The sequence below is a fragment of the Patiria miniata genome, unplaced genomic scaffold, assembly GCF_015706575.1.
Source record: "Patiria miniata isolate m_02_andy unplaced genomic scaffold, ASM1570657v1 HiC_scaffold_20, whole genome shotgun sequence".
Lineage (NCBI taxonomy): Eukaryota > Metazoa > Echinodermata > Asteroidea > Valvatida > Asterinidae > Patiria > Patiria miniata.
Window position 1 is genome coordinate 33269740 of NW_024037059.1, and position 115629 is coordinate 33385368.

Sequence of the window (115629 nt, forward strand, 5' to 3'; positions counted from 1 at the left end):
AACAAAATTCGGCAACTGAATATGTATGAGGTATAGTAAAACAAATATAACATGGTTTATTTCGGGTGGACAGTCGATATTAGCTCCCCTCGGTATTGGAAGTTGACAAACTAGTTCCCTCGGCTTCGCCTCGGGAACTAGTTTGTCAACTTCCAATACCTCGGGGAGCGAATATCGACTGTCCACCCTGAAACCATGTTATATTTGTATAATGGACCTCGACGATTAACGGTGTATACAGTTTAATATACAGTTAAAATGCTCCAATTTTGCGACTTTCTTTCGGCGATATTTCCAGACTTTTTTGTGTTCGTGTTCAACTTCATGGGCCATATTTTAGCTAGTATAAGTTATACTAATTTGTTTCGCTACGGCAGCAATTTCTGTTGAGTTTACGTCGTTATACTATAACGACGTAAACTCAACAGAAATTGCTGCCGTAGCGAAACAAATTACAACAATGTTTTCATATCTTTACCTGATGTAGGAAGCTGAAATCTCGTTTACACATTCCTTGTGTCCGGAATTACAAAGATGCTTGGTTTAGGAAAGGTAAACATGTCGGTGGGTGAAGTGTTCAAAGAAAATAAATCGTAGATCTACGCTTTCGTCGTAAACACCCTCAGTATATACTGCACTGCTGTACGATGTCGTTTCAAAACTTCCTTGCGCGCACGCACGCACGCATCCCTAGCAACTGTGTCGCGTACGCGCGCGTCAGTCTCACGCGATGGGGGTTAAGCGCATGTGCAGTGCTCTATTGTTACAAGCTACCGCAGGACTGTTACTATACAAATATAACATGGTTTGAGGGTGGACAGTCGATATTCACTCCCCGAGGTATTGGAAGTTGACAAACTAGTTCGTCAACTTCCGCTACCGAGGGGAGCTAATATCAGCTGTCCACCCGAAATAAACCATGTTATATTTGTTTTACTATACCTCATACATATTCAGCGCCGATTTTTTTTCCCCGCTGCAGTATGTACTTCAAAAAGTTTTTTTGAAAAACGTGTCTAGTTCACCACTAGAATCGTATTGCTCAAATTCACTAGTTCAGTTCGTTTACAATACAGTGCAGCTGTAAATAATTGTGTACAACATTCTTTTGTACAGGATGCATCTCTTTGACCATAAATATGCTCTAGTTCGGCATCATTGAGCTCGGGAAAATAACACGCCGTGCAACCATCCTTTCGTACGTGTGTAGCTCGTTTGGGCGATGTTCGCGCGTGCGTACTACACCCGTGCGACAGTTTCACGATTGCTTTGAAAAGCGCATGCGTAGTAGACTGTCGCACGGGTAACCCGTGCGACAGTCTACTACGCATGCGTATTTACCCTGTGCGTGAATCCTCGCGCGCGCGCTTGGTAAACTGCAAAAATAACATCTGGCACGAGATGGTGAATTGACCAGTGAGAGTTCGGCTCTTGATCATGAATATGTATGAGGTATAGTAATATATTTTGACCAATCATTGGCTTGCATGGGGCTGAACGGGGCTGGATCAATGCTGGTTCAGGGGCCATTATTCGCTTGATCTTTGAAGCCGGTCCATTATCACCGTTAATGCCCGGCCACGTGATCGAGTCTCGACCAATCAGAAACCATCAACTCTCCAAGGTATTTATTAATAACAAATAATTTTTGTACTTGACGTGACGTGCAATATGGGCGCTCCCGGCGTGCAATCTTTGAAATGCGCGCGCAGTACCCTCTGCATAGCCAGTCAGCATTGTTTACGTGTACATCACGGCCAGGGGTTAGTAAAGGAACGCGCACGCACCCATGGAGTCGAGGCTGGGTTCGCGCGTATATTGTAATGTACTTATTGGTAGATTTACATTAAATTCATTATCATCATGGCTGCCACGATTGAAATTTGCTACCCCTCATCTAAGAAGAGAAAGTCAGGCCCATTCAGCTCAAAGATGGATATGGCTCTAGAAACATCACGTGCTGCAGAAACAAATGTAGTAGAGGGTGTTTTGATATTATTAAAGAAAAACACACAATGCCTGACGATAGTAATGTTGATATTTTGATAATTATGATGGGGTAGGCTAAAGGTTGAACACGTATACAACTGCTGCTGACCAGAAAGACAGCTAATACATTCAATGCGTGGTGCCATTGTTGAAAGCACAGGGGTTATTTCGCTGCTGTGTGAAACACGACAACAAAATGGTCTGCATAACCCTATAGGATCAGGACAACCCTCACTAGCAGACTCGGATGAAAACATGGCCTTTGTTTTATGGCTTCTTGGCGTCTTCAGCTTGACATTCGTCGGTCAGCCTGCACTTGCAAAGGTATAGCTCAAATTTCATATATTAATTCGCGATTGTATTCACTGAATTGACAGGCCAATGTGAATATCTGGACATTTTAGTGTTAATTGGAAAATGATTCCTTTTAAAGGTAGAGTATATCATTTTATCCTTTGTGCAATTTCTTTCGTTTGAAGCAACAATAACTGCTCAACATCTAAAGACTCGTACTTCACAACATAAACCTGATGAAGTTATAGCTCGGTGAATGCTGTACATTCCGAGAAAAAAATAACGTTCTTGGATCTCGATTTCGATTCGAAAGTTGCCGAGTCGTGTTTTGAATTGCGCCCAAAATCGGCGTCTGGGACACGTTCTCATTCAGCCGATTGCAGCTACGCGATGTCACGCACTGAACCGATCAATGGGCCCTATGCACGAGTTGGCCATTTTTGTCGAATTCCCTCAATGTATTTCAATAATTGGTAACTGTATAATGGGATGGCGCCAGACTCTTTGTGCAGGCATAATGCATCCTTATTTTACTGTCATTTTTTATTTATTTTCTTTTTTTTGGGGGGGGGGGGGAGGGCGGGGTGGGGGGGGGGGGGCTTTAAGGGAATATACAACATTGGTAAATGACAGTTTAAAGCATCCTGAAACTCATGGCCCCGTGGTGTGCTGACATTTTTAAGAAAAGTGGTATTTTTGTATCGATTTCCAACGCTTGTCGGCCGACCAGCGTTGGCAAAAACCCTGGCTTTTGTAAATACTGCTCCCGATTTATCATATTTGGTTTGTCCGCATTTAATTTGCAATCGATTACACACCAATGGACGGGTACAAGCCAGCCGGACTGATTCCCTGACCTTACAATTCCCCGACGTCTATCAATTGCTCTGTTTCATCTGAAGTGGGCGGGGAAACAGACTACAAGAACATGATTGTTTTTTCTTGGTTTTTCCAGCATCTACGAATCCAAAAACTTCAAACAAGTCAATGTAACAAAATGTTGATATAATAATAATAATAATAATAATAATAATAATAATAGTTACTCAGAAAGCAATCCATTTCTGAAAATTTTAGCAAAAGCAAATGTTGTATATTCCCTTTATAGGGAATGTTTAATTACAAATTTTATATTGTTCATTAAAGCAGACTGGAATTAATCAGCTATTAACTTGCTTTCATTTCTCTTCGCAAGTTTCAAAAACAAAGATTTACCTCACTTTCAATTCAATATGGCCGACTCGTGCCATTGGCCCATTATAGCAACCGCGCGTCAATGCTGTGCGCACCCATTCACGGCTTCGCCGAATTAAAAACGAACTACTATAGGTTTTCCCGGCTATTCTAAAACATTTTCCCTTCAAATTCACTACCTGTAATATTCAATTTCGTCCCCCCAAAAAATTGCACGCTTTAACAAACCAATTTAGTCATTTACCATTCCAATTCAAAATTTGGTCACCCTCTTTAGTCACAGGGTAGCGAATATTCGTCATTGCAGATCAAATTCGTCTTAGCTGTTGCCGAATGTCAGCATTCAGAGATCAAATTCGTCTAATATAAATCAATTAGATGAATTTGGTATTCTGAATAACAAGGAATGGCGTGGACGAGACGAAATCAAATACTCCGGGACGAAAACGTGTGCTCGTTGTTTGGATTTGCTTGAAGTGAATTTGAAATTATTTGACAAAAGACGAGATTTAACATTGGAAGTGCGCTTAATCGATGTTGATGGACGAATTTGAAAATTAGAAACGGTGAACTCGAATAATAAACATTTTAAATTAGCCGGGAAAACCCATATAACCCGTCTTTAGACGCATCTTTGGAAATGACCTTCTTATTGTTTTCTTCAAAATGACAACATGCCAGAAAGAATAGTTCCATCGGGAGAGTTTAATGCCATAGTTACCTTTCAACCAAGTAAGATTTTCAACAATAATTTTGTCAGTTACTGTTTGGATAGCTGCAAATGATATATACTATATACCTTTATACGACTATATAACAATCATAACGATGTTTTTCCACGTTGATAGCAAATAACTTCCTTACAACAAAAACTGATTTAACGTTGGTTATAAAAGAACCCAGTTTAATTGTGGAGCTATTCCCCATAATAAATAGACTTGCACTGCACTGAATATAACGTCATTGTTACATTTTCTATCGCTGTTTATCAAAGCTGCAGCTTAAAAAAACAAAACATGTTTGTGTGTGTGTGTTTTGTTTTTTGGTATTTGATACTATTCGTTATTACAAATCTCACGGCTAACGGAAACAAACAAACAAAAGGTGTATCATGGAATCATTTGGGTGAAAAGCTGAACCTCGAATAAAACTGTTTTTAAGTCATCTGACATGTCAATCCTTTTCTGACAATATGGCATTTCTTTCGTTCAGTATGTGAGTTTTTTCCATGGACTTTCACTACCATGTTCTTGGTTATAGCTATAACGCCTCTGTATGACTGTAGTGTTACCTCCAGCATCTTCATGTTAATTTCCAGGAGAAGCTCCTCTTTTTGCTTGTGGATGGACTGAGATGGGATCGTCTTGGCTACGACATGCCAGCCTTGGACACGATGGAGCAGCAAGGAGTACGCGCTGAGTGGCTAGACGGCGTGTTTATTACCAAATCGGCACCAAGTATGTTCAGCATTGCCACGGGTACGTGAAAAAGATACATTCGCTTATTGTACAGGGTGAGTAAAAAAAAACCCAAACCCCAAAGTCGGGACTATTGTTTCTAATCAGTGAAGTTCTGCATGGAGCACTTTAAAAATCTAGGATATGAATACCCAATTCATACGATTTTTTTAGTACAAGAATCATTCAAATCACTAAATGTTCTTTTCAAGTTTTAAGCAAAATTTTAAACAAAACAATCCACACACATTCTACGGTGATTTGTTTTCGTTTTGCTGAAAGAACACTTACCTTTTTGTGATCCGTGGAAAGAACTTTAAAACGGTGGTGGTGTTTAAAATTCCGTAACTATAAAAAGTACATGAGTTATTTGAATGATTCTTGCACTAAAAGAAAGCTTATGAATTGGGCTTTCATTTCCTAGATTTTGAAAGTGCTGCATGCAAAATTTCACGAAAACAATGGTCCCGACGTTTGGGTTTCATTTTTTTTACTCACCCTTTATTTAAATAAATGCTTTAAGTTGCTCAGTCAATAAGTTCAGTAATGTAATATCACAATAGATAAAAGCATTAGCCTTATTATAAAGGGATGTAAAGGATGTGAAGTAAAAACGTTCTTTATGGGAACTGGTTGTCTCAATGTGAAAAAGCATTTCCAAATCAGAATTGAAAAGGTATGCTGCCAGTTAGCAAAAGAAATGTTTCAAGTATGGGGGTATTTCTAGTTTTTCCCAAGTAAGAATCAGTCAGGATAGTAGGTGTTGCACACTCAGAAGGGGCGACAAAATTAATGATGTCAGATAATAATAGTTTGTGGGAGGGGTTCGAGTCTAACCCACTTGATAAGACAAAATGGCACCATTCATAACACTCTCTGGTGTATAAGATGTTGGGGATCGGTGGTGTTGGAAGATACGTACAATGAAGAGGCTACAAGAGCGCCACCTAACGTTATTAATGGCCCTTCTACTATTTCCTAAACTATTTGAACACTTCTGCTTACGTTTGTGAACTCCCCTCCAATTAACCCTTTGATTACATTTACAAACACTTAGAAATAAGAAATGGAAATGACTGCAGCGTTGATTTTGTTTGTAATCACTTTGTTCTTTCTTTCAAGCACTCAGGTTGTTCTTAACTGGCATACTATGGAGAAAGTAATTGATGAGAGGGTCTTCCGTTTCTCTTTATAGGGCTTTACATTGAGAATCACGGTGTTGTACATAACTTGGCTTTCAATCCGTCTACCGGAGATATATCAGATGGCTGGTCCGAGACATTAAACACAACGTGGTGGTTCAACTGGGCGGGAGAGCCCCTCTGGATTACGGCCATGTCGCAAGGTCTCAAAGCGGGCTCCTTCATGTACCCAGGGGGACAGACGCCAATCAACGGCACCTACCCGGATCGCTTTATCGGCTACACCAGTGAGACATATGAGAAATACTTATATCTGCCTGATCGCGCGGATATTGTGTTTGATTGGTTGTACATGGACGGACTAGACGTCGTGTTCCTGTACGTCGGTAAGCTAGATGACGAATTACACAACACAGGGATTGGCGAGGAAGCGGGTAATGTAGCAGACGAGGTGAACGAGTTGGTATCCTACATACTGGAAAAGATGCAAGAGATCAGCATAAGGGACAGCTTGAATTTCATCATCGCCAGCGACCATGGCATGGCGGATATCTCTAATGACAAGGCGCTCTCATTGTTCGACTACATCGACGAGTCGCTTGTGGAGTTGGTCATCTCGGATGGTGGGTCCGTGTTTCAAATTCTACCAGTAGATGGCGCCCTTGAAGAGGTAAGGCATGGACTCATCCGAAGTATACCAAGTTAAAACTTCGCTCCGCCGTTTTAATTTAACGCGTCTCCGGGGCGGTCATAGAGTTGAAATCAAGTCGGTATTGGCCGGGTTTTGTTCGCCAACCGCGCCGCGATATGGACATCGCATACCGTATCGTCCCACAGTATACTTGTAGCGTGCGGTATGGCACTTACATGCGGGACGGTTTGTGCGTCCCCCGACCCCAAGATGCGTGTACAACGACTCCAATTACCGATGGCGTTATAGACCGCAAACCAATTACCGACTTGAATAACTTGTTCTCGGCTTTGTACACAACCTATGTAAATTGCCACAAGATTTGGACGGAGCAGTCTGAGAATTTGGACGGAGCAGTCTGAGAATCAATCAATTCATAATACACCTTAAGGTCGGGTTAAGCATGCAGGCCGAACCGACCCAAAACGTAGATAAGATATAAACCGAATCCGAACTGAAACCGATCTGAACTCCCATTATCCGAGCCGACCCTAAACGACTTAAAACCGAACCGACCCGAAAAAAACCCCAATATTTGGCTTGGGCAACGATGCCCGCTTTTTGTGCCTGAACTTATTAACCGCGTCGCTTGAAAATTGTCGTCTCTCAGTAAAGAATCATACCGTTCGATACGATGCAAACTCATTACGGTACTGGTGGGCCTACACGTTATTGACTTGGCGTGATAGACCGCAAGACTGCCTCTGAGGAGGCCAATACAAGCGGTACAAGGACCAGCTAAAGCAAACCTTGAAAGCCCGCAACATCCCTACTGAGACCTGGGAAGAGCTTGCCAAAAACAGGACCACTTGGCGTGCTGTATAAGCTGGAATTGAATGGTTTGAGGCTCACCGCACCCAATCTGCCATAGACAGACGTACTCGACGTCACCAGCGGTTGCAAAACCCAGTGCCAGCAGCTGATGCTCACATCTGTCCTGACTGTGGTCGTTCTTGCCGATCACGTATCGGCCTGCTCAGTCACCGCAGATGTCACCAACTACATCTTCGTGCAAATCCGATATGATGCATGCGCAAGTTATCGTAATTAGTGACGGACTACCAGAGAGAGTATAGTACCATGTAGATGCTGAAATTAGAACTCTTGAATTACTCAGAAGCTTCCTTGTACCATTTCTAAGTCATGCAGTCAAACAATTTGCTAACAGAGCACTGCGTAGGCTAACATGCATGGTGGTGTAAGTGGTAGCGGTATTAGCGGCGCTACGTGAAAGTGGGGAGGCGGGTGGGCACTCTACGGGTAAGCATTAATTTGCTAGTAGAATCGGCCTACTCTTTGGTGGGGGATTCTACTGCGCTCTACTTACCCGTAGGGTATTGCTACATAATATGCAGAAGAGCACTGTTTTTATAGGTGGGTTCGCTACGACACGAGCGTGTACATGTGGAAGGCAGGCCACAAGGAAGCATGAGCCATATAAGCCAACAAAATTAAACCAAATAAAGTAAATCGTATATGAATCGGCTGTTACCATAAGGAGGTAAGCCGTCACTGGTTGGTACTGTGGGGCGCCAGCGGAGGAAGAACCGGATCTCGTTGCGCTTCTGGGGCAGTATAGGCTGCACGACTAGTACTGCCGTCGGCGCAGCACATCCTCGAGATAACAAGTGGTGATTGAAGGTGTTGGAGGATTCCAACATGCCGCATATGATATCTGCAAGGGGCACTCCTTTGAAAAAGCCCCAAGAGGTCGCCACGCTGCGAACTTCGTGTGCGTGTACTTCAGGATAGGCCAGTCAGCCGATGCGAGTTGTATGGCCGTCACGACCCAGCGAGCGTTTGCATCGCGGAATGCTGGACGATGCGGTGAAACCATAGTTATGAACAAAGCAGGCCTATCACTTGAGGGTCCGGACAGGACACCAGAGCTTGTCCTCCGGGACAGAGGAGGACTTTAAGTCACGAACGAAGATGTCAGGTGGGGAGAACGGTCTTCTTGAAGAAAGAGCGATGGGGGATAAGGCGGACCCCGCTGGGCTCCCAATGTAAATATCATTGACTTATGATCAGGGCATGGAGTTCACTCATGCGGCGGACTGTAGCTGCCATTAGGAGGAAGGCCATTTTCAAGGAAACTTTCATAAGAGTAGCCTGGTCGAGAGGTTCAAAAGGAGGCCGGGCGAGAGATTACAAAACCTGCCCAAGATCCCATGACGGTAGGAGTGTTCGTTTGAGTATGTAAACACCGGCAATCGTGGACGTAGGACAAAAGAATTGGGGCGCAAACAAGACGTCCACGATTGACCGAACGTCCACGATCTCAAATCGTGTACAAAACCAATGAGAGCTGTCGCTAAAAAGTTAGAGTACAAACAAAGGAAAGAGGATTAGGGACAATGGAGCGTCCACGATTGCCGGCATTTACACACGTGTGTGTGTTCCTGTCTTGTATTACGCTCGAGGACAGACACACAAAGGGAGAACAAAAGATCCTTTCAGTCCTCGAACGACGGTGCTTTTGTTCGAAACTGTCCTCGATCGTACGTTTACGTGCTTAGTCTTCGTTTGAAGCAACAAAAGTGTTCAAAATCTAATGAAGGATACTGAACAACTAACCTGATGAAGTTTCAGCTCAGCTTCAGCTGTATATTCCGATAAAAACAGCATTCTAGGATTTCAATTTCAAATCAAAACTTGCTGAATCATGTTTTGAATTGTTCTGAATTGCAGCTATACGCGATGTCGCGCACTGATCCGACGAATTATAGCAACCGCGCGCGCCTGCGCGTCGTGACAATGCTTGCGCGCGCTGCGCCGAATAACAAAACGAACTACTAATTTAAATTTTCCTACGGTGCGTCTTAAGACGCACCGTTGGAAAGGCCTTCTTTCGTTGATTACTTCAAAATGACAGCTTGCCAGAAAGAATAATTTCACAGGGAGCTTAGTCCCCTTACTATCTTTCAACCAAGTATGATTTTCAACAATAATACGCCAGTTACTTTTTCGGATGGCTGCAAATGATGGACTATAGCTTTAAAGTAAGGAAGTACCCTTATGCCTATGTAAGCGTGTGGTGTACGTGTGTGTGTGTGGGTGAGTTTGTGTTACATACCCTATGTGGACTTGTGAACAAAAGAGGTCCACATAATGCAGGTTGTGTTAACCTTATGTGGACTAAGCCGTGTCCACATAAGGTTTTGCCCTTTCTGGAAAACAGGTTTAGAGGCATTTTTGGGTTAGGTTTATCTGTAGCAGAATGAAGAGAAACACTATAGGGAATCATAGAAAAAAAATTGGGTCAAAAGAGTTTTTCACAGTTTAAGTAAAGTTATTTTTTTGTACCGAGTTTTCTTAACTACACGAAAACAAAGCAATGTCCACACTAGGTATGTAATGTAAGTCTGGGTGTGTGTGTGTCTGTGTGTGGGGGGGGGGGGATGTTCGAGAAACATACATGCCTCTGAGAAGATGTGTGAGGGCAGTGCAATCAGAAATCGAAGAACCGTCCTGGAAACCTGGCTGAACGGCCGCAATTTCGGAGCAATAGTTTTGAGACAGTGCGAACCGCTAGACTCGACTGGAAGAGGTGGAGAAGAAAATCGCAATCTTCGGTCAGAGTTAAAGCGAAGGGATCCACTGCACGCCGTCTGCACCATAATGGTGCCGTAATCGGTTGACCGGCGCCGACTATGGGCCAAGATGGTGGCAGCCTCTTGAGAAAGTCGAGCATGTCTGAAGGAACGCTGGACAACGGCCAGCTTGTCAAGTGTAGGCTCGTCGGATCGGGGTGAAGCAGATCCGACTGAGGTTGACAATGAATGTCTGGACATTGTGGGAGGAGGAGGCGGGGCATGATAGAGAAGGCGGACAAGTCGTGGAGACCACGGTTGTCGGGGCCAAAATGGGGCAATCAGGAGGACCCTACATAGGTTCTGCTCGATCATCCCGATTACTTTGAGTAAAAGGGAGATCGGAGGGAAGCGTAGGCAGACGATTGGTGCACGCAAATAAGAGGGCGGTTGAGTATTGTTGAGTATCGATGTACGGACGATCCAACTGAGAGAAGATCGTCCGCGTGACCGAATTTGGGAGAGTCCACTCCATGGGGTGAATCGAGCCCCGGGAGAGAGCGACGGCTTTGGTGATGTTTGTGCCCGCTAGATGAACCGCTCTGTTGGCCGCTGAGATGGGATCGACTTGGATTTGGACTTGTTGATGAGGAAACCCAGGCATTCGGCTAGGGAGCAGGTCAGACGGACTGCGCAAGCAGCTGATGCCCGCGATTTGTCGATGATGAGCCAGTCGTCGAGGCACATGAACACCTGTAGAACTTGACGATGGAGGGCACAGTCTAGCGTCTTCACAATTCTGGTGAAGACCCGAGGGGTCGTGGACATTTAAGCCAAAAGAAAGGGCTTGGAAATCGTGAGTGGTGCCTTCGTAAGAAAACAGAAGGAACCTGGTGTGGTGTGGGGACGACACCTCTCTGACTCACCAGTCACCCCCGATCCCACCCCAGTGGTTCCCTTTGATCTGGTCGCCCTCCTCGACGCTCGAGTTTATACCCCTTCCCGTCCGACGAGACGACCCAGTAATACCACGCCTACCGTTGCTGACGACGTACGTGATAACATTGTCGCCGACTCTGGTCACCGGACCTTGACTACATCCCTGTTTCCGGACGATACCCGTAGCAACGAACGGCACTTCAACACTTTGACAGCGCCGCTCGTTTGGATATAACCCACACATCGTTTTCGCTCCTATTGTCCGAATACTTATTTCAGGGGTGTCAAACCATTCCAGCCGACAGGCTGGGCCTTGGCACTGATGATGATGGTGCCCTCCACCAGCTCCTCCTCTGGTATCTCCAGGATCAGCTTGAAGACCTTGATTAAATAGTTGATCCTGCGGAGTAGCTTACCCATCGTCTGCTTTGTGTCATTGCTCATGGTCGTGGGAAGCGGCATGTTGGCAAAGCGGGTGGTTTAATTGCTCCAGAGCCGAGTCAAACACATACAGCTGGACATACCGAGGTGTACGGTCTCCCAGGATCTGCTTGAAGGGGCCTAAAGCACTGGGTGACCCTCCCATGGAAGGTGACCGCGGGGTTCCATCCAGGGAGGCGGTGTCTCTAATCTCCCTTGTCGGTGATGCTGAAGAGGCAGACCTCATTGTTGACAGGCCGAACGTGATTGCGGAACAGTATAGCCTTTGGGCTGTTACTGAGCCAGAGATCGTTTGTCTCTGGTGGCTGGGTGGGGAAGGTCGTGAGGTTGGCCTTGCCGTCTTCACAGCAGATGCTGGGGGGGGGGGGTTCGTTCATGAACAGCAAGGCATTGCAGTGATGACATACCTTGTTCCATGGTTCTAATGGTGTCCTGCGTGTCATTGAGCTCGGGTATCTGACGGTGCCAGCCAGAACTGCCTGACTTTGACACGCAAGATGCGAAGTGACGTGGGTGCGTGTTGAACAGCTCTTAATGTGTCTATTGTTCATATTCTGGGCGTCCCTAACCACAGAATGTTCCCTCCTGGCAGCTGTACGTGGCGGTCCTCCACCTGCTCCTCCTCCCTAATCTCAGAATCTTCCCTCCTGGCAGCCATTCTCTGCTGGTTCTGAAGTCGTTCTTGGTGTCTTTCCCCACTTTTGTGCCTTGCCCTTTGTAACCTCTTCCTTTCTGCAGCTGCTTATGGAGGGGTGGAGCTGATCTAGAGCTGTCGGGGTTGTGAAGTTGTTCGGGTGTGTACTGACCTGTGGCACTGACCACCGGCTCCTCTTGTCAGTTGTCAGAGCTTTCTTCCACTGAGAGGGAGCGGATTCAGGGCTGGTGGGAGCAGGCATCGGAGCGACAGGAACAGTTATTTGTCCGTTGAAGACAAAGAGATAGTTGTCTGGGCTACCTACCCGCTCCAATGGCACCACTTTGGGCAGGGAGCCGTCGTCGCAGGAGAACGAGTTGTCACTTTTTTGAGTAGGGCGTAATAATGACCGCCGTTGTACAAAGTCCCATTGCGGTCGATGATGGCTGTCAGCTCAAACTGAACTCCTTGGAGTGAGAGCACGTCAGAAGTCGTCCCGATGGTCTGGAGCTTCTGAAAGTGGCCTAAAGGCCTGAGCCCAAATCTCTTGAGCTGAATGAGGAGGCAGTCAGGGAGCCTGCTAATCTTCCTCTGAGCATGAAACAGCTTGGGCTCGCACTCCATCTCCCTGCCTTGATCCACAATGCCCCCGTTGTTGCAGCACCGAGTGCATCTCTTCCCCTCTCCTCTGCTGCAATCAGCCGGTGTTTTATGTATATGAATTTTCACATTCTTTGTTAGGAATGGCACAAGGAAACTCTGAATAAATTGTAGAGTTGTAAATTTGACTTCCTCATATAGTCAAAAACATAGGATTCAGAAGCAAAATTATCAAAATCGGTCAAGTGGGTAAAATTCTGTGTGGTAAAATAGGTGTTCAAGTTATGAAGGAAATGGAGGCTATTTGAAAATTCAAGTGGATAATGGAATTGCTCAAAATGGTTCCAGGGGGATGAACATACAGATTTTGGTGCTTGTATCCACATTGGAAAGATGGTTACAGTAATCTGCTGCACTAGTAACCATACATAATGTCGCGTCCTTTCTCTGATACATCATTTGTCCCTGACAGGTGTACAGTAAGTTGATATCCGCCAACCCGTCCATAAATGTGTTTAAGAAGGAAGACTTCCCATCGATGTTTCACTACGCCGACAACCCCCGGAACCTGCCTATCATTGGCTATATGGATATCGGCTGGACTATGTACAAGGTAATCAGGCGGGATAAGCCCTGCTCTTAAAAAATGCAACGGATATCTTCCTCCGTGCGAATTATCGAAAAGTATCACAGGAAGAATTGGAGCACTATCTACACTTTCGTAAATTTTCTACATATTCATGTTTGAAATATCGTTCCCGCGTATAGAATTTCAGAGTATTACAAGAACTGTCACTATTTTTCAGTTTCCACTGATTACTTAAAATATTAAAAAGATAATTCTAATATCACATATTATTTGGCGTAAATGATCATACGTGGTCTATAAGACAGCTTTTTATTAGGATTAAAGAAAGTGTTGATGTCTTTTTAAGTCTTCTTCAATGAACCGATGAGAATACTTGAGCTCTTTGAGGTACAGTGTCATTATGATTCATACAGCGTCGATGTAATGTCAGTAATCGATAATTAATTGATTGGTTTTGATTTTGGTTTATTTATCACAGAGAGTCAATCAATCTGAAGTCATCTATAAAGGAGGGCATGGCTATGACAACCGGGACATGACTATGAAGACATCTTTCTATGCCCAAGGACCAAGCTTTAGGCAGGGCTACCTCGCCAAACACTTCGAATCGGTAAGACTATACGTCAAGTGTGGCTAACTCCGACTTCATGCTTTCTACAACAGTCGATTATAAAGTCCTCAAAGGATGATTGCATACTGTCCGTTATTATTGTCAGGTTTCTTGCAGAAATATATATTTTGTTTTTAACTTGCTATTTTTCTGGCAAAATGACATATTAAAGGAAAAATGTGCCTTTTATTGATGGAATAATCACGTCACAATTTCGCAGTATTTGTTGCCCGACAGTCGTTTGTTCTGACAAGGTATACTGATTCCCGCCCCTGTCAGCATCGATAACGCAATGACCAGGAACCAGTCTACTCGCAGGTCGAATCTGTTTGTGCGCAAAAGCAGCCACAATCAGCCCTTTTTCAGAGGGTTGCAGACTACCGAAATAGACTTAGTAGTTTTTCGGTTAATTCAAAATAAAACATTCAATGTCAACTGTTTTGAAGAGCGCGGATACATCTTGAAAAGTTTCAGTTGCGTATTTTTTTTCAGAGTAGCAGAACCGAAGTGTGCAAGGTGGGGAGCTGATTGCTGTCGTGTTGTTGAAGTGCTATAATGAATGCTCCTACAAATGATGCATTTTTCAATGTATGCATGATCGTACTCAACTTTGGCTACAAATAATATTTTCTTTTGTTATTGGGTCGTACCAATTACCTGAGTAAAACTAAGTTACATGCATGTGGAACCGATTGTATGGAATATGCAACAGCCGACTAAAGTGGGTAGTGGAACAAAAATTGGCTTCAAGCATAACAATTATATTTGCTGTTATTACTTTGTGTATTCTTGGTTCAAATAAATGAGATCATTTATTATAGGTAAACATCTACCCACTGATGTGTGAACTACTTGGCATCGTGCCAGCTCCAAACAACGGCTCCCGTGACAACTACAAAGACATGTTGGTATCCGAGCACCCGCCTACGTCACCGCCCGACTGTGGTGCAAGCGCCCTCTGTAGTCAATGTCGCTTCATCCTTTTGACGTTTGTTGTCGCCGCCTTGATTCAAAATTCCTGAGCAATTTTTACCACTGGGTTAAGCTTAATAACGTTTCATTTAGTATTTTTCAACTGCCACGATTTTCAGGAACTTTGTGGAGATGACATCGTAGCTTAACCCCTTTCACTAATTTCTGTTAACCAAATTTAATTTCATTTAGTTTAATTTTGTATTTTTTGTATTGTGCGCCATGAGCGTCTTGCCTGGCGGATACCGGCGCCTTATAAATGTTCGTTATTATTATCTGCAATGTTTTAAGTGCTGTTTCCAAACAAAAATTTTACATAAACATATTCCGGTATATATTTCCATTCAATTTGCGGGTCAATTTGGACTGTTTAACAAATCACGTATTTTTAAAAATCGCCTTCACGTCCACGCTTTCTTAAAAAAAGTATTTTTAAGGCGGCGTGGACGTTATAATTACAATGATCGTGAAAACACGTACTGCACGTTGGAAATAACAACACCAAGTACACGATGTAAATCCATTACTAGCCAATTGCGGTATCGAATCAGGAAACAGGAAGAAAGTTTCCTATCCAGGGCTTACTATTGGAAACGAGGTTGGAAATAAAGTAAGCACTGGGGACGAGGTTGAGTCAGCGTCGTTTACGTGTTCATCTCGGCCAGGGGTTAGTGAAGGAACGCGGACGCGCCCATGGAGACGATGCTGCGGGCATCTTTATTTTCCCCATTCAAATCAACGTTACCAAAGCGAAGGAAAAATAGTCTGGTTTCCTTTTGCACAAAAAACCCATTATCGTTCGGTACTGTTATTGGATACATGAACATGACTGAAAATGGTGGCAGCATGATAAAGGTCCATAGTACTGATAGCCCACTGTTTTGCCGATGCTCCCATTGGTTTTCAATGGCTTTTTAAAGCCTCCCTTTTCACCAAGAATTCGCTTGCAAATAGTCCCCTATTAAAGGTTTCCTGCTTTACAATTTGGGATGGAGCAATACTGGTCATATTACCAACCAAATGGTATTTTTGATAATTATATAGGGTGCGTTCGAGCGAGTTACTCTTGCTACTCTCCCGAGTGCAATAAAGTGCTGCGTGCGCATCACCCGCGGCGCAAGAGTACTCCCGGTCGGGAATTTCTTTTCCGTAGGCACGGTTGCTCAAAAGTCATAAATAATTCAACAGTTTCGATCGGGCCAGTATGTTCATACAGTTCATTCATGAAACAGAACAATGATATCTAGAGTTTTGTTGTTATTTAGTAAACAAGTTTCCTTTAAAGCATTTAAAAATACGGACGTCGTCGAGCTTACAGTAGCGTGATGAGCTATGGATACAAAGATCCCTGGTTGGAATCCACGTCGTCACTGATGCTCGACTATTAAATTTTTCTTCTCTGATATTTATCGTTGAGATAATTTTATTTTAAGGGGAAAGAAAAGAGAACGAGAACCTCAGTGTCTTGCAACGATTCAAAGAAAAACTGATTTATGCATGACATTTTGAGCCACCCACCAACGAAAACAAATTTGTCTCCTTGTCTGACCGAGAGTTAGACTTGGCCCAAGTCTGGGTTGCGCTCGGTCTGTGCCTATATAGTAAATCCACGCTGTACAGTGTTATGCGTTCCCTCATGCGTCGAATCCGGACATCATGTTAGAAACGTACATGAACGTGTTTTTTTTTTCAAGTGATGCAGCATTTTGATTTTTGTGATATTTTTGTAAAGTTATTTTCTAAGATACCGACTTAAAGCAATTACGACCTGCGTCATTCTACTATAGATACAGACCGAGCGCAACCCCGATTTGGGCCAAGTCTACGATGAAGTAACACACGGAGTATACAGTGTTTATACGTTGGTGAAGGGCAAAATCAAATTTGATTTACATCACCCCAACGCAAAATTCCATCGTATGAATAAATAGCACCATGCTATTTTGTTGTTTCTAGACACCATTTTGGCCTCAGGTTTATGAGAAATAGCTACCCTTCTCTTCTGAATCAATGAATCTTTGTTTCTCTCTCTCTACAAACCTTCTTGTGCAAGTATTATTGGGGATTTCCAATCTGGAATGTGATGTCCTTTTAAACAATTATTTTTGAATATTTTAAAATCTTACAGATTAATTCCCATTTTAGCATGAATACTTTTTACCATTTCAGGTCTCCAAAAAATGTACAAATTTTCAGAAAGTTTGCATTAAAAAGGTAATAATAATAATAATCCCTTGTCCTTTTTCCACGAATTTCGGTATTTTTAATAATTAGACCACGAGCAAAAAATATAACCTAATTGCGACAGCCGGTGTCTCCCTATTATCGAAGAAATTACGATAACGTGTCCCCCTAATGGTATATTTGTAGGAATAAAGGCATTCATAATGGCGTTTTATGTAAAATACCTCAAAGCGCCTCACAATAAAAGTTACTTAAAGTGTTACAGTGACAAGTACTAAACAAGGAAGCAAACAAATCTAAAATGCAAGTTAATATGCCAGAAAAAGAATTGAAACCTAAAAAAAACTTTAAAAGCCAAATCAAAAGTATTCAAAATATCAATTAAACAGTGCAGCTTGGCTACAATAGCAAAACGGCTACAATAGCAAAACGGTACCATGCAACACATAAACACCCGACCAAAAAAGCAAAATGCATACAAATTAACCACTGCATTGTGTAGCAAAAAAATTGTATAATGCAACATGAAACAACAAGCCATACGATACAAGACAAAACACGTGGTAGCAAAAATCAACAAGCCAAAAAGGCAGTTAAATTACCAGGGAAAACTATATAACGAGAGACATAAACACAAAGTGAAAAAATACAACTGTATAGGCCAGGAACCGTTTGCATAGGTAAAAACAAATCATGGAAGGCACTAAAAAACACCACAAATAAACCTTAAGTCGAAAATAAGCGAGTCTTAAGCAGAGATTTGAATGTGTCGAGTGGTTCTGCTTGACGAAGCCTGGTTGGCACATTACTCCACTGGTAAGCTGCAGCGTAGCATGTAACAAGTTCATGCAGTTCACGTGAAGTGTCATATTAAGAGATGAATCCATGCCGACACCAAGGTTGCGAGCATGGTTGGCCGGATGAATAGCTGGGACTCCAATAGTGATGGTTGGCGAGCAAGAGACGGTGCTAAACTTGGAGGTGAAGGGTAACAGCTCAGTCTTACTTTCATTCAAAACTAATTTATTGGGAATACACCATGATTTGATATAATCGATACAGGCCTTCATTATTTTGATGGCTTGGTCGTGATCCTTAGGGTCAAATGTGAGATAAACTTGAACATCATCAGCACAAACAGCACACTGAAGACGATAAGCAGCTATGATGTGCTGGATAGGGGCACTGTGCACAGGGAAAATAGCACTGCGTTACACTGCAGGCGACAGCAACAGACACGCACATCTTTAATGGCCACGGATTGAGTTGGATCAGCCAAATGTAGAACCTTCAGCAAATCACGTCAACTTCATTTTTCTTTGCAGAAATCATTTATATACATGTATATTCTATCACAGTTGTCTTTGCTACTCCATTTTCCAAACCTTGATTTAAAGCTATAGTCCATCATTTGCAGCCATCCGAAAAGTAACTGGCGTAATTATTGTTGAAAAACATACTTGGTTGAAAGATAGTAAGGGGACTAAACTCCCTGTGAAATTATTTTTTCTGGCAAGCTGTCATTTTGAAGTAATCCACGAAAGAAGGCCTTTCCAACGGTGCTTCTTAAGACGCATCGTATAGGAAAATTTAAATTAGTAGTTCGTTTTATTTGAAGAAGCGCGCGCAAGCATTGGCACGTCGCACACGCACTCCCGGTTGCTATAATTCGTCGGATCAGTGCGCGACATCGCGTAGCTGCAATCGGCTCAGCGAGAACGTGTCTCGGACGCTGAATTCAGGCGCAATTCATAACATGATTCAGCTACTTTTGATTTGAAATTGAGATCCTAGAATGCTGGTTTTTCTCGGAATATACAGCTGAAGCTGAGCTGAAACTTCATCAGGTTAGTTGTTCAGCACCCTTCTTTAGAATTTGAGCACTTTTGTTGCTTCAAACGAACAAAATGCACAAATTACAAATGATGGACTATATCTTTAATCTCTGAGTTGAGCTTCAGGCTCCAGTGTAATGATTTTAGGTTCCTGACCGGAGACACGGCCCTGTAAAAGAGAATGTTCTGCTAATGAATAAGAGACCAACAACATGTCGAATTTAGTGTAATCTCCTCTAAAAGTGGGACAGGCGAAAATCAGAGATGAAACTGAGTTGGAAAGTAACCCAAGAATTACAATTTTGATGAATGTTGATTGACGAGTTCCCCCAGAATAGCAATACACTCAATTTCCACCAGGGCTCCCTGAAAGCAAAGAACAGGGCAACTGTGAGTGACATGTTATAAACAATAATAGGGAGACACTCCAAAAGACTTGTATACTTGTATAAGGGAGCGTCTCATATGTCAGAACCCTTGGAACGTTCCATTAGGAACCCACTGACTGTTCTTTGTTTCCCCGGGAACATCGCGTGTTCTACTTGGGAACACTCAGTGTTCCCAAAAGGAACGTTCCGATGGGAACATTTGATGATTTTTGGGAACACGGGCTTACTTGTGAGTTCCCGGCCAACACGAATGTACTCTCCTTTTCCTGTGCATGTACATGACTTCATGCAGTAAAATGTGCACGTTTATTGTACCTCTTTGCTTGTTTGTGTTGTCCACTGACGTGACCCGGCTATGTCCCCGTCGTATGCGACTGGCGCAGCACCAGTTTCACAACAAACGTGTGTTATTCATATTCCGTGCACCTCGCACTATAGTACTGGAAAGGCGCGTTCATGGGATTGCCTTGCCCGGGATGCCCAGGTGCACCGGTACTCTTCGAGTATCGGTAAAGATGGTTGGAGATTGTTTATTTTGTTGTGGTCACAAAAATGTTAGTATTATCAGAGTTCAGGCCCCTGTTCAAGTCCCAGTAACTTGGACCCTAACGGTACGGCCACATCAACCGGGCAAGCGGGTGCACAGGCCCGACAAAAAGATGTGCGTGGACAATATCTCATCACTTGTGCTCTCATCACTGGTGATCACCCGATCAGTCTGTGTTCCAAAAAATGAACATTTGAAATGGAACGGGAACGTTCCGACTTATATGAGACGCTCCCTAAAACTAACCCCAAACCCTCCCATAAGCACATTTTTAACCCCAACCCCCCATTTTCAATTATACTACAGTGTACATGTATTCTCAACCTACTAATTTTTAGGTAACTTTCAACAGTAAAATTCCGTCTACAAATGATAGTTAAGGCATTTCTATATAGTGCCCAGTGTCTCCCTAATGTGAAATAATTTACCACCAAGGATCTCCCAATACAAGTGTCTCCCTATGTAAGTGCCATGCAGACTTGTAGACATTTCTGGGATAACTTGGGCCTCAAGCTTTCTCAGGGGAGCATTCATTTTTGTTTGCTTATATAGTTTGAATAGTTTATATTACTTAAAGGGGTGCAAAGTCTTTGAGCTGGTAGGGTAGAATCCCCCCCCCCATAAAAAGGCCTCAATTTAATATACCTCTGTCCCCAATGTAGATGAGTACAAAGTTTAATTAAATTAAGAAGTGATTTTAGATTAAAGAACTTACAAGTGGAAGTGCACCAGCTTGATATGCAGCTCTGGCTGGACGGTTGGAAGTGAAAACTGAAAACACACATATAAATGATTTTAAAGGGAATGTAAAACATTTGCTTTTGCTGCAATTTTCAAAAATTAATGGATTTGGAGGATTAGTATGTGACTTGTTTCACGTTTTGGGCTTGTAGATGCTGGAAAAACAAAGAAAACCATTCATGTTCTTGCAGTCTGGTTCCCTGACCCCACTTAAAATGAAACAGAGAATTTATAGACTTTGGGGATTGTAAGGTCAGATAATAAGTCTAGCAGTCTTGTATCCCTTCACAGGTGTGTAATCAATTGTAAAAAAAAAAATGCGGAATAACTAACTATGAAAAATTAGGAGCAGTTTTTGAAAAAAGCCAGTTTTCGCCGGCCGTTGATGGGGTACTTGTGCATGGAGCCCATACTTGACACCACTTTCAATTTACCATTGGAAATTAGCAAGCATAGAACGGTATAGACAACAACTCACACTTCTGATATATTTCATTGACGACACCATAGTCTGCAATATTGGCCAGCAGCACTGTTGTCTTCACAACTGAAAAAAATTGAATAAAAAATATTGGGTGAATTTGAGGGAGATACATCAGTATATTGCACGAGCTGTAACAATATTTCACTAATCGATATCCCCCGAATAAAAGCCATCCAATAACATTTATTTATATTTATATCAGGCTGATTTGATTCGCAAAAAAAAATACATTTCAGGACACTGTCTTCATTTCTCCTATTTCAAAAAATGGCTGAATAATTTTTCGAGTCCTGGAATGATGTTACAACAATTTAAATTATACTTATTACTTCCAACGTTCAAGTGAAATTTGACTTGTCTCATTTAAATACCTCTGAACGGAAGTGCTTGCCATATTTTGGACTGAAATAACTTGAGTTTGCCCTGGTATCAACTATCTAGTGTTGAGTGATTCAATAAGATCCTCAAAACAGCCTAGACTGTGGAATTAAGATCCCAGTTTACAGGGAGATATCAGTATTTTTACATAGAAAACAAAAAAGCCTTAGACCACAAAGTACCTAAATCTTACCATTATCATAGGTAATGTTCTGCGATTCCAAAACAGCACCAATGTTCTTCAATGCCTGCAAAACCAATGTAATTCTTTCTTGTTTGATTAAAGATGTATATTTTGTATTTGTACTCTTCAACAAATTCAACATTTAACAATTTTTTTCTGGCAAATTTTCAACTTGTTTTTATTGCTAGAAATATATACAATTTAGAAACATAACTAATTTTTGGGGGTCAACCTTGAAAAAAGCACTGAGAGTACATCTTTCACTAAACAATCCTTTGGTTTTGATTTTCAACGAGCATCAAATGCTATTCGAAAAGGTAAAAGTACAATAATTACAATGCAACAGTGCCCAATTTCACGGGACTGCTTAACAGTCAGCAGGAAAGTTGTGCTAACCTGTAAAATTTGCTAACCTTTAAGCTCTATCACGGCGTGGATGTGCTGACGGTTGCGCGTGCATGGAGATATATATTGTTACGTCACCAAGTTAAGCAAATTTTGTCCTCTGAAGTAAGCGCGCCTTTTGCTGTGCTTACTGCTTACGGTATCCATAAAATAGACGGAGGTTCTGTTAGCATAAAATTGTTTGCTTAGCAGCGCCGTGAAATTGGGCCCAGTAGTTTTTATCATGAGCCTATTTACGTCAGGTAGGAAGGAAACGTAGGAAGGAAACGTAGGAAGAAAACACAGATTTCAACAAACTTTTTTTTTAAATTTAAATTAATATATTTTGTTTTTAATAAAATAATAATTGTAATAATTGTTGAATCACAACTTTATATTTCGAATAACTTGTTAAGTTATTATCTGCACTTGGGTACCCAGTCCACATTTCTTCCTTTCACAAATGTAGAATCAAACTGACGGCAGCGGTGATGGAAGAGGGAGAAAGTCAAAGCATGATCTGCAAACCTGAGTGGTCTGAGCTGATATGCCATCCACTAATTTGGAAGTCGCGGGGTCAATGCCAATCTGACCAGACAGGTAGAGTGTGTTACCAACAGCAATAGCCTGGCTATAGGAGACCAAAAAAGAACAATTATAATCATATAACTAAATTAAATTTGACCTCAACAGGACAAATAAAGCAGAAAATTGAGGGACAGAATGCACACGATGCAGACATGCAACTGATAGTTGGTCATAAATTCAGATTTATGGCAAAACATAAGTCTGATGAATTATTTACAAATTCAACTTTTCAGAGAAAGTACTTCAGAAAATTACTGTTCAGCATAAAATATAAGTTCCGTACGCAAACAACAAAATTGCCCTATTTTTAAAAGTTTGTAAATGGTTTTCCAATTTCCTTTTTGTGATTTGTGGCTCTGGAGTATTTTTTTTAAGGTAAATAAAGTCCGAAATTGTAGAATGGTCTGATTCCAGGGGAATACGAAGTCGCGACGACAATGTTGGCGCAGAACCAGAATAAAATTGTGAAGGTAGAAATTTCTGAAGGCCCTAAAAAAGTCACTGCCCATGTTCAGTGATTAGCCGGCCCAAAAAGAAACCGTTTAGCGGCTAAATACATGTCTTGTCATCAAGGACAGAGATTTCCAAAGTTAGGGTACATGTACCTGCTCATAGAGGAACCACGTCCGAAATATGTTCCTGTATCTAGAAATCTTCATCCATCTGGCCAAGAAACGACGATCAGTCTTCAGCTTCCACAAACATCGTCTCAAAACGGTTTTGGTTTTGTGCGTTGAATATGTATTTCGCGTGCGCCCTTGGGCAAGGTTATGAATATGCATTGCACAGATCATGACCTTGTGTTGTCGGGGGCTGGGTGCGGCCGGCCATTCAAACACGAGATAATGAATTGTAAAATGCAACCTTGCCCAAGGGCGCCTGCGAAAGCATACATAATCAACGCGCAAAATCAGTCCGCCATTTTGAAATGGAGGAACATCATCATCATCTACCAGTGAGTACTGGGTATAGGCCTCTTAGAATCTAAATGCTCCCGAGGATTGCCGTACTGTGGGTGCTAAGGTGCTGGTACGGGAACACGTAATTACAAAAAGGTGCAGAAACTGGTGGTGCTGTAGTTGAAGTGTGAGTAAAAACGGCCGCTACAGCCAGATTTCCAGGGATTGCGCAGATACGACTGCGGCAAGGAGGGGGTTCCATAGGCAGATACATGTAACATTCAGGAAGAAGCTCTGTTGACACACACGTAAGCCTGGATTCTGCGATGCTGATTACGGAACTGGAGGTGGTGACCTCTGGTTGACTCACTCGTTGGAAAAAAAAACATAAGGTGGTCTGGTGGGGATGGGATGGCGACCAGTCCGTTCTTTAAAGCATTCATGGAGGATGACTTTGCTATGTACGCATTGCTCATGAAGAGTTTGCCACTGCAGGTTACTGATGAGCATCCGGGTCACACTGTGCCAGGGGTGGTAATCAGCCTTCACAAATCTCGCTGCACCTCTCTGCACCGTATCCATCCTGAACACAAGATCTTTAGAATGGGGGTCCCAGACTGATGAGGCATATTCAATATATTACATTTGTCCTGTATAGGATTGTTCCTTGATGAAGGGTGGACACTTCCTCGGGTTGCGGGGAAGAAAGCCAAGTGTGTAGCTGTTTCCCTTCTTGCAGATGTTGTTGATGTGCGGTTTCCACTGTCCAGATTTCTTTGGATTGTGACGCCAAGATATTTAGCTTGTCAACTGTGCGGAGAGTTTTGTCATGGGTGGAATACTCGGCTTGATTAATGATCTTTCTCTTGTTGCCGATTCTCAATACCTAGCAAATTGTCTGGCTTGAATGACATTAACCATTTCTTTTCCTATCTTGAAGGTTGGAAAGATCATCTTGGAGGATGGTACTAATTGGCCGGTACAGACGGCAGTCGTCTGCGAATAGGCGTATGTCTGATGTATCATAGTCCGGCAGATCGTTTATAAAGACTAGAACTAAGAGGGGACCAAGAACAGTTCCTTGTGGAACCTCTGACGACACATTAGACTGGTTACTCTGCCTTCCCTCAAGGATGACTTGCTGGGTATGGCTTGACAAGAAGTCCCTGATCCAAGATAAAAGGATACCATGGACACCAACATGATGCAGCTTCAGAAGGAGGCACTCATGGGGAACTCTTTCGAAAGCCTTGGACAAATAAAAAAGGGCATCAATCAGGTTTTTTTTTATCTCGAAGTCCCCGGGCAAAGTCGTCAATAGTAATTAGGAGTAGTTGTAAATCGCATGAGTGCTTCTTTCTAAATCCAAACTGGCGGTCAGTCAACAAGTGATGAGAGTCCAAGTGGTTAATAATCTGGCTATGGATGATGTGTTCCATGATTTTACATTTTGCAGGTTTGTGGTTGTCGCCTTTCTTAAGGGTGTGACATGGGCTGACTTCAATTCCTGAGGCATCTTCCTCTGTTGAAGAGAAGCTTGAGAGAGCAAGGTGAAAACTGGTGAGACTTCTGCTGCACCTTCTTTCAATAAGTAGGCAGGCAAGTTATCTGGACCACAAATAGTGTGCGGCTCAATGTTGGAGAGAGGAGCTTCCGGACACCATAACATCTGATCTCGAAGGATGGCACATTAGGATGCGGGCTTGTACTGAGATCGGGAAGGTTAATAGTCGTGTCCTCACAAGTAAAAACAGAAGCAAATTGGTCGTTCAGCAAGTTCGTCGGTAACATTTCACGGTCGCTCATCACACCAGGAATGGGGGAACACTTACTCACAAGAGATAAGTCCAGTGTGTTGCTCAGTCTTGTTGGAAAATTCACAATCTGGGCAAATCTGAGGTCATGAAAAGTTGTCAAAAAGCAGTTGTTGATGGCTAAATTGTATTGATGACCAGTGATTGAATCAGTAGCCAAATCAATATCGGGAAGATTCAGATCACCGCTGATCCATAGTGTTGCAGAGGAAAACTTGGTTGTAGCTGATGAATGGCTTGGCACAGATTCTGTGTATAGTTAAGATCACTTTTTGGTGGTCTGTCGACAGACACTATGATCAGGGGTTGTTGCTTAGTCAACTCAATTTTGGTGGCAGTTATCTCGCAAAACACTTCTATTTGGTATTTCACTGTCAATAAGATCACCTTTGGTGGCAAATAGAACTCCATCTATCTTTTCTCATAGATCAATGAAGGGTTGTGGCCAGGTGGCATCATTTCACTACTTAATATGTCCGGTTTTAACCAGGTCTCATTAGCAACGATAATATCTGGTTGGCATGAATCCACTGCTTCCCAGAAGGCTTCTTGCTTGGCATTCATACTTTGTAGATTGACAAAGAGTACTTTCTACAGTCTTGAAGTATTTCTCCTTCTAGTTGTTTTCTTGATGGGAGAGGATTGTTGGAGTGGTGGTCCAGCTGGCAGATGTATTAAAGATATAGTCCATCATTTGTAATTTGTGTATTTTGTTCGTTTGAAGCAACAAAAGTGTTCAAAATCTAATGAAGGATATTGAACAACTAACCTGATGAAGTTTCAGCTCAGCTTCAGCTGTATATTCTGAGAAAAACAGCATTCTAGGATCTCAATTTCAAATCAAAAGTTGCTGAATCATGTTTTGAATTGTTCTGAATTGCAGCTATACGCGATGTCGCGCACTGATTAAACTCTAAGAAATCCACTAATTACTATCTAAACTAATTAACATGGAAGTATGAGGAATCTTTACACTAGTTTCTGTGTACATATGAAACATGAACATGAAAAACATAGAGCAAGATCGGACTTAATCAGGATTAACTAGTGATTACTGAACAACAACAGAAATATAGGCAAATTGACAAAATGAACGTACGACTTTGTTGAACTTGTCTTATGGTGCCTCAAATACAGCAAAACGTACTGGTGGTGCTGGACCAGGTGATTGCAATGCTAGTGTAGTTGTAAGATGGGGACGCATCAAACGTATAATTTGCAATTAAATGAGGCAACTTGGCCTTTACTCAAGTTTATCACTGTACTAAACAACATTGAACTTATAAGAAAGATATTTACGACTGGTCATAAGAAATAGGAATATGGCTCAAGGTAAAGAAATGCCAAAAAACAAAAACAATTTTGTGAGCCTGCGTTACATCCCGGCCCCTTAAATGAAGTAAATTAAACTGTACATCTCAACCTCTTGAGGACGGACAGAGCACACTGTCCGAAACGTCGAGTGTAGTTTCTACACTCGACCAACCGGTCCAAAGGACACAACTTGGTGACTGGTCTCACATGGCTTCCAGCAGCCGTCTGAACCTCAGCACTTCTCACTAGACCATCTCCTCCGGGGAAGATCTTTTTATTGATCCTCGCCAATGGCCACTGGTTTCTGGGTGAATTATCTACTTGAACCAACACAATGGCACCAACTTTGACATTTGGTTGAGGCTCAATCCAACGTTGTCAACGTTGCAGAGATGGCAGATACTCTGCAATCCAGCGATTCCAGAACTGCTCAACTGAGTACTGGACATGCTTCCAGCGTTTACCATACTTGTCGGCCTGTTTCATACCACCGAGTGAAAATGGATGACCATGTATAACTCTAACTCCTGATCACTGGTAGTATCCACGTAGACAGCAACTTCAGGCCATAGGGGGCCCAGGAAAAAGTCTAGTCAGGAGCTATGGCTAGACTGTTTCCTGGGCCCCCTAAAGATAAGGACAATGGAAACAGGGAACCAGACTAGCTCATGGCTATCATCAGATAGACCAATCACAGGGCGCTTTGATGGTCACCTGGATTGGTCGCCTCAATAGGCAAATTCTTTTGAGCGGTTTCACGGCAACCAATTTAAGTGCCCTGTGATTGGTCTGTCTGGTGCTAGCCAGGAAACAGTCTAGCCAGGAGCCATGCACAAGTAAAATTTTCCTGAATTCAAAATGGAAGTCCTCAAACACGGTGCATGCGAGGAAGATGTTTCCTGGTATGTGAACCTAACCACCACCATTTGTATTTTGAATTCCTACTGAAGCCTACATGCAGGGGCGCATAAGGCAGTTTGAAGACTGTTTCGGGGGTGAAATCTGAGGATTTTGATTGGGGGAACGAATTAAAATGGTCAAAAAATATTACTGGTAAACACGATACAGCTATGAATCTCGGACTCTACTATCGCCCGACCATGTCCAAATGTTTAAAAAGGCAATGTGTAGAGCCCTAGCTACTCGGACTAGCTATAGCCACGTTTTGATCTACAGTAAAAAATACTCTATTGTAATCCACAGTTACTTAAATGGAGTGACCGTTCTAGCCGAATTTCGGCTAAATACAAAAATGAGTTGCACCGTTAATTCAGCACTGGAATATTTTTTTCAGCAGAAGTATGTACATAAAGATTGGTGTTTTTGAAGAAAAAGAAAAACATTAGAGAAAATAATAGCACATTTGGTTTGAAAAGGCTTAATTTTTTTATCAAAAATTGCCATATTTTTCATCAAATTTCTTGGCAACGCCCATGACACAGATCCAACACTTGTGAAAATTCACGGAAAAAACGAGTAAGTGTTTAGGGCAAATTGTGTGTCACGGATCAAAAAATAAAGTGATACAACGCCATGTTATGGGTCTAGCGCGCGGCTTGCATATCATAATTATGTCTGCGTTGTTTACAACGCTATGTTCATGAGCGCGCGGCTTGCATATCTGCATGTCTAGATGTTATCAGCGTCAGCTTCCTGGTTCGATCTGACATGTCATTGCGCTTGCGCAATCGCAGTGCCGTAACGATAGAAAATGGGAGATGCGTTACGGCAGCCGTAACGATAGCCACTGCGTTATAAATAACAGGAGACTTGGCTCCTCGGCCTCCGTCATGTCCGTGGATATTCACTAGCGCCTATAGGATATCAGAGTTCAGACTAGCAATTTACTTGAAAAGGCCGACCGCCTTTGGAGCTTTAGGGGTATTGATGATCCTCCTCACGAGCCCTGTCCCTGACCCTGCCATTTTCGTGGAAGTTGGTGAATTTTAACTCCGGTGTGATATGGAAAATCGGACTAAATTCATGCTACACGGGTACACACTGTTGGGGAAAGTGCAGTGCAGACGTCGCAATTTCTCGCAACGCGTCATGTGACTTAGGGGTCACCTGACCAAATGTTGTTCGGTCCTGTCATCTGACTAATGGGGGCGCTATTTAAAGCAGAAGACACTGCACTTCGCTCCCCCCCCCCCCCCCATTCCTTATTAATAACTCTTTAGCAACAGCTCTCATTGGTACACGATTTTGAAAGTTCTGTCAATTAAATCGTAGACGTATTGTTTGTGCCCCAATCCTGTTGTCCACGATTGCCGGTGTTGATACTCACATGTGCACCCACCCAGTCGTGTTTTGCTATTAATTGTTGATCAACCTGTTGATGTACTCTAACGTGGCGTGGCCTTAAACTAGTCCGAGTAACTTATAGGACTCTACGGATCGCATTTTTAACATTTGGACATGGTCGGGCGATAGTAGAGTCCGAGATCGATGGCCTTATTGCGGTTACTTATAATTTTGGGGGCCCATTTTTCACTCGTACCCCCCAATCAAAATCGTCAGATTTCAACCCCCCCCCCCCCCCAAAAAAATGGTCTTCAAACTTCCTTATGTGCCCCTGTAGGCTTCACTGAGTGGGAATTGAAAATACAAATGGTGGTGGGTTAGGTTTACATACCTTTGGGAAGAAAAGAGAAATTTCACCTTCAATTCGGGAAACATCCTTGTCACAAACGCCTTGTTTGAGGCTGCCATTTTGAATTCAAGCCTGCTGCATGGCTCTGGCTACACTGTTTACTGGCAAGCATCATACAGACACTTTGATTGGTCACCTGGATTGGTAACCTAATAAAAGTGCCCTGTGATTGGTCAGGTGACCAATCAAGGTGCCCTGTGATTGGTCTGTGTGATGCTTGCCAGGAACTTGAACAGTGTACCCAGAGCCATGCACAAGTGGCATCTGCCCTAACCCATCTGAACTTCTGAAACATCTTTAAGAAATGTTATTCCTGAAATTTAAAAAGTAATTCAAATTTGATGCAGCACCAAAAAGGAAGCAGGTGGGCCGTTGAGTTATTTGTGGTTTCACGGAATGGACAGAGCAACAACAAAATAAGGAATCGGTTCTTAAAACAATATTCAAAATAATAAAATCAGCAAAACGGTTTCAGCTTAAACAAAAATTGCCTGGTAATGCAGCCACTCACAGCTTCCAAATAGGGGAATATACATTAATTTTCTCTTCTTAAAAAGTTTGCAAAAAAAAAGTGGGTCCTTCAATTTGATGAGACTTTTGACATGTTACATTCAACAATTATCTAACCGGCCTGTAATGTGTACATGTGCTCATAATCTCGTTTTGTTTAGTCGAAAATAAACAAGTAATGCTCATTCAGGACAGATTGAACAAACGTATTTACCATTCTTCTTGTGTGGGTAACAACTGTACAGGCTTAAATCCCCCCAACAAAAAGAACAAATAAATGAATGGATTAAATTAGATTATATTCGTTTTCCCGGCTATTTTAAAACGTTCATCATTCGAATTCACCGTTTCTAACGTTCATATTCGCCCATCACCGTTGATTTAGTGCACTTCCAACGTTTAATTTCGTCTCAGTTTGTGTGACAATATAAAATTCAGTTCAAGCACTAACAAGAAGTACACGTTTTCGTACCGGAGTATCGATTTCGTCTAATCTAAGCCAAACATTTTTAGTCAAAAAATTAAATTCATCTAATTGATTTATAAACAACGAATTGGATTTCTGAATGCTGCCATTCGGCAACAGTTTAGACGAATTTGATCTGTAATGATCTTCAAAGGGAACGTGAAAGAAGTATTATCTGGCAAGCGCTCAGCGCCGTGCGAAAATGTTCGCTCGTACCCCCGCCCTGTTTGCAGGGCGGGGGGTACGAGCGCGGCGAAGCGGAAATGTTTCTGACTGCGCCAATATCAATCAATCAATCAATCAATCAATCAATCAATCAATCAAATCTTTAATTTTTCCCAACGCATACGAGTACATAATAATATTACTTAACATTTGAATTATTGTGTATGGATGGATGGATTAGAGGGCGCTGTTTCTTATGTTTTTCTCATGTAAAATTTTCGGCGTTTTTATCCCAGATTTTCTCATTCCCAAACAAACTGTGGATCGGGGAACAATGTTTTTTAGATAGGGTACATCATAATCTTACGAAAGCCCATTAGCGCCACTGCAAGTATATATGTGCCAAGGCAAGTATATATGTTGCGGATTATTTAATTCGTTATTACGGATTATTAATTCGTTATTACGGATTACTAATTCGTTATAACGGATTATTAATTCGTTATTACGGATTATTTAATTCGTTATTACGGATTACTAATTCGTTATAACGGATTATTTAATTCGTTATTACGGATTATTAATTCGTTATTACGGATTATTAATTCGTTATTACGGATTACTTATTCGTAATAACGGATTATTAATTCGTTATTACGGATTATTTAATTCGTTATTACGGATTATTTAATTCGTTATTACGGATTACTAATTTGTTATAACGGATTATTAATTCGTTATTACGGATTATTTAATTCGTTATTACGGATTACTAATTCGTTATAACGGATTATTTAATTCGTTATTACGGATTATTTAATTCGTTATTACGGGTTATTAATTCGTTATTATGAATTACTCATACGTTCTGAGTCATTACTCGGCAAGTATGGCACATGCAGGAGTGCAAACGTTGTATGCAAAGATAGCGCCGCCTAGCGGCGTCATATACATAGGCCCCTGGTCACGTGCTCTCCACGTGTGAGAACATCAGACTTAATTCGTAATAACGAATTAATAACCCGTTATAACGAATTAATAATCCGTAATAACGAATTAAATAATCCGTAATAACGAATTAATAATCCGTAATAACGAATTAGTAATCCGTAATACCGAATTAATAATCCGTAATAACGAATTTATAATCTGTAATAACGAATTAATAATCCGTAATAACGAATTAAATAATCCGTAATAACGAATTAATAATCCGTAATAACGAATTACATAATCTGTAACATATATACTTGCAGTGCCGCTAATGGGCTTTCGTATAATCTACATGTCTGGAAAGTTTTGTAAAATTCGGCGGACCAGATCGCGTATCTCGAAAACTAAAGCGTTTTCGGCCTCTCGTCCCACGGACTATATAGGCTAGGATAACCTATTTTCACGAGTTGCTCCCGGGCCTCCAGTGCGAAAAGATGGCGATGCAAAGCCTCGTTTTTCATATTTTTAATATCACGTTCAAGAATTTGATGACCCCGGACTAGCAATACTTCCACTCAAGACAATTCCTCAGACACAGAACACTTCCGGCTAAGTTGAGAGAGTATACAATTCCAAAGGAGAGGGAGCAGGAGGCACGGGAAGACGATCTCTCCCCAAGCCTCGAGTCAAGTAAAGAAATACACCCATACAGAATTCCACCTGTTGCTAAAATATATATCACTTTTTTTTAGTCAAGTTAGAGGGGTTTTCAGTTCTCGACAGTTGACAAAAGACAAAATGCATGCATCCATTCTGAATAATAGACCACACAGGATATGTACGTATGCGACTCGGAAAAGTAGCCATCCAAATTTGTTCCCATTTCTATCATTGATTTTAATTATGGACAGAACTGGATTTATTTCAGTTAAATCAGCTAAAATCAAATCAAACAAGGACATTAAATTACTGGCCATTTTAAACACTGTGCGATTAATATTATATTTATTGCAAAAAAAAAAGGGTACATGCAGTGGCATGTGTTATTTGAAATAAATCCTTTTCAAAAATATTTTTAATAATTTGAAAGTTCTATATAGCTTTATCAAATGATGCAAATAATTATGTCTGATAACCGCCGACCAATTAGGTCAGCATGACCAATAGCACTGTGCTGTTTTGTTGTTTCTAGACACCTTTTTGGCCTCGCATTTAAAAGAAATAGTGACCCTTTTTTCTGAATCAATGAATATGTGGTTTCTTTTCTCTTTCTTTTGTTTCTGTTACTCCTACGATTTCTTTGTAGGCTTTTCCTTTCACTCTTAATTCAATTGGGGACTTCCATTTAACAAAGCTTCTTGTGTAAATATTATTCGAATTTCTAATCCGAAATGTGATGTTCTTTTAAATAATTCTTTTTGAATATATTCAAATTGTAGAGTTTAATTCCAATTTTAGCATGAATATTCTTTACCATTGCAGGTCTCAAAAATGTACAAACTTGCAGGAAGTTTGCATTCACAAAGTAGCCACATATAGAACATTCAGAAAATCACATCAAGTTCATTTTCTTTGCATAAAACATTGGGGAATTCTCTTCTTTCACCTTGATATTCTATCACAGTTGTCTTTGCTACTCCATTTTCCAAACCTTGGATCAATCTCTGAGTTTAGCTTCAGGCTCCAGTGTGATGATTTAAGGTTCCTGACTTGGGAGGCACTGCCCGGTATAAGGGACTAGTTTCTGCTAATGAATATGAGACCACACACATGTTGATTTTGTGTAACTTCCTCTCAAAGTGAAAGGACACCAGGACAAAGTCAGAGATGAAGCTGAGTTTGGAAAGGAACCCAAGAATTACAATGCTGGTGAATCTTGATTGACGAGGTTCCCCAGAATAGCAATGCTCTCAATTTCAACCAGGGCTCCCTGAAAGCAAAGAAATGGGCAAAGAAATGTGAGTGACAGGTTTATAATACATATACATGTAGTATATATCATAATAATAGGAAGATATTCCTATCGTCTTGCATACGACCTAAAACCAACCAAAAACCCTCCCATAACCCCTTTTAAAAAAACTTTCTCCGCCCCAAAATGTTCAATTATACTACAGTGCACATGTAGTCTCAACCTAATCGTTTTAGGCAACTTCCAACAGTAAAATTCCTAGTACAGATGATATAGTTGTGTCTCCCTAGTGCCCAGTGTCTCCCTAACGTCCAATAATTTACTACAAAGTGTCTCCCTAAGGTACTGTTTGTTGTTACAAACCAGGTCAATAATTCTGACCGGCATCGACTGCACTTTACTAAATAGTTAAATAGTTTTGCCATTATTCTGGATTGTGATACAAGTGCCATGCAGACTTTTATGCATTTCTCAGATAACTTGGACCTCTTAGTTTCTTAGGGGATTATTTGTTTTTGGGGGAAAAAGGTGTATGCAGGACCCAAGGAACACGGGGTGCAGTCTTTGAGCTGGGAGGGTAGGTTGATGAAGGCATTCCCCCTAAAAAGGCCTTCACTTAATTATGCCTCTTTCCCCAAGTGCAGATTGTCAAATCTAGGGGGGGGGGGGGGGTACATAGTTTAATGAAATGAAGAAATGATTTTGGTTTAAAGAACTTACAGCTGGAAGTGCAGCAGCTTGGTATGCAGCTCTGGCCGGATAGTTTGAAGTGAAAACTGAAAATACACACATAAATGATTTTAACACCATGGCAACATTATGTAATCTTTGATTAATAATCATAAGAGATTACTATGCATATTCACAACTGATCCAATATCATAACTCTCTATCTGTAGTGGGCACAATTCAAAGCTGATATACATAGATTTGGATTTAGAATTCAGGCTAACCACATACACATATGTGGGCCTATGAACTTTATCAAAACACCTTATGTGAAACACTCTTTCTGCATCCTATCCGGTTAGTGACGTTGTTTCAACTTACACACTGGAACCAGAGGTAGTGTACAAATTGGTGTGTTTAGCCAATGGGCGCTAGTAATCAGTGGTTTGTGTGCCTGTTGGACGCAGTCACTTACGAACCAGATTTTTCTCAACACAAACTTGCTCTATCTATGGATGAACACTAGGGGGCGCTACGTAACTACCCATGAGGCTGCAGACCAGTAAATAGGCCCGAAATTGCCTACGCCGGCCAAATCATGATTTGCATGCCCTCAAATTCTCCAATATTAGAACATTTTGAGGGCTGCGAACTTTTGAGGGAAACCGGCCGTGCAGATGACTGTGAGCTCGTATTTTTGTGAAATTTGGATGAAATTAGGCCCTAAAATGGCTGTATTTTGCAATGGAGCATAGGCATCCTTTTACAAAATGGCGATAGGCTTCAGAACTACTTTTAGGAGTGATCATATTTGGATGGAATTTTCTCCCAAAAGTCATGGTTAACTCATCCAAAAATTGAACAGAAAATGAAAGATGATGAAATAAGCTTTAATTTGATATGCGTCTCAAACACCTTGGAGAGTTGTGAGTATGTTTAATACGTTTGGGAATTGCGCGTAATTATCACTGACGTCTATGCCAGTCTATGGTCTGCAACCATGAGAACCCCAGTATCTGAAGCACATACATTGTGATGTGCAGACAAAAGTTACATGCCCAAGGTACTGAGGACACACACCTTATTTTCATCTGAGTGTGCGTGAAGTCATATTCATAAATGCACCAAAAACCCAGCAGCACTGATGTTCAAGTGTAATATCTGTAATTGTCACTCTTGAGAGCGTATCTGTGTGCATGTCATTCACATTAAATGTTCTTTTGTAGTTCTGACATTTTTGTGGCCTTTTGGCCTTGTGCTTGGAAATATCAAATAAGGAAGTACAAATAGACAGGTGCCATTGCCAGCTATCAACATGTTTGTGGCAGGCAGCAGAATCACCACTTGAGCATTAAAATTAGACAGTAAGAAATCATTTGGAGATCACAATTCATCACAATACTTGACACAACTTTCATTTGCCATTGGAAATTAGCAAGGATTACAAAAGTCTAAACAAAAGCTCACACTTCTCATATATTCCATTGACGACTCCATAGTCTGAAATATTGGCCAGCAGCACTGTTGTCTTCACAACTGAAAAAAAAAATATAGTAATAAAAATAATAATAATAAAAATGAAGAATGAAAGCAAGGATAAACATAAAAGACAGTATATTACAATTTATCAAATTTTAAAACCAACCACAAGAGAAAATGGACTAGGTAAATTGTTTTATTGACAAGAAATTGATGGGATTTGAGGCTGCACCTTAACCTTCAGTGCTCTCAAGATGTAAATGAGTGCTCTGGCCAAATGTTGGTGGACTCCCATCAGCATTTTCAAATTGGGAAATGTCCAAAAGAATGGCTTAGTAATTAGCAGAGTCCTGGAATGATGTACTAACAATTAAAGTTATACTTATCACTTCTAGGGTTCAAGAGAAATCTGACTTGTCTCATTTAAATACATCTGAACAGAAGTGCTTGCAATATTTTGGACTGAAATAACTTGAGTTTGCCCTGGTATCTATTATCTAGTATTGAGTAAATCCATATGATCCTCAAACAGCCTTGACTGTGGAAATAAGATCACAGTTCATAGGGAGATATTATTTTTTAAAACAGAAAACGAAAGCCTTGGACCACAAAATATCTAAATCTTACCATTATCATACGTTATGTTCTGTGTTTCCAAAACAGCACCAATGTTCTTCAAAGCCTGCAAAACCAAATTAATTCTTTCTTGTTATATTGAAGATATACCAATGGTGCTCTTCAAAAAATTCAACCGTTTTTTCTGACAAGTTTTCAACTTGTTTTGTATTGCTAGAAATATACAATTTAGAAACATAATCATTTTTTTGGGGTGAACCTTGAAAATAGCAGTGAGAGTACATCTTTCACTAAACAATCCTTCAAAAAAGTGTTTGTTTTGATTTTTCAACGAACATCAAATACTGTTCGAAAAGGTAAAAGTACAATGATTTCAATGCAACAGTAGTTGTAATAATCATGAGCCTAAATACACGTCAATTAGGAGGGAAACACAGGATTTCAACACAGTTTATTTGTATATTTTAATCAATTTATTTTATGTTATTTGTAATTTAGGGGTAGGAATTGGGGTAGAATTCTTATAATAATAACCAGCAGCTTGTAAATCACTCAAATTTGAACTTGCTTCCTACTATGTAAGAATAGCTCTGAGGAAATCTGGAGTGGTTTCGAGTGTTTTATCATGAAATTACTTTAGAGGAGCACTTTCAACCACAATATGACCTTTACACTTTTAGAACAAACTCACCATGAAATGAAATAATGATAGTTGGAGAGGTATTGAAAAGTAGAAAATCAGTGTGCCCAAAACGATTTGCATTTTTTGCGCAAAGGATCATTGTGCAACGTAATTTCAGGGTAGAAAGTTCAACCGTTGTGGAAGTAGAGCCGTTCCATTTGAGTGCTTGTCTTGAGTAAAGTCACACATGGTTCGTTTTGAAAATGGCTGAAATCACTGATGGAAATATGTTCATACAGGCAAGGAAAAACAACCCACTGCATCAGACGTAAACAACCAGGTTCTTTTTTACATTTTCCCCGAAAGCCTTGTAAGATATTATGTGAATTTCTTGTAACCTGGAAAAATAATTGTTGAATGACAACTTTATATTTCGAATAACTTGTTAAGTTTTTATCTGCACTTGGGTACCCAGTCCACATTTCCCCCTTTCACAAATGAAGAATCAAACTGACGGCAGCTGTGATGGAAGAGGGAGAAAGTCAAAGCATGATCTGCAAACCTGAGTGGTCTGAGCTGATATGCCATCCACTAATTTGGAAGTCGCGGGGTCAATGCCAATCTGACCAGACAGGTAGAGTGTGTTACCAACAGCAATAGCCTGGCTATAGGAGACAAAAAAAAACAATTATAATCATATAACTAAATTAAATTTGACCTCAACAGGACCAATAAAGCAGAAAATTGAGGGACAGAATGCACACGATGCAGACATACAACTGAAAGTTGGTCATCAATTCAGATTTTATGGCAAAAACAATGAGTCTGGTGAATTATTTACAAATTCAACTCTTCAGGACACTAGGCCTACTTCAGAAAATTAATGTTCAGCCTAGCCTTGGTCAATGCTCTCGTCGTTATTCGTCCCGTACGCGGTCAATCGTCGGCATATATCCTCACGCGCTATGCACATGCATGTAAAAATACAGCGCGAACAGCGACCTCACGCGGCCACTTTTTTTATATGCAAATCAGTTGGGGACGATTGAGAGCCTTGGTTCAATCGTCGGCAAAAGCTTTTGTTTTTCTTTATTTTGCTTATGTTTTTCTTTAGTTCATGACCTCATGTTTGTATGGCCAGCCGCGCCGAGTGTCCGACAAACGTCATAAACTATGATGCATATTCATTATCTTGCCCAAGCGCGCTCGCATACTGCATACATTACAGCGCGGCCGCCATTTTGAAAATCGCATGGGGGAGCATTTTCGGGACGATATTTGTGGAAGATGATGACTGAAAGTCGTCTTTTGGCCAGATGGATGAAAAAATTGAAACCAAAGAACGTTTTTCCGAAAAGTATACTATGAGTTGCTCTACGACTAAGAACCTTAACTTTGGACATTTTTGTCCTGGGTGGAAAGATAATCTCGATCGAAATCTGTAGCAAAATCGCTACATCAGCGGCCAAAAATATTCAGTCTCTGTGGAAGCATTGGGCGTCTGGTCGTACTGTCACGCCCCAACTATCGCATCGGTCCCAACTATAGTTGGGCCTGTCCCAACTATAGTTGGGCCTGTCCCAACTGTAGTTCCACAGTTGGGCTAGCCCAACTATAGTTGGGCCTGTCCCAACTATAGTTGGGACGGTCCCAACTGTAAGTTCCACTGTTGGGCTGGCCCATCTATAGTTGGGCCACTCCGATCTTTTTATTTTGCGGTGTCCCAACTATAGTTTACATTGATGTACAGCTGTAAAACGTTCCCTACAGCTCTGCTACACGTCTGACTTTACTGGGGACCACTGAAATTAGTTATTGATGGGGCGAATCTATAGTTGGGCCACTCCAATCTTTTTATTTTGCGGTCCCAACTATAGTGTACATTGTTGTACGACTATAAAACATTCCCTACAACTCCTAATACACATCTGACTTTACTTGGGACCAATGAAATTATCTATGGGTGGGGACCATCTGTAGTTGGGCCACCGCAATATTTTTATTTGGCGGTCCCAACTATAGTTTACATTGATGTACGACGACTATAAAACATTCCCTACAGCTCTGTTACATACTGTCCGACTTTACTTGGGACCTTTGACATTAGCTATGGGTGGGGCCCATCTATAGTTGGCCGGCCATGGCAATCTTTGAATTTTGCAAAATGTTGCTGGACAATCAACCCAGCAGCTGGACAACTCATCCAACTAGGCAGTACCACGTGACCGGCCAGCCTTGCGGCATGCATGCACGACGAATACACGGTGCCAGCGCCGCGGAACATTTAATCCAACAAGACCTATCAAGCATGAAGCATCCGGCGCAACTCCCGTCCTAACTATAGTTGGGCCGACCCAACTGCCGCACTATAGTTGGGACAGTCCCAACTATAGTTGGGACCGATGCGATAGTTGGGGCGTGACAGTACTACAGAGCTTGTGATAGATAGTACTGTACGGCCAGACGGGCTAAAGTAAAGTTAAGTAAGACTCGAGAGCGCCATTTCGATTAAAGATCATCCCTGCCAATTTACTTGTATGGGCCGATCGCCTTTGGAGCGTTGGGTGTATTGATGATCCTCCTCACGAGCCCTGCCATTTTTTTTGTAGAAGTAGGCTTTGGTCAGTAGGTGGATTTCAACTCCGGCATAAACATGTGATGGTGTAAAGTGTAGGCGTTGCAACGCGTCATGTGACTTGTGGGTCACCTGACCAACGCAAAGGTTGTTCCTGGACGTCATCTGACTAATGGGGGCGCTATTTACAGTGGACGACACTATACACTATGGGACAATAGATGGCGCTATTTGTTTCTGACATCGACAGGACATCTTCGCTGGAAAAAAAATAAAAAATAATAATAACAATTATTGTCTGTTTGCTTGTTCGGTTGTTTGTTTTTGTTGCACTTAAGGCCTAAAAACTGATCATCATTCGGTAACTTGATGAGGGCTAGGGGCCTTCACATGTACACAGTTCACATTCTGAAGCAAACATCACTTATAAAACAACTGGATTCAAGCAAGGGCGGATCCAGAACACAATTTTATTTGGGTTCTTTTTTTGGGGGGGGGGGGGAATTTGGTCCCCCCAAAAGTGCTTGGGAACAAAACATTACGGCGTGGGGTTCGGGGCACGATAACTGGTGGAACCGCAGTGCGGACGTCATTCAGGCCTCTGCAGACATGGGCGACCAGGCCTCTTTCAATAGGTGGGGGGCGAGCTCCTGCTATCTCGCCTCACGCCAGTTGCCACATCAATTCTCCCAGAATCACAATGTGGTTTCAGGGCAGCTCTACGTACCATCGACATGATCTTCACTCTACAACTGCAGGAGAAAGCCATTGGACAGCAACAGCCTCTCCTGATGCTGTTTGTAGACTTTCAAAGCAGTTGAAACTGTTACTATAGTCGAGAGGGCCTCTGGTGCCGCTTCTCTAGATACGGGATACCTCCGAAATTCATCGGCCTCCTTCGTCAGTTTCATGATGGTAATATTTATGTTCGCCCATGTTTGCTCTGGTGCTGATGTCTGCGACACATATTCCTGTGGCACATGGAGTGAAACAGGGCTGCCCTTTGGCACCAACCCCTTTTCAATCTTCCTCCTGGAACTCACTAACCAACGTCTCGCTGAGGGAGTCTACATCCGCACCAGATCAGGGCGAGTTTTAAATCTTGTCTGACTCAAGGCCAAAACTAAAGTTCGACCTTCTCGTTGTTCGCGAGCTGATGTATATATCCCGACGATACAGCCTATGTTGCTCACATCCACGATGATATGCGAAAGATGCTGGATGTTTTTGCCCGAGTTGCCAGTGACCTCGGCCTCTCCATCAAAGCCAAGAATACTCAAGTAGTCTTTACTCCCTCCCATACACCCATACTCACTCGAAACCATCCCACCCGTTCTAATTAACGATACCCCCTTCGTCAGTGCTGACAGTTTTGTCTACCTTGGTAGTAATCATTGCAGATGGCAACACTGACAAGGAGATTGATGTTCGATCAGAGCTGCTTGTGCAGCCTTTTTACGTCTACATAGCTGTCTTTGGTCGCAGAGAGGCATCCGGCGATCAGCTATAAGTGTAAAGTCACAGTTCAGTTGTTCTTGCCAACCTTCTTTATGCTGTTAAAACCACTCTTTACCAGCGCCACATTAGGAAACTCAACCAGGTTCAAATCCGTCATCTTCGCTTCATTCTAGGCATCCGCTGGCGTGACAGAATCCCTAACACTGTGGTTCTTCAGCGTGCAGCTGCAGGCCAGCCTATAGTGTTGCCAAATTACTTGAGATACGGCAGCTCAGATGGCGTCGTTGCGAGAATGGATGATTGCAGACTCCCAAAAGCTCTACTCCGAGCTTCAACTGGGTGTGAGACCCATCGGCCGACCTAAGCTCCGATTCAAGGACACACTTAAGAGAACACTCAAAGCCTGCCGCATGGAGGTAGCTACCTGGGAGGATCAGGTGGCAGTACGATCCCGTTGGCAACTCAGCATCCATAATAATGCACATCAGCCTCTGAGGCATCCCGCATTGCTTTTGTCGGCTGAGGAGAGTCGCCGTCGCCATCATGCTCCCCCTCCACTGGCCCAGCAGGCTCCTGCTGATCCCAAAACTTGTGTGTGACAGGTGTGGGCGTGTCTGTCGTGCCTGCATAGGCCTACTGTCGCATCAGAAATTTGTCTACGACGCTGAGGACGCCATGGTCGATGAACGACCGGCTGCAATGATGTCAAGGAACTTACGACGCGTGCAACACATCACAATTTTCGTGAAATGGATCGTACGCGTACGACGAGGGCGCGTCGCGAGTTGCGATCGACGTATATTACTCGGGTTGCGACTCATCGCAGCGCTTCGTGAAATCGGGTAGCTTGTATGGGCCTTGCTCGGCTGCAAGGCGCCCCCATGACGTTAATTGGGTTCTATCTCCTTCCGACCTTAACTCCTCATTCACAGCCCCCCCCCCCCCACACACACACACTTTTTCCCCCTCAAAATTGCTGTAATCAGCTGCTGGCCTATCGGTACCCTGAAGGGTTGGGTGCATTATTGCGGATTTGCCCTTGGTGGCACCTTTGAAATGCTGGATGAAAAAAACCACACGGTCGCATCATGCGTGGCATGGCAGCGTCCATTTTGAAATTAAGTCCTGTAAATTGGCCGAAATTTTGCTATTTCCCCAGACCACTTTTACGTCAAGAGAAAGGATCCCCGAGTCATATTTTTTTCCTTTAAAAAAAAAATGGGGAGAAAATATCTCTAAGAAGGTCGGCATCAGGCCTGAACAAGGGCAGCCTAAGGTGCACATTACCAAAAAGCTGTACTGCGCGCGAACTCGCGCTCATTAATATTTTGTGATCTCACAGGTAATTTTTAATTATCCTTGTAGTCAGGCAGCTTAGTGAATGGATGTGGACATTCTGGACAAAAGCGCCAAATTTTCCATACATGCTCCTCAATGCCTTAGAACCAACTTATCCAATGACATTATGGCGGCCATCTTGGATTTTAAAGATGGCGGCCATTAAAAACCTATATCTACCAATATCTCAGCTTCTACGCCACGTAGGATTAATGTTTTGGTGTCTAAATATACATTTTCAGGATCAAGGAATGCAACTGTACCATTTGGGATAGTGTCAAATGGTTAGTTTGTCCAAATACAGTATTGTGGCCATCTTGTATTTGAAACATGGCCGCCATTTAAAACCTAAATCTCCGAATACGTGTACTGCATCTTTAAGCCACTAAGGATCTTAATCTTGGTGTCTAAACATATATTTTCAGGGTCATGGAACGCAACTAAAAATTTGGATTAGTACTACATGTATTTAGGATCGTGTCAAATGGTTAGTTTGTCCAGATACTAACTTTTATTAAAATACGGCGGCCATATTCAGGCTTTGTACCTTTTTGCCATTATGGTTTGACTTGAAAGGGCCGGCACCGGTCTCATTCAGGTTGTGTACCGATTTGCCATTATGGTTTCCAATAAAGGGACCAACACTGGCCTGAATCAGGCCTTTTACCGTCTTTTCATCATGGTTTATCGTAAGAGGACCTGCAATGGCCCGGTTCAGGCTGTACGCCGTCTTGCTGTTATTATTTGCCTTATAAAGACCAGCACTGGTCTGATGCAGGCTCTGAACGGTGTTACCATTACCGTTTGCCACTTAATAGGGTGAGCACTGGACCAACTCCGTGGTGTTTTAACCGTCAACACGGAACCGTTTTGGTGCAATCGAGCCAGCATTAGCCCGCCTGGTCTTGTACAGTTTAAACTGTATGGCACTGCCACAACAAACCCATAATTAGCTGGTATCGGCCCAATACCGTCCCGTTTACTGGGTCAATGCCATCTTTGAACCTAGGCAGGTAGAAATCTCTGGCACTACAGGATGTGATACAACTCTGCCTCTCCACAACTACATGCAGCTGAACCACTTTTGTAGCCACATTTTGATTAAGGCGGGTCTGTGATCTGCTAGTCCTGGTTCTCAAGCGGCTGATAGTTTTCCATTGAACCCATGTCAATGTAGCACCTAATGGGAGGTTTTCCGCCGTTGTTATAGTATAAACATGACAATCGGTGGGCGTTTGCTCCCAGTCGTTGCTCCCAGTGTTGGAGTCTTGCCACTTCCCTGGATCTTGTGAAGGAGTGGGCATGGCTGAGGAAGCTTTTCTTGACTTCAGCCTTTTGTGCCGAAGCTTGTTGTCCCTGGAGGAGGCGACACTCGTCATTTATCAATTTGGATATCTTAGGTCAGCTGGCAACTTCCCCTCGGAAATCAGAAGAGGAAATGCCAGCAAGGAGGTGCAAATTACTTGTGTTGGTGGATTTCAAGCATCCAGGGATCAAACTGCATGAATTGTTTTCAGGCTGTGTCAGGTTTCATGGTATGGGCTGATCTCTCCCAGATGGGGCACGCATACTCTGGTGAAGAATGGCACGGAGCCAAAACGGTTCATCTTAGGGTGTGTGGTTTGGCTCCCCTTTCGGAGGTTGTTCAATTTCTTTATGATGTTGTTACGGGGAACTTAATTTGGATGACTTGAATGACAGGATATGATGGAGGATCACGCTAAGGTAGACAGGATGGCTACAAGGGGCCAATGGTGTTCCGGACCATTTGATGTTAAAGGGTCGGTTGGCTTCGCGGTTAACGTTCCTGAGATGGAACGAGTAGACTTGGGTCTTAGCGAGATTGGCACGGAGGTGATTGCACTCAGTATAAAGACGGCTAAGTGCTGAGGTAAGTTTTGCTCCTTTGACTTCGAACGGAATCTTTTGAGATGTAACACAAAGATCGTCTGCGTAGATGAAACGCTCAGTGTCCTGGTCTATTAAATTGTGATTTGTTTTGTGTAGACGTGATACAGCATAGGAACTAGCACAGTGCCTTGAGGTAGGCCGTTTTCTTGCCGTTGACAGCGTTTTTGTTTTGTTCTGAACAACAAAGAAGCATCTGTTTTTGAGAAGGGCTCCGATATGAGCCGTAAATGCGAGGTATTGGGTCAACTCCAAGATCTTTTTCAGGAGGCGGCAGTGGTTTACAGAATTATATGGGACCGAAAGATCCACAAAAATAGCTCCACTTATTTGTCGTTTTGAAACCCATCCTCAGCTTGCTGTGCCATATTGCAATGTCGCAATCCAGGTTGCTGAGGGATAAGGGATGTTTCAGCAACGGGGACAAGCCTGTTGAGGATCAGGCACTCGAACATGAACAAAAACAGTAATGGGTTCCTGTCTGGACCATGTTACCTGTGGCCAAAGCCTGCAGTGAACTTATTCCTCCATGATGTGTGGCTTCAAGAGTCAAAGTGTATGCGGTGCAAGACGTGCATGCAAGCACCTTGCTAAGTGCAATAAACTCTCCGGTTGCAACTGTGAGAATTAGGGCGAGCACTTTTAAATTGTAAACATTTGTGAGTGATGACATCTATTCTCACATAATGTTGTTTAACTCATACTTCATACAGTATTTTCGATGACTGCAGTATATATCAATGGTATTGTGTTAGAGATTTTATCTTCAGTTTGACTATTTTGTGTGTATAACTAAAATCATCTTGGTCTCTTCTGAATAAAAGAGTTGTATATTTCCTGACCCTGAAAATGTATGTTTTGACACCTAGACTGTAATTTGATATGGGGTAGTAGCTGAGATATCAGTAAATGCAATTATTATCTGGCGGGTGATCTTTAAAATCAAAGATGGTCACAATAGTGTACAAACTGACCATTTGACACTGTCATAAATGGTAAAGTTGCATTCCTTGACCCTGAAAAATGTATGTTTGGACGCCAAAATTTTAATCCTAAGTGGCTTAGAAGAACAAATATTGGTAGATATAGGTTTTCAATGGCGGCCATCTTTAAAATCCAAGATGGCCTTCGCAATGTATCTGGACAAATAAACCATTTAGCACTAACCCAAATGGTTCAGTTGCGTTCTTTGACCCTGCAAATTATGTTCAGACACTAAGATTTCAATGTAAAGTGGCTTAAAGATGCAATACATGTAGTTTTCAATGCCGGCGGCCATCTTCAGAAATGAGATGGCAACAATACTGTATCTGGACAAACAAACCATTTGACACTATCCCAAATGGTACAGTTGCATTCCTTGACCCTGAAAATGTATGTTTAGACACCAAAACTTTAATCCTAAGTGGCTTAGAAGATGAGATATGGGTAAAAATAGGTTTTCAGTGGCAGCCATCTTTAAAATCCAAGATGGCCGCCATATTGTTTTTGGATAAATTGGTTCCTATCCAAAATTGAAAGCTAATGCAATAAAGAGCATGAATGGAAAATTTGGCGGTTTTGTCCGGAATGTCCACATCCATTCCAAAAGATGGCCTAAGCTGCCTGACTATTGTGGGCATACTGGGACAGACTGTAGAAATATTTCTGGAGGTCAAGCAATAATATTGGGACTTGTGGCTTCCAACTCGGGGGATTCGGTTCACAAAAACATTCAACTTCAATTTCTGGGCCTATTTCGCATAGATGTGGGGGCTACATTTAGACCGTATTGGCCCGTAGATTGGCAACCGTGGTCTTTTTGGGGGGGGGGGGGGGGGGGAGGGGGGAATATATACAAACAAATTGACCGGGCTATCTCTGGTACATACAATTGAAAAGAAAATTGTCCTAGAGGTCATAATCTTTTACTTTCAGTGAAAACACATGCCGCCTTGCTCCTGAGAGCCACCAGGCGGAGTTTTACATTTTCTGTCCGGATTTAGTGTTGTTTTCTATGAGTGCGTATTTGGTGGAGTTATTATGCGCCTCATTCGGCTGTAGGGCGCCCCCGTTGCGTTAATTGAGTTCTAGCGCCCTGAAGCTTGGTAGCTCTCATTCCAAGCTAGCTCCAACAGTAAGAAAGCACATGTAAACAAAAAGTGACGTCATAATGTCTCCGGCCTATTAATTAAGGATATCTTTATTCAACTTTTCGACCAATATGCCTGTGTACGTTCTCAATTATTGTAGCAACCCTATTGCCCATAATATTATGCATGGAAGGACTGAAAATGTAATAAGCATTTTAATTTAATGCGATCCCTCTGACTTTTGGGAGGCCTGTGTTGAATTGCCAGAAATAGTCAATGGGTGAAAGAATTTGTACACCATGATATGATGTTAGTACATGTGGTAGTTCAGAGTATGAAAAAACAAAACAGGCGGGTAAAACTGAAAATAAATGGACAGAAGTTAGCAAGGAAATTGATCATCTTAAAATTAAAAAAAAAATGTGTGGGAAGATTGTTTAGTGCGTTGTGGTCCTAGTCGTATAGTGCAAATTGTCAAATATTATTGGGGATTTTCCATGAATAACACAAGTAAAACATGGACACACGAAAAAGAAATTAAGAATGGAAGTCGGCTTAAAAAGACATTCGCTTTTGCCAGTGAAAAAGCGACGTAAAATTATGTCCCCGCACTAGTTTATACTAGTTTTAGTGCGGCGCGCTTTTTATGTAACGTTGGCCTAGCTTTTAGCACCTTTTGTGCCAAGTGGCTGCCGACTCGAATATTTATTTGTAATAAACCAGACAAATAATAATAACGATGAGGAATGGAATAAACAATGGGGGGGGGGGGATGGCAGAGGGGCCACGCTTGGCATGTTGCATGCCGGGAACGGGTCGTTTTCTTGTACACACCAGTACGGTACGTATACGGTGAGGTCATCCAATAGTCTCTGTGAGGTCATCATCAAGCGGCCATTTTGTGTCGCGAACTTTGGAAAGTACACCTTGTCGAGCCAGCAATGTCCACGTAATACACGGATCAGTGCTTGTCAATTAGTTGCAATTCCTGACTTGTCGAGCTGTGGTATGACGATTCATTTGTGACGGTAACATGTGCAAGAAAAAATTGTGAAGATTTGTGGACTAGACGAAGAGTAAGTCATGTAAGTGATCTCATCGCTTTCCGCCTGTTTCTAGTGATGATCGACCTTGATTTCATTGCATGATTTTGTGCGCAGACAGCAGACCGCAGACTGCAGTGCATGACTGGGGAACCAACATTAAGCAGTGTAGCCCAGTTTCCGGACATGGGAAATTTCTAGACAAACGTTTGCACGTGGCCTGATTAATACCATAACATTAAACCACTTTTGTTATATTTTTGAGGCGCATTGTTTAGAAAAGTACCTACATGTACAATAGGCCTAATTAGGCTTATTTCATTAGGCGAATTAAATTTTTTAAAGAAAGAAATTTCATGTTTTGTAAATTGTTAGTACTGAAAGGACTGAAAAGAGAATTAGGCCTAGCTAGGGGCCTACACCAAAATCAATGGTGTTTAAATCAGCTTCATAGGTGTTTGCACATTGGAGATTGAACTATTTAAATGGCCAAATTTGGAGTTTCAATTCTGTAATGCGCCTAGCAAATGTTCCTTCAAGTTCAAGCAGAACAAAAGTGACTAACATATTAAATTTTTTATAATTTTGGTGGCTTCTCTAAACGGCTGTCGTGCGTACATGCCAGGGGTGTGATATCTCAGCTTTAAAGCTGATTTCACTTTCAGCTTTTTTTGTTTTGGATTGCAGCTTTTTTCCCGCACTTGCTGTGTACAAAGGTATAGGAGATTTCCAAAGTTCAGCTTTTTTGCACCTTTTTCAGCTGTTTTCAGCTATTTTTATCAGTGGTCACTCACACCCCTGACATGCTATGATGTTGTGTCAATAAAAAAATATGCGCGATGTACAATGTATGTGGGTGCCATACCGCTTTCAGGTGCGTAAGTGGTTTAAAGTTGGTGCGATGTCGTGGAAATTTAAGACAATGACTGTTTTATGTCGTGGAAAGCAAGACAACGCCTGTTTTGCATGAAACAGTCGATGTCTTGCTTTCCATGACATCGCATTTTGAACAGCTTCTTCGGTAGAAATGTGATTTTTGCGAGTTAACCATGCGTTGCGGTGATCACCCTCTAAAAAAAATTAGATGGGAGATACTTGGCCAGATATTTAGCCCGCTTGATTGTACGGCGTCTTCTTTGCACAGTACGAGTAGGCCTACATTATAAAAAGTATTCATAAATACCTCAGACAGTTTAGCTATTCCTATTGGTCTAGAGCCCGTCACGTGGCCGGTCTTAAACGGATGATAAAGACATGGCTAGCTGGTCTTAAACACTTTTCCAGTGTCTCAATAAAATGTGGACTCCTAAAAATCCAGTGCCTCTTACCGTTTCATTGGTTGAACGTTTACAATCCTCACGTAGGCATGCGCAACACTACCAGCGAGTCAGAATTTTATAGTTCTAAATTCAAAACGCAACGCCCCAGGTGCGTTCTGCGCGACATCGTGCAGAACATGCTACGCGCGCGTCAACCTCCATAAAAGGGTTGTTTACATCTTACTCTCCAGCTGAACACTCCATTATTTTGCTAGAGGGATGTTTCAAAAAGCATGAAGTGAACTTGTTGAACAAAATCGGGATTTTGTGAACGAATTATTTGATATTTTTTACCGAAAAGGTATTTATGAATGGGAATAAATATGTGCTCGGTCGGTATTTATCACTCTGTTTAATACCGCTTAGAGTCTGGGTGCTGATAATTACCCTCGCCTCCGGCTCGGGTAATTATCAGCACCCAGACTCTAAGCGGTATTAAACAGAGTGATAAAAACCTCCGGAGCACACATTTATCCCCTTATTAAATTACCATTGGCCGAGTGGGTAGCAGTTGTATCTCAACACTGAGAGATCCCTGGTTTAACTTGCGGCTAGCGACATTTTCGATTTTTGTTTTAATCCCCAAAAATTAGGAATATGCTTCTTTTATTATTTTAAATTGACTCCAACATTTAATTTCAGAGTAGTACATTTTCTTTTTCTGATTCGTGGCTCTGGAATATTTTTTTAAACGGAAATTTAAGTCCGAAATTGTAAAATGGTCTGATTCCCATCTCGTGAATGTGAAGTCACAACGACAATGTTGGCGCAGGCAGATTTTTCAGAAAATAATGTATGTGGCCTTAGAACTTGCCATGGATTTACATTGTATACAACCAACAAAGTGGCATTCTAATGTTTAATCATTTCCCAACTCATTTTACAAAACCATCACTCTCTATCTAAGATGAGGTATTTAGTTGAGGTGTGGGGATGGGGCAACCTCGTTCCCAGGGTGTCAAGCAGTACGCTCCCACCACTACCTGCTCTCTCACCCTGGTATTGGATCATTTGCATGCTCAAAAATCTTGCACACATATGCAAATTGGGAATATTCTGGTATGCAAATTAGGAATAGTCTGGTGCCTGGCTGTGCGTTATATCAGCGTTTGTTTTTGTATAATGTGGTGTCTGGGGTAAAAACAGAGTCAATTCATTGTGGCGTGAGTTACTAAAACACAATTTTTTTCAAGTTAAAATGTTACAATCTTATCCAGCCAATATGCAGTATCACATAATATTGAGCAAATTGGAAAGGAACGGATTGTTTTTCAGTGGACGTAAGAATTACAATGAACGTGAAAACACGTAATACACGTTGGAAATAACACCACCAAGAACACGATATAAATCCAATACTAGCCAATTGCGGTATCGAATCAGGATACAAGAAGCAAGTGCCCATCCCAGGGGTTACTGTTGGAAACGGGGTTGGAAATAAAGTAAGCTCTGGGGACGAGGTTGGGGGTGGACGAGGTTGGGGGTGGGAGATATTAAGGGAATAAATGTGTGCTCCGGAGGTTTTTATCACTCGTTTAATACCGCTTAGAGTCTGGGTGCTGATAATTACCCGAGCCGGAGGCGAGGGTAATTATCAGCACCCAGACTCTAAGCGGTATTAAACAGAGTGATAAATACCGACCGAGCACATATTTATTCCCATTCATAAATACCTTATCCATAAAAAAATATCAAATAATTCGTTCAAAAAATCCCGATTTTGTTCAACAAGTTCACTTCATGCTTTTTGAAACATCCCTCTAGCAAAATAATGGAGTGTTCAGCTGGCGAGTAAGATGTAAAAAACCCTTTTATGGAGGTAGACGCGCGCGTAGCATGTTCTGCGCGATGTCACGCAGAACGCACCTGGGGCGTTGCGTTTTGAATTTAGAACTATAAAATTCCGACTCGCTTGTAGTGTTGCGCATGCCTACGTGAGGATTGTGAACGTTCAACCAATGAAGCGGTAAGAGGCACTGGTTTTTTAGGAGTCCACATTTTATTGTGACACTGGAAAAGTGTTTAAGACCAGCTAGCCATGTCTTTATCATCCGTTTAAGACTGGCCACGTGACGGGCTCTCGACCAATAGGAATAGCTAAACTGTCTGAGGTATTTATGAATGAAGGATGTTGGAGGGTTCATTGTTGCCAACTATTGCATTTAATTTAAAAAGAAATATAACGTTTTCAATATTGCAGTACTTAATTGACGAAGGATGGGGACTTTGAAGAGACGATATGATGCCTTGGAGGTCAAAGTGTGCGACCCCAGGTCAGAGTTAAACCATGAGGCCCTATTGGTAAGTTTTTATAATTCCAAGTTGTTGAAGGTCTCTACATGTATACATCTTCATCTCTATCGTAGACTGGGTCTAAATAAGTTTGTACACTGTGGGTCAATTAAACACAAAAACTGATGTAACAAAATGAACTACAATTTTTGAATTAACACCTGTATCTGTTTTTGTTTGGGAAAAAAAACTGTAATAAAATGGTCAGAAAATATCCGGTGTCCAACCATAAGATTACCCTCTTCAATGCTCATGATTTGTCTACTTATTGAGAGGATACCCAGGGTTATTTTGATTCCCTGTGAGTCATTAGTAAAAGTGGAGACCCTCGTGCTTTACACACACATCCTGGAAATTGTCCAAGGCAAGGGGTTAGTAGGAGAGAGGATATCCCCCTCACATCCTGCCCTTGCCGAAACATAGAGTATACCCAAATGTTTGGACCTTTAAATGTGTGCACTGTGTACAGAAAGTAGTAAATTTTGTAGTGTCATTTAACTTGGTACTAGTGTAAAGTAAGATTTTGAACTGAACATGGCTGCGAGTTTGGAACTACGTGTACAAATGTACGTGTACACTGTGAAAAGGGAAACAAGTGTGTACCAAATTGTCATGTTGTCCACATGATCAGCTTACACACGTGGATGGCATGTACAGGCAGTGCATGCCATGTCTTAGGGGCTGCACCCACTTTCTATTTACAGACTAAAATGGCCCTGGCTATTCAACAATAGAGGATTTACGTTGTATTGTCTGCTCGATCATGTACACATGTGGGTAAAGCAATGGACAACGTGTACACTACACATGTATGTCTACATGTTATGCAGGGGACCAGCCAGCCATTCATAATACATGTAACTGTATATATTCAGTTACCCAGCTCAATTCAGGTCTGCTTTTTTTGCTGTCATTTTTTTTTAGGAAGGTGTAAATAGACCATCACAAATTTGGATGAGTTTTGTGCTGAGGGGCTGGTATGCAGGCCAGTTTTGTAATTTCATGCGTATATATAGTAAGTGAGCAGCGGTTGGCAGCGGATGTTCCATATGGAGGTTATGTTTCATCATGTACATGTATACATGTAACTGGAACTTGACTATCTGTACTTTTGTGGTACTGTACTTGACTTTTCATCCAGTGAACAGGAAGTTTTTCAAAGTGCTATGGAATAGTTTCCTTTCTAAATGTTCATACTTGTTTTGTGCATAAATTGTCTATGTTTAGTCTTGCATAAAGAGCAAAGTGCAGATCTGTGGTCAGTCATCCACCCAAACAAACAACTCATCCAATAACCAGATTAAATGCTTGTCCTGAATAATGCCAGAGGCCTCTAATCTACTCACATAGGGGTGCAAATAATCCAGTTATAATCAAATGGTGCACAGATGCTGTAGAGCAGTCTGACTGCTCAGTGCACACTCTAATGAATCTCCTAACCAGGCTTGTAACAAGGTTGATGTTTGGCTTCTGGCAAATGTTTGGGATTGTTTTATGCATACAGTATTTCATTACTTTTGTAGGTTGGAATGTTTGGAACTTCTGTATTGTACATTGACTTGTGTTACTGCAAAATTGCAAGTACGTTTTCATTGATAAAATTAGTGCATGTAATGTACAAGTTCTAAGTTGCGAATCAGTGTTGTGTAGTTTTACGTTTTAGTTCTATGTATGACCTGAATTGACCTCATATAAATAATTTATGTTTTACAATTGTGAAACATAAATTATTTTGATATTCCCTTTGTGTTGGCACTTGAACAACAAAGTTCTACCCCGTCCCTTAGTGATGACAAATTTCAGCTCTTCCAGACATTTTGGCATGAAACACTTTCAGTTGAAGCTGAAAGTACATGTATACATTTACAAGGTCATAAATAGTTACAACTAAAACTACACAACACTGATTCGCAACTTAGAACTTGTACATTACGTGTAATTAATTTTATCATTGAAAATGTACTGAAATTGTGATAATTTAAAGATAAATGTCACAAATCAGCCCTTGTAGAAATGTTCCAAAATATTGGGAACAAATCCTTCATTTGTTGACATAAAGTATAGGGCTGTAATTCCCAAATTGTTTTGCTAAATTTTGTTTCAATTTTTTTTTTTTAGTTTAAGGGCCCATGCAATGTAATTTTTATTAATACAATCCTTGGAAATGCACCTTTGTGTCCCTTTTAGCCCCATTTTCAATATTTGTTTTCCCATTTTCAAGGCTATTTTGGGACCTTTTTGTTTTTGGGTTTTCATGCTCATGCGAATTTCCATAATCATGAGCAAAAGTGTGATGTCATTTCAGGTAGAACCTCAATGTTGGAACTATTTCAGCACCAAAAGTTGCCATAAGTTTGGATATTTTGCTGTCGTAAATTTTCTTTTCTTTGGTGATTCATTGCTGTGCCAGTACATGGCAGTAAGCCAATGAGCAAACTTTTCTTGATTTTCATTTAAGCACATTTTGGGTTCACAATTTGAACAGACGAACCCCTAAACTGAACAGTGTCTTCCTGAAATGACATCACAGCACCAACACCCTCAGTTGTCATGAAAAGCATGGACAATTTAAAATGTTAAACCCTATTAAACAGAACTCAACCCATCAAACCCCAACCATGCCCCAACGGCATGTTTTGTTGGAATCTGTCAGGATGGGTACAGTACCCCTAAACTGACAGTCTTTTACATTGGGTTGGCACACCACGCATTGAGTTAATGTAATAAACATTGCAATTAATGATGGATTGTTACAAACACAAGTTTCTGATTGTATCTCAAGACATTATCACACTCAGAGCTTCAAGTAATTAACATGTTTCATCTTTGGGAGTCTATCATCACCATTGGCCTCCACAGATAACATGTTTATTAAATCTGACAATACAGTAATTGGTACAGCAGTAATTGGTATGGCGTTACGGCTGTCATCAACAAATCATGCCTCTGACTGAGATCTTCTGCTTAGATGCCTAGTCACACACTCACACTGGGTCCAGCAGCGTAAACTGTGACTAACACAGGGAATGGTTGTTGAGCAGATAAAATGCAACAGCTGCAGAAAAACTGAGGATTAAAAGGTCTGGATACACTATCATTTGAATTTTGATGGACATACTTTGCCACTCCTTACAGAAATCTTGTTGACATTATTTGGTTGCAAATGGTATTGGTAATTACAATATTAAAAGTTGTGAACATTACATACACATGTACCTGTGGTACATGACTACATGTACATTATACATGTACCGTACTTGCAGGTATACAGGTATACATGTACATTGTGGGACTTGCATACACCGGTAGACGTGTACTGTACATTCAAAGCTGCTATTAAAGATGCAGACATAAACTTTTGTTTTACTTTTTTTCATAAACTTTTGTTGTTAATTGTGGCCCCCTTTACCATACATGTACACTTAAAATTACATTTACTTTTTATATCTATTGGTAATTTGTTTTGCTACATATTGTAAAGCTCACTTCTATCCAATTCCTTTAAAGCAATGGTGTCAGGTACCATGTTGATCAAGCATTAGGCCCTATTTTGTTATAACTTTAAAGTTGTTCAGTAAACTGTTGCTGTGCAATCAATGACATGTACTGTATACATGTATACTGTATTATAAACCATAAAATGTACAGAATTGACTGTAAGTACATGTACAATGATGATTGATGGAGGAAGAATTCCAGAGTTGTACCATAAGTGTAACTACAACACAAAGGTCAGCAGGTGACATGCGAGGTAGGGCTAGTCTCTGCCTCTCCCGTGGATCCCTTTTCAAGTGAGCACTGCACCAACAACAGGGTGCCAGACTCTGGCCTACCTGTAGCGGGGTGGATATGAGAGGAAATCATGCCAGCATGATAGGGGCATTGGTTTCATTATGCCAGGAAAAAGTCATGACATGTCATTCTAAAAATACCTAATTGCTGCCCATTTATACTTAGTTGTGCACTTGGAATGGGTTTACATGTACGCCTCGGCCTTAGGTTAATGACCTGTGAATGCTGCGTTTGGACAATTACAGTGTATGTGTTTGGCTTGTATGTTAGTGTGCAGTGCTAGTAATTTTTGATTGACTTCACATACATTTGTACGCATACAGTGTTGTAGTCAAATAGTTTTCCCCGAGTATGGATACTTTGCCATGAGTACAAACTGTCCGAGTACCTTGCCATGACTAGGAGTATGATCACAAGGCAATTTTAATCATGAGTACGAGTGTGAGTATGAGTTCAGGTCCCTGAGTATGAACTCGTACAATTACTTTTCATGAGTATGGGACTTTTCAATGGGTAAATTCAATGTTCTCAAGGGCTTTTTGCTGTCAAACTAGGATTTGGACAAATGCAAAAGCAAACATTAGAAAATTGGTTCTTTTCCTGCATGCAGCCATGCACCTCTAAAAGCGCCAGTACATGTACATGTACATACTACGAGAACAAATTTCACAACACTGTATGTTTCTTTAGAGTGAACACATACCGGTACGCATACGTTGTACATGTACCAAACCTGTAATATTATAGAGGGAGTAGGCCTACACGTACATCATAAAAGGAAATAAATGTAACTACCAGTACATGTACACAAATGTACATAAATGAGGCCAAAAAAAAAAAATAGTTCTGCTTCCGATTGCATGGCATATAGGGTGGGTAGGTAGGGAATTTGTTTTTTTTGCAATTTTTTTTTTGTACGATCAAATGGAGGCGTCTGCGTGTTGTCAAGGGTAAAAGGTAGAAATCGATGGTTTTGGGTGTTTTTTTCTCTCATTTTCCAGTAAAAAAATTAGGGTAGGGGCTGTCAGAATAGGGTAGGTAGGGAAACCGGAAGCAGAACTATATTTTTGGGGCCTAAGTAGACTACCGGTACATGACTCAGCCAATAAAACAAAAATAGTAATAATATTGTATTGTACGCACTACATGTACGTACATGTACATGTACGAACATGTACCATGGAGGTGGGACTAACTTGGAGCCATTAGATACCTCGGATAACAGTTAATTTTGTTCCTGATTGCGGAAATTTAACTATTTTTTGTTCGCCAAATTTGTTTTAAATTTTTTTATTCTCATATTCTGAAAAAATTACAGAACACAAATTTCACGCACAAAAACAAAGCCCTTGAAAAAATACAGGAAGTGTAAGTTTATCACTGTTTCAAATAAAACACAAGAAAATGAGCTTAAGCAACCAAGCTTGGACTATGTATACCGGTATAAGTCAGAGTTTGGAATGTGGTTGTGGACTTGCCACTGGGCAGGTATGTTTTGACGTCACCTTTTAACCCTGTGACTGGGGACTGAGTGAGATCTTATCTTGACCTGTCTGTGTTTATAGAAGGTGATCATTTTAAGTGCTCGTTAGGTAGTGAAGAAAGGTAGGGCATTTTTGGCAATGCAGTGCTGTCTGTACATGTATGTACATGTACATGTGGGAGAATCAGCATGTTTATTGTACTAGCAGGCACACTGATTTGCTTGTAGGGTTTCCCTATTCCCTGTATTATTGAAATACAAGCTGATTTACCCGATCATAGATCGGGTAGGGAGTATTTGTGTTGGGGTTGAAAGTGTGGGGAGTTAAATGTAAATGGGGGATTTAGTTGAGAAGACATGTAGCTATAGAAAAGCAATGTACGGTGACGCGATCTGAGGCAATTTCTGACCACGTACGATAGTAAAACAAAAGATCATCTTTTAAAAATCATTTCCGAGTTTGGAGTCATTGAATCAGCTGTTCTGAGCAAAAGAATATTATAGTAGGCGACAATTTTTATTCGGGGAAGAAAAAGTGGGGGTAGGGAACCAAACGATATTGCCCGCTTTAAAATGTTGGGGTGGGGGTCCCCCATCCCCCACCGATTGACGCTAGGCGCTGCGCCCATGATAATTATGTACCATGGCATGTATAACTGTCTGTAAATTTTCCCGTTGGTCTGTTAAATTGCATTTTGTGAGGCAGTCGCGTTTGTTAATGTGGGAAAACTGAGTTGAAAGACTTACCGTATAGTACACAGACGAAGGCTGATTGTACTGTTTTGACAATAAATCATAATGGAATAAAACGTGAAGGTGGCATTTGCAATACAAATGTTGAGTGTGATACCATAAAATTACATAGTCTGAATCATGGAGGAAGGTCATTATGAAGGTACAGTATTGGACTCTTCAACAAACGTAAACTTGAACTTCTTACAATTTGCGAGACCTGCGAGGAAAAAGTCGATTTAACTATTTTATTCAGGTTGGCATGGTTCAACCATAATATAAGCAAGGCCACTGACAGCCAACAACCGCCAATATTATTATTTATGCACTCTTCGTTATTCCAACCCAACATAGTTCAAAGATCACAATATTTGAAGCAATGCATCGATCCCTGGTTGATTTACCCGATCATAGATCGGGCAGGGCGTAGAGTTGGGGATGAAAATGTGGGGAGATGAATGTAATTGGGGGATTTAGTTGAGAAGACGTGCAGTTATAGAAAAGCAATTTCTGTGGTGCGATCTGAGGCAATTTCTGACCACTAAAACAATTTGTTTTAGCAAAAGATCATCTTTTAATCATCATTTTCGAGTTTGGTGTCATTAAATCAGCTACTCTGAGTAATAGAATCATTATACATGTAGTAGCTACAATTTTTATTCGGGGAAGAAAAGTGGGGGGGGGGACCAAAAAAGTCTCCACCGCTTTAAAATGGGGGGGGGGGGGGGGGTGGAGGGGTTCCCCGTCCCCCACCGATTGACGCCCATGATAATTATGTACCATGGCAACAGTCTGTAAATGTTCCCTTTGGTCTGTTAAATTGGCATTTTGTGAGGCAGTGGCATTTGTGAGAAAACGTACTTGAAAGGCTTGCCGTAGTACACAGGCGAAGGCTGATTAAGAAGGTCATAATTAAGTTTCAGTATATTGGACTCTTCAACAAACGTAAACTTGAACGTCTTACAATTTGCGAGACTGTCTGCGAGGAACTTGTCGAGTCAACTGTTATTCAACTTGGGTCAACCATCTATATAAGTTAATAGCAAATTTTACTCGGCCTCCGAGAAATGTTTGCTCCTGAAACGATCTGAGACCGCGGTCTTTCGCGACGCCAAAATCGCTCCACGTCCGTGGAAAAATGTGGAGGGTGTCTTCCGCCGGATCGGACACATTTTCGTTGATTTTTTGTGTGACTGCGTTTAAGATCGCGATGTTTGAAGCAATGCATCGATCCTTCGTTGATCCCAGACAGGCCCCCGAAATTATAACGCAACACTGTGGCGGGCAGCGAACTCACAACGCTCAGCCTTGGTGGAAGCATGGAGCTGTATTAACACACGATGGAAGCAACAGAGCACTATACACGTCACTCACATAATTGTGCTTCAAATCATGCAAATAGCGAGCACCGTAGACCCAACCTCGTTTCCAGGGTGTGGAGCAGGCTGCAGTACGCGTTGCCATCGACAGTTTTGCATAGCCCGGATATACTACGCAGTGTAGACTTTCGATTGGTCAGACCGCGCAAGGCATACTTAATGTGTAGTCCTTCTGAGTATTCGTTGCACTCGGCGCAGGGGCGGCAAGCGAAGCATATGAAAGAATAGGGGCACTCGGTGGCCACGCACCATGGAGAAAAAATATTTTACCAAGGTCACCCCATATCACAATTTGGTGAACGCTTTGGCAGTACGGCTGAGTAGAACACGTAAACGAAACCCCTACGTTGACCTCGCTGACCTCGCACAGTCTAGACTCGCAGAAAAGCCAGCACAGGGGGCGGCCAGGCAGTCAACGTGAAAGCGCACACGACGGAAAATTCCTGTGCAAGATGCTGTCACGAAAAATAGACGAAAAGGATCGCCGGTCCGTACGGGAAAATCAGGACGACCCGAAGTGTCCGACCCGGCGGAAGACACCCTCCGTATTTTTCCACGGACGTGGAGCGATTTTGGCGCCGCGGGAGCCCGCGGTCTCGGATCCTTTCATGAGCAAACATCGTCTCGGAGGCCGAGTTAAACTCTCTCTTATATATATAGATTTACAATCTTAAATATACCGGTACCGGTATGACAGTATAATGCACATATGAAAATGTATGTAGAGAAAGGAACAAAAATGAGGTGCATTATTACTCTTCTAAAATAATTCACTAGTTATCTTAAACTTACAATGTTTGAAAGGTACCGTTTTACCAAATGCAACATAATCAGGCATGTGCACATTTGTATGTACAATTTACAAACATGTATGTTTAAAAATAGCGCATTATTATGATGTACTAGGGGTACACTTGAATCTTTGTAATGTACCGGTTCAGTGTATACGACGTACATGTACAGTTACTTTATTCCCGACCATTTAAAATACATTCCATTTTTTTTTCTGAACAAAAAAACATTATAAATAATCCAAGCATTTTTTTGTCATTGCTGTATGTACATGCAAGCACAGTATATATTTGTACAGTGATATCTACATTGTATAAATGGTGTAATTTGTATAGGTCATATTTAGAATGTACATGTGTACTGTGTGTGTGGGTAAATGTACTTCTATGATGTGTTCTCATCACTTGTTAAATTAAAGCCAAATGTGTCAAGTGTTTTGGCCTGATTACTGTGCTGCTGTGGATCCTGAGCAACGCTGGAGTGTTTAGTGTCAGAATTTATTTGGAGACACTACAACTCGGTATGTAGACCCTTCATATCAAAATGGGGCACAATACATGGACATGTACACACCAGCTTTCCAAGGAAATTGGTGCATGTAAAAATCACTCTTTTCTGGGTCTTAATTAATGAAGCTGATAGTACACAAAATAGTGCTCGGCAAATTCAAATGCATAAAAACAAGTGCGAGTGCACAATAAGCTCTGGCCGTCTTGCATGAAATCTATCGAAATGATCCCTGCCAGAGCTGAAAAATTCGACTCCCAAAAAATGAGATGCCAATGGCACATATGGAACACCATACTTTAGATGTCTACCTAAATTTATAGTGATTTGCGATTTAAATACCACGTGACTATAACATTACTGCACATATTTTGCCTCCATTTACGAACTTTTCATAAACATCTTTCCGAATTGTTACTTAAACCATTTTAAACAGCCACAATGAACACAATAGTGTTAGTCTTTAAGACACTTATTGGTAACGTACGTAACGTGGACAGAAATGTTGTGACATTTTTCTGTCCATGTTACATGTATACATGTACGTAACATTCTGAACATAATACCCTGTGACATCTGTAATTATACAGTTGATTGTCTTGGTTTTTACAGGTACATGTAACAATGCTGTGAATAAAAATGAAAATGCACAAATTAACAAACTTTCTGTCCATGTTACGTACACGTAGCACTGTGAGCATAGCTATCTTGTCAAATTTGCCTGGAAAGTCTTAAATTCTTTAAAAGCACCATCCTCAACAAACAAACAAATCAATATTTTTATCCTGCACTTCATTTCCCTATCCCATACGTCACAATTGTGTACCCCTTTAGTGTGGAAAGGCCCATATGCTGTAATGCATATGTATATCAAATTTGACATTTGGTGAATATTTTTTTTGTTTTTTTGGCTAATTAAATATTTTCTGTGCTCTGCAAATTTCCAGGATTGGCAGCGCAATGAAAATGACTATGTATTTGTACTGTCATATTTAAGTACAATGAACATGCACATGTGTGAGCACACGTATTGTGATGTACATGTGCAAAGGTACCGGTGTGTACGTGTACCATATGTACATGGGCAATTCCATGAGATTGAGAATGTAGACGTGGCTGAAAAATGGAAAATTTATGAAATCTTCAAAATTACAATAACCTCAAAATAATGTGGTGTCAAATTGAAGGGGACAACAAGGCCTTTGATTTCCATCATGTGCATGTGTTTTTCTGTAAAAAAACCCTGTCATTTTGCCTAAAATTTTGCCAGAAATGCAAGGTACATATATGTACATGTACATGCATGTATTTTAATTTTCGATGTCTTTTTTGAGTAACATGAGTGACCAATTAAATAACTTATTGCCACACCAACAGAAGTTTATTATGTTGGCTTTTTTGTGTAGTTTAATCAATTAATTTCAAGGGATCTTCTGTGAGAAAAATCACATGATAAAATGCTTTGACTTTTATATAGAATAACAGCACCGAGTGGATGGAAGACCCCCTCCAAATTTAACGTGAGTTACCATGGAATTGCCCACATGTACGTATACTAGTACAATGTATACATACAAAACACATTCAGATATGTGCCAGTACACTCTTCCAAAGACATTGTGCAGTACACATTTTCCCCGGTGTGGTATGTGTACACATCAACTTGTACACGTATGTATCATGGAAGTGAATGAATAAAATGATAAATCTATAACCTTGACACAGGTGTGTTTTGTAACTGTGCATGTGTCTGTCCCATTGTCCATTGTAACGGTGTATATCGGATAATAGAATACAATATACATGTAATATCCTGTGTCATAACGGCATATGGGAACAAATTTCAAGTGTGTATCACCCACATACATGTACATGTAGGTGCTGTGCATTTCTATTTTGTAGTTTCACTTCCTATGAATCATTATTTAGCTGCGCTGTAGAAATACATGTAATTTTCATTATGTACATGTATAGGAGGTTAAAATTTTAATTTTTTTTTAATACTTGAACACACATACTTGTTCCGTAGTTGTGGGAACTACACACGAGTTGTGCCATGGTACTATGGGGACCGAAGACGCTGTGGAGACAGCAGAAAGTCCCCATAACTCGGTCCTAATTTGCCTAACAATAAAAACTTCCCCATAACGCGGTGAGGGCACGCCCACTGTAACCTGCAAAAAATGTTTTCCAAAAACTATGGCAAACTATGTCAATTGTGCTCTTACATCAGATTTAATAGCACAAAATACATTCACTTAAAGAACCAATTGATTCCTTCCTCCATGCACATAGCGGTGCTCACATGTGCGCATGTATTCAGACTAGTTCATTGTGTACATGTACATTACTTGTACTGATATGGTATCATGCATAGTACATTGCAGTGTTTTACAAAAGTTCTCCATTAAAATAATGAAGGTCTTGAAACATTTAAAGGAATATGTTTTTTTATACTATAAATAAATCTAATTAATATAACGCCCATTTTGATTTTAGTGACAGAGTGAAAGAGTAAACAAGTGAATAGGTAACTGTGTTGACAGTCAGTCAGACTATGACCCTGCCTACCAGATATGCAAGGAATGTGATTGTCCAGTCATAATACCATACAGTCAGGCCTTGGTTAGGTTCCATGCATAAGCCTGAAGCTGTGCAGTTGGGATAGAAATGCTTGGCTGCTGGGCCAAACCACACATCACAACAGTTGGGGTTTTGCTACACTCTGACACCTCTTGAGTCATTTATTATTCTGTGAGGATCAAAACAAGTGTGTCTGCGCATGGTCTATATTGGGGTGCTGTGCCTTGGGCTTGTGATCCAGTGCCATGTCTCACCAACCAATAACAATCAATTTAATTATGTTGTGAAGATCTTGGGAAATACAGGCATACATGTACATATATGTACATTGTACATGTTCAATTCAATTCAGTTGACATTTATTCATATTTAGAACTCTCCAATAAACCAATACAAAGTTTGATAATATCAATATAATACAGTAATATTTGAATAAATGATTATAAATATGAAGGTAATTACCACCAGAAACAAAATAATGCATGTATGTACATGTACATTGTATCTTCGCTAAAAGAACCAGATGTTCTAAGTTTTGCAGAAAAGGAAATTATGAATATGAGGACATGGGGTGGTACGGCTGAGTGGCAGCACCCAGTTACAGTACATGTATACATAAAATGTGTTACATAACACAGCTAGAGTAAATGTATCAAATGTGTTTATAATACATTCATTCTAGAACTAGAAGCCTACACAAAGATTTTAGCCAAAGTAGTTGAGGAACTCTGTTGGCTGTTTTAAAAACCCAATTTTGTTTTGCCAATGTTGTGCACCAAAGGATAAAATGCATTTAAGAAGTTGTTGCTCTGTACATTTATTTCATTTCTAGTCAAATGTTGGCACCGTATTTTTATATTATATAAATGATAATACAGTTATTATTATCATAATTTTCATATGCTGGCTAGAGCTTTACATGTGGGCCCACATACCAGTACATTGTTATATTAGTGTAGTGTATGTATTACCTGTACATACATACACACTGTACGTATACATTTTGTTTTGTACATTGCACATCTTGGCCAATTTCCATTCTACATTTTCTGTCGCAAGACACAAATCACAACTGGTGGTGCATCTGTGAATTTATGGCTTGACTTTAGCAGCCAGAGTTTACAGTGAGTTTATTTGACATGTGATATATGATTAGAGGTCTGGTGAATAAATCACTACTGTCATATTGTGGTGTCATTCATTTCCAAAGCCTTGATACATGGACACTAGGCTCTGCTTGTGTGGTATACAGTACATGTATACACTTGTATCCTCACAAAAATATTGCAGTATTCAGTATTACCAGGTACTTTTCTAGGCGGACTTTTATGTCATCAGAATAAAGACAAATGTACCGGTAGCGGTAGTGATAAGGAAACTGCAAACAGGCGGCCTCAGCAGAACTTGAAAGCCTCTAGCTGTTGGATTACTAGTATTTTAAGCAGAAGAATTAATTCTAAATGCATACTGCTCACGGATGTACATGAACAGTGTACATGTACATATATTTTTGTATTCGGCATCGTACAGGTACTTGTACAATTACAAATGTACATGTACATTTTTATAGAGCAAGGACAAAACAAGCCACAGTAGGGCCCATCAAATTATTACTAGGCCAGGGAGGGTGATAATTGTTTTAAAGGATAGCTGATTAGGGCAAGTTGTAATGTATTGTTGTACAATTTTGTTGTAAATGTACCGGTACATGTAGTATTCCATTCTTGAAACATCCACTTGATTTTGATTGAATATTTATATTCAAACATTGACATTGAGGTAAAAACTTTACATGAATATCTTGTCAATATATTTTTTTTTTAGAAAGCTGACTAGTTAGCTGATACATGACAGATTTTAGAGAACTCAGATTTGGGCTATAAAACCACTCAAGTTATACATGTATGAATAAATTTACATCACAGACATTTTTTGGGTCATCTTTTCGAGATGACTCACATTTTTTTGAATATTCTATTTGGTAAAATGCTATTCAGATATTCAGTGGATGATGATGGATGATGAAATATTCAGATATCTGGTATTGTAGGCACAGCCCTGTTATTTGTAATTCCTCCTGCTTCCTTGTTCTATGGTACAACAGAGGAACTTGGCACAAAGCTACATGTATAATAATGATGGACGTCACTGCAGGACTTTGCGTGTGCATATTTTACCAATGTTTGCCTTCTGGAAAACCCAGCATACCGGTACCTGTACAAAGTTCATGTACATGTACCGGTACATGTACCAGATTACCAAGACTGTTACATTGGAACCAAAAGAATGGAAACTACGGTACATGTACCCATATCAGCCAAGTCAGCTTCAGAAATTAGCTGTAGCACTAGATAAAACTCCTTATTTGGAGCCAGACTACAGGTGTTTCTTAGTACTGTAACGATGATATTGGTGTCTGACATTGTAGGCATCTGTCAGTGTCCAATGTTACCATATGACCTTGTGGTTTAATATTACAAACAATAGCACATTTGAGAAGCATAAGGTTTTAGTTTTAGATTCCCTTTCCCCCTCTGTTGAGTAACAACAGCAAAGGACTTGTTTATAAATACATGTATAAAAACTATTTTGTTTTATGCATTTTTATTTTTTTATTTTTAATTACACACATGTACACATCACACCGGTACATACGTTCGTACGTCATGTGAATGAGTTTAAATTATGCGTTCACGCACTTGAAGCATTAAGGTCTACAAGGAACTCGAAAAGTCAACTCGAAACTCGAAAACTCAACTCAAAACTTGAAACTCGAAACTCAAAGGAAAAAAAACCCTCACAAAAGTCACATGTAAACCAGCCAACAGTGGTTTAATAGACTTCAGGAGATTCAGTCTACACTTGTTGTAGTTCTATGGCGTTTGTATGCAAGAGGGGTTCCATATGCCCGGGGGCCTACAAAACCCATTACACCATAATGGACAACAAGTGTTTTGTTAACCTTTGGATCATTATTTTTTATAACATGTTGGAACCTTCCAGAAGTAACCATGTGATAATTAAAATATCAGCTGTGTAAAGAGAGGATTTTTTTTCTGATTTAACACACCTACGCATTGTAATTGAGCAGTCCATTGCTTTGATCTTTGATTATATACCTGCACAAATTGCTTTTGCACTTTCAAATCCTGTTTAATAGCATACACTTTAATTAGAATATTCAGACTGAAAAGGTGTGGATCAGTTCAACTAACATTGCAGGTTTGGAAGGTATTTTGAACAAAGGTGTACGGTGTAGATTGAAATGTGATGTAACACCCCCACACATCTAATGTACGTTGAAACTAATTGTGGGATGGGGTTGAACACCACATTGACACAACCAGGGTTATTGATACTTTTGACAGAATTTGCAACAAATTGAAAATAATTCTCTACCAATGTTTGCATGCAATGACAAATGAAATAGTGCTCAACGCTCTCTGTTTTCAAAAGGGTATGTTGTACATATTCACCCAGAACCATAATAACTACTAGTCTATGTAATAGACCTTGGCGAAAGCCATGGTCTATAACTTTTTAGCAGATATGCTGATTAATTATGCAAGACAACCGCATCTTGACCTCTAGATTTTGACCAATCAGCAGGCACTTTCTATATCGGGTCTTCGGTCACTCACCGTTTTCGTAACATAGACATGGATAAAAAAAAACCACTCTAGACACAGCAACAAAGGCTGAGGTCACGCGCTCTTTATTATGTTACGCGATACATGCCCGGCTGTTGTTGTATTACAAAACACTGCTTTCGAATTGACCAGTCACAGTTTTAGTCATGATTTGGGAATGAAATGACGTCACGATTTAGTAAAGTTGACTCCGATTGGCTGAGGCGCGAGATCGCATAAATCTGCATCCTTTGGCATATCAGACGTTATACATGTACAGGAGACTTGGCTACGGGTGATACTCAGACTAAACACTTTCACTGCTCATCTTTCAATGTACATTAGTCTGTAAACATGGTAAGCCCTGCAATCATTTCTGTGTTGATTGATATGACATTATTACCCCTCATCATGTTGTGTGTTTGTAGGATGGCATTTCAGCCCTTGTGACTGATGTTAACATTCCAGCAGTCAAGAGAAACAAGAATGTGGAAACGTTCCTGGAGAGATGTAAGTCGCCACGAGTATTTATCGAACTTTGTTTTATACATCCTTTTCTAATGTTACTTAACATGCTTAAAGGGAATTTAAACATCAAACATTGGCAAACATCAAAAAACAAAACTACCAAATTATTACGACATACATGTACCTTACTTGACTGATAGTGAATGACAGTCCAAAGCATTCTGCAAAATAGTGGCACCTGGTGTGCTGTCATTTTCAAGAAAAGTGGTATTTTTGTATCAATTTCCAATGCTGGTTGGCCGACCAGCGTTTGAAAAAAACTGGCTTTTTCAAATACTGCCCACAATTTACCATATTTAGTTAGTCCGCATTTTGTTTGCCATCGATTACACACCTATGAACGGGTACAAGCCAGCTAGTCTGGTTTCCTGACCTTTAAATTCCCTGATGTCTATAAATTGCTCTGTTTCATCTTAAGTCTGGTCAGGGAACCAGACTACAGGAACATGATTGTTTTTCTTGGTTTTTCCAGCATCTACAGTACGAACACAAAACCTCAAACAAGTCAGTGTAACAATATTTGCTTTAAAATACTAACCCCCCCAAATCTATCCATTTCTGAAAATTACAGCAAAAGCAAATGTTGTATATTCCCCTTAAACTATAATAAGGGCAATTTCCAAATTTCAAAATCTTGTTACATTTACATGTTCTGTACATGCATCTCATTTTGATGTATAATTCTGAATCACATTCGCAGTGTGTTTCTTGTTTGTTTTTAGTTTTTATTAATTATTTTTCTCTTCAGATGACAGTGCTGTTCAGGAGGTTAGTAAACACCGACTCTCTGCCAAGGATTTCCAAATCATCAAGGTCATCGGCAGAGGGGCTTTTGGAGAAGTCCAAGTGGTAAGAATTCACACCCTTATCAACTGGCATTCTAGAGTACTCGTCAAACCAAATACATATACATGTGTATTACGAACTACTCTTGTCAACCGAAATAGATTTTTGTCTCTAACAGGGTAACTTGATGGATTAATTCTTCAGACCCTTGACTTATTTTGAATGAGTTTCTACTCTTTTTTCAAACATCGAAATGCATTCAAACGTTGGTTTGAGGCAAAAGTCTGGAACTCCAGTCTGATATGGTGTCACATCGCCCAAAGTTTTCTGTTTTATTCCATCTCTGTTCTGTCTATGTGTCTATGCCCTGAGCTCTGTACTTAATGTCTTGAATCAATGTAATCCCCATAGATGTCTGTCATTGCAAGTACACACTAGGGTTTTCTTGCACTAGCTGTCCCAGAGCCATAATGCATTACTGTACCCACAGAAAGGTACTCAAGCCTCCAACATAGTTTTCTCAGTGCGTAAAGCCTATCTTCAGAAAATTGATTTTGATTCACCAGGGGTTTTTATTAATAAGAGCAGAAGTAGTACTAGATATACAGGCACCGGGCTCATGTACATGTACTACATGTAAACTTGTTCACCATCATTTTTTACATACTTGTAAATTGTAAGTGGTTGTCAGTCCCATAGATGTTTCTTTGAGGATTTTTTTCTCAAAAATGTGTTATTTTTTCTTCTGTTGATAACTGTCTGAGGAAAACAAGAACCCCCTCCCTCCCTCCCCCCCCCCAAAAAAAACCCCAGTAAAATTACAGGGATGGCTGGTTCTGAACATTGATAGTTGATACTCGGTTGCTAGAGTGCACTTAAAAACAACTTTCGGAGGTGAAAATTGAGGGAGAGTGTGCTGTGCCTGAATCCTCATGGGTACATGCTATGCATTCGTAGATTGAATTGAGTTTTGGCATGATACATCGGAGGCCCTTGTGCTGTGCTTTTCACACATCCTTATGTTTATACTAGTATAAACAGTGACAGCTACGGTTGTACTATTTGTTGATCTTATTTAGTTATCAGACGGATAAAATGTTGAGAGATCAATTTAATTTTCCCATTACTGGTGCAGTGGGCCTATGTTTTCAGAAATTAAATTGACCACAAGCGAATAAGCATCTGCCAACATGCAGAACTTCTTTTTTATACTGTTGATAACTTTAAATGCATGTTTTTATGAGGTGTTTTTCCTTTCTCTTATCGTTACAGTTGAATTGCTATTATATCTATTAACTGAAATTTATGTACACATTGCTTCATTATTTTAAAAATAACTTCTTCTTTTTTTAAAATCTGCTATGCATAGGTCCGGGAAAGAGAAAGCCGTAAGGTGTATGCCTTGAAGCTCCTTAGTAAAATGGAAATGGTAAGTCGACTGATTGAAATCTTGGCCACATTGGCAAGGAAGTATACACAGAAAACATGTCATAATAAATGTAATACCTGCTAATTGAACCTTTGGGAGACATTTTGTGGTCATTAGTTATACCTTAGGTAGATACCGGACATTAGGGAGACATTTCAATGGCTCCCTAATGTCACAGCTCCTATTTAGGGGTAAAATTGTACTGTCGCAAATAAGCTACACATGTAGATCGATTGCTCGTGGTCTAAAACATAAATATATCAAAATTCGTGGGTTAGGATAAGTTAAAATTGGGGTTAAGTGACATTAACCCTAACTCCCTAGGCCTTTTTGCTAGGATGTAGCCTCAATCCTGCAAAATTCTCCAATTGGCCTCATGGGAAAATAGCATATAGCCTTGTTCCTGCAAATTCCTCCATTATTTCTTGAATATGGTCCGTGGAGGGGTGACCACTGCCTGAATCCTGCAAAATCCTGCGGCAGTGACTGTCAATATGTTGAGGCTTAGCCAGTGACATCCTGGAGCAGTACGGAGGATTTCGAGCATAATTGAGGCCTGTATTTATGCATGGCTGAGCAAAAGTAACACAAGGTCCGGCCCAAGACCTTGATAAAGTGCATCCTCTGAAATCAGTAACGCACTTTTGCCATGTAACCTCAATCCTCCAAATTCCTCCACTTTGGCAAAGAGGATTTTGAAGGATTCGGGGCGGTTAGGGTTAAAGATGGAAAAAGTTTGTGCACAAGTGTATGGGAATGTCTCCCAAATGACCCATTTTCCATAATCAGAAAATGTGTGCATGTATCACAGATGCCTCCGCTGATCAAGATGCTGCAATGCTGTAAAGTCTTGTTATATTGTAGCTACTGTAAGTCTTATGTACATGTGTATTTTTAAAAAAAAGTTGAACCTTAGAAACGCTCTTCAAAGATATAAATGTTAAATCCATCAGCTAAAAAATGTTGATGATATGAACACTTCAAACCTGTTACATTTAATCATAAGAGTGAACATTGTGTACATTGCAAGTGTTTACTGTTACTTTTGACAGCCAGTATTTGTCAAGATGAGTCGCTGTACTCAGCTGATAACTAAATTGGATTTTTATCGGCATACCTTTGGTCAAGTTGAAACGTTCTACACAGATTGCCACTTGTTATTTTGTCGTTAGCGGTAAACAGATTAGACCACTGTTTGTCAAATGTTTGTTACAGATAAGACGGTCTGATTCAGCTTTCTTCTGGGAAGAGAGGGACATCATGGCATATGCTAACAGCGAATGGATTGTTAAGGTATGACTCAGTAAGGTTACAAGAGTACCCCCACGGAACAGGGTCTGCATAGTGTTGAACTCTCTACAGAGCAGGCAAACACATCAAAACGGGGACATCCAGAATATCCAATAAGCCTTTCAAAAGACACCCAGACACAACTGGCTAAAGACGGGGTTTCAACCCATAGCCATATTCAACCCCAGCCTTCCTGTCACTCTACCATTATCACAGTTTAGCAACTTGAGAAGAAACTAAGATCTTAACCTTTCTCATCATCAGGATACAATGTATGTCTTCATTTCATGTTCAGAAAGGTTAACGTATGCATTAGGGACAGGTGATTAACACTATGGGTTAGCTACACAATTGGAAATTGCCAGGGGGCCGGTAGTGTTGTGTTACTGACTGGCTAATGTTACACAGGCGCATCTATCTGCATTAACATGCTGGGGTTCAATCTGTATTATGGCACGCTAGTCACGGGTTCCCTGTAGTGTGTAACAGTTGGTAACCTTGTCTTTAGTGTTATGTGATAAGGGATGGGACAGTTCAGAATTAAAGCAGGTCAGATAAAAAAGAAGGTCAGATAAAATACATGTACATGTAGGCCTAAGTCTTTTCAGACAAGGTTTTAATTGTGTTTACAGTAGTAACCCGACCTACCTGGATTTTTTTAGGCCAAATTAATATTAATAAAAATACTGTGTATTTATACATGTACACTGCACCTATCCACCGGTATTGGTGCTCAAGGCGCTGCAACCTCAAACTTTTTATTGCTTCCAACCTCAAACTTTTTATTGCCACATTTTGCCCAAAAATTTAAAGTAAAGTACATGTATATTTTAAATAATTACAAAGTCTTCTCTATGCAATTGTGTGTGTGTGTTATTGGTTAACTAAACAATTAAACTGGTTAATTAAACAGTTTACCATTAAATGTATCCTAATGTTAACAAAGTAAGTGTAAAAGACCGACCGACGAACACAAAAGAAAGTTACAAAATAATATTATTTTCTTGCCTGCCTGGATAACCTTTTATTGTAAATGCACCTTTTTTTTCTCGGCCTAATGAACACAGCGGTTGTTTTTTACCGTGATTTTTAGCCATCAATGCTCAGTGTGTTTGCTCGTAAATATTGGATACTGAAGTGAATATTTGTTTTAGCCAAATGCTTGGCATAGACCAAGGAGGTAGAATTAGACCAATCTGGGATGCTACCACATTTATCATGAAGGCCCCCTTCCATGGTGAAAGCATTGTGCTTGCTATCAGTCAGATAGTACGTTACAGGGTATTTGCTTTTGTACAATAGCATGCACATGGCTGGAAAGAATGAAGTATCCAGACACCACTTCAGCGGTTGTGTACAAAGTCTATGGAGAGTCAAGACAATTTTCTAAGTATTTCCTAACAAAACTGGAAATGTTTCTCAGTCCCAGATTCATGTCTTTTCAATATTTTTGCAATGACTGACCTTTAGTAAGATGATATATGAAGAAAAAAGTGGCGTCAGGTTGCAGCATTCTTTCTGCATGTTTTTTTGCATTGTGTGTTACAGTGATCACATGCATGGATTTGTCATTGGCTGTGTTTGTTGCTGTGCTATTCTTTTCTAATTCACATGAGGCTTAATACCATCTTTTCAATGAAGGTTGAATACATGTATGTTGTGCAAAGAATGTGGCAATACCGGTAGGTTCCATCACTGTGGTGGATTTTGCTGTAGTCCAGGTTCCTAACTAAAATGCCTGTGGAAGTTGCGATTATTTTTTATGAATTGGATTTTTGTTCTCCTTTTGTATAATACAGCTTCACTTTGCTTTCCAAGATGCCAAGTACCTGTACATGGTCATGGACTTCATGCCCGGTGGGGATCTGGTCAACCTCATGAGTAATTATGAGATTCCAGAGAAATGGGCCATGTTCTATACAGCGGAGGTTGTACTAGCACTTGATGCCATTCATTCTATGGGATTCATTCACAGGTAAGGACACGCTTCAGTCAGGAGTCTGCAGACCGCATGCAGAATTCTACTGTTACATAGGACCAGCCAGCATGCATGTCCTCAGACCCAGGTCCTGTTATGCCTGACCAAGTTAATGAAACACTCAAGGGTCTAGAGCTGTCCCGAATAGTCAAATATTCGATCAACAACTGAGTCGCTTTTTAGTGTTTTGAGTATTTGAAAAAAAAAAAAAAAAAATACGCACAAACACACATGAGTGCGATGTTATTTTATTGTAAAGTTGCAGCGCTTTGTTGTCAGGTGCCACTATTTTATCGTCGGTAACTTTTTGTCGACAGCGGTTCATGGTTAACATCCTTTTAGCAGGTTAAAGCCCTTTTACAGTTATAAGATACTTATTGCAAAACACTCCAGCGCCCCATGTCGATCGCCGCACGCTAAGTTTAACTGGCACTCTTCATGCAACATTTGACTGGCGCAGCAGGCACTTGCAGCTGGCAGTTTCAAATATCCGAATATTCGGTCCAATGCAGTTTGTTAGTAATGGAATACTAAATAATTTGAAAATGGACAACCCTACAAGGGTCAAGCATATGTGTTATTTTAATTTTCTCACCGATAAAAATCCATTATTTTGTAAAATCTGCAGATCCATATTACTTTTGTTTACAGGGTCTTTTTTAACACACACACACACTAGCCTTGTCTGTAGACTCTATTTGGCTCTGCAGACTCGTAATTAGACTGCTTTAGCATTACTTCAAATACAGTGTGTTACAATGAGAGAATAAGTTAATAATTAGGTCATGAGAATTTTAACGATTCAGTTTACATGACTGCAGACTTGATGACGTAGGATTGACTCACACAAGTGTGTAAACACCTTCAATCATGGACCCCTATTGTCCCTCTTTTGTTTGCACCTTAACTTTTTAGGAAGACCTCCCATATATTTTGTACATGATCATCAATTGTGGACCTTTGGGAAGTGTGAACCCTTTTGTCCCCTATTGTTCAACATCCCCTATTGAATGCAAAAACAAACCCATGTTGACTTGACTGTAACTCTGGTGTATGCACAGGTATGTTTCAAATAGTTGTATTTAAAAACACTGGAAACTATTTAATAACTTTGTTTTGAACTATTTTGATGTACAGAGATGTGAAACCAGACAACATGCTGCTAGATGCAAGTGGCCATCTCAAGCTGGCTGACTTTGGCACTTGCATGAAAATGGACAGGGTAAGAACAATTGGTTAAATGAGTTGTTCCAACTTTTGAATTTTCCTGTTCCTTTTGAAACTCGCCTTGTTAATATGTTCCCCAGGGGAGCAAACAGTGTTCCCCACTGTTCTTAGATGGAACATGTTTTTCTTAGTAACGGTTAGTAAGTTGGTACATGTATATATAGGCAAATATTTCCTTGGGGCTACCTTGTGTTATGACATCACACCCAGTAAGACATTGTGTGTGTGTTCTTAATTAGATCAGGTGATATTCTGAGTAGAACATACCCAACAATTTGAGGCTTCACAATCTGCACAAGTCATACACTGTGGAGGCATAGGGTTATGTTAAGAAATGTAAAAGGTATCCTCTCCTTTTCATAGTACTTTCTCTAGATCCATCCTTGAGGCAGTTTCTAAGACCGTTGCTTTTTGAACTACATGTACCAGTAGCTTTTAACTTGTCTTTTCCATTTATTTGGCCTAGCAATAAAAAAAAAATGCACTCCCATTTAATAGTGACTCCTTAAGTAATAGTCAGGATATTTTTGTTCAGGACGGTATGGTGCGTTCAGATACAGCAGTCGGGACGCCAGACTACATATCTCCAGAGGTACTCAAGTCGCAGGCTGGGGATGGGTACTATGGCCGTGAGTGTGATTGGTGGTCTGTCGGTGTCTTCCTATATGAAATGCTTGTCGGTGAGTATAAGACTGGTTTGGGCTAGAGATGATATTATTTGGGGGGAGGGGAGGTGTGTGTGTGTTCAGACCTCTGCTGCATCTCTGGCTTCAGCTTGAGGAGATTTAGGCCCTCGACTGAAAGACTTTGGCTCAATGTAGTCAGTCTTGGCCCAAGACATCAGTGATCAATAGCGATGGTTGCATTGTTGTAGGGTGCCCTTGCACAATTCTTTTTTTTACTATCTCGCACTAACGTCTTGGGAAATTTGCAGCAATGGGGGCATGGCCATGTTATGTAAATTAGATCGTTGGTGTAAATATCTTCAAAAACAATGGCGGCTTCCCATTTGATACCGTTAGTCTCGCACTTGCGCAGGGGAATCACATGGCATTCAAAATTTGGAAATGGTGATTAATTATCTAACAAGTTTCCTCGGTATCTGTGACAAACTTCTTATAGGTAATCAGCCTGGGGGTTTGGCCAGTATCAAATCAGGGCATGAATGATTACAGTGCGCATGCGCAAGGTATACCGCCCCTAGAGTGGTAACAAGCATTTTGATGGACATTTTGAAAAAAAGGGTGATAACACCCAAAAAGCTGCCACCGCTGCAATGCTATCACATATTTTCCAACCCTGGAGGTGTATACCTTGCCAAAAATCGCTATGACGATTATTCCCCTCATTTGATACCGGTGGCCACAATTTTGGACCGAGGCTGATGGCCTACTATTGCTCTTACAATTCCTTGTCAGGTGACACACCTTTTTATGCTGATTCACTCGTTGGAACCTATGGCAAGATCATGGATCACAAGAACTCCTTAGCTTTCCCTGAAGATGTCTCTCTCAATTCCAAAGATCTCATCTCTGGATTCCTTACAGACAGGTTGGTTACCAGGTTACTGGGCAGTCATACTATTGATTGTGTGTAGTTGAAGTACCAATAATTAAACCCTCTTGTGTCACATTAGTCTTCTCTTCCAGTCAGTGCCATAAGTAGTTGTTCTCTTCCGTCGGATTTTTTTCTTAATTGTTTGGTATTTTTTTAAGTTTTAAGTTTTCTTTTTGTCTAATCTAAACAAGGTTTTAGCTAGAGGGTTGTCTGGGTGTCTTTTCAACTCCCAGTAGGCTTTTTTGGTTGCCACTCTATTTTGTTTATAATTTGAAAACCCAATGTTCCTATGTTTAAAGGGAATATACAACATTTGCATACATCACAAATCAAAACTACCAAATTATTATGAAATACCTCACTGGACTGTTAGTGAATGACAGTCTAAAGCATCCTGTAAAATCATGGCACCTGGTGTGCTGTCATTTTCAAGAAAAGTGGTATTTTTATATCAATTTCCAACGCTGGTCAGCTGACCAGCGTTGGAAAAAAAACTGGCTTTTTCAAATACTGCCCCAAATTTACCATATTTAGTTAGTCCATCTTTTGTTTGCAATTGATTACACACCTATGAATGGGTGCAAGCCAGCTAGAGTGGTTCCCTGACCTTTCAATTCCCCAACGTCTCTCAATTTTCATCTTACGTGGGGTCAGGCAACCAGACTACAGGTATATGAATGTTTTTTTTGGTTTTTCCAGCATCTACGAACACAAACTTCAAACAAGTCAGTGTATTAATATTTGCTATAAAATACTAACCCCCCAAATCCATCCATTTCTGAAAATTACAGCAAAAGCAAATGTTGTATATTCCCTTTAACTAAAACCCTTAATCTACATTTGTTGACTTTTTTGTAATGCAGAGAAAGCCGACTTGGCAGGAATGGCATTGCAGAGATAAAGAAGCACCCATTCTTTAACAGCAATGAGATGTGGACATTTGACAATATCAGACAGAGTAAGTGCACCGTACACTCCGGGACACTGCAGTATTGGCCATAGCATTGTCACAGCTATATGTTCAAAACAAGAGCCACATTGTAACAGCAAAAACTACGGTGTTGCATTCATGTATGCTTGGATTGTTGTGTACAATGTTCAGGAATTTCCAAAAGCTAGTGAGGCACCATTGTAAGGAAATGCAACACATGTAGGATAGTGCAAGGTGAATCAAATCCGAGTTGGAGGGGTAACTCTTTGATTGCAGAATTGTTTGCAAATCATTTGATTGTGTCAGCTAAACGAAGTTTTGGGGTACACTTACCAGTCTTAAATTCTGTATGACCGTATCCCCGTATGTTAAAGTTTAGGTTCAGTTTTTGAAAAAAAGTCTATAACTTTTAGATGCTTTCATGGATTTTGGTGAAACTTGGATGCAGTGACCCTTGGGTGGCCGACATAATTCTTCATCTGATTACTGAGGTCAAAGGTCATGTAGGGGGTCATTAGAGGTCATTGTTCAAAAATGCTTCAAATGTTACTTTGTCTACAGAATTCGATGGATTTTAATGTAAATTGGATGGAGTGATCCTTGGGTGGGGGTTCATGATAACTCAAGGTCAAAGGTCATGTAGGGGTCATTTGAGGTCATTTAAAAATTTACAAAATTTGACTTTTTTTTAAGAACACAAAACATAGGGATCGACCTAAAAAAAAGGGACACTTGTGATCCGCGGATCACCTTGTTTAGGTTGTCAACCTTGGTTATGACTGTTCTATGTGTGGAATTGTTCATTTTTCTTAGCTGTACCTCCTGTGGTCCCAGAGTTGTGTAGTGACGTGGACACAAGTAATTTTGATGACATTGAGCCTGAGGACAAACCAGAAGAAGACTTCACTGCTCCAAAGGCCTTTGCTGGCAACAACCTGCCTTTCATTGGCTTCACTTACAACAGAATTCACAAGTAAATTTCAGTGATTTATCAGTCAGGTGTATAACATGAAACACAAAAACATGGCTGGATAAAAGGCAATGCCAAAGAAGATGAGTTAATTTGTTCAGAGAGTGGCTCTTTACAATTTTCTAACATCACATTTGCATTCTGCCAAAAATCTGGAAGTTTACCGACTCAAATAGCTCCTGAGGCAAAAGTGACCTAGCACAGTCAAATTTGGACCTGTCTGTACACGTAGAATCCACTACCAATGTAGAGTTTCTTTAGCCCAGGAATGTAGTCGAGTTCATCACAAGTCCATCATAAGTCCAATCACAATAAGTCACAAGTAAATCACAAGTCTAGTCACAAGTTACTGTGGATGAATAAAAAAAACAAAGGAAAGCCTTTGTCAAAGTTAATTTGAATTGCTTGTGATTTGAATTGGGACTGGGGGACTTGTGATGGTCACGACTACATGCCTGGTTTACCCAAGTGATCAGAAAATGCTTGATGGCTGACTGTTTTTCACCTTCAAATCAATAAACCAACTTTAAAGGTCTATTACGTTGCACAGGCGCGGTTCTAGAGCCAATATTTTTGGGGGGCTAGCAGGTTGGATCTAGAATTTGTTTCAGGTAGGCGTGCTGAAATGTAGACCCTTTTTTTTCTCCAGACACTTAGGCCTCCGAAAATCACTAAGTGGGTTGGGGGGGGGGGGGGGGAGGGTGACTCGTGCCATATTTTCAATGGGGAGCGCTATAAAATCCTACAATCAGGCACACTATATTAACTAAAAGTGTACAATTGCACCCTTCTCATGACTATTTCTCTAGGGGGAGACCGTTCCCATGTACGTCACATTCTTACATTTTGCTAGTGCAATTTTGTTTTTTATGGAATTTTTTTGGGGGGGGGGGGGCTAGACAAAATTTTGGGGGGCTAAAGCCCCCCCTAGCCCCTCCGTAGAACCGCCACTGCTGTTGCATGTCTTTTCTTAAATTCCTGATTTCCAAACTTGTTATGAATTGCATCATTTCATTTACAGGCTGTTCAATGCGCCGAAGGGAAACGAAGAGGTAAGAACAGACTGCATGGTTATGCAGTGGCTTTGTTGAGCTGTTTTCTTGATGATTTGAAACCTTAATAAGTAGATCAGTCTTAACCCACAGTTCAACTCACAGAAAGGTCCATGTACATCACATCCCCACTATCTCAACCTTGAACACAATTCCTGACCGAGCTCTAGATGTGCACTGCTGTAAAGCAAGAAGTGAATTTTATGGGTAAATTACTGCAATGATAATATCATATGAGTCCTGAGCTCAAAGGACCAACCACAATGTATATTTATGGTGTGTTTAGAGTGGCATTGGTGGCCACATCTGGTCACATGATCTTATTTCGTCATAATTCATTCAATAGAGGGCTCTTTGAATGGGTATTTACAAGCCCTGGCACTCTATAGACCAATCTGCCATAAGATTACCATACTCGCAGAAAAGACAGCTCAGTTTTCAGAATAAATCTTTCATTGTTCAGCCATTGAGGTGACTGCAATGTTCTTGTGATTATTGAAGCAGATTTGTGGGTGTAATAAGCCTTCGCATGGCTTTGAGTTGAGTGGCATGTCTTTGATTTTACAAAAAAAAACCAAACAATTGACTCATTCTATTTTGCAATGGTCACCGAAATGTGCAGTCATGACTTGTGAAGGTTAATATACTTGTATCAAAACTAGTATTATGTTGTTTAAATAGGCTTTTCATGTACTTTCCGGTTTTGAATTATAAAGCTTGTAGTTTTAGATGATGTCATAGGAACTTCATGTTGCTAACCCTCCTTGCCTGTTGTGCCTGAATTACAAAGAGTAGCGTAGTTAGTGTCATGCCAGAAGTGGATTAGTGTTTGCAGTGTCTTTCATTCAGTCGAAAATTATCCCTATCAGGACTGCAAAAAGTTTGGTGAACATTGAGTTCAAAATCAACAATCACTGGCAGATGTGTCTGAAATATGGTGACTCTTTAAAGCATTTCTTGTAGGTTCTATGACAAGAAGTACACTTAAAAACATTGCAGAAATTGTACATCCGCAAAATTCAAACCAAAACATTTTGGGGTACAGATATACTTTGTCACCTTCATTTTTCAGAAAACCTTGTCCTGATAGGGTTAAAGATTGACATCACTGATATCACCACTATACTATAAAGTTCAGAAGGTGTGTGTATATATGTGTGTTAACGAGTTGTTGACGAGTTGATCATCTGTGAAGCAAATGGCATGCACCGGCGTAGTAGTGAAGAAGCAGCCTTCCCTGCAAAGTGGGCCAGGTGTACATTATAATTCCCTGGAGTTAATCATTGGAAATTGAATATTGCTGTGGATGTTTTGTGACATTGAATTTGTTTTGCATTTGCATAAAGTAGGCATATTGGCCATCATGCATATGAAATAAGGAACAAAACTGTCCTTCAAGACTTATTTAGTTGGATCTAGACACAGGTATGGAATGTCTCCTGACGTAGTAAGGGAGGATAGATGGATGGGGAGATGGGGAAGGAGAGTGACATGTGCTATCTTACCCTCACATACAGTCACTGGAAAGGTTTACCATTTAGACATTCAACTTACATCTAACCCTAATTCCCAAGGCATTTTTGAGCAGTGCGGAGGATCAAGTATCATATAGGCCCAAATGTATGCACGGCTGAGCACAGACAACACAAGGTCCAGCCAAGACATTTAGAAAGTGCATCCTCCAAGATCAGCCACGCATTTTTGCCATGTAACCTCAATCATGCAAAATCCTCCATTTAGCAAAGAGGATTTTGGAGGATTTGGGAAGGTTAGAGTTAACTATAGAGTTTAGACTAACTGACTGCATTCAGTTATTTTCTTTTTTCCCCTCATTTCTGCACCTATGGCCTTGCCTGGTTGGGAACTGCTTCACCTGCTGTGACTCTTGATCTCTTTACCTGATTTGATTGCACCTAACATTAGCATGATGTGAGTGTTTCAATGATCTGTTTTTGATTGATACAATGTAAAAAAGAGTTATACGTTGCCAAAATCACATTTGAGTTTCAGTTCTTCAAACATGCTTTGAAACTAAAGGGATTTCTCAAGTGTTCTTCACAGCTTCCTTCTTTGTTTGGAAGTTTATAACACCAAAGAGAGGACTGCCTGTTTTCTACTGCATGCAAACACTAATGGATAGAAAATGTTCCTTAACCCTAACTCCGTGGCATGATTTAATAGGAACCATACCCATCCTGGCAAATTCCAACTCCATATGGGAAACTGCACACACATATTTCTGACTTTGATTCTGGAGGTGTGCCAACCCAATATAAAAGACTGTCAGTTTAGGGGCACTGTACCCATCCTGACAGATTCCAACAAAACATGCCGTTGGGGTTTGATGGCTTGAGTTCTGTTAGGGTTGCAAGAGCAAGTGATATTAACCATTTGTCCATGATTTTTTCTACCTTGTGTCTATGTCACAAAATCCCTCAATTTATCAGACTCCAAGGTTCTGTATAAAATAAGGCCCAACAAATTTAATGTCGTGTTTCTGCTAACAGCGCCATTTGCTTTTTTGCCCAGCAGAAAAATACCAAAGAATGCACCAGAAAATATTTGCTATTAAGCCAAGCCAAAAAAAAAAAAAAAAAAATTAAGAAAAGTAAACCTGTGCTTCTTCAATTTACTCCAGGCTGTAGGCTTTGGTAGAGGTCCAAGGTGACATAGTGGACTTGTTTCCATGAAGCCATCAGCGGCCGGTTCCATTTTCTCAGGTTTCATTGACAGACAACATTTGCTCATACAAACTAACATGTACATGTAGCTCACCATCCACAACATGGGAAATATATGCATTGTTTGTACTTCAATGTAGTTTCCAATTTAGTTTGCTTCTTGCATACATGTAAATTCATGAAGGCCAAGAAAAAGTCCTTCTGCTCCTGATTACATACATGTACCATTTCAAAATAGGGTAAAAAGATCGGTCAATTTTAATTATGCTGATTATTCAATGTATTTTCGACCCCAACTGTATATTTGCACTACAGAATTTGTCATGCAGTAGTAAAAGTGTTTATCATATGGGAGATCCACATCACTGCCACTCAAAATGATCCACGGATTTCAACCATTTAAACATTTTTTTTACTACAAAATACAATGTTTCTGATTGTTAAGAATGTAGTTGAGTTGCTGTCAAATCATGAAGCGTTTTAACAGTTGCAAAGAAAAAGTGCTGCAAATCAGTAGGCTTTTGCTGTTTCCCCTTGCTAACATGAAGTTTCATGCATGTACATGACAATTCCTATTTACATCTTATTTCCATTTTTTCCCTTTCAATCAGGGTCCAAGACCTTCGGTAAGTGTTTTATTAGGATCTTCTTTCCACGTGACATTCCCTTCAAAAAAAAAATATTTTCTTTTATTTATAATTTTAACATTCTTAAAGTCCTTGATCAAAGCACTATAGATATCACATTTTGCACAGTTTCTGAAAATGAGCTCTTCAAAACTTTGTCACCTTCTAAAAATGAGGACTCAAACCTTTCTTGCATGAAGATGTGATTTTTAACCCACCCCAACTCCATCAAAATCCATCCTTCCATTTTGGTGAATTTTGGGGGACTTGGTCCAGAAGGCCTGGCATGACTAAATATTGATGGATTATGATGGACTTGGGCCTAATGGCCTGAAGCAGTTCTGGGGGTACCTGATTGAGTTTGCCTGTCTTCCTGTACTGCTATTTTGCGATAAAAGCCATGTGTAGCAAGTCCATGAATGTCAACCAGTGCGTCAATGGTGGATTCCATTATGTCATGTACAGTTTTGTATTGGACGCACATTGATTGATGGATTCTGATGGACTTGGTCCAGTTCCTAGTAAAGACGCTAGGGAGTTAGGGTTAACACAAACTTGTGTTTAATAGGTATATGCTGATGTTTAAAAACTTAATCTCGTGTTTGATACAGAGGGATTCTAGCGAGCTAATAGCCAAGTTAAAGGAAATGGAGAAACGCTATGCCCATGAGAAGCAGTCACGGGAAAGCTTTGAGCACAAGTACAGGACAGCGAGTGCCAAGTTACACACAGCATATCAAGAGCTAGAGAGAGAGGTAATATACTGAAGTCCTGTTCACACTATGAGCCAAGAGGAAAGTCACACACCTCCCTTCACATTCAATCCTGTTCCTACCACAACCCACGTCCTTTGAGGTTAAGTTCACACCTGTCATTTGTGATCCCTGAGTATGGTGAATCCGTTATCCATCAGGGGATACATTCTGATAGATACTCAAAGCTGGCACATGAAGACCTTTATTTTGGTCTTCATGTAGCTGTTGGTGTCTTTTGGATTCATCAGGCTACTTCTAGCTATTGCTGGATTCCGTTAGATCCTTTTGGTGACTAAAGAAAACCTGACAGGGAATTGGTTAATACTGAGTCTTTGTCTCTGTTTTTGATATATGTTTTGGTTCCTCACAGGAGGATGAAAGACGATGCTTAGAAGGAAAGCAAGAGCGGCTGATTGCAGAACTCAAACATGAAAAGAAAGAGGTTTGTTGACTTTGTTCTAAAGGATCAGACTCAAGACTGCTTCCTACGTTATCAACTTGTGATTGTCTAGAAGACAATCATGAATTGACACAACTCATTCATCATCAAGTCATGTGACAAGCTGTAACAAAGCAAAGCTGTAACAAAGCTGATTTGCCAAGTGTAGCATGTTGTTGAGTTTTAGCAGCACTTATAGCCAAATATGCCATTGAAGGTTATAAGGGTTTCAATAAGGGAATAAATATGTGCTTGGCCGGGTTTAAACAATTACATTTAAAACCGGCTAGTGGCCAGGACGTGTCAAATATCAAAACAATTACAAAAATTCACAGTATTCCAACGATTTTACGTCTATGTTTTGTGAAACACCCCTCTGGCCATATCTATGGTACGTGCCTTGTGCGTGTAGTGCTAAAAATCTCCTGTTTATGGAGATTGGCGTGCACGGCATGTACTGCACGATGGGGCGCAGAATGCAGCGGTGCAGGAGAAAGTGTTTGAAAGTAGCCGGTGTTTTATCAGCTGTTTAAAACCCACCAAGGTGTTGGGCTCTCGACCAATAGGAATGGGTAAAACTGTCTTGGTAAAAATCAGAGCAACTTGTTAGACTGTAGCTTTGTTAGTGTATTCCATTCTGTGCGGGACTTGGTTGCTAACTGTAGTCTGATCTTATCTTCAGATGAAGAGAAAGCTGGACCATGAGACGGAGATGAGACGTCAGCTGGAGTCCCAGGTCAAGATCATCCCACAACTAGAGATGAAAATCCGTGAGATGAAATCCTTCCAGGACAAAGTCGCCATGCAGGACCGGCAGATTGACAACCTCAAAAAACAGCTGCATGGAGAGAGTGAAACCTCGTCCAAATTCAAGAAGACGCTGACTGATCATCAAAAGGTTCGATAGAAGCTAGAGCAATCCTCATGTATCACAAGAAATAAGTTTCTCTCAATGAAGCAGTCTTTTGTAAATACCATCGGCTCTGAATAGTTGATTCAGTGTCCAATGGTGCATGTTGACATTAAGATGTAAAAAATTCATAGTAGAAATAGAAAACTTCTTCTGACATAAGTAAGAAATGTTGACAACTTTCGGTTTTATTTGTTTACCTGTCTTTTTCTGAGCCAATAGTTTCTGTGCATAGCAAGGACATGGAATTGGCTTTAGGTGTAAGATCTTTGCCACTCAACATGCACTCTTAGAGAGGGTAGCATGCAACAAGTACATTGATGGAGTGCATATATTTTATGATAATCTACTGTTGTATACTTTAAAATATATTTTTGACAGAATTATTCCCTGCTGGAGCAGGAAATCCGAGACACCAAAGACAAGTACAATCAGATCCTGGAGACCAAGCAGTCTCTGGACCATGAGATCATCTCCTTACAGAATCAGCTGGAGGAGGAGCGAGAGAGACGAGCCCAGATGGAGAACTTGAAGGTTGAGGTTGAATGTAAGTGACACACATGTGGCATGATACCAAGCATATCATGATATGATGGAACACATATGTGAGGCAGTCTGGCAAAATGAGACGGAACTGGGCACAGGCCATAGTGGGAAAACATGCACACGAAATGGAGTGGGGCTGATTTTTTTGTTGGATTTTCAGATTTATTGATAATTAGAACCTTTGATATGTTTACCAGACATGTTTTACAAAAATAGTAGAAAAATCGTGGAATAGAAGTGTTTTTAAGGAAAATCAATTGGCATCTTTCGTTTGCAGGAATACAAAACTGAAACTTTGAAGGCCTCTTTCTCAGTAATTTTACTGACACTTTAAACATCCATAACTTGCAAACTGAATGTCCGATTGAAGTACAACAAACAGCATTGTAAGGAGAATTTTCTTCTCTTTTGTTATACCTGTAAACCCTCATTTCGACCTCTGCCCAGTTGTGTCTCAATATGCCAGAACGCCTTATATATTGTAATACTTGGAAAAAGTGTAATAATTCAAACACACCCCACAGACAATCTATAGCGTTTGTTTATGGTGTAAATCGAGAACACACATGTGTAACATCATCGAGTAATTGAGGACAGGATTCCAATCGAGGACGACCTCGATTAGAAAATATGTACAAAACCATGGGAGCTGTTGCAAAAACAGTGTGTATAAATGATCGATGGTGAGGAACAATAGAAAATCCTTGATTTACACCATAAACAAACGTGATGGTGTTTGCCTTTGTATTGTCTTCATATGCAGGTTTGAGATTTGAATCTAGCGACATTCTTGATGACACATCGATACTTGTGTTGATGACATATCGATACTTGTATTGATGACGTATCGATACTTGTATTGATGACACATCGATACTTGTACTGCATTGCGATACATTGATGCTTTGATGACTTGTTTCAATTGTAACCTGAGGTAGACCTAAGAGTATCATGTAAACAACTCACGTCCTACATCACAATGGTCACATCTAGCTGTCAGTTGTACCAAGAAGTCCCAGATAAAAAGGTTGTGACTGAACAAGAAATGAATGAAGTCCTTACAGTGTAAGTTGTCATTTCTGATCAGTGTTGATTCTTTGATCCTTCATCAGGTCGTTCAGCCAACCTGACTTCTGACATCTTCCGGATGAAGGAAGAGGAGAGTCGGGCCATCGCTGAGCAGCAGAGACAGCAGCAGCAAATTATATTACTGGAAAAGGTACCAGACCGGTCAGAAAGACACACAGACAGACTGACAAAGTGACAGATGACAAATCAGAATCTTGAACGTATGATGTAGAATCAGAACTGTTGTTTTGACCTCGGATATGAAGTGCTCCATAATTTTTTTAAATTTTTTTTCAAAACCTTTTTTTGTCCACTGAGACTTGTGAAGCAACGGAATGTCTTTACTGGAGTACCTAAAACCAAGCTCCTCAAGCTCCTCAAGCTCCTTAAATCCTGTGCTAATACTTGGCACATTTTCCTGCGATCAGTCAGGAATTTTGCCTTGCACGCCGTAACTTGGCTTACCAGAGTAGCACAGAATACTACCAGGCCCAGATCTGGGGGGTGGGGGGGGGGGGGGGGGTAAAAAGAACACCCCCTGCTGTGACACCAAAAAAGTTACCACAATTATAGTAAAAATAATTACCTATATGTCCGCCTGTCTGCAACACTCGGGAACAGAGGGTAGCCAGCGTTGGTAACGGGGGTATTTGCACACTATTGTGCATGATTGTCCGATTTGAACAGCGCCGCCAGTTGAAGATGGAAACCCCCCCCCCCTCCCCCACTCCCTCCCCCCCCCCCACCCCATCTTTTTGATTTAACGGAGGCCAAGTGTCTGGGAAAAAAATTGTCTACATTTCAGCACTTACTTGCTGATTAAAAAAAATCTGAAGGGCCTGAACCTCCCCCCCCCCCCCTTTTAAAAATGTATGGATTGGCGCCTGCTTATGTTGGCAGTGTCGGCACAAAATGATGATTGTCAGCATAGAATTCCTTGGTAAGCAGACCCATCATAACGTTCCCTATGGAAAGTGCTTGTTGTATGTAGAAACACTTGCTGGTTCTAGTGGAACACTCAGGGAATAATTGCTGTTCCCATATATTTCAGAAACACCAATGTTGATAGGCTTGGAAAACTGTGAACATGCAGCGTGTAATCATAGCTGAGCTTTGTCCTTTGATCCACAGATGAAAGCCAGCCTGGAATTTGACCTCAAGTCCCTCCAACACAAAGATGAGCAGCGGGAGCTGGAGTACATGGCCCGGCAAAAGGGCATCGATGAGGTCCACAGGACCTCTAGAACCCAAAAAGAGGCTAACATGCAACTCATTGAAGGTAAGATGTCTGTCAAGCTCCGTGCACAAGTACCCCTTCAACGGCCAGAAAAGGAGAGTTGGGAGAGACCTAGACTGGTTCCCGATCCATCCACTGTGGACTTAGAATGTATTCGTAGTTATTGGGGGCTGGGATTAGTCTGGGAAACCATCGAAAGAGAAATTTGAACGCATTCGCGCACCGATAATGCCTGATGCTCATGCGAAGGCACTATGGCTTAGTTTTGGCACGTATTCAGGATACCTAAGTCGTGCGTAGAACCAGAACACTACGCACACGATGTGTGTCCCGTACACGGGGCTCTCAAAAGTGGTAAAAAAGCGCCCTCTTTGTAGGTGCATGGAGCCCATGGCAGCATGGCAGTTGTAATAAAGTTATCGCAAGACAATCACAGATACTTCACAAGTAAATTGGCAAGTCGTATCTTGTATGTCAAGCTAGTTTAGTGCACGATCTGACTTGTGATTGACTTTTGATCAGACTCGTGATTAATTTGTGATTCCTTACAGTTACTCTGATTGACTTAGTGCCCTTCCTTTTACTCCCATCTGTACTTCCTTTTACTCTGGCAGACCTCAAGAAACAAGTGCTGGAAGAGAAAGAAGCAAGGCATCAGCTTCATGAGAGTTGGCAGGAGGCCTTGAAACAAACATCCCTAGTGGAATTTGACCTGAAACAGGCCCAGCAACAGCAGCAGCAGATGGAAGATCAGAGAAAGGCAGATATTGGCAAGGTAAGGGAGAGGGCCTGGGAATCCACTATGGCAAGTGACTTGAGCTGCTTCCATACTTGCAAATGTTATTGTAAACCGTAGCCAAGGTATTTGGACGCAGCCTGAGGCTAGATGAAACATGCCCCTGGGATCACTGCTTCCTAATGCCCCACCATTTACATTGAGAAAGCCTGGCAATCTCAGGTCTTCAACAGGTTTGAATATTAGTGATAAAACATCTTGATATGTAATCTCTTTGCGGTTTAGATTGAGCAACTGAACCTTCAGCAGGAGCAAGAGGTACAGAAGAGGTCCTTCTTGGCCACTGATCTCAAGACGGCCAACCAGCAGGCCAACAGCCTGAGAGCTGAGGAGAAACGACTACGTACTGAGATGCAAGAACAGAAGGAAGCTATGCATAGTCTGCAGGTAGCACTACAGAAGAGCAAGCAGTAAGTCCACATCTAGCCAGCTTTCAGTTTCACGTTAGAAGGAGGATGTAGCAGTCCCATGCAGGATGTATCCCATCTCCATAGAGTTATACATATTTTTATATTGTATTTTAAAAAACTAGAGAGCGCACTCGCTGTACACGTTTGTGTCGACATGGACACGCAGCCGCCATACTTTAGGTTGAACAATGGACCCACTTATGAATTGTTTTCTACGTGCGTGCATGTGTACATACCCTCGTAAGTACTATGACGTACGTACACCTTGCACACGTATAGACTGAGTGCACTTATGCAGTTTACCGAGCTTATGACGTTTCCAAGCCGTTGCTAAGATTGGCGGGGTTTATGACCAGTTCCGATCGGTCCATTGTTCCACCTATATGTATGGCGGCAGTGTGTCCATTTGCACGTGCACGTAGTATAGACCATTGTCATGTTGCGGCCATTTGGATTTTTCCCATTCAAATCAACCTACAAAGCGAGGCTGGAAGAAAAACTAGTCTGGCTCCTTTTTTGCACAAAAACATTTATCATTCAGTACTGTAATTAGATACAGGGAACATGACTGAAATGGTGACAGCATGATCAGGGATGTGATTTCTCCAGTTATTTCCGGAAATCCGGTTTTTTGGGCCTCAAAAGTCCACCAACGTGAATCGTGTGAATCCGTTGAGAAAATAGGGGGGTAGAATGTGCTAATTAATTATTCATAATGAGTTTTGCTTGCCGAAATATCCGAAATTTACTTACGAAGTTACGGACATAAACTTCGTTGATCGATATGTACATGCCGCACGCACATATTGAACACCCAATATGAGAACGAAGTTGAAGACCAAGCGTTGCCATTAGTGCGATTATGTGATTTTTCGCTCGGGGCCGAGGTTGTGGTTATGTAGGTCTAGTTCCTGTGTCGGTATTCGAGATGCACGTGTTGCGCTGGTCAGGTGTGCAGACGAGTGCAGCATGGTACACTGGTACCCTTCGCGTGCTAACAGAATCAATGCTATGATGAAGGACCAGAACCAGTGACTACTGCAAGTACTCACAGGTTCGTTTTCACGTGCGTAATCGGCCGAAGTTGGATCGTAAAAATAGTAAAAATACCAAACAACCATCGATGGAAAAAGAGGATTTCTGCAAATTAATTCACAGAACGTGATCTCCATTTTCTGTGTATGTATTTTCCATTGAAATGACGAGATTGCAAAACTCGAACCTGTGGAGAAACATCGTAGCGTGTTTCTGCAGTCCTGCAGAATTTTCGGCTACGTGGGATGGGCCGTACACAGTGCAGCAATGCACACTGATACTGCGCCGGGCCGGCCGTGTGTACGGCGCGATGTACGGCTGGCCAGACTGAATGTTTGCGGCGCTAGCGGCCGTGATGTACGTTAAGCAAAATTGTGAAATGGTGAAATAATTTTTATCCAACAATACTACAGACGCTATTTTGAAAGGCATGTTATTGGAAGCAGAAGTGATTTAAGTTTACAATTTTGATTTTTTTTTTTACAAAAATATTACAAGATCTCCTCTGAAATGCTCTAAAATGCACCAGAAAGCTTCTAAAGTTCAAAATTTTTCGGGGCCCCACGCCGTGGCTTCGCAGGTGGTTGTATCACAACAAAAAATCCCCCACAGGTTTGAACAAATCCTGGGGAGAACAGCATGGTTCTCAACTTTGAGTACAGAAAAAACTTTATTAGAACAAGAGTACATTTTAACAAATAAAGGAAAATTCTTCATAAATTTAAAACAAATTCTGCTTCAGAATTTCAGAGGAAAGTGCCCAGTAATTGCCTCAGTTTGCACCACAGAGCATCTAAAATCAAACATTTTTCGGGGCCCTTAAGCGGGCCCCGGACCCCACGCCGTAATGGCTTCGCGCTTCGCGCTCGCCTGAGAATGCACTTCATGCATAAAATTTTCAGGTTTTTTTGTCACATCCCTGCATGATAAAGGTCTATAGCGAGTGCGCTCTCTAGTTATTTAAATATAATGCGGTGACCATCCCCAATCTTTCATTTTGCCGAGAGGGTTTTCGGTAAAGCTGACACTCTGACCAGACGTGTCATCTACTATGGGTGGCTGTTGGCTTCTGTAAGGAGCTCTTTTGCCCTTGCATCTTTCAGTAATGTTGGGTAAACCAAGTAGGAGGGCCTATTTAGTCACCAACCACCTGACTACATGTATGTGGCAGGTTGCACTGGGTTACCTGGTACCGGTAGCAGATGGATACCTGACCTGACCAGCTCTAAGGGGGTTACATTACCCTTTCTGTATCAGGTCCTCCTCCAAGACGCTTCAGTATATGCAGAAAATGCCTCGTATTTTTGGCTCAAATCTTCAAGATCTGCCACATAGAAGGGATGATCTGCATGTTGGGATGCAATCAAAAAGACGCTGCAGATACAAGTTTATCCCTGATTGGGTTCCTGATTGGGTTCCTGATTGGAGCATAGAATGCTGTACAAATCTTGAAATTGTCTGTTAGTATCACAAGCTGTTTTCCTTTTTGATTGTCGAGGATCATCACCTGTTTAGTTTACTGGTTGAATGATATTTTTGGACCTTTCAGGAATGCAGCCCTTACAACTCTCCAGATCAGAGAACTGCAAGAAAATCTAGAATCGGAGCAGGAATTCACTGTAAGTATTTGTGCTTTCTTGAAAACAGAAGAAAAATTGTGGATGGTTATCAGTCAGCAAGGCATCAGTTGGGGGGTTAACAATGTGCATGCAATCCAAATAGTAACTGATAGTTAACTAATAGATAGTATAAGTTCATGGCGCTGGTTCTCAAGATGTTTTGTTTACTTTCCAGCAATTGTACAAAAACAACAATGTAGTACTAAAGGATCAGTTGGAGGAACAAGAACGTGATTTGGAGCAGCGCAAGCAGAGCATCATATCGCTGGAATCTGAAAGGTAAATATTCACTTTTTATTCATGCAGGTGGGGTTAAATCATTGTGCATCTTCACCAGTTTATGTATCATTTCAGTTATTCCCTATGCAGAGGCACTGTAGCTCTCGACCTAGAAAGCATAGAGAATGTAGAAATGTTCAGTTCTGGAGGTGGGAGGTAAATCTAGAATGATTATTCCAGGAAAAACCTACAAATTTTGACTAGGGTTGAAAATGCAGTCTGCATGTCGGCCTAGCTGGGCTTCCAAGAGTTGGAAGAGGAGGAAAGTATCACAGCACCATGTTGACAACAAAGTCTTTGTTTGTTACCATGTATGACTCTGGACTTGTAACCATTCAGTTCCAAGACATGTTAACTTGACCCTGGTAGGGCTGAATATTGTGAAGTTCCTTGATGTCTACGCTAACCTTTTAACTTTCATGACTGTTTGTATTTGCTATTCTCCACAGGGATTCCTTGTCCACGCATCTGGAGATTGCGCTTACCAAAGCAGACTCAGAACAACTTGCTAGGTGAGCATTGGCAAGAAAAATACCTCATTTATAACATATTCACTCATCATTGGATTTAATTCAGCCACGCTCAAGTCAGCCTCAAGTCATTCCAGTCTCAAGTCAATTTAAAGGATGTTCAAATGAAGTTTGACAGAGGCATTTCTTCATCCTCCATTCCCCCTAATATGGAATTTGAGTTGTGAATGACTTGAGTGACGTGTCATTGACTATTGCAACTCTGCAGCCTACCTACCAATTGAACTTTCAATGGTTAAGATATCTGCACTAGTAGGCAGAAGTTCAAGGGTTCAACACCCCCCCCCCCCCACCCCGGTATTCCCGGAAAAAATTGCAACCTGACGCCACTTCAGCAGTTGTGTACAAAGTCTATGGAGAGTCAAAAAAAAAATTCCTAACAAAATTGGAGATGTTTCTCAGTCCCAGATTCATGTCTTTCATCATTTTTGCAATGACTGACCTTCATTGAGATGATATATGAAGAAAAAAGTGACGTCAGGTTGCAACATTTTTTCCGTATTCCCATTCAAGCTACTTCTCAAGGGTCTTCAGGGTACACTTCACCTGCCGACAATACACAAACACATCCTTGATAATAAAGTTAATCTTAACAAGCCTACTAGTCATGACACCTGTACATATTAGTGATCAATATCTTTTCTGATTTGCATTTTCTTGAATATGGCAAAGTAGCAAAATATCGCAGTAGCAAATTAGCACACAAAGTGTCAAATGTCATTGTGGTTTGTTGTTTGTCATTGTCGTTTAGTTAACATATCATTTTGTTTTGCTGTCAGGTCAATTGCGGAGGGACATTGCTCCGATCTGGAGAAAGAGAAGACAATGCGAGAATTTGAGATCAAAGACAACCTCCTGAGATACAAGAAGGATATCAACGAGAAGAACAATCTCATCTCACAGGTAATTACCCCCCCCCCTCTATAGTGAACCACAAGCCCCTTCCATTCCACACTCGCTCTACCCATGCATTGTTTGTATAATTTGGAAGGCATCAGTAAAATATTTATTGTGCATATTATAACAATCAGACATGGCTTTATCCCTCATTATTCTCAGGGTTATAATCAAAATCCCAGACAAATCACAAGTAAGATGGGATGAGCAATGACAAAGGACCGACTTTGTTACTTGACTTGAGACGGAATGAATTGTGATTGATTAGTCATGATAACTTGACTTCAACATTTCCCCTGTCTGTTAAGGTAGAGTATATCATTTGCAGCTCTCCAAAAAGTAACTGACAAAATTAATGTTGAAAAAGCATACTTGGTTTAAAGATAGTAATGGCACTAAACTCCCTGTGAAATTGTTCTTTCTGGCATGCTGTCATTTTGAAGAAAACAATAAAAGAAGGTTATGTCCGAAGATGCCTTTAAAGACGCATTCTTGGAAATTTCCATTAGTAGTTCGTTTTTAATTTAGCAAAGCCGTGAATGGGTGTGCACAAGTGTTGACACGACGCACACACGCGAGTGGTTGCTATAATTTGTCGGTTCAGTGCGTGACATCGCGTAGCTGCAATCGGCTGAATGAGAACGTATCCCGGCTGCTGATTTCAGGAGCAATTCAAAACATGACTTGGCAATTTTTGAATTGAAATCGAGATCCTAGAACAGTGTTTAGAATCAGGTTAGTTTGTTAAGCACCCTTCTTTAGATTTTCAGCACTTTTTTTGCTTCAAACGAAAAAAATGCAAAAATGATATATTCTACCTTTAAGCCAATTAGTAACCCCCTCCCTATAATACCCATCCTTTTCATCTAGCTCCACCCCCTACAGTTCATTAGTCTAGCCATGTACACTCACCATCAATCCTTCCCAAGTCTCAATGATTCCTTTCTTAAAAAAACCCTCAAAATCTCAAGGGGATGGGTTTTTTGTGCAAAAACATTTCTCTCAAACATCATGTTTAAGAATTAAAGCTATAGTCCATCATTTGCAGCTATCCGAAAAGTAACTGGCGTAATTATTGTTGAAAAACATACTTGGTTGAAAGATAGTAAGGGGACTAAACTCCCTGTGAAATTATTCTTTTTTAAGTCATTAGTCATTAGTGAAGGAATTAGTCATTTTGAAGTAATCAATGAAAGGAGGCCTTTCCAACGGTGCTTCTTAAGACGCACCGTAGGAAATTTAAATTAGTAGTTTGTTTTGTTATTCGGCGAAGAGCGCGCAAGCATTTGCAGGACACACACGCGCGCGGTTGCTATAATTCGTCGGATCAGTGCGCGACAGCGCGTAGCTGCAATCGGCTCAGTGAGAACGTGTCTCGGACGCTGAATTCAGGCCCAATTCAAAACATTCAGCAACTTTTGATTTGGAATTGAGATCCTAGAAGTAGAATGCTGTTTTTCTCGGAATATACAGCTGAAGCTGAGCTGAAACTTCATCAGGTTAGTTGTTCAGTACCCTTCTTCAGATTTTGAGCACTTTTGTTGCTTCAAACGAACAAAATGCACAAATTACAAATGATGGACTATATCTTTAAGACATGTAATTTCAGTGCATTCAAATGATGTCAATGAAATGTTAAGTTCATTTTCATTCTTAGTCATTTTTGTCATTTGTGAAGTACCAATTTTAAAATTGACCAGATAAGAAATATGATGGTTGCTTTATTTTTTTTTTTTTTTTGGTCTTCATTTCCTTTTTTTTTCCATTTGCGTTCTCACAAATCTTCATCTTGCTTCCCTTCCTCTGCTGCGTTTTGCCTAGTTGGAGGAAAAACAAAAAGAAGTAAGTACATTAGGAGAACTGATTCTTGATCAACCAACTTGGTTCTTTGTTCTCAAACGGTGTTGTGCATGTTGCATGTGTCACTTGTCAGAATCATTAGGGGGTAATAGTTTACAGAGCTGGCACCAATTTGGGCGATTCACAATGCAGTGCGCCACCAAGAGTTTGCCACGGTGAGTTCATTTTTCCCAGTGCATTGTGGGAGATGGTCAACAAATCCGCAGCATGGAACATTTGAAATAGATAGTTTTCCCGGTCAGTAGTTTCTTTAGCGTATTATTCGAGGATCTGTTTGCTCTTTTCTTTGTATCAATATGGTTTTTTGTAAGGCGGCAGAACGCTATACCCTAATCAATAACAAATTAGCTCAAGTTGTCTACTGACAATCATTCAAATGGGCCATGTTTTGTCGACCGTAAACTTAAATAATTGACTCTCTATGGCAAACTCTTGGTGGCGCTCTGCATTGTGTCTTTGCTGCTCAGGTAAAGTGGCTGTGAGATTTCTATTACAGGCAAAGTGCAACATGCGCGCGTGTTTTACACACTGCGCACACAGGCACCTGATGGCATTGAACACGCACTTGTAATTTTCCTACAAAGATGGCGTCCTATTGAGAGATCTATACAAGCCTCCATACATGCATGTGCGCAGACTTGAGCATGTCTACACTTTGAACTATTGTAAGGGTAGCATGTTTTTGGCTCTACAACTCTGATAACCAGTTGTTTCATGTACAAACCAACCACAGTGGCTTTGTACAATGTAGCTTTGTGTTCACTGATGGCAGCTCTGTAAACTTAGCCCTGCTCATAAACTGTTCCGTTCATGCCACCATCTTGACCTAATTTCATTTTGCAGCAAAGCATTGTTGGTACAGTCTGCATGACTGCTTCACATTGTGTTCCCATTTGTATGTAACTGTCCCACGCTGCTTTGTGGCACATGGGAATGCTGGCCAAGATAGAATTACAAACCAACCAGCTTATGAGTTAGTTGGCCATGATGGTTTCACAATATTTGGTGGTGTCATTTCTCTTCCTGGGTTTATTAAATACGATCACCCACACTTTTCCAAGTTATACCACCATTGAAGTTTTTGTGAGGTGTAAATCTTAACACAGACAAAAATCCAATTTGTATGATGCAAACTGATCGTTCTCCAGAGTTTGCTTGTGTTATCCTTATCAGTCCTGTACCCGATATATTCTTAATAATGTGGTGCTTATATATCGCTTTTTATCAAAGGTCTCAAAGCACTTGGCAATTATTACCCCTGTTCAACAGGCCTTGAGACCAGTTTTTTGCAGCAGCTCTAGATCAGCACATTCTGGTCTCTACTCTCACAGGTACCCATTTATACTCCTGGGTGGAGAGAAGCAATTGTAATAAAGTGTCTTGCCCAAGAACACAAGCACCATGCTTCCCGTCAGGGTTCTAACCCACGTACCACGGCACATGAGTCAAACACCGTAACCATTGGACCACAGGGCTCCACATTCCTGGCACATACATGTATATGAATATGCTAGGGCAGGATGGTAGGGTATTGAAAAGTATATGGCATCAAAAGTGTAGTACTGAAAAGATTAGAGAATTCTTCATGAATTTCCAGATTACAAACCTCCAATAATTCTAACTTCCATCCATTTCAGACTGGCGTTCCAGAGTCACGCTGGACTCAATTATTATTGCGCTCGACCTTTTCGATGCTTTAATGCTTTGGTTTACTTTACCTCAAAAACACAAAGATATTTTCTGTTTAGCAGAAAGTTATACTTTTTAGAGTGAGGTTCATCCAGAAGCCCAGGGTGACAATGGAGTCACTCTTAATGCTATGTGATACAGCGTGACTCTTGAATGTTTGTCTGATCCAGGTGTTAAATTCATGGGATCATGGGATACCTATACAACTTGCCTAGCCTCATTGTAAGAAAAATGAGGGCCGATAACAATATCAAAACAACGGTGTGTCTTGAATTTGCATACTGTAGTTTGTTTGTATCCAAAAGTTGCTTTGGATATACCCTGATATCGCCCCACAGATGTTGTTGCTGCAATGGGTGTTGCATGGCTGGTACTTCAAATTGCATGGCTTTATTTATTTGCAAGACTAAAGTCTATTGAAAGCATGTTTATCCACACACTTTGTGAAAGGTTCATTTTGATTGTCATTTATTGAGTTTTATGTCCCACATTGTTTTATTTGCCAAGAGGATAATGCATTAAATACAAACATGAGGAATTAAACCAGTTCCCATTCTTTTTTTCTACCAGAAACATACATGTATATGTTTGTTTTTTTAACAACATGTAGATTTTCTTCTTACATTGTAATTTTATTGTTAAGATTTTATGCATGTGAAGAATTTCGGTGGTCGAGCTGAAATGCAAAACCAAATATCCCAAATGTTAAGCCCATCTGCATGGTACATTGTTATATTAAAAAATTTAACAATAGTTTCATTATTTGTTTGGAAACTTGATTTTGAAAGTAATATTGGTAATTTGATTATAACAACACAGCTTAAGTCACATTTTTAAGCATGGTGGATTGACTATCATAACAGATCATGCTTGCATGTTACTTTGGCACTAGTCTCACCCATACTAACAAACTACAGTGAAGTTAAACTGGTTACATTTATTATCATTTTAACTAACAAGTTTGTGTACAGCTTTGGTGGGATGCTGGTGGGATGCAATTTCATGAGCAGGGATCTTGTGATGAGACAGCTGGAGTTATAAGTAGGAGTTCTTTGGCTGGCATAAAGCACTCAGCGTGTATGATAATAACGGGAAAGAGTCTTGTTCATGAAGCCTTTTCTCTTCACGTAACCCCTGTGTAAAAAGTTTGAATGGAATTTCTTTTCATTTGTATCTTTTAACCAAGCTTGAAGAAACTATCAATCAGGTCAACAACAGAATGAAAGTCGCTGCGTCGGAGAAGGATGAGATCAACACTAAACTGCAGAATACCATGCAGGGTAAGGACACTGACAAGCACAGCAGTGATAAGGACAGGGATAAGGACTAACACTGTGTCAATTATGGATGTAGATACTGATATACATTAAATTGGAGTCCACATATTCTTATACACGTCTGATTTCGGGTTTTGTAAGCTTAATTAACCCTGTTATGCAAACATACATTCTGTGCCAAGTAGTCATTTCAGTCAAAATCTCTCAAGTGACTGTTTTTAACAATTAAGAATTCCCAGCCTACATAAAACAGGATTGACTGGCGGTGACTGTTTATGTAACTCATACAGCTTTGCTTTGGCTGTGGGTGATTGATAAGCCAGCTGTGCCCACAAGTTGCCTGCTTTGTCTGTTCATGGTCTGTTGACTGAGTTTGGCTAGTCACAGTGCTTGCTGGACATATGATCTGACTGCTGGTGACTAGCCTGTATTAAAAGAATGGCAGGGGAAGTGGATGGAAATGTTTACTGTCTGTGACTGTTTAAATAGCAGAAGTGTTAAACCCTAGTGTTTAATGGTCACTAATGTGGATAGCCTCCAATTTTCAAGCAGGTCGTTATTGTTACGAGTTGTAATCAAGACATTACAAATCATCAAATGTCAATAACTATATAACAAATCACGTAGTCTCAAGCCAAGTGGCATCCTATTCAGATAAACTTAAGCCTTTTTCACACTAGACAAATCTCGGGGTCGATGCAGGGTTGAAAACATGCATCATTTCACACTTAAAGAATTTCAACCCTTCGTTGACCCTGCGTCAACCCCGAGATTGATTTCGCCCCGGGTTGAACTCAACCCTACTCCAGACCAGGGTTGAGATTTTCAACCCGGTTCAAAACAGTAGTAACTGAGCATGATAAGCTTGATTTGCATGAAACAAGTGTGAAACAATGCAGGGTTGAATGCGGGGTTCAAAAATAAAAAACTCAACTCAGGCGGCACTGGGTTCGCCCAGGGTTGAGTTCAATCCAGGTTGAGAGGCTCTAGTGTGAAAAGGGCTTTTGATAACTATTCTTTTGTCAGTGTTAATCATGTTTTATATGTACATGTGACCAACCATGTGATCTGACTAGTGAGCTTTGGATTGCCTTGTGATTGACTCAATTACTTGACGGTATATTTTGTCCATCAGAGCTGGAACATCTGCAGACAGATAATGCCAACATCGCTCACGTGAAGGAGCTGCATAAAAAGCAATTAGACACCGAGAAACTCAAGACACAAGCAGTAAGTATAGTCAAGATCTTTAGTCACCTTAAGTCTCACACCAGATTTCATGTCACATAGTTTCTAATAGTCTGCAGGCATGCAACTTTTCCACGGATCCGCTGATTTCCTCGTTTTTAACTTCTCATGAATGCCATTACAAAATTGAAAAATACAGTACAGTCTTGTGGGGTTAGGAGTTTCCTCATTTTTTTCTAAATTCCCAGTTGCATGCCTGAGTCTTGAGTTGGGTTCGGAGTTAATTCATTCAAGTGAAAGTTTCAGTCCTAAGTTATTCAATTTGAGTAAAGATCAAAGTCTGATTAAAATCACTTGCAGAACTTGAAAATGATTGCCTGTGATACTAGGAGTCAATGCACGTTAATATTAAATGTGTGTAAACTTAGAGCTACCGGGTACCAAAATGTGTCTAACAGACTTTTTTCCACGTACATTTCCCATATGGAGTTAAAGGAGCTTACTGTTGTTTTCTTGTTAAATAAATTATCGTATATATATCACTCAGTTTGACATCTGAATAAATGCAGATATTATGTGAGCCAAACTGTTAACTGTTTGTATTGATTTCTACTGTAAAAGAGAAATAAGCCTCATACCAAGGCTCCCACAACAATGGGAAAAAACCTTGAAAAATCCTGGAATTTAAAGCTGTCATGGAAAAGTCATGGCATTTTGTTGTTTTACAAGGACTCATTGAAAGTTGATATTCCTAGAAACAAGTCATGGTAAGGTATGGAATCCTAATACTTGGTGACGCATACTATTTGGCCATGACAGTCTTGCAGTGTGCATTCCAGTTCACATTACTTCCTCTTGTATGCACATAGACTCTATACTTGTAGCATGTTCAATGTACCATTTTGATGCATTGTGGTGCTCAGGGGTCTTGTGTAAACCGGAAAGCTGAAAAGGAGTTGTGTCCCTTGCCTCAGTGTGGTGACTGACGGTATTGTGGATAGGCTCCTCAGATGCAAAAACAGTGTAGGAATTGGTCATGAAATGCTCTAATTTTAAGATTTCTGTGAGATCGACTACTCAAAAGTGGCAGTGGTAATGAGTTACTCATTTTGTAGGGTTGGGTCACAATTATGATAAATACAATCAAACTGAATGATGTTAGTTTATCATTGTTAAGCTAGGTTCATGTGCGACGCGAAATTCATGTCGTCCAGAATGGTGGACGCGCTTCGAACGTATTGTTGACGTCACGAATTTCGCTTCGCTTTCGCGTGAAGTATGAAGTAGGCTTCATGCAGTTGTCTTAATAGCAAGTTAATTGTGTTGTTTCAGGCTGTGAACAAGTTGGCTGAGGTGATGAATCGACGGCCCATGAGCCAACGAGGCAACAAGGCTAGCTCCTCAGACCTGAAGAGGAAGGAGAAGGAATGCCGTAAATTGGAACAACAACTAAACGAGGAGAAAAGGAAAGGCATCCAACTGGAGGCTAAGCACTCCAGGGACTACTCGGAAGTGCAATCAGTAAGATCAGACCTTTTTCTGCCTTCTTCTCACACCTATGGTCTCTTTAGAAAAAAAAATTGCAATGCGTATATAGCACTTTCTATCGTATCTACAATCTCAAAGCGCTTTACAATTATTGCCAGTTCATCAGGCCACGAGACCACGCAGCAGCTGATATCGGTGCACATTCGGCCTCTACCCTCACAGGTACCCTTCATACTCTTGGGTGGAGAGAGGCAATTGTAGTTAAGTATCTTGCCCAAGGGCACAAGCACCATGGTCCTGGCAGGGTTCGAACCCACATGTACCATCGCACACGAGTCAAACACTGTAACCACTTGGCCATGGCAATCTACTCTAGCATCCATCGGCCATCTACTCAATGAACAGTAGAGTGTGATTATTGACCACTGATCTCTTTATACTGACTGGATAGCATACAAAGAACTGCAGAAGGAAGTCATTTGAAGCCATAGTAGGGGGAAGCGTCTGAATTCTCTAAAGGACAATTTGCCGCCTTAGATATGTTCTCAACAGTTGTGATTCCCTTTTGTAACATTGTGGTTCACCTTTTGTCTGCCATGGTTTACAGTGCTTCATACATCTTGGTTCACTTTTTGAATATCGCAGTTTACTTTTGCGTCGTTTGTATAATCATGGTGGAAAATTATCCTTTTCATAATATGTGTACGTGAACAAAAAATGCCAAATCGCAGTATGTGTATCGTATATCGTATCGTATATCGGCAGCCATATTTGGAAGACTGGGGGCGAACTGGTAAAAAAGCAACATAAGTTAATGTACTGCGTAATGGGCATACGCTATCCAGTCAGTATTTAAAGATCAGTGTTCACGACCACTAAGGAGAGTTTTCTAGGGAGGCCACACCACTTAGGTGCACTTGTTTGTGCATGTATTTTTTAATTTGTATTTATTTATTTCTTTCTGGTAATGAAACCAAGGATTCCTCAAAAGTGTCCTAGACACTGTAGCTCGCAAGCCTGCAGAAACCTGTTGAGAGGAGTCAGTGAGAAGAAATTACAGTTCAAGAGGTGGGAGGAAAATCCCAGAATAATATTTTGGGAAAACCCACAGAATCAGGTAGGGAATGATAACCAATGAATGGACCAGGACAGGAATCGAACCCGGGCCACAGCGGTGGAAGGCGAGGACAATAACCACTGCACCAATCTGACTCCCCTGAGAAACGTTTGTAAAAAAACGTATATAAGACAATTGCAAGTACACACCTTACTTGGGAGTTGTCATCGAGTCAATCACAAGTCAGAACACAAACAGAAGAAATAACAGAGAAAGAAATAATATGTGAATTGCTTGTCTCCTAATACCTGAGACTAAATTAACAATTACTGACTTGTGATAACCGGTCATGACTTGATTACAACTTTGACAGCATCAAGAAATAGACTCGTCACTGTCACTTGTCTCTTTACTCCACCCCTCTCTCCGCCTCTCCTGCAGGGCTACAATGAAGAGTACCAGAAGCGATGCCAACTGCAGATGGAGCTAGACAGTCGAGACTCTGAGCTGGAGCAGCTGCAGCACCGGCTGCGAACCCTGCAGCAACAGCAGAATGTGGACAATCTGAGTATCAACAGCTCCGGTGATGCAGAGAGTGAGGATGGTAGGGGTAGCCTAGGCCAATTTGACCCACAAATCCAAATCCTGCATCTCATCTGTTGAGATTGTGGTGATGCTACATCCACTCATCTGAAACCTGCATGCTGATGATTCTGTTGCAGTGCTCTGTCTGATCTACTCATTTGTAGTTTGGTTTTTGCTTGTTTGATTTGGAGTGTCGGTATTGTATGATTTGCTTTTTCTGCTTCCCACATCCCTGAAGGCACATCCATATTTCATATGAGCATAGGTTGGAGAGCTCATCCCTTGTTCAAAAGTTCAATGTGAAATTTAAGATTAAAAGTAGATACTTCTGTCCAGATGTGTCTGCTTTTTAAGCTCTGGCAGGCGCTTGTATATGTCACTTTGTGGTCGGTCAGTCTGTCTTTCCCTGGAAAATTGACCAAAAACGAGCCCCCTAAGTTGCCCATAAAATATAACTACCAAATTTTAGTTTTCAAAAAGAAACAAAGAAAGTACATTAAATACTTCACAAAACTTGTTTGTAACAATTCGTAAAGTTGTTAATGAAAATTTGGGAAATGGAGGCAAAATATGTGCAGTAATGTTATAGTCACGTGGTATACACTATAGCGTGCTTTATACAACACCTGAATAAATCCCTGTCATCTGATTGGTGGATCGTTGATCACATGTCATTGAATTATTCGTACCAGCGCACGTGGCGCGCAGCGCACAGTTCCATGGAAGTTCTATTGCACTGTGAATAGAACTTCCATTTCACGGTGTCACTGCTACCGGTGGTGTCGCTGTTTTAAATCGAGATAAATTAAATATATGATTGTTCTCAATCTGTGGAACAGTTTGCATTAATATAAATATGATGAACTTGTCGAACTTTTAAACAGTTTTTAACCTGAATAAATTGGCAATTAAAAGTTAACCAATCAGATGACAAGGATTTATTCAGGTGTTATATAAAACAAATAATGAATGTTTTACGTTCGTGCAATGGAAAGAATAATTTCATTCGGTGACAGATGAAATGTTCCATTCCACTCGGCTTCGCCTCGTGGAATGGAACATTTCATCTGTCACCTCATGAATTTATTATTACCATTGCACTCACAAACATTCATTGTTTGTATAATATACCATGCTATATAGCACGCTCTATTTTATGGGAAACTTAGGGGGCTTATTTTGGTCAATTTTCGAGGACAGACTAGCGCAATAGCACAGCGTGATTTTCGCGTGGGATGGCGGCCCGGGCTTGTACGCACAATCAATTCATGCAAGACTTTCATGCAAGACAGCCAGAGCATATTGTGCACTCGCACTTGTTATCACTTGTCTCGCATGAAGTTTGGAAAAGCCTTTTGAATAGAAATCTCAGTTCCATATTTAAGTTTTCATGCGCCATTTATTTTTGAAAGCTCTGTTGTAAGATTAGTTAAAATAGTAGGTTGTAGCTTCCCTTTGTTATTCAGCTGTCTCAAAGATTTTTCAGTTTACAAAATGTTACCATTCCTTTCATCGAACTCCTTATATGTTTGTTTTTCTTTGATAACTTTTTTGAATCCACCAAAATGCAGCATTGTGCAGCAACCGTGGTAATAATTATAATAACAATATAGAGCATTTATAATGTGCCAGATCCACCTTGATTAGATGCTCAAGGCACAGAGAAACAAAACAAATACAACAAAAATGGGAGGGAACAATGAGGTACACACAAATGGAAATAGCATGAATATGAAACAGCAATACAACATGAGAATCAAATCAAATTGGACGAGCTAATGAAATGCTATTTGAAATAGAGTACCAAAGTGTGAAGGCATTTAGAACCGGGAAGTGTAGTGCAAACGAATGGAGTACACGCACGTGTTGGTTCATGGGCTGAATTACGCGCTGTCTTTTACACACATAATTGTGCCCATGATGTATTCTCTTCGGTACCCTATAGGTGGGTCTTCAGAGCACATTTAAACTCTTGGGAGGTAGCAATTTCACAAATATTTTGAGGAAGTTTGTTTCCCAATGACAAGGCAGTTTAGTAACCTAATGACAGATCAAGCCGCATCAAATATAATGGTGTCATGAATCCATCAACATCAATCAAAACTAGATGATGGATTTTGGTGGATTTGAGATGGTTAGGATTGGCTTCAAAAGCAATTCCTCTTGCCATAGTTCAAAGCATGTTTGCTGTGGATCTGTCTCACAGATCTGATTCACATTACTTTTGAACTTTCTGTAAAACTAAGAATTACTGATGCCCTTTTGCCCCATTGCTTGATTCAGCATAATTTATCAATTGGAAGGGCAATGGTATAGGAGTAGTAGCTCAGTTGGCAGTAGGGTGTAACAATTTATCGATGAATCAATACAAAATGTGAAGAACCTTTAAAAAAATTGCTAACCATTTAATGGTACACCAGCAAAATGAACTCTGGGAATAAAATAAGTAGCTGTGCCTATTTCCCACATTTGCAAACATCTGAAAAATGAAACCCAAAGCACTTGCACATTATGGACAATTATGAATAAATACAACCAATACTTGCACGTTAAACTGCCTATACAGACTTAACTTGAATATATTGTGGTACGTATCATGTTATGTCCTTAGTATAGTGATACGTGTATCTTGAAATAGTGGTATCATTGCATGCAACCCCCTCCCCCAGTTGGAAATGAGCCTATTGTTTTGTCCCAATCCAAGTTGATTACCTATCTCTTGACCCCCAGGAGGACGTCTGGAAGGTTGGTTGCAGGTCCCTAGCAAGAACATCAAGCGTCATGGCTGGAAGAAGAAATACGTGGAGGTCAGTTCCAAGAAGGTGCTGTTCTATGAGACAGAAGAGGAGAAGAATTTCAAGAAGCCCTACCTGGTACTGGATATCGAGTAAGTCACGCCTTGAACCCTAAGCAGTTGACTAGATGAACCTTAACTCCCTCTGAACCTCCCAGAATACTCCACTGTGTAGGACACCAGTTGTGGATTCGTTGACTTACAAGGAACATCAATGGCCAGTTGATACTCCAGCTGAATGTGAATGTCATATAGTTAACATTCATAAATACCTAAGACAGTTTACCCATTCCTATTGGTCGAGAGCCCATCGCGTGGCCGGTCTTAAACAGATGATTAAGACATGGCTAGCTGGTCTTAAACACTTTTCCAGTGTCACATGAAATTTGGACTCCTAAAAATCCAGTGCCTCTTGCCGTTTAATTGGTTGAACATTCACAATCCTCACGTAGGCATGCGCAATACTACCAGTGAGTCAGAATTGTATAGTCCTAAATTCACAACGCATCGCCCTAGGTGCATTCTGCTCGACATCACGCAGTACGCACGACGCGCGCGCCAATCTCCATAAGAGGAGTTGCTTAAACCGTACTCACCAGCTAGACACTCCATTATTTAGCAAGAGGGGTGTTTAAAAAAACAGCCTCCGGCTCGGGTAATTATCAGCACCCAGACTCCAAGCAGTCTTAAACAGAGTGATTAAAACCTCCCGAGCACACATTTATTCCCTTAGTACAAAACGTTGGCTGAGAAATTGCTGCAGTTGTTGAAATGTGTTTAAACTTTTGCACATTCATTGCATAAATACCGGTACTTGCCTTGACATCAAAACTTCGGTGGTGTTTAAAACGATGATACAAGAAAACAGAAAAATACATAAACAGATAATAACAAATCAACTTTTGGGAATTAACTTGCTGAAACGTCATATTTAGGCTGTTGCAAAAGAAGTCTGTTTGTTCATTTTTTTTAAGTCGTTGTCAAGTAGTTGGCCTAACACTACCTCCGTTCAGTCGTGCTTGCTATCATGGGCCCAGTGTATACTGGCTCCCCGTCCTTTTCTATTAATGTTATGGCTGTTATCTTCAAGTGGTGGGAAGGAACTTTTAAGAGTGGTATTTTGTTGTTCAAATGTGGTTATCAAATAATTTGGGTAGTAGATAAACTAGACAATATAAATGCATTTTCAAGGAATTCAGAAATGTGTAGTATTTTTGAAGCCAAACGGGATGGATGTTTGGTAAAGCTGAATGTTCAGTATAGAGGGGTTTCTTATTGCGACGTTCTACTGTACTAGTGAGTTTACATATGACATGTTAGGAACTAGACTACAATGCTGCAAATTTCCCAGCTTGTGGCAAGTTGATTTAGCCGTGGCCTGTTGTAATCAACCTTTTTGGGCGTTCCTTCCAGTAAACTCTACCATGTGCGTGCAGTGACGCAAGGTGACATCATCCGAGCCCCAGCCCAAGACATTCCACGCATATTCCAAGTCCTGTATGCCGGTGAAGGGGAAAGCCGGAGAGCTGACGAACCACCAATTGAAGCCAACAATGAGGTAGGTTGACAAGCAGATGCACAGACATGGACTCTGAATGTGAGTAAACTAGGGTGTTTGTCATGATGTCCAAGGCAATTCCAGCAGCTGAGAGTTTGAATACTCGCCATGGTTAACCAGAGTTGAACTGACTTCACTCACACACTTGCTCGTAAGCTAGAGTTGGACTAGTCTAGTTGACTATTTAGTATCAGCTTATAGACCTCTCTCATAGACGGCCATCTTCGTAGGAACATTACAACTGCGTGTTCAACTAAATTAAGCTTTAATTTGATGGATGTCTCAAACACTTTGGAGAGTTGCGAGTATTTTTAATAATTTTTGGAAGTAGGCGTAATTATCATTGAGGTCTATGGAAGTCGATTTGCAGGTCTGCACTCATGAAGGTGGGGCTAATTACCATATTGGCTCCTTGTGCAAACAATGAGGGCGCTATTAGGTCTGCTCCAGACAACCAATGGATGATATCTTCCTGTCTGTTTGAGTTCATTTTCTTTGTTTCTAACCTACAGAATAACAGTGACATCATCAAGTACAAGAACCACAATTTTGACATTGTGCACTTCCACATGCCAACTCAGTGTGAATTTTGTTTGAAGCAACTGAGTAGTGTAATCAAGGCCCCTGCAGCTCTGGAATGCAAATGTGAGTCAAACCAACTCCTTGAAGTGTTTTCCCAGTTCATTTAGTTTTGTCACTAAACACTAAACTCCCAAGGCTATTGTTGGCTTTGAATGTTGCTGAATCTTCACAGAGCTACAAATGTAATAGGAATCCAATGGTTGATCATTATACAAATATAACGTGGTCTGAGGGTGGACAGTCGATATTAGCTCCCCTCGGTGTTGGAGGTTGACAAAATAGTCAACTTCCATTACCGAGGGGAGCTAATATTTGTCCACCCGAAATAAACCATGTTATATTTGTTTTACTATACCCCATACATATTCAGCTGCCAATATTTTTGTCGTTGCAGTATGCACCTAAAACAAAATCTTGTCCAGCTCACCAAAAGTATCTTATTGCTCAGGCTTCACTAGTTCAGTTCATTTGCAATACAAAAACTACAGTTTTAAATACAGTAGTTTGAGTACAACTTTCTTTTGTACAGGAGGCATCTTTATTGCCCATAAATAGTCTCCAGTTCGGCATCATTGAGCTCGGGGAAATTAACATCTACACGTACCGTACAACCATCTCTTCGTGTGTAGCTCGTTTGGGCGATGTTCGCACGTGCGTACTACAGCCGTGCGACAGTTCCACGAGTGCTTTGTGAAGCCCATTGCTTTGTAGTAGACTGTCGCATGGGTAACCCAATCTACTACGCATGCGCATTTATCCTGTGCTTGAAATCCTCGTGCGCGCACTTGGTAAACAGCAAAATTAATATCTGGCATGCGATGGTGAATTGACCAGTGAGAGTTCGGCTCTCGATCAGGAATATGTATGAGGTGTAGTAAATATACTCTTTTGATTTTCAAGGGGCACCAGTCTCATATAAAGAAAAACATTCCTGGGCTCCGAATTTGTAACCAACAACAGCAGTATAATGCTTATAAAAACATTGAAGTAATCATAACATTCTCTGCTGCAGTTGTGCTTGTCCACAAGAAGTATTTACATCAAGCAAGTTATGCATAAGGCTTACATTGTTGTGAAATGACGGTTCTACTGATGTTCATACCGACTTCGCTGTTTACTGATTGACTTGTTCCGTTCTCCTTGCAGTATGTCACATGAAATTTCACAAGGAGCATTTTGACAAAGGCGAGGAGTTTTGTGCACCATGCAAAGGTGAGAGCAGATGAATGACAAGTCCAACTTGAAGTTACAGGAAAAAAAATTACCTTGCTAAGTAAAATTTGTCATGGCAAAAATCACCTAGTTTAAAAAAGATATATGTGTCCTCAGTATTATTTTCAGACCCCATTGGACTTGAATTTGCTGAATTTGACACATGGTGCAAAAAGAACTGTTTAGTTTTAGAGATGGGAGGAAACTAAGCATATAAAGATATTGGGAACTAGCAGAATCCAGAACTGAATAAAAAACAGACAAACCACATGATGACCCGGGTTTACAGCCCACCCAAGTAAAAATGTGGATTGGGTTTAATAATAATAATACCGGAGTCTTATATAGTGCACGTATCTACCAACAATTAGGTACCCAAGGTGCTGGAAATTATGTCTATTATTAAAGACAGGTAAATGAAGTCTATGAGAAATATGAGACCCTTTATGTAGCACCTTATAAGGGTTTACAAGGTGCTGTGGTGCATATTGCAGCCACTGCTAGAAACACCGGGGCAAACCCCTTCTCTTAGCGATAAGTGTTACTGGGTTCTTTAACGTGCATTACACAACACACGGGACCTACGGCTTTACGTCCCATCCGAAGGACGAAGCAATAATGGTAAAGTGCCTTGCTCAAGAGCACAAGCACCACGTTCCCAAAGTCAGGATTCGAACCCATGTGCCACGGCACACGAGTCGAACACCATAACCATTGGACCACAGCACCCCAGTTTCGTATTGGGTACCTGATTTCGTGGATATTTTTAAATTATGAAGGTCCCCCCCCACATCTCAAATGCTGAACGGAACTTATTGTCCTCTCTTTGCAAAGTTCTTCAGGCATTTGAGCTACTGTGCCGTTAGTGCTTCTGGATTTTCTGATTAATGACTGGAACTTAAAATAACAACACTAACAATGAAGCATTGTATGATGTGTGTTTTTGTAGTGAATATTGACCTGGACGTGGCCAAGAATATGCTACTGATGACCGGCTCATCTGAGGAGCAGCAGCGATGGATCAGTCGGCTGGGCAGGCAGATTGCCAGTGTTCGCGGTTCCACCATCCCACGGTCATCCTCACAGAGCTCACCCAAGTAAGGACCGGTTCTATACTCAGCATGAACACACACTCTTGTTTTACTATACTCTTGAGGACAATGCTTTGTGTTTCCCTTTGTCCCTGTAATGTAATACTCTCCCATAGACTCAGCACACAGACAAGTGTGTATTTGCCTGCAAATGGGAACCCCCTATTGTCCCTCTTTTGTTGGTACTCTTAAATTTTTAGGAAGATCTCCCATATGTTTTGTACACGATTCTAAATTTGGGACCTTCTGGAATTGGGGACCCTATTGTCCTCTATTGATCAACGTCCCCTATTGAATACACAAACAAACTCCAACTTACTACAGAGGACTGTTTCCAACAAAAGCCCAACTCCCGAGGACTGAAAGGATCTGTTGTTCTCCCTTTGTGTGTCGGTCCTTGGGGGTTATGTAGAACACGTACGCATATATGTACACACATTTGTCATGTCCCATCAAGTTATGGAGCTGCAACTTCAGTGAATTTGCTGCAAACGTTTTACGTCAAATACGCATTGCATTTGCATTTATTTGAAGTTCGAGCCAGCCTCAAATGACTAGTCAGACCCGCTCGGTATAAGCGATTCATATATGTATAGTGCACCACAAGGCCATTGTTCACAGCTCATCATGGCAAAAAAACACGACCTGTGTGTAGCTGTTTCAAATGGCATTCATTTCTTTTGTGCACTAGGCAACAAAGAATCCGCAGCATGATTGTATATTTTTAAATCACTACTATTCAGCTTTGTGCATGGACGATACTTGAACATACATGTATGGTTATCAATAAACTGGCTCTTGTCTCACCACAAAAAGGACACAAAATTGCCAGTTTCTTCCAGTGTTGTAGGTCTTGAGAGGCCGGTCTCGAGTCCACGTTTTGCTGGTCTCGGTCTCGGTCTCAGGAGCTGTGGTCTCGGTCTTGGTCTCGGTTCCCTTTGGTCTCGATATTTTGGCTGGTCTCGAGTTGAGACCAGCAATATGTAGCATTTACAGCTTGATCAATTACTTTGTGTTCACTTTGTTCAGTACCAATAGTCTCAAACCATATCGGTCTCGGTCTCGGAGGGGCTGGTCTCGGCCTTGAAGGGGCTGGTCTCAGTCTCGGTCTCGGTCTCGAAACTTCAGGTCTCGGTCTTGGTCTCAGTCTCGGACTATCCGGTCTTGACTACAACACTGGTGTCTCCATGAGGCAACAATTTCAAGCATTTCAACTGCATAGGTTTAAATACTGAACAGTAGTGCTCCTCTCTTTATTGATAGTTCCCAGAAACACTTTCGCATTCAGCAAAAATCGAAGTTCATCAACACAGACATTGCACATACGTGGCCTATTGCCATTTGGCAATAGGCTGGTTCCGCGCGAACATTACCATTGTGATTTTGAATTCAGGAGACGGGATTCAGACCTATGCACATCCTGCATATAATTTGCATACATTAGGAGGAAAGTCTCCAGTTTAGACTTTTAGCTGATTGGCTCATTTTGATTTTAATTTAGAAAAGTCTTGGACAGTAATGTTGAACAAATCAATAGTATCAATTTTTCTTTTTTCATTTGAAAGTGATTTTTGTCTATGGTTTTCTCAGTAGGTCAAATTACCAGCAGTCCATCCGACGAAGCAGTGGTCCAGTTCGTCAATCCTCAACGGGATCCAACTCCAAGAGGTAGCCGTATGCTTAGCTCCAAATAGCCAACTAAATAGCAAACTCTGTTTCATGGGTTCAGTTCAAGACAAAGAAAATATTCATGAGCGTCAGTGGTGGTTACTTAGGGGGAAGAGGTCATCTAACCCTCCTATACTTATAACTGTCGCAAACTGTCAAAAAACCTAACCCCTACCTCTCTCGGTAGCTTTTGTACAGGCTGGCCATCAACTACCAGTAACCCCTATGGATCACATGGTATAACTGTCGGAGCCTGTGTAAGTGGTTTGATTGATAGGTTGCCCATTAATACTGCTACAGCTTGTGTAGCAGCCATTTTAACCTGTCAATTGTACCAACATAAAGCCAGTTTACAGACCTGTTCAAAACTGTAACCTGTTAGATGTGGACCCATAGGGTTACTCACTACAGATTGTCACTGAGAGAGGGAGGGTTCTAATGGAGTAAACACATCATTGCGTTCATTTTGAAAGAACCAGAAATAAACTCTAAAACCAATTGTTTTCACCCCTCAATTTTCCCAACGTGTGTCTTTCTGTGTAAAAAAAAGGAGATTCAATCACTCAGGCCCACCAAACAGATTTTTTTTAATGATGTGGCAGTGACAAAGTTCATTTTGGCAGACGTTTTTCTACGTGTAGTGAAAATTTGTATAAATAACAATTACATGTATCATTCAGTATATATTTTGAAGTTTTCTGTGTTTTTCTGAAAAGATTTCTATATTAACTTAGGGCAGGAATATATATATATTGCAGTGGAATGGAAGGGTGTACTTGTGTACGACAAATTCAGTCGTAAATGTCAACAGCTCAGATGTAGTCATTAGACAGTGATTGGGAAGTTTTTAGATGGCCAAAAATTTAAAACAGTTGAGTTTTTTAGAGTTGGTAATTATTCGTAGGATCTTTATTGTAGTCCATTAATTTATGACTGACCTTTACTTTGGCAATAATCTGTGAATCAAATACCAATAAAAAAAGTTAATATGTAACAATTATTGACTGCTGTGATGTGGGATATGACGTTTTTAACACCGAGGGGAGCATAGCACCCGAGACGAATATGCGCCCAGAGGTGTTAATAATGACATATTCCACATCATAGTAGTAAACAATTGTTTTGTTATATCGTGCCAATAAGTCAAAACGATCAATGGTTGTAACTTACTATGCAAGACATAAATGAAGTCAGTGTGGTGTAACCCTTGATAACAGCAGGCTTTCCTGCCCAACATGAGACTGAGCGGTTGCGTATTGCATACAGTTCTCAGTCGGGAGCGCGTATGCAGGCTCTACACATGCGCGTGCAATGTGCATGGTATATGAGGTTTACCATTGTATATGCGTTTGTACAGACTGGACACGTGGCCGTTCTCGACCAATGAAATTAAAGTTTCCAAGCACACGATATAACAATTACAAATAGCCGTAAGTGAAAGGAAATCATGTTTGGTTTCAGCTTCTTTTTTAAAATTTAATTACAAGCCAACAATACACAATAAATATACAAATATGTATCATTAGTTTTGGGATATCAACTTTCAGTCATGAAGAATTAGTTCCCTTTCGGTGGTGTTTTTTCCCCCTTTATTTGTGGCATAAAGAAATTCTAAAGATTTTGTTACATTACATAATCCTAAGGTATGCATCAGCAGAGCATGTAGCGTAGTTTGCACCATATTTTATCATTGGCATCTGCTTGGAAAAGTTTTTGTTCTTCCATTTTGCAAAGATCTTTCATAAAGGGATAAAATGAAAGGTGTAAATGACAGACACCTGTCCATACTTGTAGAATATCAACAACATGAAACCGGGGCACAAGAAGACTTTTTGGAAGGTTATTTGAATCTAAACTCTACATTGTTTTTGAATGGTCTGTATGCTTTGCATCGCAAGCTTATTGTACTCGTTGTGTTCACCTGTATATACATTGTATCATAATGTAATAATGACAGTACTCACATAAAAGAACATTTGTTTCTCACTTGGATAATGTGATTTATTAATTATGAGACAAAAGGTTTTGTACTCCAGATAAGCTTTACTAATAATTTGTATATAAAAATTTGATTGTTAATGAAAATAGTTAATATACGTGTAACTTACAGTCATTAGGGTGTCTTCAAATTCAAGCAATTCTTCAACTTATAAGGTTGAAATTCCTTTATAAGGGGACTTCTGCAAAACCTAATATTGATGGGACTTCAATATTTGTATTTGGCAATGCATCTGTGTGTCATTGTATTCAGATATTTATGCTTGGCAGGTCCTGGTAATGCATAAGATAATAGCATCCTGATTAATTTGGCCAGATTGCACCAAGTGGGTTGAGAGGCAGCAAAGCATGGCCTCTAGTAAAAACCAGGCTTCAGCTTTGCTATTTCGTGGCTATGAACGGCCCAATCAGATAATCGGGGAATTCCAGGTAACAGAACTCGGAAATGTATAAAAAGGTAAAAGGTTGCGTTTTGTTATTCAGTTGGGTATTCCACCTAATTTCTTTGACTACATGTAACATCCTTCACAATAATGAAACATATCAGGAAGGATGGCATAGGCCACGCTTTTTAACTGCACAGTTTAGTCAAGTTGTAACTGTGTAAATAGACATGCCTTACATATTATTTTTTGTGTATCAAACATTTCGTTCTTTCAAACTTTTTTTTGTACGGAATCATTTACTTTCCATTAGGGAAACACTCCCTTCTTGGCCTTAGATTCGGTTTGTATTTAAGCATGCATGTTATTATTACTTGATGTAGAAACGAAAGGGGAAGTTTACTGTATATTTGTTTTATGTTATATTATTAACAAAAGAAAAGTAACAGTACCTAGATATTGCTAAAAATATTCATTTACACATGCTAATTTCAGTTTTGATTTTACCAATCACCATATCATTATTTTTCTGTTAAGATTTTACAGTTTAGTATTTGCATGGTCACTTTGCGGTGCCATTTATTTTGGTGACTAATTAATTCCTGCACAACGGTGTTCCATCCTCAGATTTTGTTTGCGAGAATGTGTTTCAGCTCAAAAATTTGGCACCTGAAAAAAACACCTATTCCATTAATAATTAAGTGTAACTAGATAACATTTCATGCCTTCTAAATGGGAGCTACATGTATCTACAAGTCTGTTTCTTACTCAGGACTTCTCAACATAGATATTATTGGAAAACTGTTTCATTCAAAATCTGTAATCAGATGACATGTAAAGCTTTCGAAAATCCCTGTTAATTTAGTTTTAAATTATTCAAGCTCATAAGATTGGAGAATGAAGATGAAGTTATCTTTGTTTTTTTTTTAGAAGTTTTCATTAAAATGGAATATCCCCTCAATAATCAATACCAAAGGGCCGACTTGTCACTTGTCAATAACCTATGTAGTTACACTACCTGAGGTAAATACAGGGGGAAACAGATACACATTGTCCATTTGATCCATTGTAACATTGCAGTGGCCAGCTGGCCCTATTGTAACATGCTGATGAAGCTTATTACATGACTGGCAGGCCCAAATAGACATAAATGATATCTAGAAGATAAAACTCAAATTTCTATGTGTATTTGGCTTGCATTTGTGTGAAAATTCTTTGAAATTGATGATCTAAGTCTTCATATGCTGAGCTGAAAAGGCGGCCCACAAACAACTAATAATACTTTTGCCCCAGTCACACATTTACGGTTTGGAGCTACGGATATCCACGGTTAAAAATTCGTGGTAAACCGCGGGAGTATCGTATTCATCCTTAGTACATCCGTGGTTATCCGTCATCTTCCTTGGGTATTCGCGGAGGGGCTAGGGAAGTTTTAAACTGTTCCAAACTCCCGCGGTAAATCGTCATGAAAATCAATCCGTAGTGCAACCGTGGGACATCCGTAGGACAACCTTAATAATTCGTAGTGCTATTCGTACATATTCTTGGAGATTCGTAGCTCATTCGGGGTAGAAGTTCTACGAATTTGCTACGAATGTCCTACGGATATGCCCGGATTTGCTAGGATTCTGCTAAGGTTCGAATATGTATGCTTTATTCGTAGGAGAACCTTGGTCATCCGTGGCCCGATCGCAGGACAACTGTGGCGTTAACGTCATTATTCTTAGTAATACCGTCGATATTCTTCACCAATCCGTCTATGTTCTTGACAAACCGTGGTGTATTCGTAGAGAAACCGTAGGACAGTCGTGGCTATCCGTCCTGAAACCGTTGTGCATTCTTAATCTTAGAAAGTGGATTTTTCCACGAATCTCGACGGTTCATTGTGATCGATTGATTCTTCGTAAACCGTGGATATTTGTAGCTCCAACCGTGAATGTGAGACTGGGGCTTTATGAACGAGCTATTTTTTTGTCAGGTGTGGTTATACCCCATACCTGGTTCGTATGGCGGCTGCCTTAGGCGCCTTTACATGCCTTCGGCTTGACCACGTTGAAGCCATGTCCTTCACAATTCAGACTCAACGGTCAGATTTTTACTTTTCCCTTGGATAACTATTCTGGGAGGCATTCGGTTTCATTTTTTGTTGTCCTCTTGGCCAAGTATCCTGAACTCGCCCCTTCAGGAGCGATTCGTCGTTTCCACCTGTGAGTCAGAATAAACGTCATTATTCGTAGCAACACCGTCGATATTCTTCAACAATCCGCCCATATTCTCGACAAACCGTGGTGTATTCGTAGTGAAACCGTAATGCATTCTTAGAAAGTCGATTTTTCCACGAATCTCGACGGTTCATCGTGATCGATTGATTCTTGGTAAACCGTGGATATTCGTAGCTCCAACCGTGAATGTGTGACTGGGGCTTTAGGCGTGCATTGATTCAGCCTTGGTATCCTGCTTCGGTTTAAATGGTTTTATGTTACCATACTTCCTGAAAACGGGATAGCGTGGTGTCAATTCAAAGCAAATGAGGATTGTGTGTCCAAAACTCTGATCTGAATAAGGTGTGTCCGTCGGTGGCTGTATTTTTTTTTTTTTTTTACTTGTTCTTGGAAAAAAAGCAATGAAATACGTTGTTTATCGACCATAACCCAAAAGCAGGTCAACCCCGCCTATAATAAACTGCATTCTCCCCATCACTTTTCCTAATTTTAAAAGTAACAAAAACGGGAAAAAATCAACTGAGTGCAATAAATGTGAGTTAACAGAAACGCAATCCGAGAACAATTTAAAAAAAATATTGAACCAATCTGTATTTCAATCGTTTCTATAACTCGGTTTAAACCCCTTTTTAAAAACTGAACTGTCTCAACTTTATCAACGATAAGCAAAACGAAATTTAATAGAAATATTGGATAAAACCTGACTCATGAAATCAAAGTAAATATTGTAATAAATGTCAGATTAAATTCATTTAAAAGTCATGGGGAGAATGCAGTTTATTATTATAGGCGGGGCTGACCTGCGTATTGTTCAGGGTTGATAAACAACTGTATTCCATTGTTTTGGGGTGTTGTTTTCTTTCAAGGAAAAACAACTGCCGACGGATACACCTTTTCAGATCAGATTTCTGGACATACTATCCTCATTTCCTTTGAATTGACACCGCGCTATTCCGCTACAGGAAGTCTGGTAAAACCAAAGTATTGTTTGAAACCGAAGCAGGATACATTAGAATCACACTCTTGGAAAAAAATGGTCCGGTTAACTTATTCTTTATGATGCGACTTGCGGTTTTGCCGAAGTCAATTGAGTGTGATCGGCTATAAGGTTTACGCACAAAACCATGGGCCAATGAGGCTTTGCATAGAAAGCTGGCCGAACCATATTTTCGGAGAGTGTGGTGGTAATGAGACTTGAGCCTGCATGCTGCGCTGCCAACATCACCAATGGCATCCCTACATTTGCTCGTGCAAATAGGACCCATTTTGAACCCTAATTTTATCAAATCTGCTCTTAGATAATAGCCCAAAAGCTAGGGAGATGATCCTCTGCAAAATTCGCACGATTACACCGGTTTTTAAACTATACGGTCTCGTTTTTTACAAAAAATTGTGGGGGGCACTTTCTATGCAAATGACTCGCGTATAAATTTTTGAAACCCTATAATCACTCGCGAATTTATTGCGCCCGCTGTCGGTCTTATTGTGCCATTCGGATATATCGGCTGAATAGCCCCCCCCCCCCTCCACCACCACCACACCGAAAAATAATAGTAATAAAATACTGTTGAAAAATGTGCTCGTTCATTCAGAAATTCCTGACGCATAATATCCAAACTGATTGGATGTTTCCAAAGTGTCTTTCCCAATTGCAAAAGCTCTTTTTAAAAGCCTACTACATGCAGCAT

At 40.7% G+C, this 115629-nt stretch overlaps 4 protein-coding genes across 8 annotated transcripts; 2 read left to right on the plus strand and 2 right to left on the minus strand.

Moving 5' to 3' along the window:
• Window positions 1-2244: 2244 nt before the first annotated feature.
• LOC119728048 (ectonucleotide pyrophosphatase/phosphodiesterase family member 7-like) lies at window positions 2245-15572 on the plus strand. Its single transcript, XM_038200125.1, has 6 exons — window positions 2245-2313; window positions 4796-4955; window positions 6130-6746; window positions 13387-13527; window positions 13982-14113; window positions 14935-15572. Exons 1-6 carry the CDS (start codon window positions 2245-2247, stop codon window positions 15133-15135), a joined length of 1320 nt encoding a protein of 439 aa, XP_038056053.1. The 3' UTR covers window positions 15136-15572.
• A 3557-nt stretch (window positions 15573-19129) lies between these two features.
• Window positions 19130-28902, minus strand: LOC119728733 (2-iminobutanoate/2-iminopropanoate deaminase-like). The gene is made up of 6 exons (XM_038201085.1): window positions 28675-28902; window positions 22740-22842; window positions 21837-21891; window positions 21260-21328; window positions 20756-20811; window positions 19130-19470 (listed from the first exon to the last, which is right to left on the minus strand). The coding sequence occupies exons 1-6, from the start codon at window positions 28749-28751 to the stop codon at window positions 19399-19401; spliced, it is 432 nt and encodes a 143-aa protein (XP_038057013.1). The 5' UTR covers window positions 28752-28902; the 3' UTR covers window positions 19130-19398.
• A 3365-nt stretch (window positions 28903-32267) lies between these two features.
• On the minus strand, window positions 32268-39535 carry LOC119728734 (2-iminobutanoate/2-iminopropanoate deaminase-like). Its single transcript, XM_038201086.1, has 6 exons — window positions 39345-39535; window positions 37374-37476; window positions 36241-36295; window positions 35602-35670; window positions 34186-34241; window positions 32268-33483 (listed from the first exon to the last, which is right to left on the minus strand). Exons 1-6 carry the CDS (start codon window positions 39407-39409, stop codon window positions 33412-33414), a joined length of 420 nt encoding a protein of 139 aa, XP_038057014.1. The 5' UTR covers window positions 39410-39535; the 3' UTR covers window positions 32268-33411.
• A 7479-nt stretch (window positions 39536-47014) lies between these two features.
• Window positions 47015-112907, plus strand: LOC119728736 (rho-associated protein kinase 2-like). 5 transcript variants are annotated; one of them, XM_038201088.1, is made up of 38 exons: window positions 47015-47238; window positions 50725-50825; window positions 66142-66223; window positions 66990-67090; window positions 68397-68456; window positions 69672-69749; window positions 71546-71721; window positions 72862-72946; window positions 73487-73631; window positions 74370-74502; window positions 75372-75466; window positions 76253-76412; window positions 77431-77461; window positions 79385-79390; window positions 80754-80768; window positions 81380-81523; window positions 81894-81965; window positions 82645-82860; window positions 83254-83419; window positions 84531-84637; window positions 85618-85765; window positions 86338-86498; window positions 86745-86929; window positions 89514-89583; window positions 89759-89862; window positions 90312-90374; window positions 91172-91295; window positions 93111-93131; window positions 96025-96118; window positions 97251-97345; window positions 98636-98824; window positions 100290-100452; window positions 103164-103320; window positions 104641-104785; window positions 105298-105430; window positions 106514-106579; window positions 107529-107676; window positions 109261-112907. In XM_038201088.1, exons 2-38 carry the CDS (start codon window positions 50742-50744, stop codon window positions 109340-109342), a joined length of 4104 nt encoding a protein of 1367 aa, XP_038057016.1. In that variant the 5' UTR covers window positions 47015-47238; window positions 50725-50741; the 3' UTR covers window positions 109343-112907. The 5 variants fall into 5 exon arrangements, with proteins under 5 accessions (XP_038057016.1, XP_038057017.1, XP_038057019.1 ...); XM_038201089.1 differs by having other exon boundaries at window positions 109264-112907; XM_038201091.1 differs by having other exon boundaries at window positions 100290-100443.
• Window positions 112908-115629: the final 2722 nt, after the last annotated feature.

What these genes read in the sequence shown, in the direction of transcription:
- LOC119728048 (XM_038200125.1), top strand. Translation starts at nt 2,245, where the DNA reads ATGGCCTTTGTTTTATGGCTTCTTGGCGTCTTCAGCTTGACATTCGTC. An exon ending in TATGTTCAGCATTGCCACGG is followed by an intron (nt 4,956 to 6,129) that starts GTACGTGAAAAA and finishes TTCTCTTTATAG; the next exon opens with GGCTTTACATTGAGAATCAC. An exon ending in TAGATGGCGCCCTTGAAGAG is followed by an intron (nt 6,747 to 13,386) that starts GTAAGGCATGGA and finishes TGTCCCTGACAG; the next exon opens with GTGTACAGTAAGTTGATATC.
- LOC119728733 (XM_038201085.1), bottom strand. Translation starts at nt 28,751, where the DNA reads ATGGCAGGGTCAGGGACAGGGCTCGTGAGGAGGATCATCAATACCCCT. An exon ending in AAGGCGGTCGGCCTTTTCAA is followed by an intron (nt 22,843 to 28,674) that starts GTAAATTGCTAG and finishes GGTCTCCTATAG; the next exon opens with CCAGGCTATTGCTGTTGGTA. An exon ending in GAACATTACCTATGATAATG is followed by an intron (nt 21,329 to 21,836) that starts GTAAGATTTAGG and finishes AATTTTTTTCAG; the next exon opens with TTGTGAAGACAACAGTGCTG.
- LOC119728734 (XM_038201086.1), bottom strand. Translation starts at nt 39,409, where the DNA reads ATGGCAGGGCTCGTGAGGAGGATCATCAATACACCCAACGCTCCAAAG. An exon ending in TATCAGCTCAGACCACTCAG is followed by an intron (nt 36,296 to 37,373) that starts GTTTGCAGATCA and finishes TTGGTTTTGCAG; the next exon opens with GCTTTGAAGAACATTGGTGC. An exon ending in GAACATAACGTATGATAATG is followed by an intron (nt 35,671 to 36,240) that starts GTAAGATTTAGA and finishes TTTTTTTTTCAG; the next exon opens with TTGTGAAGACAACAGTGCTG.
- LOC119728736 (XM_038201088.1), top strand. Translation starts at nt 50,742, where the DNA reads ATGGGGACTTTGAAGAGACGATATGATGCCTTGGAGGTCAAAGTGTGC. An exon ending in AATCGGAGCAGGAATTCACT is followed by an intron (nt 89,584 to 89,758) that starts GTAAGTATTTGT and finishes TTTACTTTCCAG; the next exon opens with CAATTGTACAAAAACAACAA. An exon ending in GTTTTGTGCACCATGCAAAG is followed by an intron (nt 106,580 to 107,528) that starts GTGAGAGCAGAT and finishes GTGTTTTTGTAG; the next exon opens with TGAATATTGACCTGGACGTG.